General features: G+C 32.0%; 2 protein-coding genes, 2 long non-coding RNA genes and 1 pseudogene across 7 annotated transcripts; 3 read left to right on the plus strand and 2 right to left on the minus strand.

Annotated features, from left to right (window-relative positions):
- The first annotated feature begins 22,352 nt into the window (after positions 1-22,352).
- On the plus strand, positions 22,353-52,452 carry LOC134715416 (zinc finger RNA-binding protein-like). Of its 2 annotated transcripts, none has more exons than XM_063577578.1 (24): positions 22,353-22,489; positions 24,906-25,119; positions 26,455-26,542; positions 28,143-28,364; positions 30,300-30,362; positions 32,616-32,773; positions 33,236-33,427; positions 35,704-35,911; positions 36,776-36,859; positions 37,928-37,984; positions 38,409-38,548; positions 39,243-39,388; positions 40,609-40,714; positions 41,438-41,515; positions 42,045-42,118; positions 43,139-43,207; positions 43,525-43,726; positions 44,250-44,385; positions 46,335-46,438; positions 47,649-47,744; positions 48,021-48,132; positions 48,681-48,778; positions 49,745-49,886; positions 51,557-52,452. In XM_063577578.1, the coding sequence occupies exons 2-24, from the start codon at positions 24,919-24,921 to the stop codon at positions 51,610-51,612; spliced, it is 2,832 nt and encodes a 943-aa protein (XP_063433648.1). In that variant the 5' UTR covers positions 22,353-22,489; positions 24,906-24,918; the 3' UTR covers positions 51,613-52,452. The 2 variants fall into 2 exon arrangements, with proteins under 2 accessions (XP_063433648.1, XP_063433649.1); XM_063577579.1 differs by having other exon boundaries at positions 51,563-52,452.
- Positions 52,453-57,140: 4,688 nt separating this feature from the next.
- LOC134715417 (ankyrin repeat and SOCS box protein 11-like) lies at positions 57,141-67,007 on the minus strand. Of its 2 annotated transcripts, none has more exons than XM_063577582.1 (2): positions 66,907-67,007; positions 57,141-58,384 (listed from the first exon to the last, which is right to left on the minus strand). In XM_063577582.1, exons 1-2 carry the CDS (start codon positions 66,908-66,910, stop codon positions 57,534-57,536), a joined length of 855 nt encoding a protein of 284 aa, XP_063433652.1. In that variant the 5' UTR covers positions 66,911-67,007; the 3' UTR covers positions 57,141-57,533. The 2 variants fall into 2 exon arrangements, with proteins under 2 accessions (XP_063433652.1, XP_063433651.1); XM_063577581.1 differs by lacking the exon at positions 66,907-67,007 and adding an exon at positions 61,560-61,706.
- A 3,751-nt stretch (positions 67,008-70,758) lies between these two features.
- Positions 70,759-85,506, plus strand: LOC134715419 (uncharacterized). The gene is made up of 5 exons (XR_010106705.1): positions 70,759-70,855; positions 78,105-78,180; positions 80,597-80,618; positions 84,714-84,789; positions 85,259-85,506. It is a non-coding gene; the product is annotated as an uncharacterized LOC134715419 (long non-coding RNA).
- Positions 85,507-85,863: 357 nt separating this feature from the next.
- LOC134715418 (uncharacterized) lies at positions 85,864-96,026 on the plus strand. 2 transcript variants are annotated; one of them, XR_010106703.1, is made up of 5 exons: positions 85,864-85,934; positions 86,284-86,494; positions 88,233-88,300; positions 89,682-89,746; positions 89,987-96,026. It is a non-coding gene; the product is annotated as an uncharacterized LOC134715418 (long non-coding RNA). The 2 variants fall into 2 exon arrangements; XR_010106704.1 differs by lacking the exons at positions 85,864-85,934; positions 86,284-86,494 and adding exons at positions 86,864-86,932; positions 87,273-87,483.
- Positions 96,027-109,168: 13,142 nt separating this feature from the next.
- On the minus strand, positions 109,169-124,975 carry LOC134716657 (uncharacterized; annotated as a pseudogene).
- Between the last annotated feature and the right edge of the window lie 19,204 nt (positions 124,976-144,179).

Below are 144,179 nucleotides of genomic sequence, written 5' to 3' on the forward strand. Positions count from 1 at the left end.
TTACATATGGAGCCAAAACAAAATAGAAAAAAAAACCTAACTCGTTGATCGATTTCAAAAGCAGAGTCAGTATCAAGACGTGTATAATACATAATTGAAAAGAACTAACAATAAAATCATCCGTTTTCCCATAATAGTCAAGTTTTCTAGTGTTGACATCGACGATTTATCATGTTTATCTTATACGCGAAAGGGAGAAACCAAAAATTCAAAGTGAAAGAAGGTAGACCAAAATAATAACAAATAACGAACTAGAACAGCACAGACTGACAGTGGACACACAAACGAAGAAATAAAAAGACAAATTAAATACCAAGACACGAAAACGAAAGAGGGACGAGGGAAAGGACTGAGCAGTTGCAATAAGCATGTGTATCAACTCTAATATACTGAGACAAATATATCCTGCATGGAAAGAATAATTGGATTCAAAACGGACAACTACAAATATTAAAGAGAACGGAGTTGGTCATTTTAGAGAAAATTTAGCCATAGACATAGGACAGAGCTTTGCCGGAATAATGTGCTGTCGGAGTAATGGGTTTTCGGAATATTTGGCTGTCGGAGTAATGGGCTATTGGAATAGTGGGCTGTCGGAGTATTGGGCTGTCGGGAAATTGGGCTGTCTGAGTAATTGGCTGTCGGAATAATGGTTGCCGGACTAATGTTATGTCACAGTCCATGCATCATATAGGGTTATATAATGACCAGTGTAAAACAATTCAAAAGAGAAATAAAATTGAGAATGGAAATCGGGAAATCGGGGTTAACATGTGTATGAGATCTCAACCCTCCCCCTATACCTCTAGCCAATGTAGAAGAGTAAACGCATAACAATACGCACATTTATTAAATGATTTAAAATTCAGTTCAAGAGAAGTCCGAGTCTAATGTCAGAAGATGAAACCAAGGAAAATAAACAAAATGACAATAATACATAAATAACAACAGACTACTAGCAGTTTTCTTTTTCTATCAAATGCAATGAAACAGTAAAAAATAATGCTTTAAATGCATCAAGTTTCCCCTTGGAATATGTACTAAATGGTCCATCTCTATTATTCATTATATCTGTAGTTTTGATACAATTGAGGTTTGAAAAATTCGTACAAAAATGGCTACAGAAGGGTACATAAACCTTAAAAAGCAAACAACCATCGCACTTTCAGGGGCAGATTCAGCCATTTTAAAAAGGGGGATCCTAACACATGATAAAGGGGGAGGGGTGTTCCAACCACATGTCCTCATTCAAATGCATTGATCGTCCCCAAAGAGGGGATCAAACCTCCGGATCCCCCTTTCATGGATCCGCCACATATGAGCCAGTCCATGCGAAAAGGTACAAAACGAAAAATTTACGAACTTCTAAAAAATGTGCATAATTATTGGTAGTAGACTTGTGATTTATAAAACACATTTACTTTTCCCTCATAACATCAAGCTGTGAGCTACACGCACCTGCAAGTGTTGAGACCCCCTTTAATTTTATCAAGATTTTCAATGAATTATTTCATATATTTCATTAATTTTCAAAGTACAGTTTAACTAACTTGATGTTACTTTGTTAACCCCTGTAGCAGTGGGGATAAGGCTCTCGCTAACGATGCTGATATCAATGCTTTTAATCCGGGCAACGGTTCAAATCCCATGCAACTAAGGTTGATTTATATAATATTAAATAACTTCAATTTCTAAAAACACAAGATGCCATAGATTTTGTAATTTTTTTCGGATAAAATCATTTTTCAAAAATACTATCACAAACTTTGATAACGTGTCCTGTAAAGTTTACCATAAGGATTTTTTGTACCTTTTCGCATGGACTGGCTCATATTTTTTTTAAGAGGATGAAAATGTCTCATCTGTCCTAAAGACCTCCGTATCTAATATGGTTCTAAAGATTTTTTTATTGTATATGGCAATATGCCGATGTATATTAGATTATGACACCATAATAAACTATCGATTTACTATAACTAACCTTTCTGTAAATGCGAAACACATCCCACGACTTTTTTTGGCGGTAACTAGAAAGCATGCAGGTAAAAAGGTGTGCTTGATTTTGACTTTGTCATGAGTCTAGTAGCATCAGTGTGATATGATAATGATAAATAATATAAAATATGAAAAATACGTGTAAAGCATAGAAAAACATGAATTACATATATGACCAATTACTATTTTCTTTATAACGTCCATAGAGACGTTGTTCTTCAGAAGGTATTATTTTTTTTCACTACGGGCTTTTATCAGAATTGGTTTCCTTTTTTCAAGTCAGTCTGGTATTTTAAAAGCTCTTCAAATCATAAACTGGTTTATCAGAGCTCTTTTTTTTTACATAAATATGACATTCTCCCTATACGAGGTATCTGGTTTAACATCTACAATTTTAAAAGCTGAGCTTGACTGCTTACATTAACATCCAGCATAGCCGGACGGACGCCCAAACTTTTAATAAGCGCCTGTATTATGGAAGGGAATATCCACTATAATTATTCAATTCTTGATTATTGAAATGCAATTTTTTAAAGTGTAAACACAATTTCTTAATTTGTTCACGTATATTCTTCATTCGTTACATGAATTTCTTTTTTTTTAATTGTGAAATGTAATTAATGTGTTTGAGTCACGTATGGTGAGATCGCGACTGTATACTAAGTAATTGTTATCGCTGCCAGTCAATGAGAAGTTCCGTTTCTAAAGAAAAACTACAAGTTAGAACGCCCTCTTTTTCAGAAGAGACTGACTGACTTAACCCGGTTTGAAAACAATAATATAAGATTATTTATTACGCTTTTCTTGTTTTATCAAGAGGTGTGTCCACTCCAACCAATTTTACACAAGACATCATGTGTCAAACTGTATAGCTATTTTACTATGAAGCTCCCCCCCCCCCCAAAAAAAAAACACCTTGCATGACGTCATATGTACTCACTAATAAATAAAAATCTAGCCCCTCTATCTAGATGTTCAAAATGCATAACCAATGTCCCTCAGTTAACCCATACAAATCTTATTCTAACAACTTATAGGGTAACATAGTGTCCCAGATAAAAAAAAATGCAGTTGAGCACTCGCATGTTAAACCGGCCACACTAGTCTTTATGTGCCTGTCTCAAGTCAAGAGCCTATATATGTATATCTTAATCTTTGAAATTAACCTGTTCTTGTCCTAAATATAGATCAATGTACATTTGTCGGTGGACGAAATAAAGTCATCATCCCTTGTAAAAAAAAGAAAGAAACGACGCGGTCTCAACTTATTACAATAGGCAATTACTTAACAACAACCTGCATACCAAAGGATTGAATGGTCAACTACAGCGAACAACATTTTCTTTGACATTAATGCAACAGGCTTAGGTAGAATTGCAGTAAAAAGATATATCTCTACTAAAGAAATTTTGATTTGACAAATGTTTTTAGAATTGCTTTGGTATGGTCATGTGTTGAAATTGCAACCCTGTTACTTTATACATGTGTCTAAATTACCAGACAAATTCATTGACCAACTACAAAAACGATGAACCACACTAAAACATAAAGTATATTCAGGTACTCTAAAAGGGTGAGCTGTTTGTGCTATATATAATACTTGTATGCCTCCAAGATATTGTGTATATAAAAATATGTGGTATGAGTGCCACTGAAACAACTCTTCACAAGATACCAAATAGCATAGAAATTAACAACAATAGGTCACTGTATTCCCTTCAACAATAAGCAAAATCCATACTTCAAAGGAAGCTATAAAAAGTCCAAAACATGTATGGCTACTATGCTCAAAGAACATTGTATGGTCAAATATTAGGTCTCAAATTTACAAAACAAATTTATTCTCAAAACGGACTATTCAGTACCCAGGTTAAATTATAGTCCCTGATTTGACAAGTTTAGCTTCAGTTTACTACTTTCTTGAAAACAAAAACGGGGATCAATGAGCAATCAAAAAGTATGATAATATGAATGACAGGCTTCAAAAGCCTGGGCTTGAAAAGTTAAAAAAAAATCTAGTAAATGCATGTTTCAATTCTTATTGGCATTATTATGATGGCTAGTGCTTGTTCAACATGCCTATCATGAAAGTGATTTACCAATATTATGCCTTTTATATTTCAGCAAGAAACTCTCACATAACACAGGTTTCTGCCACATCTGACAAAGGTTCTATCAACACATATGTACTTCTAAAGAAACCAATAACACCTAAGGCACAGGAAATAACAGGGATCAAAGTTGAAGGGACCAAGATGTTTTGCCATGACAAGGAAGTGAAATCTGTTGGCATCAAAGAGGCTTTAAAGATGTTTATATTATTTTTAGCGCAATACAAGAACAACGTAATTATTGGTCATAACATCAAGTCATATGACTTACCAGTGCTGTTTTGTGCTTTAAATGACTGTTCAATTATGAACGAATTTTCATGTTTTTTCTTGGATTTTTAGACACGCTACAATTATTCAAATCTTTATTACTTGGATTCGCAATCAAATTTGTACAATACAGTATTAAATGAAACATATGACGGGCATGATTCAATGGAGGACATTGTTGCTTTGAGTCGTCTTTTCCATCACTTGGCTTCATCAACAGAAGCAAAACAATTGTCATCTTTTTCCTTTGATTCAGCTGCAAGGAGATATGACCACAACCAGAAAACGAAACTACTTCTCCCTACTTTGACACCTTTTACAGAGAAAAAAGTAATCACACTAAGAACTGCAAATGTTATAGCAGCAAGTGGCATGTCTTTTTCTCATTTACGCATTCCATATGCTAGAGATGGCCGCCAAGGAATAGAAGAAACTAAGAAGATGTTCTGAAAGAGGAGGATGTAAATGGAAAAGTGCGTGTTACCAAATCAGAGAAGATAGTGGATACCATATCTGACCTTTTCATAAGTTTAAAACCAGATGCTTGATGTACTTTAGCATGTACCTCTCATATGTGTATACCCGAATTAGAACTACATTCCAATTTTGCTTTAGGTTATTTCATATTTAAAATTCATAATAAATGTCTATAGATTATGGCCTTCAGAGGAAAAATTTGTTTTCTTAAAAAAACTAATTGACATGTAAAATTATGTTCAGATATTTTTTTCTTTCTTGAGAATGTTTATTTTTCTATCCGTTTATTATCTGAAGCATGTAATTCTGGTTTAAGCAATAGTGGAGAGTCATCCATTGATATTTTGGAAAATACTTTATTTCAAATTGATCATAGGGAATGTATTGAGCAAAAATTTATGTGAAAATTAAAATACATATATCAGCTATTTCAAATGATTGATTCTGAAAAAAAAAAATGGGACGATTTTAAGTATTGTCATGGTATTACCTCTTGCTGCACTTGTCAATATTTACATGGTAAGGGAACTTTGGTATCTGAATGGTGCCTAAATTGTGTTAAATCCCCTTCCAATTTCAAGGTAAAGTTACAATTATACCATATTATGGTATGCATGATAAGTTTGTTAATTTTTATTACTGTGTGTTACAGATTGAAAAAAAAATGAAAAAGTTGGAAAACTATGTTTACTAGCTAACATCACATGATCATTTTCTCTATAATGGCATACTTTAATTTTTGTTTATGAAGTTTTTAAAGTAAAATGAGGCAGTAATACTATTGAAATTGGACAAAATATGGGCAAAACCACAGTTTTTGGAAAATTCAAATTCAGTTTGTTTTTTAATTTCAACACACAGTGTGGGAACGGAACTGTACGGTTTTCTAATATTTTGGTCATTCGGGAGACTGTCAAGCGGTTCTCCGACATTCAAAAAATAACAAGTTGCTTGATGGAAACTTTGACGAACTCTTATGTTCCTATATATCGTTTCTGCTTCAAGTTTTGATAGCTAAAACATTCTTTATGTAAATATGAACCAATAAAATAATAAGAAAGATATATGCATCAAAACGTTTTCCTTAGAATGGTGGAGCTCCGTGTAAAACGATAAAAATTGTCACACAACAGCGATCACAAATGTCAAATAAACATCGAAAAATCAATGTTTGCTACCTGGATTTTCACATGCACCTTTTCTGATATATATAGTCTTACCTGTCTGAAAGTTTCAAAGCCATTGTCCCAGTAGAAATCCCAATATATTCAATTTCTCCATGTCGGATATTTTTATTGACTGTACAATCGCTCGCAAGTTGACTGTAATATCACTCGGAGCCTTCCTGTAAATCACTTGGAGCTTTCCTGTAGAATTGCTTGGCCAAATTTATTAAATACATTGCATATGCATTGCATTGGTTGTTTCTTGCTGTCCTGTTTGTTCATCTATGGTATTTGAAGTGAAAATAAGCACAAAACCAGTCATTTTGACAATTGAGATTTTATCAAAGAACCCTTTTAAGGTGACTATATCAGAGACAAAAACAAAACGTGTACACTACACATAAAAAAGAAGATGTGGTATGATTGCAAGAGACAACTTTCCACAAGAGACCAAAATGACACAGAAATTACCAACTATAGGTCACCGTACGGTCGTCAACAATTAATAAAGCCCATACCGCATAGTCATCTTTAAAATGTCCCGAAATAACAATGGAAAACGACTTCGGAAAACTAACGACTTATTTATGTACAAAAAAATGAACGAAAAACAAATATGTAACACATAAACAAACAACCACTGAATAAGTATACAAGACAAAAAGAAAAGGAAAGGACAAAATATGTTAAGAATCTAATCTTAAATAAAAATGAAAATAATCCTCGTACAAAATAAATATTTATATATATCGAAAAGATTCTCTGGAAAGTTAATTGGCATATTTTGAATTTTACTAAATATATTATTTACCAGCAATTTTAGAAAAATAATACAACTAAGAATTTTTCAGCACAGGATCGGGATATTGTAACTTGATATGTACCATAGTTTGCTTGAAAAGGTGTGAGGGTATCGACACATACACCACAGTTCCATATCGACCCTCTGATTGGTTTACCAGAATATTGAAAATGGTCATGTGGTGTATGTTAGATACCTCACACTTTTAGCAAGAAACTACATTGTAACACATTATCTTGTCTGTGTTATCAGTTGAGAACTTTGACACATGTCATTTACCAAATAAAAAAGTAATAGGCTATATGTGTAGATACACCATAGGATGAACTAAATTTCAAAGCAAAGCTTTCTCGTGAAATTTATCCTCTCTTATGGTGTATCTATACATACCCAACACTTTTTAATTTGGTATAACAAGGAATTCGAATGTGGAATTATGGTAGCTAACCACTGACCCAAGAAAAGACACGTATATGTCAATAAACATGATATTAAAATAGAAGATGTGGTATAATTACAAATGAGATGTCTGTTTATTACAAGCTATACATGTAGCTACTGGTAGAAAAAGCTCCAGTAAAATTAAATTTTATCAAGGATGGGAGAGGACTTGTTATCTGAAAGACAGAGAAAACACAAAATTCGTCAACATTTTTTTTTTAAATCAATGTCATGATTCAGGAACTTTTTAATATTCCCAACTATAGCATCCGACAAACGAACGAAACAGTTGTTTTTATTTAGGGAAAACAACATTTTATCAAACCACATTTATATTTTCAACATAAAAATAAGGAGATGTGATATGATTGTCAAAGTTAAAAAATAAATGGATTTAAGCAATTATAGTCGGCTATAAAAGGTCCGAAAAGAAAAATAAGAATCAATACCTTTCGAATTTAACTGACGGCCTAATTCATATTAAAACAATTTACAAAAAACATATTTGACAGATACGAACCAACGACAACCACTGAACTACGAGCTCTTGACTTAAAACAGGTACATAAAGAATTTGGCAAGGGTAAAAATGTTTGCGCTCATTTCTCCCCAAAACTATCACAACACAAGACCAAACTATAAAAATCAGATGAATAATCGGATCATAATACTATCATTGACGATATCAGACCAGGTGCGGATCCCGCCTTTCTACAAAGGGGATCAAAACCACGGAACACCATAAAAATCGAAAACAAGTTGCTGTCTTTAAAAAAAGAAAAGCAATACATGAACCTAAGACCGCTGACTGCCGGGTCACCAGAAGATTGTTGCTGAATTTGTGTTTGCTTTTGAATTGAAATAATTGACTGAATAGAAGAAGCCAGTTGAAATTATAAATTTACAGCTTCTTTTTTAATAGTTATTTTAAAGCTCGACTATTTTATTTATTACTTGGGAATGTAAATAATGTTTCCGATTATAACTCTTTGGCAAATCTACTAACCGGATAATTTATGCAAATTGAACAAACTTATCGCAATATAAATTTATGCACTCAGTTTGCTTTATAATCTAGAATTCTGGATGCATTTATTTTATCTATCATATCTTTATATTTTGTTCTCATGGTAGATGGTGTATGCGGTGAAACCTGTGGCATGCAATTGATTGGGACCTCTTATGAAGAGACTTATTTTGGTCTCATAAAAATCTCAAATTTTAAAGTTTCCTGCATCAATTTCACTAAATCAATTCAAACATTATACAGGGAAACTTAGTTTTGCCGAAGAATTTCTTAATTTAGAAGTTTATGAATACCTTTATACACTTTCGAAATAACCAATTTAAATAAAAAGGTATGTAGATATAAAAAGATACCAGAATAAAAATGATGTTCGCCAGACACGAGTTACAGTGGAGATCACTTCTAACCTCTCATTAGAACTGTCAGAATATCTGTCATAGAACTGTTCTAACCTGTCCTAGAACAGTTCTACCTCGAACAGTTTTACCCTAGAACTGTTCTAAGTAGAACTGTCAGAATCAGAAATAAATCACTTCCAATACTTTGCTATATATTTTTTTACTGATCAAACGTTACATGTACAAATATCGAAGTGAATAGTAGGCAGTGATAGGAGGTTATCCAAGTCATCGGAGAAATATTTTTATGAGATTGCATAGGAAACATCATTGTTTACGTTTCTTCGTTCCCCGTTTTTAACAGTCTCTTCATAAATATAACCTCTGCATTTAATTCATGGAATTTTAATCGTAATTTACCTTGTTTGCCTTGGATTTACATTCATTTAAGATACTGTTATGACAAATGTTCAAACGAAAATTGTGGTGTATTTTTTCTTATTTTTTTTTCTTTCCCTTTAAATGTATGCCGAGAGATATCGAATGGCCCATAGACACATCCAAAACTCGCCAATATATAAGCATGAACAAGGGGGTTCATGCGAAAAAATAGGCTTCAACCACCAAAAACTCCCTCTCCCCGCATACCAGATCCGCTAATGCAGGCTGCAGCCATTCAAATAAAACGTTCAAAAATCATTAACACTTTTGAGTGTATAATTTAGGTTAAAACAAAAATCGATAACAAAACCAAAAATCGTAACAGACATATATTGTATTGGATTGCAGTAGTTTTGATAAATATTGACAAAAGTATCATGGAAAACATAAACTGATCATGAATGTGGCAGAAGAAGTTTAGCATTATCTACTTAAGAGTTATAATTAGTCATATGCCACTAGAAACTATTACAGCAAAATGCATTGACTAGCTTGCTTGCTAGCTGGACCGTGAAGTCATAAGAAGGTTAAGTAGGTTACCCTCCTTTCGGAGTAGTCTAGTTTGCCAAACGATGAAAAGAAAAGCTCCAAGTGATTGTACAGGAAGGCTCCGAGTGATATTACAGTCAAGTTGCTAGCGATTGTATAGTCAATAAAAATATCCGACATTGAGAAAATGAATATATTTGGTTTTCTACTGGGACAATGGCTTTGAAACTTTCAGACAGGTAAGACTATATATATCAGAAAAGGTACATGTGAAAATCCAGGTAGCAAACATTGATTTTTCGATGTTTATTTGACATTTTTGATCGCTGTTGTGTGACCATTTTGATTATTTACACGGAGCTCCACCATTCTAAGGAAAACGTTTCGATGCATACTAGTATATCTTTCTTATTATTTTATTGGTTCATATTGACATAAAGAATGTTTTAGCTATCAAAACTTGAAGCAGAAACGTTATATGGGAACATAAGAGTTCGTCAAAGTTTCCATCAAGCAACTTGTTATTTTCCGAATGTCGGAGCACCGCTTGACAGTCTCCCGAATGACCAAAATATTAGAAAACCGTACAGTTCCGTTCCCACACTGTGAACATGGATTTTATTCTTGTATCAGTTTTCAAAAAAAAAATTACCCCCCCCCCCCCCCCGGCAAAAAAAAGATTGTAGAAAGTGTGGATTTTGATTAAATCTAATTTTTGGAAATCTCAATTATGCTTATAAAGAGGTAGGGCCAATTTATCGATGATTTTTTTCACAGAAGGGCCAATTTCAAAAAGTGCCGAAAGAATAAAATTTACCATAAAAACAAAAAATAAAAATGCTTTTTGATCAATATCTCGATTTACATATATTATGACATGTGTGATCAAAAGTTAATTTGACCCTAAAAAGGATGAAAGTCCAATATGCGGATTTTCAGGTGTTTTTAGGTGAGAAAAACATGGAATCCCCTAAGAAGGACATTTCAAACCAAAAAAAAAGTTATACTTTTTATGACTGTTGTTATTCATACAACTTGTTCACTCAAAAATGAAATTGGTTTAGAGTGTCCTTATTACATAAAAAACAACTTTTTAAAGAAAAAATTGTAACATCGATAAATTGTACCGATATAGATTCTTAATAAGAGATATATGTATAAGCATCGCCGTAGTTCCATTAGTAGAGCACAGAACTACTAATAAATGATGGTTTTAAAGAAAGGGTTCGAATCTCGCTCAGAATATTTGCACTTTTTGTATTGTTATATTAAATTTTAATGTTTCTATCATATTTTTTCGGATGTTTGCTTAATTCATAGAGTCATTCTGGTTCATTTTGACTATATAGTTTACTAGTTTATCATTTTACATGTATCAAAGAAAAAAAATGTATTGCTTATTGTGTGCATTCCTAGACTATCCATACTCTTGACTTACTTTCTATTAATGTGGTTACATTTATTACATATATCCAAGGACCAACTGTCGTCAAACTGATAACCAATAACACGAGAATTAATTCTATAGCAATGAAACCTACATGTTGCGGGGGTTATATACACATAACCTAAAATAAGGCCATTGTATACAAGTTTCAAAACAACACAAACTATTTTTCGAAACCTTTTTTGAACATGGTATCATATGTAACAAATGCAGTCAACAACAACTTAGTCGCCAAGTAACAAATGCAGTCAACAACAACTTAGTCGCCAATTCACAAACTGTTAAGATACTAGTTCTGAAATGTTTACCACCGTCCCTACACCGGTACTTCAGTCATCAGAAAATAAAACAACACAACAGAACAATCAATTACACTACAAATCGTGATTGTAGGTAAAACATCAAGAAGCTGTTGCATCTGTATCACAACGAAGGTCCGATTTGTTAAAATGACAGAAAAGGCAATATAACATGTGTCAGTAACACAGGGTGATCTATGAATTACTGACGGTATTTAAGCTGTTCTCGGGTTAAAATATAAACATGTAGTATCTTATCTTATAGACGATAAAACCTTAAAAGACCAAGAAAAGTACAGATATACATATATTTAGAATGAGACAATCAAGATTTGAATTTGTTCCGTGTTATTTGGCTCCTTGGCATGTTACGTGGTATGGCACCTTGCATAAAGGATTTTAATAATAAAATAAAATCAATATTAAAAAATCAATAGTCTTGTCCTTGTTTATGTAGGAATACCTGTTCAAGGTATGAAAATAGATGACGTGACGTATTATCATGTACTATAATTAACATCTATCGGGCTATTTAAAGCATGATTTACCTATCTAATCAAATGAAACAAATCGCCGGCAAATTGGCTATGGCTCTTTTCGAATTCCAACGGATTTTTTTTCTTGTATCAGTTTTTGAGATCATTAGACCTTTATTTTTTTAATCTTTAACTTTGAACTGTGTTTTTAGATACGTCCTAAAAGGTTGTAAAAAGTGTAGATTTTGGGTAAAAATCCAGGTTTTTTTAAAATTCAAATTCAGATTTTTTTTCGATTTCCAACATGGATTTTTTTCTTGTATCAGTTTTTAGGATCATAAGACCTTCCTTTTTACCTATTAGTGTAAACAATATTTTTATTATGATAAATACAAGTATAAATTATAAACACATATTCACAATGAGGATCCAGAAACAAGCAGCAATTGCTTATATTAATCTGTCTCCTTGGTAAATTAAATACATTATACACAAATAAATCAAAACTACATGCTCTGTTACATAATAAAAATATTGATATTGTCAGTGAGTTACATAATGAACTGAAAAGTAAAGAAAAATGCAACTGATAAGACGAAATGCTTACAGGTTAATTGTGCGAGTCATTAGTTTGTAAACCTTTTAGTTTTGATAATGAACCTTTGTACCATGAGAAATAAACTAATATTTTCTGCATTCGAAATTGTATCTGAACCATTTAATAGAAGTTCGGTGTCCATAAGTGCCGTTAATTTTAGGCTTCCAAATGACATTATCAGTTCTTGTCTTATGTCCGAGTATAGTGGGCAAAAAAGTAAAAAATGTGAGCTAGTTTCTAAGTCACCACATTGACATTTAGGGGAAGAAACTAAGTTTCTTGGAAACAAGTGACAGTTTAAAGAACTACTATTCATTCTAAGTCGCGCGTGAAGAATTTGGCCTTTTCTACATCCAGCATAAAAGTATAAAGGGACGCGATCGTTCTGATTACAAATTTGTTTCTTAAATAGAGAGATAGATTCACAATTTCTAACACTTAACGGTAAATTATTCCATAATTTGATGGATGACGGAAGATAATAATCAGAATAAAGTTTTGTACGTGATTTAACATGTAAAAGATTATTACTTTGTCTTGTACTGTGGTCGTGTCGACTACAGACATATCCAGGCAATAGCTCTTGCAAATAATTTGGGGTTTTATTATTTACAATTTTATGAAGCAATATTAATTTGTGGTTACTTCTTCGATCTGAAAGTTTCTCCCATTGCGTTTCTTTATATAACATCGACGTACTTGTGAGCTTAGTCCCCCCTGTAACTATACGAGCAGCATCCAACTTGATATTTTCAAGTTTATTCATTAAAGATTGATTTCCTGAATCCCAGATAACATCAGCATATTCAATAATAGGTCTTATAAACGATATATATATATTTTTCCAGGGTCATTCTATCTAAAGTGTGTTTTATTTTCCTTAATATATTAAGTCTTTTGTATGATTTCTGTACAATATAATCAATATGGACATTCCATGAACCATTATTAGAAAAATAGACTCCTAAGTGCTTGTGCTTTTCAACTACATGTAGTTCTTCGTTGTTCATGTTTAAAGGTGGGTGGTAAGGTTTTGAAATTTTACGGGAAATAGTCATAGTTTCAGTTTTCTTTGGGTTAAATTTTACAAGCCATTTCTGGGACCATTCGTGAATTTTATTCAAATCGCTATTTAAAATTTCAGCGCCCTCTATTTGGTTATCAACAGTTAAATAAAGACTTGTATCGTCAGCAAAAAGTTTAATTTGGGCTTCAATATCAGTGACTATATCATTAATAAATACCAAGAACAAAAGGGGACCTAATATAGAACCTTGTGGGACGCCAGCGTTAGTAGATAACCAGTCAGAATTTGAACCATTTATAACTGCTCTTTGAGACCTCCCATTCGAATAATTTTCTATCCATTTAAGTAAGTTTCCAGATATACCATATCTTTGTAATTTAATGAGAAGACCTTTATGCCAAACTCTATCAAACGCCTTACTTATGTCACAGAACACAACCCGTATTTCTTTGCCACTATCCAAAGCTTTACCAAAATCATTCGCAATGTCTACCAACTGATTTACAGCAGAGTCCCCTTTGGTGAAGCCAGACTGGTTTTGCGTTAGAATATTATTCTGTCTTAGGTAATTATAAATATGTTTATAAATACAGCGTTCCATACATTTTGATAAGACGTTTAGAAGAGATATAGGTCTGTAATTTTTAACTTCGTTTGGTGAACTATTTTTAAAGACAGGTATGACATTAGCTTTTTTCATTGGCTAGGAAATTCGGCTTTCCTTAACGACAGATTAAATAATTTGCAAAGAGGATATTTTATGATCGATGAAGCTTCTTTTAATAACCTTGGACTTAACGTGTCAAATCCAGATGCTTTAGACGGATTAAGAACATTTAAGGCATCCTCAATTTCTGTTTCATTTAATTCAATTTCGTTTAAGTTGTTAACAGCATCGTTAAGGTTACTTAAGTTATCGGTCTCTATGTCGTCTAGTTTAGATTGTGAAGCAAAGTAAGAGTTAAATTCATTTGCTTTTTCAATATCATCAAAGATTAATGTCCCGTTTCGTTCGATAGGTGGTATACCTTTATGGCTTGGTTTAATACCAGAAAATTGTTTAACTGTTTTCCACCAGTTAGTGCTAGACGGGCTACCATTCATAATTTTGATTATAAGGTTATTATTGTAATCTTCTTTCGATTTTCTAATAAGTCCAGTGACTTTGTTTCTTATTTTTTTAAACTTATTCCAGTCAGATTGTTTATTAATTTTTTTAGCCTTTCTATGAATTCTATTTTTTTTTCCTAATCATTTTTTTAATATCATTTTTTAGCCATACAGGGCTGTTTTTTCGAACTGTAATAATTTTATTGGGGATACTTATAGCAGCTGCTTGAAGTATCGTATTTGTTTTATTCTCAGTTATTTCGTCTACAATGTCGGATGCTATTATCGTGTTCCAGTCCACTTCATTTAGAGTATTTCTAAATAATTCGTAATCGCCTTTGTCGTATAACCATATTTTACGTTAAAAACTTTTTACCTATTAATTTTTAAAATGCGGTTCTTATTACAATTTCCTATTTGTCAAGCCTTAAAAGGTCGTAAAAAGTGAAGATTTTGGACAAAATCCAGTTTTTGAAAATTCAAATTTATGGATTTTTTTTTTCTAATTCCAACATTGATGTTTTTCTTGTATCAGTTTTTAAGATCATTAGACCTTCCTTTTTAACTTTAGTTTTTGAAATGTAGTTCTGATTACAATTTCTTATTTTTTTAAGCCTAAAAAGTAAAGATTTGGGGCAAAATCCAGTTTTTGAAAATTGAAATGAAGATTTTTTTTCTAATTCCAGCATGGTTTTTTTTCTTGTATCAGTTTTTAAGATCATAAGACCTTCCTTTTAAGCTATTAATAATTGAAATGTGGTTCTTATTGCAATTTCCTATTTTTTGCTTCCTAAAAGGTTGTAGGAAGTGTGGATTTTTGGAAAAATCCATGTTAAAGGTGGTGCTGAAATTTATCATCATTCTGCAAAACAAGTATTATACTTAATGTTATGAATTGTAATTGATTTATTGTTTTATATTTTACTTATATGAGATTTTTTTATTTAAAGGTAAAGGTAAAGGTATTTTTTTCTGTTGAAAATGGGAAGATTTACCTCCCTTTACTGATATGATAAAAAAAATGACATGGATTTCTTAATTAAACATGAAAACATGCTAAAAAGTGTATATCTTTATTTTCTATGCCATTTTGAAGCACTCTAATTACATCATCATGAGCAGCGTACTTCCTTAACAACAATTGTTTAATTTTAAGGCAGACTCACTCATTGACTCAAGGCCAAGGGACACGCAGAACCTGGCAGAAAAACATACCCTTTTCAGCTTGTGGCATGCAATTATCCGCTTGACATCATATGTTTCAGGTAAAAAAATCTCTCCTTTCGACTGTCTTTGTCGCTGTACGATCAGTGCCACCAAAGTTTCCGTCGGTTAGTCGCTTGAAATCAATTTTCCTTTCACGTGTGTTTGGCATGTGAGTGTTTTAGTAAATAAAAGGGAGATAACTCGCACAAAGGGGCGGATTAAGTATAGGTCACGTGATTTAGTATAGGACCCGCAATTTGGCCGTATGTGAATCATTGGTTCATATTAGTCGTATTTCTTTTTCGTAAATTGTTTTGCCATAATAATGGTTTCTGATTTTTCATGTTGGGTCCCATAGGCGGATGCCTTAATTGGGGCCCGGGCCACCCCTTTTTTGGGAAAAATTTGGTTTATTATAGGGAATCACTGAATCATGACCCCCCCCCCCCCCCCCCCCTAAATGAAAAGTTTTTGATCCGCCCCTGGATCGTACTTTTATCATCTGACTATACGATATTGGTTTTTCTCATTATTGAAGTCCGTACAGTTTCCTATACTTGCTTTTTGAAAGAAAAAAAAATGCCTACCTACCTACCCACTGCCCCCACTGTCTCAACCTCTGGGTAGGGTTTGGGCAAACCAAAATATATTTAAGTGTGGCCTAATGGGTCTTTGTTCTGTGTATCCTGGATCTAACCCGTCTTGCCCGTTAACATTGTTATAGGGAACATATATATAAGCTCACTACTGTCTACATACTAGTAACGAAGTCCGTGTAATGTTGATATGTTTAAGGTGGTATGGGAGACTAAAATAAAAACGATGGAAATTGTTCATATTTTGCAAAAACGTAGTATCTATTGATACATGTCCAAAAATATAATAAAAATGATAGGTCACCGTGCATTTCCTCAAGATACAGCCGTTGTGACAAAATGACACATTTTGTATGGATTATACAGGGGGGGGGGGAGATTTTGTGATTAGAAACTAAACAAAATGATAGATTTGTAAAATAAGTTAAGAAAATATAGCTTATAGACAGTGCTTTGAGAATATCAAAAGAAAAGATAGGGTCACCGTACGTTTTTTTCTGGCTAAAATGAAAAATTCCATGAAGATTCCTTCAGAAAATGCACTGTTTATAATTAAATGCGATTCAACCAACATACGAAATAAATCTCAAGACTTTACACTGTTTTTTATACATTTCATTTGATGAAAGTTTGTTGCCTATAATTAAAATAATAACTAACAGTGTTTCGAGATTTTTTGCTTATACCATTAAAGCATTGGCCCCTTTTCAAAAGTCTCCCAACTATATCCTTGATTTAGCAAGGTATTCTTTGATATTTTTACATCTATACGCTATGATAGGCACCTGGGTGAAGATTTCACTACATTGCTTGTCTTTTTGCAGATTGCTTTAATGTTTTCTTATAACCTTACTAAGAATTTTAACCATTGGATTATATTTAGCAATGAGAGTGAGTGGGTCATTCTTTGTCCTATCGGCCTTCAATAAGGTTGTTTTTTTTCTGCTTGTGGTATTTTTAACGTTTCTAATAACATTCTCCGTTTTATTTCCACAGTATCGTCTTTCAACTAACTTATCTTGTAAATAAGTTAAATGTCTGTCTAACTCATTGGTGTCACTATTATTTCTAATATGACGTATAGATTCACACACTGTAATGTTTTATTATGGAATCTTTCACCTTTGTACACTTCGGTATGTAAATAGGACATACTAGAACTAGACACCTCAAATGTGAATTTAAGTAGAGGGTCAATTTTGTTCGCTATTTTGCTGCTCACAAGGAAGCTGTTAAACCAAGAGTTCTAAATGGTAAAGTTGAAATCATCCCTTCGTAAATTTTACGGACGCCATCACGAGTTGGTTTGCCGTTATGGAATAACCGTTTCACAAACGATATGTTCCTTACGTCGTAACTACAATCCCCTACCCTTTCATGAATGTGACCTACTGAATTGGACTATTTACCGGATTTGTTATCACATTAGCAACACGACGGGTGCCACATGTGGAGCAGAATCTGCTTACCTTTCCGGAGCACCTGAGATCAACCCTAGTTTTTTGGAGGGGTTCGTGTTGTTTATTCTTTATTTTTCTGTGTTGTGTCATGTGTACTATTGTTTGTCGGTTTGTTTCCATGGCTTTGTCAGTTTTAGACAGGGGCGGATCCAGCCATTTAAAAAAGAGGGGGTTCCTAACACAGGACAAAAAGGGGGGTCAAATGAAATGTCCCCATTCAAATGCATTGATCGTCCAAAAAAAGAGGGGGGTTCCCACCCCTGGACCCCCCCCCCTCTGGATCCGCGCCTGTTAGATTTATGAGTTTGACTGTCCCTTTGGTATCTTTCGTCCCTCTTTTAAAGAAATCTTCAACCTGTTTTAATGTGCCTGTGAAGACCATAAAACGTCATCTCTGTATTGACAGTGTAATTTGATGTTTTCTCTCCATTGAAACTTATCTAAGATGTTTATTAATAGTACAGACAGATGTAAATCATGTTTAACCCCGCCACATTATTTATGTGTGTGCCTGTCCCAAGTCAGGAGCCTGTAATTCAGTGGTTATCGTTTGTTGATGTATTACATATTTGTTTTTCGTTCTTTTTTTTTTTACACAAATAAGGCCGTTAGTTTTCTCGTTTGAATTGTTTTACATTGTCTTATTGGGGCCTTTTATAGCTGATTGTGTGGTATGGGCTTTGCTTATTGTCGAAGGCCGTACGGTTACCTATAGTTGTTAATGTTTGTGTCATTTTGGTCTTTTGTGGATAGTTGTCTCATTGGCAATAATACCAATAATACATCTTCTTTTTTATAATGTCGGAGAAAATATACAACCCATAGGCGCTCCTATAATTTGTTTGTATAATTGTCCATTGAATTCAAATTCACTGTTTCTTAGTATTAATTTGACAAATGCCGTTAAATCTTTTTTGTTGGGATTTTTAAAGTATATTTTTGTGTGTCAATTGATTCTGAGTCTTTTTTTAGAGTTACCTCCCCTTAAAATGACTTTTTTTTTGTTTGAAAAATATTCTACACTTGTAAAAATATTAATATTTATAAGTTATATTCTTATAAATTGGCTCTTTAAAATGAAAATTCACATTAAATAACTGCATTCTTGAATCAAATTTTTCTAAATTGATAAAAAATCTGTACCTTACGTATACGTTCTCTGTTTTTTTACAATCCAAGATGGCGAAAGATATTCATACCACTTTAATCATATAAAAGTACATGAATAACGTGTTTAAAGATAAAAAAAAATAACGTGACAGTACCCAAATTGCACCTTTTTTGACAATTTTTTTATGATCACGACAAAAATTCCCATTTTGTGGTTGTTTTGTAGCCGTATCCTTCTTTACTATATATATACACCAAGTTGATTTTCAATCCATATGGATCATAGAAAAAATGGTCTGAACTGACCTCTTAACCATCAATGATTCTGTAATGAGGAGTTCCCAAATTGCATCTATGCTTATATTCGCATTGTCAAAAGTCGAATAACAGAGCTTTTGTTTAATTTCTTCAAATAGTTTGAACAAAAATTGGATATTTGTCCATGCTTACTCTTCATGTTTTAAGAAATGGATACTTGTAACATATTGTATTTGCTCATTTTGAAAAGATGACGTTTTGATGGCGACGTTTCCGTACATTTTGCGTTTTCAATCACTTCATCTGTTGATAAATACTGAGAACGTTTTGTAAATATATAAATATTTTTTACCTATGTTGAAAGACGTGCATATAGTATCAGATCATAAATATACAAATTGTTTGGCCTCTAGGAAATCTTGTAAGATTTCCTTTGCTATTTTTGCTTAATAGGTGCAATAATTTGGGTACCGCAGTGGCGTATCCAGGGGGAGGGTTCCGGGGTTTGCAATCCCCCTTTTTTTCTTGGAGACCAATGCATTTGAATGGGGACATATAGTTGGAACCCCACCCCTTTTATCCTGGGTTTGGACCCCCTTTTTAAAATGGCTGGATCCGCCCCCTGTACCGTTACGTTATATAATATATTGAAAGGTTCGCAGGCAGTTATAAATTTTTTATTGCATTTTGAAGCGGCACAGAAGCCAGAAAACGCCCGGTGTTTATGTTATACGCCGGAAGCATACCTATGACGTCACCTAGTGTAGGGACCAACATTTTTCTTCATTCTCATCTATTTTCATCTATATTGCAATTTGTTACTTTAAGCTACTACTCCAATATAACTGACCAATACATAAATTTTTATCACAAGGTCGTGCTATAAACATTGCTTAGATTATTTTGATAAACGTCTAAATGTTATTGCATTTCTACTGTGCAACTCGTGTACCGTACAAACTGTCACATTAATCAAGATGAAAGATCATTAAACTGATTAAGTATTGGCCGTCAAATCTTTGATCCCAACTTTCCTTTTGTGGTTATAAACCTTATGTTAAAATTTAATAGATTTCTGTTACTTATACGAAAGTTTTTTTGCAGAAACCAAGAAAAATGCTTATTTTGGGCCCTTTTTAGCTACTAATTCCTTTACTGTTGGGACCAAAACTCCCAAAAATCAATCCCAACCTTCCTTTTCTGGTCATAAACCTTGTGTTTAAATTTCATAGATTTATATTAACTTATACTAAAGTTATAGTGCGAAAAACAAATGTCTTCAGTCGACGACGACGACGACGCCAACGTCATACCAATATGCGACCAAAACATTTTCATTTTTTGCGGTCGTATAAAAAACTCAGCGACTTCTGGTAAAAATGGGGACGTTAAATCCGAACGATGACCAGTTGTAGAAATAATGCCATTGTTTGAGGAGTTCGTAGGTGGCCTACTGAAAGGAAAATTTCCTGTTCCTATTCAATAAACCCTTATTTTCCAATGCATGGTATTTAAGAATTTCCAGACCTTCATCCTGGACGACCCCTTTTACAAGACCTAGCTACCTTTTGTATTGTTTTTTATCCTGAACATACATAAATATTTCACACTGGATGTTTAATAATCAATCAATCAAATAGCTTCAAGTAAATTATAAAATTTGTAAGGCTTTGCTATTACTGGCAGGCTCAACAAAATTAATAAAATATTCCTTTCGATACTATATTTTGATTGTAAGAAGACTGTATATGTAATGTGAACTGGAAGAAAAATTAAGTCCATTTATAAGTAAAATTACGGATAAACAGGAACAAAATTTTAACAAAATTTTCTTTTAGATACTAGAAGGAGGCCGTTATCTAATATAACCTCCTTGGTTCCACCTCACAGAAGTTCCAATGGAAACTTTGTTATAAACATTGTCATAATATTTATTCCCGTTGGAACAAATATTCTATACTATTTATTCCGTTAGGAACATATACTGTAATATTTATTTCTGTGGGAATAATATTCCAGAATATCTTTTCCTTTTTGAACTTATATTATGAAGGAACTTTTATTCTGTGAAAGTGTCTGCATGAAATGACAACGAAGTTATGAATGACGGTCGACAAATGGAGACATAAAAGTTACACCCAGCAGGCAGATTACAGTCTGGTCTTGAAAAAGTATTCAATATATATAAGTCCGGCGAAACAGACATTCCGGTCAGACATGCAAACCCCGGCCACAAAAAAAAAATACGCCCGTTTGTTTCATCATTATCATTTAATGCTAAATAATTTTGTTGGAAATTTTCGTTTTAATAGCAAAAAAGTGGACCAGACTTTTGTTTTCACGGATGAACCAGATACGAACAGAATTTTTTTTTAAGGCAAGAATCAGAGTCAATTTTTGTCTCTCTCAAATATCTCACTGCGGACTGCCTCCTCAAATCAAATGGTTCGTACCTGAAACTTTAAATCTTTCTAGAGCTTGTACTGACTTGGGATCATTATTCAACTTTGTTATTTAAAAATAGGCTGGGGCATTTGGGGTTAAACATGTTTTCGTAGGTAAATAATATTGTGGAACTTTTTATTTTCATGAGAGTGTAATTATAGTCTATGAGTATTTACTATCATACTTTCTGTTAGGTGGAATAGTCTAATAGAAGTCAATGCGTTCTTGCTCAATCCTGTGTCGCTTTGAAGGTTTCCTAAAATTGTCGTCATGGCATCCTCAGCCTAGATCAGCCCAGAGACATATAATACAAGAGATATTATATGTCTATGATCAGCCTAAGCAATGTGTCAATGATTACTCACGGTAATTTGAATTTCAAAATGACCGAGTGTCGTTTTTTTCAACGCACTGGTCAACTTATTAAAAGCAACAATCATGATTTTCCAATTATTCAACTGGAATTTGAATTAAAATTGGGCGCGAACGTGAACGGCATGCGAACGGACCTTGGGTGCGAACGTGCGAGGTGCGAACGTGTAGGGTGCGAAAGTTTATTGGGCGCGAACGGATCTGATACCACCATAGCAAATCACTAAACTGGTCCGCCGATCTATCTCTAGCTACGAAACTAGGTCTAGGTACAACTAAACGTTGTAATATAAAAAATAAACAAAAACAGAACAGTAATTTGCCAAACAAGACGTTAAATTTCATTTAGAAATTAAGGTGCGAGCTTGTTATAGGCCGAGAATTTTTTAGGCCGAATTAACCGACTGCTAAAATAATATATGTGTGACGTCATTGTTTGAGTCTGTGATAATTTCGGGCATTCATTACTATTTAGCAATCAAAAAAACAAGTTTATTGGTAATTTTTCAAATTAACAGCTCAATACAGGTAATTTCAATAATATTAACTACACGTTTAGCAATTATAGATTAACATTCAATCAAATACTGAGATATATAAACCCATTCAAATGCAAAAATCAGACAAGGAAATGTAAACCGCATGCATGTCTGAAAAATGGCGTCTCATAACGCGAACCAAGAAAGGAACACGACGAAAAGACATCCAGCCAAGACTTACTTCGTGTACTTTAAAATGAAATCTATATTTTAATTTCTCTTCACTATCTGATGAAAGTCAAAACCAATAATGAAATAAGCACTATAGGGTCTGGGAGACATGAAAATAAACAGCACAAAACCGGTATAAAATTCTATTATTATTGGAGCAAGTTGGGACTGAAATTTTTGAATAGGAAAGTTGCAGGTCTTGTGTATGGCTGCTATGGCATCAATAAAGGTCCGGACTATTCAGCAAAGTGGCTTCTGAAATGAAGTTGCCAATTGGCCACCAGACATTAAAACTAAGTGCCAACTCAAAATTTCAGTCTCTGGGAAATAATTTCAGGTTGCCTACGTTTTTTGTCTAGCTAAAGTAGTTTTTGCCCTGTGTTTTTATGCTGCTACATAACCACATGATTTATTTAATTTTATTACATTGTACATGTTTTATGACAACCTCTATCAGAAGTCTGAAGACCCAGTCTAGTAAAATTCTATAGGACTTGTGCAGAAGCACTGGCGATTGCCCCATCAATCAACATGAACACCTGACAATTTTTGCGAAATTGTAGCCAGTATTTTATTGAATCAATGAGAATGATGAGAACAAGTTTAAAAAACAAAATTGTCACCGACATTGTTTCATCTGTTTATTTACAAAATTGAGAATGGAGCTCGAACATGTATTTCAATAAACACAAGCTATAAATGACAATGGTTTTCTTTCTAACGGCACTTAATAGTCAAAGTTGTGACTGAGTGGGCTAAAATACGAAGACAGCTTACAAACGACCTACATTTACCTGATGTAATAAAGCGCTGACAAGATCGAACTTGAATCTAAAAGGTGCTTGGAAAACAATATAAATTTGTGTTACTGTCAAGCAATCAGACGATCTTTTTAAACCTGACTCGGATCAGCCAAAATTTCATCAATTTACGGTCCTCATGTCTTTGCCATTTCAGAAGGCTACATTGAGTTGAGGGCTGCTATTGTCTTGACACACATGACAATCACCATGACTCATGAGGTCAGATATTGTTAGGTGGTCTAATCCATTTGGAAATTGTTCTTTCAAACAATGACTGTAATGTTTACATGTATATTGGTCAGATGTATTAGTTAGAAATTTGAAACACTGGCTGTTGTTCTTATTTAATAGTACAAATTTGTATACATAGCTGTTTAGCAAATGCCTGAAATCAGGCTACATGAAATATGTTGGACCGTCAGACAAATCCAGTGAATAATGGATCTGTGGTAAAATTTTGTTGAATTCAATGTCCGGTGTTTTTTTCATGGATTTTTCTAACATTCTAGTAATATTGCCAAATGATCTCAAATTCATTTTCATCTTTATTATCATCACAGCAATGTTTATTTTGTTCAACCCCTAGAAAATCGTAACCAGTGATGTGTAAATCCGGGTAAAAACATATCTGTGACTGTTAAAAAACATTTCTATGATTGTCAAAAACAACAATGGCTGCCATCATTGGCACAACGGGAAATGTAAATAAAACCGGATTTGATTCTGGTAACTTATGAGGATAATTCCGGGTTTGCCAATTAAATTCAATAAATGAATAAAAATCCAAGCAGATCACAAAAATCAGCTTTAAAATATAAACACTAGAATTGAAAACCAAAAGATATATAAAAAAGAAAGAAGAAACAGGAAATAATATTTTATACTTTATGTAAATTATGTTTAGTTCACAAACATTGTCAAAATCCAATAAAATTGGACATAACTCTTCACTGAAAATCATTCAAGCATTGAATTGTGCACAACTTTCATAACAATAAACCCTCTTGTTACATTTTACATCATTTTGTTTTTGTGCATTTTGGGGAGGAGTAGGGCACAACAAAGTCATATGTTTGTTGTTTTTTGTTGGATAATATACAATAAGATGTAAAAAAAATACCAGACCAATTTAAATGAAGATATTGTCAAGAAAATGAAAATTTGTACATAGGAAAATGTTTGCGACAGAAATATCGCCGGCAGACATATTTTGTGTCCAGATTAGATAAAAAAAATCGCAAATTGCGACATTGATGAAGCACAGCGCAGTACATGATATACCTTAAAAGAAATGTACTACTTTGCTGAAATATTGTGTAAATAGACACCTGGACCAACGAATAAAAAATGATTGATCCCATTAGGAAAAAGTTAACAAAACAATATTAAAAAGTAGTTTTTGAAGATTTACATATTTATGTTTCTTTGTAGGTAGCCCGATAAGATGGCTCACTTTGTATATCCTACTGGCCAACCCCAACCAACAGCTGCATACCCAACTGTTCAGACTGCCTATGTAGCAGCTGCACCTCAGGCTGCTTATGCTGCAGCTGCTGCACCAAGGGCTGCAGGTGGATATGAAGGATATCAGACTACACCTGCTGCACCACAGTATGCATATACACGTACACAAGTTGCAGTTACTGTAAGTATTACAAGGTTATTTTTTGTAATATTACCAACTCCTATCTGAATTTTTTTTAAGACAATTACATGTAGGTGCTACTTTTAACTACATTTACCATTTGTTACTAAACGTTAAAATTAAAGAAACGGATGAAAAAGCACTGTGCATACATGTATTGAACGAGCTATTTGCCATGGAAGGTTTTACTTTCCTTTCAACTAGCATGTATGCCACACAAATTTAAATGGCCAATGATTATACTAAAGGAAAATGGAAAAAATAGGTTCTCTGGTTATTTCTTGTTTGCTGATTTTCCAGAACAATTTAAAGGTTTCTATTCAGATCAGGTCCTCCAATTCATAAATGCATGTATATGAATAGCCTCTGGTGATAGGTCTGGAAGCATGCTCGCCTTGAGAGTAGGAGGTCGTTGGTTCAAAACATCTGCCAGGTAAAAAGAAAGAAAATTGGTATTTGCTGCTTCTCTTGCTAAGCTCATGGCATTTAGAAGTTAGAGCAAAGACTGGTCGTCTTGGAGTCAGAATAATGTGTCCAGGTAGGGTGACATGCATGCCAAGAGTACGATCTACTTCCACCTTGGCAGATCAAGCCAACCTTTGTGATAACCATGTTGTGCCATCTATCAGATGATTAAAGTCACGCCCATTCCAATTGCATTATTCTTGACCAATTGGAGCATGTGAACTCTCTTCAGTGTGGAGGTGAAAACACAGAAGAGTCTAAAGTCTACAAACTTTGTGAAGCAGAAAACGAAAATTATTTGTTTACATTCCAAAATTTGTGTAAGAAACATACTTAGGAACTTCATTTAGGTGATTAAAAACATTTAAATTGTCACTAAATATTGTCGTATATTTGGTGTAAAGACTTGTTGTACAATCAGCATGTGGAAATTGTTTACCTTCATTTTCTACTTTAACGTGTGATCATGTTATAGGCAATTTTTGATTGAACTGCATCCAATGAAAATTATTACTTTGTGTCTCTGAAATACTATCTCAATCCTCCAAAGTTGGAGAGGAGGGAAGTGGGTCGTAACCCTTGGCTAGGGAAGATGGGCGACATGTCATCCTGTAGACTTTTACCTGACATATACTTGTTAGCCTATTAGAAAATAAGCTCAGTGTATGATAGACATCAGTCTAGTACAAACTAGAGATTACATTATCATTTTCTCATCCAGACTATTCATTTAACTTGCCACTGGATGTTAAATAGCCATTGATCTCCATCACATACATGTATATAATTAGTAGAATGAAGGCATTATTGGGTTATTTTTGTTGAGAGGGGAGAGCAACACATTTTAATGATGTTTATTTCTATTGACAGCCTGCAGGAACATATGATCAGAAAGCATATTATCAACCAGCTCAAGCAACTGTATCATACAGTGGTGCTGAAACACATTATCAGCCAGGTAAGGAGAATGTTTCACAGGAAACTTTCTTTTTTCTGATTTCGTTTCATGTAAGGCCAAATAAAATAATATGTGTGTTTCCTGTTTCATCTTTGAAAAAAATAGGGTACCTAGGTAGGGATTTTTTTTTATTTTACCATTTTTTTTTGCATTGAGTCTATGGGAGAGAAATCCTGACTTTAACAGTGCTTATTGGAAATGACCGAAAAAACTTTAGGGTAGGCTATTTCTAAGCTTAAAACATAGGGTAGGTAGGGAAACAGGAAACACACATGCTTTTTTATTTGGCCTAAATAGAATGCAAAGATAATGTTAAATAAACAAAGCAGATACAGATTTAAAAGAACAAAATGTCTATTAACTTTTATTTGAGTACAACAGTTTTGTGTACAGCTAAACTGGAAAGATACTGTTAAAACTAAAACTTACATAATTGAAAGACTGAAGGGAATGTTGTTTTTTGAATGGGTAAATACATTTAAGATAAACAGATATTTTGTACAGAGACTGGAGAAATATGGCCTTCTGTGAATGTGAAAAAAACATTAAAAAATGGAAACAGATATTGTAGTGATTAGAAATCATACAATTATTCCACCTTGATATATATATATATATATATATATATATGTGTGTGTGTTTGTGTGTACAAAAGAGGGTATATTGTATATTAAATTAACTTACACAATGCACACACTAAATTTGTCATGAACAGCTAAAATGTATATTTCTTAGTCCACTTTTAAAGGACTTGAGTTCAGTACTAGCCATATTTGACCCAAAATATTAACCTTTTGTTTAAAGATAGTAAATGTGTCAAGTTGATGACAAAAAACATGGAAAGTGAAATGTTTGTGCCAAGCTTAATGAAGCTTTACTGAATCATGTTAATAAAGCGTTAAAATTATGATTTTCATCAAAAATAAGGTCTGTGAAACAGCCTTAATATTCAAGTCATATTTATCTTTATAAGCTCTGTTTTTAGTCAAATGCCAATATCAAATGCCTGTAGGAAGATATTTTAACAAATTTCAAAGTCATTATTCAGCTGTGACTTATTGTTGTATTGCTTAGTTAATCTTAATATGAGACTTTGACAGAAAAACTTGCCAATTAATACTTGGACCTTATCAAACCTACACCTTTCATTCAGGCTAATAAAATGTATGAACAATCAATTGAAGTCTTGTCAAAAGTGAAGTTAGAGTTGCCACTAAGCATGTTAAAAGAAATCAATTGTTTAATACATCCTTATTTTACACAATCGTAAATATGACAGTTGTTTTTAGGAAATTTGAAACTCCTTATATGAAATAAACACTTTGCTAATTTTTTCAAATTAATAACTTAGGGAAATAATCAACTCATTAAAGATATTGGGAAATTCTGCTTATAGACAACACGGACCATAGCAAAATGGACAGCATGACTCCTAATCATGTCAATAAAAAAGAAATATGAATACTGACCTTTCTACCCAATTTTTGTTAATAAACCTTAAACAAACAAACAGTTTTTTGGGACCTCATATTATTGATGCAAATAGTTTTTTGACACAAAAACTACAATAATATAAAATGTATTATTTTTTTATTATTAGTTCATGTTCAAGCAGCTGCCAAACCAGTATATTCAACAAATACAACAAATTATGCTACACCCAGAGTTGTAGCACAGCAAAAAGTGCAGGCACCAATCCAGGCTTCTAGTGCTGCCACCTATGTATATCCAACAGCTGTTACTACTCCTCAGGTGTCATCATACTCAACAACTTATGCTGGTAACACAAATGCTACAACTACAGTATCATATACAAGCAAGGGTAAGGACAACAGGAAAGCAGTTTTAGTATTGTTACATACATACATATCAAAATCATTGTTAGATGGAACATTGCATACTTCACTTTCACACACATAAGCTCAAGTTGACACAAGAAGTAACAAATGTGAACTTTGTTTGTTGTTTATTTGTATATATACAAACAAAAATAAGCACTGTAGAATTTTTTGTAACTAGTATTTATTAACTTAGGCTGTTCCAGAAATAAATGTTTGTGTGTGGGATCAGCTGTTATTGGACAGTACTTGTGATTTACCCTGCCATTCATAAAATTGTTCATGCCACATAGGCATCTTATCAAAAATAATCAGTCCTTCAATTATTGATAGAATAACCTTCCAAACCCATTTATAAGATTAATTCTGGTATAGCCTTAAGTAAATGAACATTATAAACATTTATAAACACTTTTAACTGATAAAAATAAGTACACAGGATGAAATCCGTGAAGTCTAGAATTAAAGAATTTGGTAATTGCTTATTCATTAAGATTACCAGTAGACCAGGTCTATTTGTTTACAGAATTTGACAATTATTTGTTAAAATTTGGAAAGCTGCTGGTACATGTATTTAGTCCAAAACTGTTTACTCTAGGCTTGTTTCACTTGTGATAAACATGATTTCATAAATAGTCCAGAATTTATTATACAAAAAAAATCATGGTAAATATTAACAGACTTGTAAAAAATTCAATTGAATGTTCAAAATTATCTGACAGTTTCACAATCTTCATTTGTTTCAATGTAAGATACATGTATCATTCACTTTTTTTTTTTTTTATAAATTATGAAATCATGTAGAGCTTCTGGATTTGTTTTGATATTAATCACACCATTTTATGTGCAGATATGTGTGATATTTGTTAGCTTAGTAGGACAATAATTTTGCAATAGAACTGTTTGTTGAATTAATATCTTAGCCAAACTTGAAGATTACACTTGACAAAATTAATTTCAAACGATGTACACATTGTGTTCCATCAAACTGATTAGTTGTATTTTTTTAAGAAAAAATATGTTTAGTTTTATAATTAATGTTTCAAAAAAATAATATAAAATTATCTTACATTGGAAATCCTGAAGTATTTTTGTATGCTTACTTCTTAATAAACAAAAGACAATGCAATATTAAGAGAAACGTCACTCTCAGTCTAGTAGATTTTGGGAGTGTTATAAATGAAGCATATTTATCTTTGTGTGTATATATAAGATATATCAGTAAATAGATTTTAGAAAAAAACACCTGCTTAGTTTGATGTAGCATTATGTCTTCATTGATGGGTTGATGCATTGAATATTCATGGGGAGATGCTTTATCATTTGTACATATGCAGCTAATTGTTTTAGACAACCAAGCTTTGAATTGTATTCAGATTTGTAAAATGTGAGAAAACATTGGTTTGCATGAATAGAAGCAAATGTTTTTACATTGGAGTTACTAATGTGACATGTGTAAAGCCATTGTAAAAATGTATGCTTTGGATTTCCTATTACATAATTATCTGTTATGCTTGTTAGAATCAGTGAATTAAAGGTTGAAATGTTATTAAATGATAATTTGATAGATTACAGTTGAGACATTTAACTATACATCTGGCTTATTTACAAGTGAACAAAAAAAAAAAAAGAATCAGTTAAATTAGGGTTTTACACTAAACTATTTTGAAAAAAACTATGTTGAATATTCAACTTCATGCTTGATTCTTATTAAGATAATGTATTAACATTTATGTTTATGAATTACCATAACAGAATTTGCTTGTATGTCAATTATATTTATTTAAACTTTTAAAGTATTTCAAAAATACGTTTTTGAGAATGCATTGATTCAGAACAAGGTTAGCAATTTATGAAATCACAGCTTGGTTATAATATTGGTTTGGCTAACTTTCTAACCCTTGATGTTCACATTTCAGCCCCACAAGGCGTGTCCAACTATACCACCATAAAACAAACAGTACAACCAGTTGTCATAAAAGGTACGTTATGACTATGCCAGTTGTGTCATCAGATATTTGTCATATTTGGCATGTCAATTTTGGGATCTTTTGGTTGAAGATTGAAATTGTCCTATTTTGTTGCATTCCATGAACATGGACTTTAATCATTATTATTGGAACAAGTTATGAGAAATATTGATAACTAAAAGGAGGTTACTTTAAAAGAAATTTGAACAAGCTGAATATTTTAATAGTGTAGCTAATATACACAAGTGGCATAGGCTATACTTGACAGAATGATGAAGTACTGTAAATTCAGAAATTATTGCGTGATTTTATTATTGCGATTCTGTCATTTTACACTTGAATGCGATTTTAATTTTTACGATTTTCAGAAAAGTCATGCTTAATTCAGTTAAAATATTACAAAATGCAAGTTTTAATTATTGCGTTTACAACTCAGTCGTATTATTCGTAATAATAAAAACCTTGTAATAATTTCTGAATTTACAGTATCTTATACAGATAATTTTGATGAGCACGTGAAATTTGTGCTTTATATTGAATGGGTCATTACAACTCTATCATGATGTTTGAGAAGTGGTAGTGTAGTTTCAAGCTTATATTTTTATTTCCTACAATTTCATTATAACCATTATAGTTAGCTGTGTTAGATTTCATTTAAAATGTTGAAGAAGAAACACTCATAAATTTTGCATGTAGTTTTGTGTGTGTGTGCTTTTTACACTATAAGACAACAAAATCTACTTGGTAAAAGAAACAAGCTATTTCATACTCTGCTGAACAATTAGATATTCGTTAATAAAACTACCCATACAGTCTAGATGCTTGTCTGGACTAGGTACTGTCAAAAAATGATTAGCATAAAAGTGTGCTTACATTTAATTTAGACAGAAACTTTTATTAACTACCTGGTACATTAGTGAGGTTGAAGATGTTAACAAAGTTGTTTGGAATTAATTTGTGACAAGTTGTCAATCTTATAATTTTCTAATGCTTTGCATTTTCTTTTCTTTTTTTTATTATTACAAAAATACTGTTTTTAGCCTTACTACTTTTGTTTAGAGCAAAAATTAGAAATAGCTCCTTTATGTTTCAAATATATGATTGAAAAACTTTTTGTTACATGATACTTTGGGTGTTTTCTTTTAATTTTTGTAGGGATTCTTCTCTGATTTTACAGTGGTAGTAAATAGCTCATTTCCAGGAAATTTTTGTTGTTGATCTTTTTCACTCACATATAATTCTAATTAATAGAAATGTCACAATACACTGATTAAAGGGGCAGTAACTACGAGATATATTAAAAATTTAATATATTATTTTGTTTTGCTCAATCAGTACTGAAATGCAAATAGTGAAATAATGATTCGCTCTTAGCAGCCAGTATTATTCAATTTTGTCTAAATAAGCGAAAAAACATTGATTATGAATTATTCACTTGTGAATAATAAGACCTCACTGAATCCGTATTCATGTGAACTTCAATTTAACCCCTTAGCTTGAGATGTATAACACGTGAATTGTATGTGTAAAGTTATTTAAAGGAAAAGAATGTGAACATTGAAAGTGAAACAAAGGCAAATCATTTGATTTAACGATTCAATCCACAAAAAATCATTCTTATAAGGTAAAAACAATGGTAAACATTTATTTTTCATCTATAATATAGAATTAAATAGACCTAGAAAAATCCAACAACACAAGTTTACTTAATCTCATCTATATATGTGTGTGGATCACTTATGTGGTGATCGGATGACTTTAGGGGTCAACTCGATGGTTAATTAGAGGGCATCAAGACTGAAATACACATGAAACGAAGCTACGTCTTTTCATGTCAGTGCCCTGTTTGTTGTTTATTTTAGACTTTTAATAGTTTGGATAAATGTTTTACATTGTTATAAATTAAATATGATAAATTGATTAAAAGCAATGATCATGAATTTGACAGCTAGTGCCCCTGTAACTCCAGCATTGTGTATTGCAGTACATCAATCAAATTGTACACAATACAAATTATTAAACATTCTCAACAGCATTATTTTCTAAAATCTGTGTTATCTCATAATTTTTTACATTATTTTATCATGAATCTTTGAGGTATATATTTCTTTCATAGCGACAATCTTACAGATCCTTCATGTATGACATTTTTCATTGTAAATAGGGTGTGAATAATCCTTGAATCCAGTATTGTCCAATGAAAAATTAAAGAGGTGCCTGCCATTATTTGTTTATACTTGACTTTGTATTTTATATTCTCTACAGGTTATGATGCTGCTTTATACTCAGCAGCAACATCTTATTACCAGCAGCAACAGGCTGCCAAGGTTAAAGTTGGTGTCAAAACAAAGACTAAAATGCCACCTAAGCAACCACAGCTACATTACTGTGATGTTTGTAAAATTAGCTGTGCAGGACCACAGGTATGAAACGGTTTAAATGCATATCTTCTAAAAAAAAAATTAAAAAAATCTTCAATGGTCAAGGGGTAGTAACTCTTAAATTTAAATTATATTTCTAATTGATGCATGAAAATAAAGATTAATTGTTGGTTACTTAACAGAGAATATATGCATGTATTTCATTTTGTAGAGATTTTCATCTTATCATATAAAGATTAAATGATATCATTAAATTTTTTAAATACTTTTCATTGTGTAATAAAATTGGAAAACAATAATAATGCTATGAAGTTGACTTGTGGTGGTTGATGTGTATTAAGAGTAGTGTACGCTTTGTACACATTTGTATACCTTAAAGATATCATCGTGTTATGAGGATTATGGCAAGTTGTTGTCCCTGAGAAAGCAACAATTGTTTTCAGCAAAGCAAAGAATTAATTACAGTATGGAATTGACAAAAAACTTGTTTTTTACCCAATATAGACATACAGAGAGCATTTGGAAGGACAGAAACACAAGAAAAAGGAGGCTGCAATGAAAAGCCAAACTGGAACAACAACTTCATCATCATCAACCCCTCGTGGTCAAAATCAGCTGAGATGTGAGCTGTGTGATGTCACATGTACAGGAGCAGATGCTTATGCTGCTCATATCAGAGGAGCTAAACATCAAAAGGTTTTATTACAATTTCTTTGTTTCTTCATCAGATTGAGTAAAAGTATACAAGAAGCAAAAATATTGAAGGGAAAACTATTGAAAATATTCCTGTTAAACATATTTTGCAAGCCATGTCCCTTCAAACATATTGATTAGTTATTTCTCAAAGCCTCATCATCCTTCAAACATTAACAAGTTTTATATATTTAAATCTTATTTTGTGTAAAGTAGGGATGTCAACTTGGTGAAGAACTGCTTAAATAGTACACGTTGAGTTTACCTTGTGATAATCTAAAACGTCTTACTTAGAAAATGTTTTCAAAATGGGGACATGATTCAGATAGTTTTATCTTCTATTTATTATTGGTTGTCTAGTGTATGCTAAACTCTACATAATAATAGTGTATGCTAAACTCTATATAATAAAAGTGTATGCTAAACTCTATATCATAATAGTGTATGCTAAACTCTATATAATAACAAGTCCAAACCAAGGCTTCCAAAATTTTTTTGAAGCAGCAGGACATTTTATTTATGATCCTGATTTTAATATCTAAGACTACGTCACAAAAGGCAATTATGGTAATCAGATTGACCTTAGTCTAGATTTAAAAAAAAACAGATATTAAACTTTACTTTGATATGAATTCGATGTTATGAAGTAAACTGTTAAAATTGGCAGTGCATCATTTAAAGTGTACACATCAGCGTGCTCATATCTGCCTTAGGCTCTTTATTTGTGCAAAATAACATTGTCAAAAACTTTATTTAGTTTTTAAAGTCACATTTTCCCTAACCGGATGTTGACTTGTCAATGGTAAAACATGGACCAAAACCGGATATGTAAAATCTGTGTACATTTACAAAGCACGACTGAGTAAAGAAGCTCTTTCCACGTTATTTCTTCAACAAAATACTTGAAATGAACGTTAGATACAGGTATCAATTTGGAGATAACTGTATTGTATTTTAAGCTTCCGACGGCATCAATTGGGGATTTGATGGTCGCAAATTAAGTTTACTGGCGACACATTAGCGGAGACAGGAAACAGGCATTTGTGACCATCAAATCCCAAATTGAGGCCATCGGAGCTTAAAATACAATATTGTTATCTTCATTCTAATGAAACTGACAGAAAACAATTTAAAAAACATGTATTTAAAATCTGTCATATGCCGTCTGCACTTGCGCGTACGTCCCATAGCATCAATTGTCAATTGATGCCATGTAAGAAAGTGACGTTATCCAATCAAAATGAACGTTACAAAAGTTGTTGCATTAGAATGATAATTTTAGCATTTTTGAAGAAATGTAGGATGCATAATTAAATTTCCCTAAATTTCCTACCTGTGCACATGCGCACATGTGTACTTGTTCATGCAACGTAGTTCTGACGATTGTTCATTTAAAACCTTTTAAAAGTTTCATCAAATCATGTTTATAAATTTATTTATTATAACTTAATCTTTTGGACTAAATCAATTAGATACAAACCGCTGAGATGAGACATATGTACGAAAATAATTGTGAATAGACCGATTAATTTAAATACGATGTCCGTTACTGAAAATTATAGTTTACCTGTCACCTGAACAGGTAGTTTTCAGCTGTCCAACAACTAATTAGCCTTGATTAAAATTAGAAAGTATTGAAGTAGGGGTTGTTTTGATAGTAATTAATCATCATGTCACTTTTATGACCGGAAATGTGGGGCTTTTAAAGCAAAAGTTTGGGTCAAAAAGATCGTGAATTATATTAAAATGACTGAAAAAGTCTTGAAAACTAAAAAGTATATGACCGTTTCATGATTTGCCCAGCCGGTCTTTTAACGGACATTATACATATGACCGTTTTGGAAGCCTTGGTCCAAACAATTGTTTTGCATAGTTAAAGCTCTTATAATGCATATTCTTATTAGTATACAATAATCAAATCAATATTTTAATAAACTTTTGAATAAATAAAAAGATTATTTAAGTCAACAATAAAAAAAAAAACAGTTACATTTATAATCGCAAGATTAACATTTTCAAAGTTTGAAGTCCTTGATGTGTTCAACCTTTCACAGAGGATCACCACAGAGTGCAAAGTATTATTTCTTAGCAATATCTTTTATCTTGTGAATTATTTCATAGTACAGTGCATGCCTATGAGAACAGCTTTTCTGTGTAGTACACCACTTTGAATGATATATCTCTAGATTTTGTTAGTTATTACAAAACTAAAAACTGAAAAATCTGTATATTCAAGAGTGTACTTTTACTGTAAATATAATATATTTGTTTTGTTACAGGTTTTGAAACTTCATACAAGACTTGGAAAGCCCATTCCATCAACTAATCCAGTAGTACTATCAACAGCTACCTCCTCTACTGCCAAAGCTGGTGTGTCTACCACAACAATAACAGCAGGGGTCAAGCCAGGTATCAAGCCTGTCACTGCTGTCCCAGTACCAACTATAACAAAGAAAGTGGCAGCTACTCCTAAGATTACGTTTGTTGGTAAGTTTATTGTCTGTTTGTGATAACATTTCTTTCAAATAGAAAAGTTTGAGCCATAAAACAGTCCCTAATAAGAAGAGGAAGAAAAATGTAATAAAACCTAAGTGTCATGTATTTAAACATATTCTTGTGAAAATAGAATACTAACCAAATTAAAAATCCAGATCATTATATTGCATGGGTAGCATGGCTGGGTTTGCCATTATAACATGATTTTAAAAGAAAATAAGTTTTTGCTGTCTCTGACCTGACCTTATGCTTTAAATTGCTTAAAAATTCTTGTCATAAAAGGTAAAAAAAAACATTGTAGATAAATGCCTTAAAAAAAAAGACATACTATTTCAAACAATAGAACAACATTATTTGAACTATTACAAGTGTGCACTGGTGTGATGCTTAATGAAAATGTCACTGATCTGTTTCTTAACCATTATCATGTCTATATCAGGTATTTGGAAAATGTGATTTTAAATAACAAAAAAATAAAGTCTGTGACTGTGTGTACAGCATTAATAAAGCATACAAGGCAGATGTTAGTATGCTGAAATTCAAATTCATATTACAAGTCCGAAATGTCAAATATTTTTCTCTTATTATTATTATCTTGATTACTTTTTTTTCTAAGTCTAAAGAGATTGAAAAATGTCTTTTTGACTCAAATATTTTTGGATCCTATTGGCAAGGTGTATAAAATAATTCATTGCTTATTGTTGCAACAACTGAAGAGAGAACTATAGAATTTGCAACATATTATCTCATTATATAAAGTTACATTATTACTTTTCAATCGCTGCGATATAGCCTTTTTGTACTAAAGAGGCGTAAAGCAACCAACAATCAATATATCATTTCAATATATTGTAGGAGGAACACAATTGAAAATTCTTGGAATAAAGACAGAGGAAGTAAAAGTTGAAGAGCCTATGAATACATCTAATACATCTGAAGGTACCATTTTATTTTGTGTTGAATTTTAACTTCTTTTACAAAAACGACTAATTTATACCACATGGAGCTTCTGAAGTCTCTGATATTTAGGCTCAGGCTTAGATAGTCATGTGTTGTTAGGTTTTCTGGTCTGTGGGTCGGTCTTTCAATCTTTTACCAGCTTAAAATTTGATATGGCTAAATGTACATGCATTCCCTTCAACTTAACAAACTTAGTACACATGACTGTTACCCCATAATTTAATTTATCGCTATTTTGTGCATTTTTCGTTTGATCTTTTTTTGTGATTATTTTCATATCATGCTACTCGCTTGAGATGGAATAATTATCACTAGAAACCAAGGAGGCCACGTGGCGTTGCTAACGAAATTGACATGAACATGATGAAATTGACAACGTCGTTATAGGTAAAATAGCGATAAATAGATTATTATTGGTCATCTCAACTCTATTGCTTTTCTCACTTTCGCTGTACCAGCTCAAGTGAGAAAATCAATCTTGTTGAGATGTTCAACAATAATCTATAAATATAATATGCCAAATATTCTAGATGATATTTCTCTCAATGCTTCATCAATTAAAGAAAGCAAAGGTTGTGCTATAAAGAAAGTGTAATACTCTCTTTGAACTATCAATAAATAATAGAATTGTCTAAATAATAAAACTGTAAGATAGTATATTAAAATTGATATATACAAATTTGAATGAGAAAATAGTCAGATGTCAGATTTTTTGACAGAAAAAAAATGAATCAAATGTAATTTGGATAAACTCTACTGAAAAATTGACTATTTATTCAACAGGATAGTCTTAAACTTGCCAAAAACCCACTCATCTGATGACATATAATTAAGTAAATTTTCCTGTCAGAAAAGTTGTTTAAAGCTGGATTCCTCTGTTGGCAGTATATGTGTGATTTAATCTATTTTGGAACAAGAAATTATGATGCACCATTAAATTAAATATATGCAGTTTGAATTTGTGTCTTTTTTTTTCAGTTCATATTGAGATATTTTTGTGTGTAAATGTTGTACTCCTTGATTAAGTGAATATATTTATATATACAGATGAGAAAGATGATGGTCCGTTGAATATTTTGGGAGAGAAAGACGTAGCTCCAGTAGGTTAGTAAATTTACATGCAATGTTTTATGGTACTTTAAGATGTGGATAAATATAGAATAATTATACGCTTTCTTGAAATATAAATTTTATTTGTACAAGGCTTAGAAGCAGGTGGAACAATAGGCTTATCCTGTTTCAATTACATATAAAACAACATACTGTCAATAGCTTAAAGATTTTGAAGAGTGTTTTGGTTATGATATGGAAACCGACCTATTAAACTTGATGGTCTTTAAACACAGAAAAGTATTGGATATGCTGCTTTTCAAATGCAGTTGGCTGAAGAAACACAAAATAGGAATTTTGTTGATATTTTATACAAGTTTTTCAAGTGATGTAATAATTTAAAAATTAAATAATTGAATTATGTTCAATAATGAGTTTTCTATGAGTAAAAAATTCAATTAACTTTTTATCTTTTAAGGACATGAGTACATTGAGGAAGTTAAAAATGAACATGGAAAGACAGTCAGCTTTAATTGCAAACTATGTGAATGTAAATTCAATGATCCTAATGCTAAAGACATGCACATGAAAGGAAGACGTCACAGACTTCAGTATAAGGTATGTCTGGTTAACATGTGTCCTTAATTAAGTGGCTCTGTAACGAAAAATGAACATTCATTGATATGTGTTAAGGGTAGACCTGTTTCAGAGCACTTTATAGAATTACTTCTTAATGAATCTTGATAAACACATGTGATCTTTAGTTTTAAGTGTAGAAGTTTTTAGGTAAAGATTGCATGAAATGCAATCAAACCCTTATGGGACTGACTTGATATCCAAATCTTCCAAGGCTGATTATTACCTTTTTTTAATACATAAAATATAATGCATTGATCATACTATTCTATACATACTATCTATGAACATTTCTAGAAATTTATGATATAATGTATGCTCAGATATTCAAAGCACAAAATGATGTTTCACTTGTCAAGAAAATTACAGAACTTTTACAAGGTGCAGGAATCTAATATCTGTTCTAAAAATGCAAATTATGTCAATGTTAACTTGTTCCCGGGTGGGTAATACTTTGCCAAACCTGATCATAGTTTTACAGACTTTTTTCTATACACCTTCAGATTTTGAGCTGATTTTCGACATGTGAGATTACCATCATGTTTGTGTCCATAAGTGTTGTTGAAATTGCAGATTTTCAACTTTTTTTAGAACAGAGCCATAAGTGTTGTTTCGACACATCTAGTCTAGAAAAGTTTAATTTAATTGATATACATTTGATTTATATTTTTGATAGAAAAAAGTTGATCCTCATCTTCAAGTTGAAGTCAAGCCAAGTATTAGAGCACGAAAACTTCAGGAAGAAAAGATGAGAAGACAACAACAGAAAGAGGAATACTGGAGAAGAAAAGAACAAGAAGCAAGATGGAGGGAAGAAATGAGGTACAGGCTCAAACAAGTCTGTTTTTTTAAATATATTTGTATTTAACAGATATCTTATTCAAAATTAAAAGATTTCTTGTTAATTATTTATCTATTTTCAATATTAGAAGAATCTGCATTTAGGTCATGTGTCTGTGTGAATATGAAATTTATGTATTTTAAATCTTCAGAGCCCTTAGCTGACTTAGATCTCAACTTTTGGGAATGTAATATGACACTTTGATTGCCACTTGCATTAAATAAAGTAATAAACTTGGAACAAGGAATAGATTGCATATAAAGTTAGTCTGTTACAGATCCAGATTTGAAACTTTATGAAAATCAGTGTTAAAAGTCATAAGAAACCTCAAATTAAAAAAAAAAAAAGGAATATGTTTTTATAACTAAATGGAAAGTTTTCATTATACAACTTATGTACATATACTTTTTTCTGGGGAAAATTCTTTAATTTGTCCACATTTAGAAGAAGCTTACTTATTTTTAATTTCTTGCTTCCAGGAAGCAATTCGCCGACATATTTTCCGTATGTATAAAGACCTGAGCGTAACCCTCCTCGTAAAAATCTGGTGATCACAATACCCATGAATCTGTCATTAGAATAAACAATTATCTGTTTGAACATGTTAAACACATGCTCAATACCCATGCTTTGTGTTATTTGTTTAGAATATGGTGACACTTGGTAAACTTCAGCTTCAAAACACAGCATTTTTTATGAGCAGCCATATTTGTTAAATCATAACAGACAGAGAGAAAAAAAATGACGATTATACGATCTATTTGCATAAAAAATTATAAAATCATGCACAGAGGACTAAGTTTATGATATATACATGCATTGGTTCATGAATTGGATAAACATTATTTTTCACCACTCACTCGTTTCATATGACTTTAAATAGTATGGTAAAGCAAAATATTTTTGTGGTTGTAATTATTTTTGAAAGGAATGACAAATTTGTGGTTTATAGGTTACAGGGCTTTAATCATAGAACATTCAGGTATAAAAATAAGGAGGTGTGACAATGAAACCCCTATCAACCAAAGAATAAAGAATGAGGTAGTTAAGAAGTAAAGGTAAAGCCTTCAATGATGAGGAAACACACACCTCAGAACCTCAAATAGCATAATGTGGCACCATTCAAGCCAGACAACTCACAATTGCCTGATTATATATATTTACCACAATGACTTATTAAATTTAATTTTTCAATCTTTAGAATGGAAGAAGAGATGTATTGGGATGGAAGAGATTACTATGACTGGCGAGGAAGACCAGGAATGATGCCACGTGGCCCATTTATGCCAGGAGCAGGTCCTATGGGAGTAAGATATCTTTAAAATTGAATTACACATATAGATTGAAAAATTGTATTTAATTTGATTTATATTGTGTTTTTTTGTATAGGAGCTTTGAAGTCTAAATTATACCAGAAATCATCAATTACAAGTTTGGTTGATGCTAAATCATGGGCTTGATAGTTAAATGTTTATACAACATATTGGACATTTCAAATCTGAAATGAATATGGATCTTAAAACTTAATGTCCTGCACACTAAAAAGATATTAGAGACTGCAAGAAATAGGTTCTTTGACAGTTCAAAATTTTATATTGATTACTATGAAAAAATGTTAAAAGTATTCACATAGTACAGCAGACAGTGAAAGTTTTATTTATGTTCAATCCTGTCTTGTTAGATGTTTAAAGATGTATCCTAAGTTGAAGAAAAAAATACAGAAATGAATAAAAAAAAACATTCAACTTCTGATTTGATCAAAAAGTGGTATCAATCGAGTTGATGGTCGATAGTGAAGTAAAGATGAGAGATATGATTAGGACAAGGTCATAATTGTGATAATATCATTTGAAGTTTCCTACATATTGTGTCTTGGCTTTATATTTTTTTAGTAACTCAAGTTATAATTGAAAACACAATATTGCTACATTGACTTCAGGTACTAGGCGAAGTAAAGAATCCTATAGTTGCATTTTATTGATATTTTGTGTGCCAAAAATAGAAGTAATTTATTTAGTGTGTTTTTGTAGCCAATGCGACGTCCAGACACTTCAGATGATCGTCATGTGATGGCAAAACATTCCAGCATTTATCCAAATGAGGCTGAGGTAAGCACTGCATTATAAAAGCTTGTGGTGTATATTTGTCAAGGTACAATATTACATATTCTGTATGAGCATTCCTTTGATGCTATCTTAATATTTTATTACCTTTCCATAGATTCACTTGATAGGTTCCTGTCTATTTAAACTTTTGGCAGTTATATTGTCCCATTGAACAAATACAACAGGTATTGTTCTCTGTGTAGTTTATTCACAGAAACATTTAAAATTTCTTCTAAGAGTAATCTATCACCATTCATGGCGAATCTATGCAAAGGTACAATTGTTTTTGCAATAATTGAAAAATGCAAAGAGTTTTGGATAAGAAAATGCCTAGAAGAGGCATATGAAATTATACACGGAATAATGTAAGGATCACTGGCATCTCTTTAAAGTACAAAACACAATATAAATCATCATTTTTTTATTCAATATGTACAATTATATTTCAAATATTAAACTAATATATGCGCTCTTCAAATTTTTTAAAAGATGTGATGTGAAGATGTTGAAATACTAAATAACCTTTTTTCAGCTTCAAGCAGTACAGAATATCGTATCACTATGTGAAAAAGCATTGAAATTGGTGTCTGATTTCTTAGCAGAAAGGTTTGTACTTTATATTTATGCCCTGCCATAAATGCATGTTGGTCTTTCCAGGCCTAGGTATTCCTTTTTAAAACTGAGAAAAAAATGATTATCTCCTATAACAAACTCCTGATATTTCCTTATCATTTATTTCTTTACTATATAATCTTCATTTTACAATAAATATTTTCAAGAAGGCAGGACTTTTGATCATCTCATGAGACTACTATAAAGCAGCTATATTATCTCGGCGTTGTTTTGTTTCTGAAATAATTTGATTTGTTTACATGCCATGGGTTATGTCGCACCATACATAAAAAGACAAATAAGAGGTTTGAAATTGAACAAAGAAAATGTATTATATCAGTCAAATTATAAATGGCAAGATTGTAGATACATTTTTTTTTCTTAAGGACAATATCAGTTATTGGTTTGGTGATGTGGTGGAGTGGCTGTCAAACACTTAAAAATGCTTTGTCAAAATCTTTTTGAAGGTCCGGTTTGATTTTCATGATTTTAGTTTTATTGTTGTTGAGTTATAACCCTTTTGGCATTTCCATTTGCGACCTCTACAAATGTTTTTTGTTTACATGATCCTGTTAGGGGTCCAGATTTGCAAATATAATTTTTATGCCGGAAAATCTGGTTTGGGGTCAATCTGATAGTCACTTTAAATAGTCTCAAAATGTACATAATTTTAATCTAATATGTATAATTCCAGATTTAATTATATAAGTAAATTCTGTGTGATTCCCAGCATTTGAAGATTGAAGGTACTGATTAGATTCTCAGTTGTGACAAGTAGAAAGTAGGCAAGAAGTTTGAAGAATAAGGAAAAATTGATAAAAGGTTGTTTCTTTGTCTTCTTATTGGAAGAAAAATGGGTTAGACTTCTCACACTTCTTATCTTGCATCAAGATGTTGTTCAGATGAATCAGCCATACTATATTTAAATGTTATGAACTTTTCATTTTAAATAGCATTTTACTGCCAAAAATCATGACTATCCTTTTCTTTTATGCAAGAAACTCTCCTTTTCAGCTTGCCAAAGAAAGTAGAAGTTAAGATGGAAGTTGAAAATAAAGAAGCTGCTAAGGATGCGAAGGAGGGGTTAGTGTTTTACAATCAAATATATTTTAATGACTCAGTATGAAAGTTCCATGTAAATAGATACCTAAGTAAGTCTTCCTTCGAAATTGTCATTCTTTGACAAATTTATCCTGTCTATAATGCAATATGAAAACATTTATGAACACCTGTTTGTTTGCTTTCACATAGATTGAAATGAGACATTAGATTTGTTGCTATGAGTATATAGAATTAACTAGTTTCTGATATCTGATGCCTTTAGTCAATGATCTTGGACATTTTTCACATTTGTGATTGCTTTGAATGTAGTGGTAAATAAATATATTATCTGATTCCAGAGAGAAGAAAGAAGACAATCAGCCACCTAGAACACTAAAGGGTGTAATGAGAGTTGGTGTCCTTGCTAAAGGACTGTTGTTACATGGGGATCTCAATGTTAACTTGGTAGTCTTATGTGCAGAGAAACCTACCAGAACATTACTGGAAAGAGTTGCAGATAATTTACCAAAACAAATTGCAGCATGTCTAACTGAAATGAAGGTATGTTAGAATCATATAGCTGTCTCTCTGTCATACAAGCACCATCCATCATTCAATCATTGCTAAAGTACATTAAACAACACCTCCCAGAAAGGAGTTATAATATATGTATCTTTAAAGCTGAGATAATAAAAAAAACTATAAACAAGTACTTCAGGATGCATTATGTTAAGGCATACAATTAAAAAAACAGAAATAACCACATGTGTCTATAGGTTTTGTAAAAAAAAACATTGATTTTAGTTGATTTCAACATGTTTACTGATCTTCAAATTCAAATAAGTATTTAGATGCATGTTTGTCTCCAAAGTACAAAGTAGCTAATGTAAAAAAAAATCTTGATACTTTCACTCTTATATAGTTTCCACACATCAACAAAAAATAATTAGATATTTCATTTTTCACCCATTTAACCTGGGTAAATGTACAAAGTATTTGAAAGAATTTTATTTTGGCAAATACCTACTGGGTATTAATAATTTTTACTAAAATTAAGTTCCTTACCAATCAATTCTATTTTCAGTCTGAGGAAAAATTTGAAGTGAGACGATGTGTTGAAGAAGCAGCTATTGTTGTTACCAGTGATGCAGAAATTAAAGCATCATGTACTATCACTCTGACCTCTCCAGTCATGAGGGAAACAGCAACCCCTGAAGGAGGTAAAGACAAGTATTACCAAAAAAAATTTATTTCTTAAATTTTGGCATGAAAGGGAAATTGTAGAGTGGTCATGAACATCTTCAGGCTTATTGTGGACTCATTTAAATGAAGTGCAGTCAAGCTCAAAAGTATATATAAACTATAGGATAGGGGCCTGGGTGTACTTCACTTTGATAGAAAGAGTCTCACAGTTCAAAAGTTCCTAGATTCTGAGGTCATTTTGTATTTGAGGTGGTTTGGTTTGTAGTGAGGACATGATCATTCTACATTTTCTAAAAAAGAATTTCTACCACATATTGCATTAGACATGTCAATAGGAAAATAGAAGGCTTTACCATACTGGGTTTATGTATTGTCAGAATTAGTCATCTAAACACAGATTAGTACATCGCATAAACATTGGTTCTTCATAGGGAGAGTTGTCAGTATTTACACAAGTCTCAATGTTAATTTTAATGTGAAAGTTCATCATGGCACTTCTGGACTAAATTTTAAAGTTGTTCATCTATGCAACAAATATGTCCACTTTACATACTAAGGTCAATAAGTGGGACTTTGATGGTGCTGATAGTTGTTGAAGCTGTCTGTTTATTAAGTCCAATGCACACAGGTAATAATAGTTATAATACATCCTACAAAAGTTAAAGTTTGAAGAAATTTATTTTATGCCAGTTCCTATGTTCTTGGAAATTATTCTTGATCTTTGTTTTCTTAGTTGTGTACAAGCAAAATAAGAAAGTTAGAAAATACACTGTTCATGAATAATATGTTTCACAGAATATGTAATGTTTAAAAAGAATAACTTAAAATGAGGATAAAAGAAATGTTCTGTTTACAAAGACTGTACAGAAAACATTAAAAAAATAATGGTAAAGAAACAATGCTTGAAGAAGGATTGATTTGTAGATTGTTTTACTTCTTTATTACATGTTGTCAAATAATAGTATGGTGAACAGTATATTTTCTTGCTAATTTACATGGCCTTATTGATATACTATGTCCAGAAGTGACCAAGAATTCCTCGAGTTTATTCTCATGCAATGCGAAGTACTAAACTTGTCAGACAACTTCCAACCAAGTATGACTTGTATTCTGTACCATATATTTCTATACATATTCAATATGTAAACAAGATTGGTACAGAAAAACATTTCATGCTACTTTTGATTATGATATAAATGGAAGTTTTTTATTAACAATATGACACTACATGAAAAACCAATTATTTATATTGATTATGTTAATAACTGTTTATATTGTGCTAACATTGGGAAGCCTTCTAGACAATCTACTGCACAGGTCAGAGAACATCCAGTCTCTCAGCGGAAGGATTTTTGACCATAGCAGCAGTTGTGGACTCCATTGGGACAAATCTGCATTCAAACATTTTTTGGTCAATTTCTTAAGTTTTAGAGAAATATAGAAGAATTCGTACAGATTTTTTTCATGGTTTATGTATTCCTGGTTTTTGCATGCTCTGTGTCCATCAGTTCTAATGGAGGAGGTTATTTTGCATGGTTAAATTGGAAAACAACATTAATATTGTAATTTAATTTGATTTTTTCTATTTTTACTAACAAGCTGGATCATTTAACATAATTGTCAAGGAAATCAATAACCATTTATGCAGTTAGTAATTAAAAAAAAATATCTATGAAATTTGTAACATTTTTTTCCTTTTTTTTCTTTTAAAAGCCTAATTTTATTGTGAAAATTGATTTCTCAGTCAACCAATGTTTATTTTCTGTTTGTTTTGTTTGGTGTCAAAGTTCTGGTAAGGATATGTGATGATTGACATGATATTTTTAATTAGAATAAAGCATGCTTATAAAAAAACAAAACAATGAATGCAAAGATTTCATCCTTTGGGGTCTGCATAAAAAGGCTTGCCAGTCTGCTTTGCTTATGGTCAAACACCCATTCCTACAACCTGCTATTGTGTTAACAGAAACTTCAGCCACAACTGTAACCACCAAAGATCCACCAGATGTATTGGACAGGCAGAAATGCCTTGATGCCCTAGCAGCTCTACGCCATGCTAAATGGTTCCAGGTTGGAAACTTTTAATTTACTACTTTGCAGCCTTATGAAATATACTTTTGATGTTTTAAAGCAAGTTTTTGTACATATTTTTGTGGTTACTAAGTTATGTAAGAAATGTCCTGGCTCGTAAATACTTCGAGAAATATTCTGTAGAGCTTATATTAAGGTGATTTTATAGTTATAGGTGCTTAAAGAAAAACCACAAGAATCTGAACAAGTATGTAAGCAAACAAAACAAAAACAATGATCAATCTTTCTTGTGTATAAAATACCATAAATAAAAGCTGATATATTTAAATACAAAATCTTCCATACTTCTAATCATGGTTACATAAAGACATTCATTGGTAAAAAAAATCTAATCAATGTAAACAGTGAAAAAGTAGGTTTCTGCCATTGTCATATTTGAATTAGTCAACAAGCTTGCTACAAGTCAAAGCCAATATCTCAGCTTAAAATATTTTGTTTACTGTAGTTCACATATTTTAATGTCAAGCCTATGTTTTCTTTCAAAGATTTATTCAAAATATTGCATTTGCTTTGTTTAAAATGCAGGTTTTTCATTGAGAAAATGAAGAACTACAGTAACGTTGTTTTTTTTTGCAATAACTGTAAACCTGACTTTAACAAGTAAGGCTGTTTAATTGTTCTATTTATACTCTCAACATTAAGCAAGAGTTTCAACCATGTAAAAAGATTGATCATTTGTGCCAACATGAGGCTGGAAAGTTGATATGCACACACAGGGCTTTCAATTATATGACCAAAGGTGGCTCCATTCTTCCAATAATATAAGAATGGAAGCTGTCAATTTTGTTAAATGGATTACATAGAAAAAAGTAAGACCTGTTTTATTTGAAAGCCCTGAAAACTAGGTCTAAATAGAAAAATCTAGGTTCATATATCATGATAACCCATTTACACTCAACTTTCTTTTTAAACACATTTATTTGACCTCCAAAATAAATGATTGTTTATTGTTGAAATTTGAGTGTTAGTGTAAAAATAAAATTGGAAAATGTGGATGAAATTGATATAATAATAGTTCAATTTATATTAACCCTAAAACATTGTCAACAAAAAATTAGAATTCATGACAAGGTAAGTCATTTTATTTTTATTTTAACAAAAAAAAAATCTTTTTTTCACCATCCACATTTTTCTCTTTTTATTACAGAAACTTGTGTAAAGTAGATTTGTTTTGTATAATTTTTTACAGGCTAGAGCAAATGGACTGCAATCATGTGTAGTGGTGATTCGTATCCTGCGTGACCTTTGTCAGAGAGTACCAACATGGACACCTCTCAACGAATGGGTAGGTTATGTGAAACTAAGTATAGTGTTTTCTTTAGGAGTTGGCTTGCAATAAAAAAAAAAATCCTTTACTTGAAACAAATGAAAGGGCCTATACAAAATCTGCAGGACTTGTTTAATATATAAGTCATTAGATTATATAGAGTTCTTAATAATGGCAATACATTATAAATGAATGAAAGAAATTTATTAAACCTAATACAAATGAATGAACTTAAAATATTTGTCCTCCTTGTATTAGAGGTTTTTGATACTAATTGTTATAAACTGTTTACAGGCTATGGAACTATTAGTAGAGAAGTGTGTAGCCAGTGGAGGACCCAGCATGAGTCCTGGAGACGCTTTAAGAAGAGTTTTTGAATGTATTGCATCTGGATTACTCCTTCCAGGTAAATGCCAAAAAAATCTAAATTATTTAAAATATTTTAAAGCTCAGACTTAATGCAAGTTAATTTATTTTCTTCAAAAACATAAAACCCAAGAACATGTAACTTTTGCTCAATCTACGAAAATTGATATACACAAATATATGTATTATTTGTTTTCTTTTTTTGCTAAACATGTACATACCTGCCAACTTTTCAAAATGCCCATGGGGGTTTTTGCGTGCAAGATGGCTGTCATAGTCCTAAAAAACCTTCAAGGGGCCTTCAAATACATTTTAATGTTGTTTTTTGGCTTCTTCATACTTTTATTAGCCTAAAGTCATTGTAAAAGTTATTGTTTTGTTTAAATTTCGGACAAAATTGCTCTTGCAAAATTTTAATTTGGGAGCCTCCATGGGGGAAAACCCCGCAAATAGTGACAGTTGGCAGGTATGCGTGTATGTTTTTAAGCAATTTTCAATTAAGAAGAATTAAACATCACTCATTTCTACATTTCAAGTAGATTTTAAAAATATTTCAGCTGTTAAAAACGTGATTGTGTTTTATTTTAGCTGGACCAGGATTACATGATCCATGTGAGAAAGATCCAATGGATGCTGCTACATCACTGACCAATCAGGAGAGAGAAGATATTACAGCTTCTGCACAGGTATTAGACATTTCTAAATCCAGATTCCAGACATAAACAAATAAACAAAAAAAAGTTTCTTTATGATTATTATAAGATTTAATGAAAAAAAATTATTTTTATGACATTATTTAGATGATTTAAGAAATTACCGATACACTCCCCCCCAAAAGCAAGGTTTGGGCTCATCTCTCTAAAACTGAAGCAGTTTGAGCAAATCTGACTACTTAAAATTGTTTATTAGTTTAAGATCTATCTGCCCTGAAATTTCTGACCATTCAGGCAACCTGTTGTTAGGTTGCTGCCCCTGAACTTGTAACTTTAAGAATATTTTGCAGGTTTTGGTTACTGTAGAAACACTCATTTTCGTAGGGTTAAAATTTTGTGTTTTTGTGTGGATAATAAGATTTCATAGGGATTTAATTTTGTGGATTCCAATAAATGGAAGTAATTTTATATAAATGATAAATTTTTGTGGAGTTTTTAATTTCGTGGATATATTCTTTCCATGAAATAAACCAAAATTTCTGCTTCCACAGTATATCTTGAATTTTATTATAGATAGAGATAAACTGTAAACAGCATTAATGTACAGCAAAATAAGATCTTAAATTAAGTAATCATGAACAAATAGTCAATTGACCCCTTAAGGAGTAATTACCCTTTATTGTCAATTTTTAACAATTTTCCTAAATTTGGTAAATTTTTACAAAAAAATTTCCACTGTAACTACTGGGCCAAGTTCATTATAGATTGAAATAATTGTAACCAGCAAGAAAGTTCAGTAAAGAAAGATCTAAAAACACATCACCATCACCAAAACACATTTTTGTAAAAAAAAGACATATATGTGTCCTCAGTTTAATATGCACATAGACCAAGGTGAGCAACACAGACTCTATAAAGAGCCTCTTTTTTTTTTTTAGGAATAAGTGATTTACCATGAAATAAAATATCCTAACTGATGTTCACATTTTTTTTGCTTAGCATGCATTGAGGCTGATTGCATTTAGACAAATACACAAGGTTCTTGGTATGGATGCCCTGCCAGCACCTAAATTACGAATGCGCATGACTCCACGGAAACGACGCCGCACTGACAGTGAGAATACTGGCGCTGATGGTGATGGTATGTATTGTGATTTTTTTACTAAATTTGTGATTATTAGTCCCCTACCGACAAAGTCGAAGTGGACTTGAGGTTTGCACTCCGTCTGTCTGTCTGTCCATCAGTCAGTCCAGCAAATCAGTTTACCACACATTTTATCATCATGCTTGAAGAAATTGATTTGAAAATTGAAATACAGTTTTATTTGATCTGACAATTTACAGATCAAGTTCAAATTTTGTTCCTGTTGGATGATTATGTGCAGAGTTATGGTCCTTTGACTTAGAAAATTCACTCAAATAATCATTTTTTTGCACTTTTTCGCGTCATGCTTAAAAATATTGACTTGAAATTTGTTAAATAGTTTACACCATGACAAGTTATAGAAGAAGCAATACAATAATTCTGTGCTGAAATGTTTTCAGACAAACCTTATTTTATATTTGGGTTCCTAAAATGCTATGATGTGGTCTGCTTTGTCGTTGTTGTCCACAGACACATTTGGTTTTCATACAATAAATATAGTTAAAGTGAATGGATCTCTTTGACGTTTTTAACTGGATTTTTGTGACAAAAATGTTGGTTATTGATTTGGGGATGTACGGCGGGCAGCAATCAAATGTTGTCTGTGCATTAACTCATGAACCATTCAACCAAAGCTTTTAAAATTTTAATATGTTGTTACTGACAACTAAATGAAGGTCAAGTTCAATAATGGCGATTTTGACTTTTACTGTTCAGGAGTTATGGTTCTCGAAAGATTGAAAAGTGGTGTTCCCAGTCGTGTCCGTGCATTTTCTCATGAACCATTCAACCAAAGCTTTTGAAATATTATATGTTGTTACTGATGACAAAATAGAGGTCAAGTTAAATAATGACGATTTTGACTTTTACCGTTCAGGAGTTATGGTTCTTGAAAGATTAAATGGCATTTCCAGTCATGTTGTTGCATTTACTCATGAACCATTCAATCTAAGTTTTTCAAAGTTTGATATGTTGATACTGACTACAAAATCAAGGTCAAATTTGATATTGACAATTTTCACTTTCACCATTCATCAGTAATGGTTCTTGTGATATTGCCAGGACACAAATAAATGTTAATAAATCCGGTTTGCTGTCGTTGTGACAGACTCTCTTGTACAGAAAGGTTCAATACTGCAAAAGGAAGGTTGGGATTGAATTTGGGGGTTATGGTACCTACTATCAGTTAAGGAATTAGGGGCTTAAAACACATTTTTGTAGATTCCAGACAATAACTTGTAAGTGTATGGATCTCCCTGAAATTTTAGCAAAAGGTTCCATATCACAAAGGGAAGGCTGTGATTGTGTGTTAGGGGGTATTAACAAAATTTGAACCAACTGTTCAAGGTTCGACCTCCTTGGTTGTATGAGGCTGCGCTTAGTGAAGCATTTCATCATGAATGATATTGTATGTATATGTGTTGCAAATTGTCTATTATATCTGTAAATAAAGGGAAAAAAAGGAAAATTCATTGGTTTATATTTGACTTCATGGAATAAATTATAGAAAGAAAGCATTTATGATATCAATCTGCTTTTAAAATACTACTTTACATGTATTTATTAATGTTCATATATTAATATGAATGTTTAAATTTGCTTTTTATCCAGAATGTTTGGTTTTTAAGATAACTTTGTTTTATACATTTAAAATATATCATTTTTAGTTGCAGGTGAGAAAAAGGACAAAAAAGATGAAGTAACAGAAGAGTTGAAGAAATGAATTTGTAACAGTCTTTCAAGGGACCATAATCAGTTGTGTGTATATGATCAAAGTGGATAATTGTATCATTGTTAAATTGATGAACTTTAACATTACTTATTGTTCAGTAGATATTTACTTATTCACCTTATATGAATGTTTTATTATTCTTGTTTTATTTTGTAAAGCCTGATAGACAATGATAGGAATCAACAGGGCGTTTTATTTACTAAGATGTATGCCCTACACAAACTGGATATAACCCAGTTTCTTTCTTTGACAGTGTCAACTTGTAGCAAAAGCTTATGGTTGATAAATTTTGTTAAGTATTCATTTCATTTCTTTCCAAAACAAATTCCTATTTTTGATTATTTGCATATAGTTAGTTACCAGTTATTCCATTCCTCTTGATCATGAGTACAGAACATATTCTTTGTAGGCTGAAAATTGTGTTAGTTCTTTAAAAAAATATACAAATTGAAGATTGATATATGCGAACAGGTGTTTAGAGATGATTCAGGTTGTTGTTGCATTAAATGAAAAGCACAATATTTTACCAGCATATTAAAATGCGTTTTATGTGGTAGGTTGGTACTAAAACAAAGGTTTTCATTGATGAGGGAGATATTGTGCAAGCATATGCTTGAGTGTTAGATTAAAGCTTTGTTGTTTATGAAGTCAGACATGATTATAAACAAAGGTTTGATTTGATAAGGACAATATTGTATATTAAGCTTATGCTTGAGTGTTAGGTACAAGCTTTGTAAGTTTTCAAGTTAGACATTTGAAAGCTTGGTAATTGTAAAATGTATATAGAAGGCTATATTAGCTATGAGTGAATAAAAGTGGATACAAACATCATGTCTGTATTATTCATTATATATTATATACTTTTTATTTACAGCTTTTGAACAAAATGTATTCCTCCCATTATGACTGTTGCTAAGTCTTGCAGATAGTGAATAAAAGTTGTAAAAGCCATTCAAGGGACCAAGTTGCAATATTGCACAACCCATATCTACATTTTCCTTTCAGTGCTTATAAAAATAAGAGTGCACACTGAAATGTCTCGCCCTCTTTACTAATCACTGATATTATGTTGTTAGTCCTAAATATAAACATTTATTACAACTGTCACATAAACTCAACCAAGAAAACTAAACATTGATCAATGAACCATAACAATGATTCCAAGGTCAAATGAACTATGCCAGGCAAACATGTACAGCTAACAATTCTTACATACAGGAAATATAGTTGACCTATTGCTGATAATTTAAGAAAAACAGACCAAAACACAAAAACTTAACATTGAGCAATGAACCGTGAAAATGAGGTCAGGGTAAAATGACTGACATTAAGATCATGAAATATTTCCATACACCAAATGTAGTTGACCTATTGCATATAGTATTAGAAAAATAGACCAAAACTCAAGAACTTAACTTTGACCACTGAACCATGAAAATGAGGTCAATGTCAGATGACACCTGTCAGCTAGACCTGTACATTTATCACCAGCACAGTAGCCAGTACTTTGGTACTGGCATGAAAATACAGATTTTTTGTGTTATTAAAATTTGCTGTTACAAAATGTTAGAAATTATTATAGATCAAGGAATGTATCTCCCTCATGCATTTGGCGGATTTGGCTATGCTTTTTAACCTTGTGATTAAAGCTCTTCATATTTTATACATGCTTTGGATTTCAAATATTTTTTGCGATGAGCATCACTGAAGGACATGTATTGTCGAAATGCACATCTGGTGCAGGAACATTGGTACCCTTAATGTTATTACAATCATTTCATACACCAAAATTAGTAGACCTATTGCATATAGTATAAGAAAAAACAGATCAAAAACACAAAAACTTAACTATAACCACCGAACCATGAAAATGAGGTCATGGTCAGATGACACCTTAGTCCTTTCATACACTGAATATACTAGACCTTTTGCTTATAGTATCTGAGATATGGACTTGACCACCAAAACTTAACCTTGTTCACTGATTCATGAAATGAGGTCGAGGTCAAGTGAAAAATGTGACGGCATGAACACCTTGCAAGGTACGCACATATCAAATATAGTTAACCTAATGCTCATGAGAGAGAATTATACATTACAAAAAATCTTGAACTTTTTATCAAGTAGTCCCTGAACCCTAAAAATGAGGTCATGGACATGAGACTGATGGAAAGTTCATAACATGAGGCATTTATACACATGGAAAAAAGTATTGCAACACCTTGTATAATATTATTGAAAGTCAAACATAGTTAATGATAACATTGGCTTTGAAACGAACAAAAAATGTTTTAGAAAAAAAGGATTTATATAACCACAATTTTATAACAAAATGAAGTGGTTTTTGTACAAAAAAATGCATTTTTACTGTAGTGGAACTTTACAATGTCAGACATTTCAAAATTAATCTTCAGATGACTGTTCACATCATGGTTGATCGTTATTAGCCAAAGAATTAGTACTTTGTGGGCAGCCTCCATTCAAACGGATAGCTGCATCTTAGCGTCTTCTGATTCCTGCCATAAATCGACTAATTTGTTGCTAAGGTAGCAGCAACCATTTCTGATGAAGGACATTGTTTATTTCATGATATGTTTGAACTGGAGTGTCCTTTCGCGCACTTTCCGTCCAATAGTGTGCCATATATGCTCGACGTGGTTCAGATCCGGGCTACGATCGGGCAAGGAAGATGAACCGAATTCCGTTTGAACATTGGATCTTCCTCCACGATGCTAATTTCCAACTTTGGCAAGCTCTGCACTACATTGGATACGGAAAACTGTGTGTCTGTTCGTTAGCAAAGGTCTCCGAAATGGTCTTACCGCACGATAACCAGTAGCGATGAGTCGATCTCGAACAGTTCTTATTAAAAGGCTCCTGTATGGCCACCACTCTCTTTTTAGGATTGTCTTGTATGCAATGGGTTTCCTTCTGACCTACATTCATTATGCATGATTTTCTCTAGCAAATGGTATAGGGGGTCTTCATTATCTTGGAAGGTCTTTAACAGCGTTTATTGCCTGATTTTATTCTCAAAACGACTTCTAGTGGAATGGTGATGACCAACAATACATGCAGTTGTTAAAGCGGCACCCCTGCTTCTCTTATGCTGATAATCTGCCATCTTGCTGCAGTTAAGAGTTGGCAAGGACCCATTACAAGGTGTCAATCACATAACAAAGTTACTTTAAAAACTTGGTTATTTAAAGTGTTGAAAACAATGAGGATAAAAACATCTGTTTTGCTGTTTACGGGTACAGTAGCTGTATGTGCAGATAAAAAATTATCGAGTCGATATTTATTGATTAAACTCAGGTGATACTTAAATTATGTTTAACTAGATCTATTTTACCAAATTATATCACAAAAAAATAAAGAGAGTTTTTTTAATTTCAATTTCAATTTGGTGTTGCAATACTTTTTTCCATGTGTATATATACAAAGTATCAAGCATCCAGGTCTTTCACCTTCTGAAATATAAAGCTGTTAAGAAGTGAGCTAACACCGCCGCCCGATCACTATCCCTATTTCAAGCTTTCTGCAACAAAAGTTGCAGACTCGACAAAAAACATGTAAATTTTACAGTGATTTTTTTCGACCAATTCAAAATAAGAATATAATACATATTATCTAGCTGTGCTCTAGACATTCAAAATAAACTTAACTGAATCATTGTCCTTCACAAATTCTCAACAGTGTACAGGAAGATACCGTGAGAACCCAGATTATTATTACTCTTGATGTTTTAATTGAAACACATGTTGAATACAATTTTAAAATTGTATATGTGAAACCAACAGGAATTACTGATATAATGGACGGAACGACAAATACGGCATGCATATCAGGATAATAGATATAAGAAGTAGTGGTATGAGTGCCAATGAGGCAACTCAGAGCTAGATGATGACGAGAGTATTGTATTCTTAAAACTTTGTGTTCAGCATGTCTTCAGCACATGTTAACTCTTTTATCGACAAACTGCTGATGCTCAATTATGTTCCTTTGATACTTTGAATTGTCTAAATATGTGGGTTTTTTTGTGTTTTGTTCTAATGACTATGTGTATAATATGTTATGACATAATCTCTGTATAAGGGGAAATAAAGTCAATAATATTATAGTTTTGATGTAAAATTGTCTTAGTTCTCATATTTGGGTTACACTCAGAGGTAGTATTTCCAGGCCGTATAGCCTTGGAAATAAGTACGCTTGATATATCTTGTCTATTGTTTTGGTGTTAAGACCTCCTTTTCCATTTGGACAAACTGGAATCAAAGACCACAGTCTTTCTTGCAATATTTTTTAGTACTTATATGTCCTTGTATATCTATTCTTGATTCGTCTTTGATTGCTCGTATGATAACTTATTGTTTTGCTTGGTCGTCACTTTATATTGCTTCATTTCTTATAGGTTTTTTAATTTCTGATTGACATTTTGACTTGACCCCTTCCGTCTTTATAAGAGTTCTTAATTGTGAATGGATATTGAACCCATGGTCACAGGAATATTTATATGCTGTATCAATCTTTGCTTGAGTCTTTGTTTTGTTTGTTAACATCAGTACAATATAATCTTTATAATGGACTACCACCATATTCTAATTTCTAGTCGTAACTGCTCTTTTCTCTAGTTATATTGAAAACTAATCAACATAGGATTTGTAAAAATTAGTGGATAGGACATCCCTTGTCCTACTCCTTGTTTTATTGGAAATCTTTTACTGGTGTTATTATTCCATTTTAAATCCGTTTACATATTTGAATACGAAGTTTGCAAGGTCATGTTTTTCTCGGACTGTTTATGACGTCTTTACACTAAATCCATTGAATGTTGGTGTGTACGGATTGATAATTTATTCTTAGATACATGATTTCTTATTAGTTGCTTGTTGCTTTGAACTAGCTGTCAGTTAACTGCGAATACTCTCAGATCTGGACCTATAGAGTAAAATTGAAAATGGAAATGGGGAATGTGTCAAGGAGACAACAACCCGACCGTAAAACAGACAACAACAGAAGGTCACCAATAGATCTTCAATGCAGCGAGAAAATCACGCACCCGCGGAGGCGTCCTTCAGCTTGCCCCGAAACAAATATATATACTTGTTCAGTGATAATGTTGTCTTTTTGTTGTTAAAATTGGGATGCACAAGTACTCGGCCACGTCCACTTGCATTTATGTCCCTCTGATGAGTTAAGCATTTTTCAACTGATTTGTATAGTTCGTTCCGGCTTATGAAACGCGTTCAAGGGGGACAATAACAATGTCTATGAAAATATGTAAAGTACCAATGAAAATCGCATCAGTCAGTTCAAAAGCACAAGCTAGCCGGATTTCTTACAATGCAAAGACAGTGTTATACATATCATATAAAACTTCCATTGCATTAACCAAACCGATTGTGTTAAAGACAATTTTTACTTTAAATATACAAAGTGTCGGATGAAATCAAAATATTGTAACTTAACAAATATATTCATTAATAATGTAATGTTAATAGTTAATAAACCAAGTATGATTGTTTACGGTTTTATTTGTCAAAAATGTAAAAATATGCAGTTGTAAAAATGGTGTCTAGATCCTAAACACAATTATAATAAAAATTTGTTCACTTTTTGTTTTACATGTTTAGGTCTTAACGTGTCTCAGTACAATGTGTTTAGGAATGTGTTTAGAATCGTCTTTACCTTAGAAAAACCGAGTTTAATTTCTAAACACTTTCATTCTTTAGCGTGTTTTAAATCAAGTCATGTTTAAATATTATGTGTTTACTGAGAAATGTGTTTAGAAATTTAACACAATCCTAAACACGTTTAGTGTTTAAATGTATAAGCACTAGTTTTACAGTGTGTATATAAAATATATGCAAAATGTGTACCCAAAAATTACTATGACAGCTTGCAGATGACTATACTTCTTTCATGTTCAAAAAGTGTTTCAAGTTATTCGGAATTTCAAGTGAATTTATTGTTTGTTCTATTTTCACACCTTTCAACAACTGTCTTCTAACATTTATTCGACACAAGTTTTTTAGTGACTTAATGGTTTTCTGATAGTCAATGAGAGTTTGAATTCTATGGTCATGGCATTTCTTACTCTGTTCAAACCAAGAATCACCCCGAAGATTATAACCAGCATTCAACAATAAAGAACAGTTTTGCATATCCATGTTTATAACTATATTAGATAATGGCGTTCCTTTCGCAAGACTGGAATGATTGTTTAGAACACAACCACTTTTAATTATGATTTCCACTAATGCAGGATTACGATACATGCATGCATAATGAAGAGGCGAACACTGCAGACGGTCCACTAAATTAGCATCGGCGCCATGATGAATAAGCAAACGAACAAGATCAAGATTTTGACAAAGTGATGCTTGAATCAAAGGAGTCACGAGGTCTTTGTCTGTATGATTTACAGCAGCACCGTTTTCAATGAGAAATTTCGCTATTTTATACTGATTGCCCATGCATGCCCAGTGCAGGGAGTTTCTTCCAATGCATGGGTCAATGAAATTGACGGATGTTCCTGATTCTACAAGAAATCTAACAATTTCAAAATGTCCCTCGTAAGCAGCAGTACCGAGGATCGTAGCACCTTCCCACTTGACTGGGCTATGAATGACTGTATTTTTGTCTATTCCACTAGAAACAAGCTGTTTAACCTTTATAGTATTTCCTTGCAATACAGCATCAAACAGTAATGTTTTGGAGTCTTGGTACTGATGAAGTCTAAGGACATTGTTATAAGGTTCTGAAAGGGAAAAACATATATGATAAGAGAAGATTATTATGACATGAGAGTATGACACATATTGCATTGCGAAGAAACATTCGTAAGTAATTTTTGCCATATAGACAAATCACTCTTTTTTTATTCATTTGTTGATTGACATCTCTGGTGGAGAGTTGTCTCATTGGCAATCATACAACATCTTCTTGTGAAATGATGTTTGACGAACTTTGAGCATTTGTTATTAACTTGTGATTAAAAGAGTAATAAATAGACAGACATAATCAACAATAAAAGATAAAATATAAGATGAATATATATCAACTTGTTCTATTCGCTCACGAGTGTATATAACAACGCAGTTGATTTCAACGAAAGAAATCTCTGTATATCGCTGAAAAATTAGTACACCAGGGTTTTCAATATCATAAACTAGTCGGAACATTTACTAAATTTTATCATCGGTACATGCACATCGTTCGTAAAAATAAATCAACATGCAGACACCACAAACGTTCCGGTATTTCACATCCAATATTTTAACCTTATATTCTACTCATGTGAAAATGTTTCGAAACGGTAAAATTAAAATAGACTTATTCGGAAAGGATATAGTTTCGATACAGTTGTCATGGCATATAGGATTGCATATTTTTGTATTGATATTAATTCACTCATAGGGTCTTTGCATCGGAAATAAACACATTTATTTTAATTTAAAACCAGCTGCTCGCTTGGTAGTATTACGTTCTCATATTTTTCATGATGGTATGATACCCTAAACACCAGAGACAGGGATTGTACTTGACATATAATATGATGAAGACATAAATCTTTCAATCAGTTTGAACTTGAGGTCTGGAGCTGCCATGTCAATAACTGCTAGTAGTCCTTTGTTGATTTATATATCATTGTTATTTTGCTAGATTTTTTTCTTACCTATTCTAACATCAGACTCGGACTTTATTTAAACTCAGTTGTACTGTGCTTATAACAATGTATTTCTTTATTCTACATTGGCTAGAGCCTGAGGTATAGGGGGAGGGTTTGGATCTCACAGAACATGTTTAACCCCGCCGCATTTTTGCGCTTGTCCCAAGTCTTGAGCCGCTGGTCTTTGTTAGTCTTGTATGGTTTTTTTTTAATTTAAGTTCATTTATATGTTTTTGAGTTAAATGTGACGTCAATTTTCACTGAACTAGTACATAATTTTATTTAGGGGCCAGCTGAGGACCATTTCCGGTTGCTGGATTTTCTGGCTGCGTTACAGACCCTTTGGTGGCATTTGGCTGTTGTCAGCTCTTTTATCGGGTTGTTGTCTCTTTGACATGTACCCCATGTTCATTCTAAATCTTATTTGCTGTTATTGGCTTTTACAAACATTTTTAACCCCGCAACATTTTATTGAATTGTCATAAATTTGGCCGTTAGTTTACTCGTTTGAAATGTTTTAGATTTTCCATGTCGTGGTCTTTGAAACCGATTGGCTGTACGGCACTTTGACCTGTAACGGCTTATTTCCAAGTCATTCAAACTAAGTAAGTATTTGTCTGAATGGTAAGCGCCTAACAATGGATTTTTTCACAACATTTTTGCAATCTTACCCTCTATCGTGAAAACTTTTATAGATAGACAGAAACAATATAATGTATATACATATACATGTATACAGCAAAAAATATCAACGATATAAAATCTACATAACTATCGAGATAATCTCATAAATGAAGATATTCTACATATGTCAGCATCCTAGTAAAGCAGAAAAATAGAAACGGAAACATCAAATGTGACCAGATACAATATCTACAAAAATGTGAATACTAGTACTTGGTAACTCCAGTCTACTCATTATTGCTCTTAAATGACGTTTTTTTCTTCCCACTTTTCATTTATTTGTTTTTTTATTATATATTTGAAAGTCAGTCTTGAAGGGAAGACATATCTGAAACTATAGTTCGCAGTTCTTGGAGGTTAGGGGCATGGATGGGATGATTTTGCAAATATATTCTTCCATAATTAAGCAGAGACTTGGGGGGGGGGGGGGGGGGGCAGGTTCTTGGTTTTTAAAAGGGGGCGTAATTCCCAATAATTTAAGATATAGTGCCGAACGAATCAATGCGAAAAATCTTTTAGACGATTTAATACTAAAATGTATATATCGTGATTAGACTTGCATTTTTTTATTATCTTAGTACCTAATGTCTGTGTGCGGGCTTCTGATCCTAGCTTCACAGCAAACTAACCGCCCTAAATGAACTTTCGTTGTTTCAACTTAGTTATACGATATACAAAATGTATCATGTCCTATAGCGTGCAAGTTTGAAAAAAGGTTTCAAGTTTACATATCATAGGATTGACTGGCTATGGTAATAATTAATAATGTGTTATTTGTGGTTAATCTCGGGGATTAATGGTTGTAGGATGAAGAGAATGAAACATAATATTTTGAGTGCTATTTCTATGTAAAACCTTTAACACATTTGTGAAAGTAAATTACATTAAAGGGACATGGCTTGACTTTAATCTGAATTTTAAATGTTAACACAGCTATTACGATCAGCAAGATGAACCACTAGCAAAGTTGAATTGGTGGCTAAAAAGATTGCACTGAAAAAAGGGTTACAGAAGTAGACACAATTTAAATTTAATTATTTATCAATTTTGAGTCAACTGATTAAGAAAACTTTTTTAGACCTCAAAAGTTTGAATGAAAGGACCAAGAATTTGGTGGACTTTCTACGTTGACGCTGACAAAAGTATTTGTGGGCTCAGAGTCAGAATAAGTATATTTCCTATTGAGGTGATATATTGCACGTTGTCGGATAGCACATACAAATATACCAGAATTGTACAAAGAAGAGTTCATTAATATCTAACTTCAACATGTCCTGGATATGCATCTAATATCTGCCGCTGGATGTTAAACAACCACCAACCAATCAATCAATAAATCAATTAAAACAACTAACATACACGCTCATGAAAATCACAAAAAGGTGTGTGCATATCATTAAATGTAGAAATAATGAGTCGATGTTTCTAAGTTATATATGTCCATTCGAGATTATTCAAAGGAACATTTCTAACATAATGTTGTTTTGAGGTGTGGCATCGTTTGTGCCAATCCTTTAATATTCAAATATATTTTTTTTTAAATAAAATATTATTTTTAATATTTATTTTATCATCCTACCTTTATTTGACTTCCAGTTGCATTTTGTAATTATACCATGATCTAAGGTTATCCAAAACATATTTTTTTCAAATCGTATTACACAATGTACTATGTACTAATTCTTGTCTAACCTTTATCAATGTTACCACGTGTGCAGACTTTAAAAAAAAAATATTCAATAAATATTTATATAAATATCCATAGCTGTGTGACGTACAGTGTCAAAAAATATGTTCATGCATATGAACAAGTACAAATGAGTCATTGAAAATTTAAAGTTCGTGTCGATATTGGTCATGACAGTATACATGTATATATAAATGGCTCTTTTCACAATGGCTATTTACGACTTCTTTCTGGTATGAATAGTGTATTATCATAACCTTCAGACGCATTTTTTTTTTCATTTATGTTGTTGATTTTCGAGAGGACTAATTGAACCAACCTGTTTGCCTGTTTTGATATATTTTTTGGGCATTTGTCTTAAAGCGTCAACTGAAGAGTATTACATCATGATCAAGAAAGTTTTTAATGTGCAGGATTGTCAGGATCAACGACTTTGCAGTTGTGCCTATTTGAACTAATACCAGTTTACCTTCTTGATAAACCATGGAAGTAATTTTAAATTGTGAATATAATACTTCCATGATAAAACTTATCTCTTCCTAAAAATTGAAGATTTGGACTGCAACCTTTTGTTATCGAAATTTCCTTTTTGCTTATTGAAATTTTAATTAAGTAAGATGCAGTTACGGATCGAGGATTTTTGTGTGTGGGGGGAAGGGGGGGGGGGGGGGGGGGTAAGGGTATTTCATGTTCAACGTTAGGAGTATGATTTGTAAAAAGACTATATGCATTTAACGCATAAACAGCCCAATAGACATATATACCCAATATATCTATTTATTGTTATAGATTAAAATTATCATTATCCACTATTTCGTGGACGATAGGGAGGTACAGAGAAGTATAAATGCAAAATGACTGTTTATGTTATTATCAAATCAATGGCCTGAGTCAAATACAAAAAAGTTTTTAAAACAGTAAAATCTAAATTCTCAATAGTTCTTGAAATCTCGCCAAGAGTGGACTTTTAAGTTTAACTATAAGTGGGGTCATGGCAATTACATTATTAATATACTTATAACAAAAATCTAGGACAAGTTAATAAGTGGATCGCTAGCTTTCTGTCTTATCGGACTCGAGCAGAAGTCGTTGATGATGGCTCTTCACATATTGATGTAGAGTCTGATGAATACCCCAATATTCTGTACGTGGGGCTACATTATTTCAATTCTACATTAACGATATGCCATATGGGATTAAATCCACCGGCCAATTATTTGCAGACATTAATACAATAGAAGGTACCTAACAACCTAACAGTATCAGCAGACAAAGATTTAAAAAAAAAAATCTAGACAAACTTGGAATTTGGGAAAAGAAATGGAAATGTCCTTCCATTCAGGACAAATGCAATGTGCTTACCATCAGCAGAAAAAAAAAACCAACACAATTGCAACTTCATACAACTAACATGGCAATATTCTTGATGTCATCAGTGCTAAATACCTAGGCTGCACATTTACATCAGAACTAAGATGGAATGACCATGTAAACAACATATATAATAAAGCCAATAAAACAATTGGATTCCTTAACAAAGATCTAAATATAGGATCAACCACAGCAAAGAAAATGCTTACAAAACATTAGCACGACCAATTGTGGAACACGCCAGTCCAGTATGGGATGATCAATACATTAAAACAGAAATTGACAGAATCGAGATGGTCCAAGGCAGACATGTTATGTATGGAACAAACATCATAACCACTCCAGTGTAAGCATGATACCCCGACACCTTAAATGTGGACATCTCTGGAGCAAATAAGATAGGAATCTGATGTACAGTAGTTGTCGTTTGTTTATGTAATATATACGAGTTTCTCGTTTCTCGTTTCTCGTTTTGTTTATATAGATTAGACCGTTGGTTTTCCCGTTTGAATGGTTTTACACTAGTAATTTTGGGGCCCTTTATAGCTTGTTGTTCGGTGTGAGACAGGGCTCCGTGATGAAGGCCGTACTTTAACCTATAATGGTTTACTTTTTAAATTGTTATTTGGATGGAGAGTTGTCTCATTGGCACTCACACCACATCTTCCTATATCTAAGAAAAGAAGCATAACTTACAATGCTCTATAAAATAGAAAACAACAAAGTTAGTATATCAAAGGGAGCGCGATAATACCACCAGAAAGACTGTATAGAAACATGTATGACAAATGCTTCAAACTAACATCGGCCTCCAGTGATTATCATCATTCTTCCCAGGAACCATCCGGGTTTGGAACGCTCTCCCGCCTGGATTTTATCAGCTCCGTGAATGACAAAGGTGAATTATATTAAAATAAATTGGGGGAGGGGATGGTTCTGTGAGGGCACCAAACCCATGGTAGTATAATCAGTTTGTCGATTGTGGTCATTATCTGGCAGAAAAAGAAGTAAATGCGCTCATAAATCAAATAAACCGAAGTCCAACAATGCATTTCTAACAAATAAGCATATTAGACTGTTGGGCTGATAGAGTCTAGATATTAGGCTACTAGGCTGATAGAGTGTCTGAATATTGGACTGTTAGGCTGATAGAGTGTCTAAATCTGGGGTGTTAGGCTGATTGAGTGTCTAAATATTGGACTGTTAGGCTGATAGAGTGTCTGAATATTAGACTGTTAGGCTGATAGAGTGACGAATATTGGAGTGTTAGGCTGATAGAGTGTCGAATATTGGAGTGTTAGGCTGATAGAGTGTCGAATATTGGAGTGTTAGGCTGATAGAGTGACGAATATTGGAGTGTTAGGCTGATAGAGTGTCTAAATCTGGGGTGTTAGGCTGATTGAGTGTCTAAATATTGGACTGTTAGGCTGATAGAGTGTCTGAATATTAGACTGTTAGGCTGATAGAGTCTGAATATTAGAGTGTTAGGCTGATAGAGTGTCTAAATCTGGGGTGTTAGGCTGATAGAGTGTCGAATATAGAGCTGTTAGGATGATAGAGTCTGAATATTGGAGTGTTAGGCTGATAGAGTCTGAATATTAGGCTATTAGGTTGATAGAGTGTCTAAATCTGGGGTGTTAGGCTGATAGAGTGTTTAAATATTGGGCTGTTAGGATGATAGAGTCTGAATATTCCAGTTCGGATTGTTGGGCTTTTAGGCCGAATGAGTGTCTGAATATTGGGCTGTCGGACTCGTGGGATATTGTGCTGACGGACACACTCGAGGATTTTCATCTCTGGTTAATTAGTGTTGATGGGCTGTTTCAATGACATTTACCTGACATCTACTTCTTTCGTAAAATAGGGGGAGGGGAGATACCAGAGGAACATTCAAACTCATAGATAGAAAATAAACTGACAACGCCATGGAAAAAAGAGAAACCGACATATAATAGTATACAGGACACAACATAGAAAACCCCCACCAAAAAACTGGGGGTGATCTTAGGTACCCCAGAAGGGCTTAGCATGTCCTGCTCCACATTTAATATAGTGGCCGTAAAGATATGAAAATATTGTATCAATTCTCAATTTCAAATCTTTATTGCTTAAAGCATTTAGATTAAAAGAATCATTTTGATGAAAATCGTAGCTGCTATCTGTTCAAAACAGAAAGTTTGATATGGTATAAGCTAAATATACTAGTCTAGTATGTAAGTACAAAACTAAACAAAAATGTGTTCATAGTACACGGATGCCCCATCCGCACTATAATTTTCTATGTTCAATGAACCGTAAAAGTGGGAGAAAATCTCTAATTTGGCATTAAAACAAGAAAGATCATAATATCATAAGCAACATATGTACTAAGTTTCAAGTTAATTGGATTTCATCAAAAACTTCCTCGACCAAAAACTTTTACCTGAAGCGGGACGAACGGACGAACGAACAGACGAACGAACGGACCCACAGACCAGAAAACATAATGCCCATAAATGGGGCATAATAAAAATACATTTAAGTCACCCCGTTTCATAGGACGGTGTCACTGAGCTTACTATTTTTGACACACACTTTTCGCTTGAAGACAACACTTCCAACTATTTAATTTAGTTATGAATGAGTATCTAAGAGGAAACACCTGACTAATACTTTTATTAAATAAATGAATTACGAATACACACAAGTTATATATAACCAGCCTTTGTACATAATTACCACACATTATTTAACAATGTTTACTAAATTTAAGTCTTTAACCGAGTTATATATATGCTACCTTGACCCATTTATAGACCAGTATTAGTAACCTATCACAGGATATTGACCCACTCTTCATTTGAATCGGTTGAGCTTACACAAATCGGATATGATACTTAACAGTAAAACATTACTTGTCGAGGGCTAAACTAGAGACATTCGAATTTATAAGCCAACCTATAGCAGACGAAATGCATATTCCGTCCCACAGGCACTTGTCTCAGAAAAAAAAATTCTCTACCTTATTGTTATAAGGCATATAGAATTTTTTTGGAGACAAGTGCCTGTGTTCCGTCCGCTCCTAATGGCGGATCCAGTTTTCCACTGACTGTATAAGAAAGGGCTCACTCCAGCCATGCCTCAGTAATTCCCGATATATTTAACCATTTTTCCTACAAAAGGGGGAACCTTTTGCCATCGAAATCCGACTCTGTCCCTTCTGCCATAAAATCTGTTAGTCGTCCTGTCCTGCATTTTGTAATTTGTGCGATGGTCGCATGGGTATTTGGAGTGGTATTTAATTTGAATACGACTTATATTTTGAAAAAGCTACTATCTGATATAACGATGATCATGTGTTGGAATGTAAATACCTGAGGTAAATTACATTTGCTTACATGAAAGAACAGAAAAATAATAATCAGATATAAAGACAATTACAATGCAAAACATCTAAATCTTTCAATGGCATGCATGATTTGTTAGCCCCGGAGTCTAGTGGACGGAGGTTAACTTGTTAACGCTGTCTTATTTTAAGTTAACACATTGGTAAGCTATACATATTTCGTGGCATTTTATGGCGCCAGCGATTTTGATTTCTGCTGAGGGTCGTACGATTACCAGTAGTTGTTATCTGGTGGAGAGGCCGAGCTAATCATCTCATTGGAAATCATGTATACCATATCCATGGTATCTTCTTATTTCTATATGTGTACAAATAATCAAGTTAGAAAAATAACTTTAAATATTTTAGTTTAGTGCAAAAAGTTTGATTTCATTTTATGTAATCGTTATATTTGTATTTTTTAGTTATACCTGGAGAAAAGTATGATTTTCCATACCTTGATTCATTCCTTTATTTCAACGAGAATAAAATTAAACAACTTACCCATTTAAGAGGTAATTTACTGATCTGTTGTATAGTAGATACAATTTACTATCAGTTGAGTGCAGAACAACAAACTGACATGACTTAGTTATCGACCAATATTATGTTATCACGAGGAAATACACTGATATGTAGTAGAGGCCTTGAGGAGGCAAATCAACGCAAACTATTTAAATACATTTCTTGGTTTTAAATTATAACGACGTATTCCCGTTTTATTTTATTCATCCTGTATGTGTACAAAATCATTTTCAGAAGAGACGACATCGTTCTGAATTGGAACATGGTTATTGAGGTTGCACTTTTGTAAGTATAGTCAACTCTTTTTACTCTTGAAACTCGTTCACTTTGAAGTTTCTAACACAACCTTATACTTGTATGGAAAGTTCACACTTTGAAGTTTCTAACACAACCTTATACTTGTATGGAAAGTTCACACGCACTTCTTTTTTTGCAAGGTTTGTGCATATTTTAAACATTTTTATGCCTCGAACTTTCCGATTTACATTCACTATTTAGATTAATGCTAAACATAATATTATGTTATGATTGCCAATGAGACAACTTGCTATCTACAAAAGACCAAAATGGCACAGACATTAAAACAACTATAGGTCACCGTACGTCCTTCAACAATGAGCAAAGCCCATACCGCGTTAAGACTTCTACTTTAGTCTTCCTGATTATTTAATTTGATCGGTATCAAACTGTTTACGGTTGAATTTTCCAAGTATTAATATGTGAAATATGGACATCAAATCCGAGGTTAGGGCTCATAAGTAAGGTAACCAAAACAAACTATAGTCACCTTTTAGACATGATGGCTCGATGGGTCAATATTTAAAGTGATACTGCGACCAGGTTGTTCAATTTGAGAAACATTTTGCAAAATAGTAGATGGGGTTCTAAGTCAATAGTTTATTTGGCGAGTACCAAATTGTAATTTTCATGTGAATTTGAAAAGTGTAGTAAAATCGTGTAAAAGAAATATTCGACAATACTCTGTTTAGCATAAATATTGTAGCATACGCGACGAATGTATTACTTTGGGATACAACACGGCATATTGTGTTAATAACTTTATAGTGAAGAAAAGGGTAAAACATGCTATACAGACTGTCAACAAAGTGAGAGGTTTAGCCGCTATAAAACCAGGCTTAATCCACCATTTTCTACATTTGAAAATGCCTGTACCAAATCAGGTATATGACAGTTCTTGTTATTTCGTTTTTGATTTTTTCAACTTTGTATTTGTTTGGCTTTTTAACTAATTTGATCTGAGCGTCACTGATGAGTCTTATGTAGACGAAACGCGCGTCTGGCGTATAAAATTATAATCCTGGTACTTTTGATAACTATTGATGAGTTTTGTCATTTGATTTTGCCATGTGATTGGGGACTTTCCAATTCGATTTTCCTCTCGAGTTCAGTATTTTTGTGATTTTACTTTTTACAGAGGAACACATGATAAGTATTCTAGGGTTTCTTATTGACAACAAATTTGTTGAATTTGGAGGACTATTTCAACAAAAAGTCGGCATTCATATGGAAACTGTTCGCTTATCCCTTTTTTATGGTCTTCAAAATCGTGCACTTTTTTGGCATGGTTTAAGCTGTCGTGATTTGGGATTGTTTTTTTTGAAAAGTTGAAATATTAAAAAAATTTCGGTGCAGTCAAAAATCATGAATATATTTTTTTTTTTTTTTAAATATGGCTGAAAAGCATCGTCTCATTTCTTCTTTTTGCTACGAAATTGATATAAAAAGAAAGCTGGTTCTTTGAATTAAATGCAGTGTCACCAATTTCTAAAGCAGTTTTATTCATTCCAAATGAGAACTAAAAAAGTTTGCAAGTCGCCTTTGCAATTTTTATTTATATTTATTTTTCGTTTGACTCTTTCAATATCAAGGCAAGACATTTTAGTAGCAGGACATTCACATTAAAATTAAATTCATATAACTCTATTAAAAAAAATCAAAATCTGTTGAAATTTGATTCAGAATACTAAAAATTCTGCTGCATATGCTTTTAACTTTTATCAACAATTTTGCATGTTACCAAGTTGTTTTTTTTTAAATATTTCAGAGCTATAAGTAAATATTGTCGGACTGCGAATTTTAAATGTTTTTGTACAGTAGAAATATATATTTGTAAAATTATGTTTCGATAGACGTATGGGGTTTTATTTGAGAATATCCATATTAATTTTCTGGGCAAATACGCCATCGTCACCATTGCGTTTGGTCCATCCGCATGTATTTGAAATCCTGTTAGAAATAATCCTTAACATTGTATTTCAGGCAAGGCACACACATGGAGTTGTAATACAATAGATCAAAATTATGATTTTAATACAGATATTCTGAAAATGTTCCTTCAGTCTGTGAAAATAAATTCAGAATATTGAGCTGATTTTGATCAGATTGTATATATCTGAATCACCCATTGGTTGACAATTATATGACGACAAAGATGCTGAAACAAAAAAAACGAAAAACAACTTTACAAAGGAAACCAATTTGAACAAGTTAAATAGATAATTTTATCAGTCTAATTTCAGATCTTAAAGCCCGTTTGTCTTGGATTAGATGGGATAATCTTGGAGTGCGTCGTAGACCAAAGCTAGAGGACCTTTCCTGATGAATCGACTATACCACTTTGCCACTGTGTTGCTATTTATATATTTATTTTTCGTTTTTGTTTTGTAATAAATATAGATTTTAAACATATGTATGCAGTCGTATTATCATCGACCTCGTTCTCAATTACGACAAAGAACGTTGAATATGGAAGTCCATAAGACGGCAAACACACGACTAAAAAGAACAAAAAAAAAACCATTAACAACACAACAACATTAGGTCAACATACAGTCTTCGTCTATAGACAAATATATGAACCGTGCACATGACAAGCCCTAACGAGATAATCCAGAAAAGCTAAAATAAATCAAAAGAGACTAGAAAATATCTGCCAAAAAAATCAAACTCTTTAATGTCACGAAATACGTTATAATTAACTAAAACATTACAATTGACTTAACAACCAATAATTATATGCCAAACTTGGAATAGGCACCGGTCATTTTCAGCAAGTTCTTTTTAGGGCGGATAAATTCATCCTTCAAAGTATGAATAATAGAATAAGTTAGAGTTCAGTATGTTGATTAAAAATTGAAAATTGAAAATTTAGCGCAAAACAGGGAAAAATTATAATCCAAATTCTGTATCAAAGCGCCTGTGAAATTTACCAACAAGATCTATTACAAACCAGTTTCATGTGTACACTTTTGTCAGTTTGTCTTTTTCATTTTTGCCATGGCGTTGTCAGTTTAATTTCGATTTATGAGTTTGACTGTCCCTTTGGTATATTTCGTCCCTCTTTACATTATATAATAAAAGTTTACATGCATGTGGAATCTGTGGTGGGGTCTTTTAAAACACGATAGTGTTCATATTTAGACTGTTTGATTATTTAAATGTTTATTGAAATTGTATTGTCAAATTCAAAAGCAGCATGATGCCAATATTATTTTTTATTTATTTTTTTTGGTAAGGGGGGCGTACGTATGTCACTTGGACCCGCCCATGCAAAATGCTATTGTTCTGCAAACTAAAAAAACAAATTGATACTGATGAACAAACATAATCCTCATTCAATTTTTCTAGTGTCTTTGTACCTAATAAAATCACAATAAAACAGAAGTTGACGTATTTTTTCATATGGCTTTAGAAAGGTTAAACTTGTGTTTTGAACTTGAACAGATTTTACAATACTGTATTTAGGCTTCATGGTTCGTTAGACAAAATGCCTCACGGCTATTTATTGGGCACTATGATTTCTTTTGTTCTAATTTGTGAACACTTTTATCAAGGGGGAATTAATTTCGAATTACTAGTTTCACTGAGCTGGCTGTTATCACTTTGGTTGGAAAGTCTCTTGCAGAAGGTAGCTTTTATTCTTTCTTTAATGATAACATGTTAACTAATTAATGAAATAGTAATAGCAGTGTTGCACAAAATGAATGTCAAGTTTATTTTGGTGGCTGTCGAAAAAGAATTTAAATCCAAAAAGAACATTCAAATTTCATAATTCAGTAATTCTGCTTTGAATTTGTTACACTACTATATTTCCCCCGGCGGGTCTACTCGACCGCACGCCGCATGCATGTTTTTTTTTGTGTAAATCAATTTAAAATAACATACTATATTAATAAATAGAAATGAAAAAAAGAGTCTATAAAGCATTATGTAGTATAAACCATATTTAATGCTTTACAGGATTGTATAGTTGAGTCTAGTATCATTTTTGCTGTACTGACATCATACCATGTTGGGAACAACCCCTCAAATGAGGGATAACCTCTCAATGTAATGACTATCCCTATTATGAGGGGTACACTTCAAATGATATAAAATATATATATTTTTTTTGTAAAAATCACTTAGTACGAATGAGCACATATTTATATTATTATATTATTTGAGGAAACTATACACAAAGAACCATAGGTGGATCCAAAGGGGGGGGGGGGCATTTCTTTGGAAAAAAAGGTTTATTATATAGTCACTGAAGCACTATCCCCCTAGGACAATCAGCACATTCAGCAGGCCCCCCCTTATAAAAAGTTCTGGATCTGCCACTAAGAACTCTACATCTATCTGGTATTATATGGTCAAAACATGTCACAATTATAGTCCCTAGTGTTGACAGTGGGTTACTTGCCATTAACTTTTATACCCCTTCCAAATTTATTTCTCCTGTTTAATGCCTCAAAATGCAAGTAGGGTTGGGGGGGTCCAGAATTTTAAAGGAAAGTAGCGATTTGGTCCAGCTTAAAAAGGTTTAACATTAGCACTTTGGAAGCTGTCAAAAAATTTCAAGACGCCCTAAACATAAAATTGTCCATATTTTGAGTTATATCCGATGAAGTTTTCTATAATTTTTATATAATTTGTCCCAAAAGTAGTTCGACACACTGTAAAAGTTTCTTTGAGAAAGCGCAGGTGGGATTTTTTTTATTTTCATTTATGTTCTAAAAGAAATGCACTACGAAATATTTGTGTTCTCGGACCTAAGAGGTGAAATCTGTTAATATAGAATCTGTACTTTGGCAACTTCCCTAAATGATTTAATGGTGTCAATTTGTCAAACAGCATGAAACTAAAGGATTTAAACTTTTATTTTATAGAATTTCTGAAAAAATGGTAAATTTTGGCATTTTATGGTCAAAATAGGCATTTTATAGCTTTTTCAATATTGATGCATATATGGCATCCTGACTTTCTATCTGACAAGTTTTCATTTGTCAATATTTGTGTTTATATGACTGTATCTAGTTCTTTTACTTATTTATAAACTCTGAATTCACAAGAAAGAAGATTACCACGGACAAATTGAGCAAAATGTGTTGTATAAATGACCTCTGTCTAACACCCTGTTTTGATGAAGTCAAAAGTGGGGAGCTTGGTAGATAAATTTTAAAGTCCATAATAAAGACCTCACTAAATTTGTGTTAAAAGCACTTTACCATGTCTATTGTGCCTTTTTCATTTCACATAATATCTTTCTTTTCTTCTGTAGGATAGCAAGTGGTTTTAATATAAGCCTGTTGAGAATAAATTGCATGCAAGTTTTTCCCTAAGAAGGCAAAATTCTTTGTATCAGACAATACTGTTTGTAAGAAAAGTTAATTGCAAGAGCCTTTTTGTGCTCAGATTTGTTGTATCATGTTACATGAGTATAGAAATGATACAAAAGACACAAATTTTTATTTCTAATAGCCTCAATATACATTTTTTAATGTAAAAATGTGGCACTGTCTAAATTGATCCTTAATTTTTTTCAAGTCTTACTTGGCCCAGAGACATATGTATATATGTCTCTGCTTGGCCTAAGACCCTTTTAAACTAATTTGATATGTTTTTTATAACTTTTCTTTCCATTTAAAGTACTTTCCCTCCTTCATGGAAAAGCCTCAATTTTTAGGCACAGGCTAATATAATTTTGACTTTTGAATAATTATGCCAAGTCTGATAAATCAAATGAGTACTCTATTGCTTTTAGTTCATGATAAGTTATATATTAAGGCATTTAAAAAGTATTTTTTTGCAATATTTTAATTTTGAAAGCCCCAAATGTTGATAGTTGAAATTTTTCAATTTTAACGTCAAAATTTTACACGCAAAGATGAGTATAGAACCTAACTTATTGTCTATAATATACATTCTATTGTCATGAAACTTTGTAAGCAGTGTTATAATTCATTGAGCTTTGGTCATACCAAGTTGTTTCAAGATGTGTGAACTCTTTCTATCCTATTTAAGAGTAAAATGTCACCCCATTGACTGATGGACAGTCCCTAATTTAAGGGATATCTCCACCTGAGGTGGCAACCTGTATATATACATTTGTGTAGATCCTGCCAAAAACATGAATGATACAACAAAATCATATTTTATGGTCACTATGGAAATGTGCTACGTGCACAATATATGTGAGGTAAGCTAAGAATTATTTTGAATTAATAAAGATGGCATGTTTTTTTTCCTTATATGCACTCTCTGTCTTAAAATGTCAAGCAAGCTATAGTTATGACATTATAAATTTAACCTAATAAAAAAGGAACAAATTACTAAAATGTCAAGGCACACTGGCCATCAACAAAAATAACTTTTCAGGAGAACTAGATAAGTTTATTTTACATGACTTCATCATCATGAGAGAAAGTTTTAAACATTTTCCTTGTTTAATTTGTAAGACCAAGTGTATTTCATCTTTTACCTTCGACATAGGGATAGTTAGCGATCCGGCAGCATCGTTAGCTAACTTCTTAAAATCTTTATATTTTAGAAGGTGGAAGACTTGGATTCCTCAGTTTACGAAGTTTCTGTCAGTTAAGTTTATGGTTCAGTGACTCCTGGAATAAAAAGTTTAGATTTTTGTAACTTTGTTAAATTCTCTCTTATTATAAGTAATAGGATAACTATATTTGATATGTGAGTACCTTGCAAGGTTTCATGTGAGTCAGACAGTTTTCACTTGACCTTGACCTCATTTCATGGATCAGTGAACAAGGTGAAGTTTTGATGGTTAAGTCCACATCTCAGATACTATAAGCAATGGGTGTTGCATATTCAATTTATGAAAGGACTGTAAAGTGTACATGTCCAACTGGCAGGTAACATCTGACCTTGACCTCATTTTCATGGTTCAATTTCTTATACTGTTTGCAATAGGTCTACTTAGTACATTTGGTGTATGGAATAATTGTAAGGTGTTCATGTCTAGCTGGCAGGTGTCATATGACCTTGACCTCAATTTCGTGGTTCAGTGCCAAGTCAAAGTTAAGTTTTTGAGTTTTGGTTACTAAATGCAATTGGTCAACTATATTTGGTGCATGGAAATATTTTATTCATGATCTATATGTCAGTTGTGCAGGTTTTATTTGACCTTGACCTCATGTTCACAGTTCATGGCTCATTGTTAAGTTTTTGTGTTTTGGTCTGTTTTTCTTAAACTATAAGCAATAGGTCAACTATATTTGTTGTACAGAAGAATTTTTAGATGCACATGCCTGCCTGGTATGGTTCATCTGACCTTGACCTCATTGTCATGATTCATTGGTCAATGTTTAGATTTCTTGGTTAATGTTACAAGTTTATGTTACAGTTGTAATAAAGCTTTATATTTAGGACTTTCAACATAATATCAATGATTAGTAAAGAAGGCCAGACATTTCAGCATGTGTACTCTTGTTAATCTTTTAAAAGTTTTTTTCCCTCCAAACTTTGATTTATATATTCTAGTATCATTACAAAGTTATAAAGCATGGAATTTGATAAGAAAGTGTTTGCATGGTAATTGAAAAGCACTTCAATCCAACTGAACAATATACTTAATCTTTTAAGAATAATTTGTATGATTGTCAATGAGACAAACCAGAGACCAAATTTGTTGAGGTTTGTAACCAATACAGTTCACACACTGTGGCCTTCAACACAGAGCAATATATTCCATATACATAAAGATCTGATTGCTATTCCCCCCCTCCTTCCCTCCTTGAGTGACTAAGGACTAGAAATATCAGGTCACCATAGGGCTTTCTAAAACTGGAAGTAAAACCCTCGCCAGAGTGGGACATTCATATCATTGTGATTTTTTTTTACACTATATGTAATGATAAAATTGAGAGAGAAAAATTGTGTTCGACTTGAAGCGATAAAAATAGATTGTTTTCTGCCGCAGTCGAACACAAAGTTTGTCCAGAAAAAAAATCCATAGCCCCCCCCCCCTCCCCAGAAAATCTTATGATTGATGCCTAAATTGTTCAGAACTCTGTGTATTAAAAACCGTTGCTTGAATATTAAATTAACTCTTTGAGAGATTAGGAGTTGGCATAAAATGTTTTTCACAGATTTTATTTTTTAACATTTCAAAAATAAATATTGGTCACTTAAGTAAAAAAAAAAAAATCTTTCTCCTGCCAAGAATTGAAATTTTGAAAAAAAGCATTTTTTTTTTCATTCTCTTGCTACCCTGTTTTAGCTCACAGGGCCCGAAGGTCCAAGTGAGCTTTTCCCATCCCTTTGTGTCCGTCGTCCATCGTCGTCGTCCTGCGTTGTTAACTTTTACAAAAATCTTCTCCTCTGAAACTACTGAACCTATTCAAACCAAACTTCATCTGATTGATTCCTAGGGTATCTAGAATAAAGTTTGTGTTTTAATTCCCATTTCATCAATAAACATGGCCACCATGGCTAAAAATAGAACATAGGGGTAAAATGCAGTTTTTGGCTTATAACTCAAAAACCAAACTCAAAAAAACAAATCTGACATAGGGTTAAATTGTTTATCAGATCAAGATCTATCTGGTCTGATACTTTCAGATGAATCAGACAACCCATTGTTGGGTTACTGCCCCTAAATTGGTAATTTTAAGGAAATTTTACTGTTTTTGGTTATTATCTTGAATATTATTATAGATGGAGATAAACTGTTAACATCAATAATGTTCAGCAAAGTAAGATTTACAAATAAGTCAACATGACCAAAATGGTCAGTTGACCCCTTTAGGAGTTATTGCCCTTTATAGTAAATTTTTAAACATTTTTCGTAAATCTTAGTTAACTTTTACTAAAATCTTCTCCTCTGAAACTACTGGGCCAAATTTTACCAAACATAGCCAGAATCAAAATTAGGCTATCTAGTTAAAAAATTGTGTTTTGTGACCGGGCAAACCAACCAAGATGGCCGATATGCCCAAAAATAGAACATTGGGGTAAAAACCAAAATTGTTTATCTGGTCAAGATCTATCTGCCCTGAAATTTTCAGATGAATCGGACAACTTGTTGTTTGGTTGCTGCCCCTAATTTGGTAATTTTAAGGAAATTTGCTGTTTTGGGTTATTATCTTGAATATTATTATAGATGGAGATAAACTGTAAACAGCAATAATGTACAGCAATTTAAGACTCAAAAATAAGTCAAAATGACCAAAATGGTCAATTGACCCCCTAAGAAGTTATTGTCCTTTATAATCAATTTTTAACAATTTTCATAAAATTTGTAAATTTTTATCAACATTTTCCACTGAAACTACACCGACAAGTTCATTATAGATAGAGATAATTGTAAGCAGCAAGAATGTTCAGTAAAGTAAGATGTACAAACACATCACAATCACCTAAACAAAATTTTGTCATGAACTGTCTGCTTCCTTTGTTTAATTCACATATACCAATGTGAGCGACACAGGCTCTTTAGAGCCTCTAGTTTTGAGAAGTGTCAGAAGAACTATAAATTAATTTGTTGTGGCCTTAAGCTTATAATGTTGCCTGAAAATTGTAAATTATGGGCCATGCATGAATATATCAAACTTTTATTTTAGATCATTTGAATTCTCGTTGGACTGTTTACTCATATTTATAAATGTCTTTTAGCTGCATGCAGGGTCTGAACACTTTTAATTGGCTTGTGATGACCAGAACTAGCATACCTGCCAACTGTCACTATTTGAGGGGGATTTCCCCCATGGAGGCTTCCAAATTTAAATTTTGAAAGAGCAATTTTGTCCACAATTTAAACAAAACAGTTAATTTTACAATGACTTTATGCTTAAAAAAGTATGAAGAAGCCAAAATAAACATTAAAATGTATTTGCAGGCCCCCTTGAAGGTTTTTTAGAACTATAACAGCAATCTTGTGTGCAAAACCCCCATGGTCATTTTGAAAAGTTGGCAGGTATACAGAAGGTTTATTGAAATACCACATCCTCCATACATATTGTCATTATGTAGGCTGTCTTATAGTTGTTAATTTCTGTGTCATTTGGTCTCTTGTGGAGAGTTGTCTCATCATACCCCATCTTTTTTATTTTTATACACCTGTCTAAGGGACATATTATGGTATACCTTGTCCAACAATAACTTCAAAGTGCTTTAACCAATTTCCATTAAATCTTTGATGAAGTATTTTTAAAATCTTTTGACATAATTATTAAAGCTCCCTTTCAATTTGTATAAGTTTTTAATTTGTGTTTTACAAGTCATGAGATTTTATTCATAAAAAAATGGTGATTTTCCCGTTTTTCATGAAACTTTGGTGACTGGTGTCTATCTATTAAATTAAACCTCCTTGAATTCTTTTTATGCCCCACCTACCATAGTAGAGGGGCATTATGTTTTCTGGTCTGTGCTTACATTCATTTGTCCGTTCGTCTGTCCAACTTCAGATTAAAGTTTTTGGTCGAGGAAGTGTTTGATGAAGTTGAAGTCCAATCAACCTGAAACTTAATATATATGTTCCTTATGATATGATCTTTCTAATTTTAATGCCAAATTAGAGTTCTGACACCAATTTCATGGTCCACTGAACATAGAAAATGATAGTGGGAGTTGGGCATCCGTGTACTGTGGACACATTCTTGTTTATTTATAAAATTGAAACATTGAGGACTTATGGAACTTTATTCTTTAAAAAGCGTCCAGCGTATCATACGCTGTTGGCAGTCAGCTCTTAGTTATCTATCCATTGACAATTTGGAAACCTTTTCTCTAATATAGTCTTACTGAACGAGAGAAAAGATTATGATTGTCAATTTGGATATCTTCATATTACTTTGATATAAGTAAATTTTTATTTCAATTTACTAACTGTTGTCTCATAAATAAAAGAATAATTTTATTTTGTATTACAGATGGATGAGCCCCGAGATGAAAGTTCAGTCCTACACCTGAAGGAAGACGGTTTCATTATAGTTGCCAGATAATGATGTAAGTATATGGTCATTACAATTGTATTTGAAACTATGTTAAAATTTGTTAGATATTTAGAAATAGTTTTCAAATTGGTTGGAGAAGCAGCTTGAAAAATCAAAAAAAAAAATTCAAATTTATACTTGAATGAAATATATTTTATAATTTATATAAAATATATACAGTTATACAATTTTTTATAATTACTTAATGTCTATATTATATGTTCTAATAACTTGAAATCTTAGAATTCAATAAATATTAAGATAATTTTTCGTCGTTGATGGCGTCATCCATAAACATTCACTCTGTGGTTAAAGTTTTTGTTGAGCATGGGACATAGGGAAAGTGACCTGGTGGTGGTGGCGTTAGCTTAGCTAACTTCTTAAAAGCTTTATATTTTAGAAGGGGGAAGACCTGGATGTTTCATACTTTGTATATGGATGCCTCATGTTATGAAGTTTCCGTCAGTCACATTTCCACTGTCCTTGACCTCAATTTCATGGTTCAGTGACTACTTTTTGTAAATTCTCCCTTATAAGTAATGAGAAACCGGTAACTATATTTGGTATGTTGATACCTTGCAAGGTCCTCATGCTGGTCAGACATGGAACAATGAACAAGGTTAAGTTTTGCCGGTCAAGTCCATATTTCTAATACTATAAGCAATTATAGGTCTAGTATATTCAGTGATTGAAGGACTGTAAGGTGTACATGTCTAGCTGGCAGGTGTCATATGACCTTGACCTCATTTTCATGATTCAGTGGTCAAATTTTTTGAGTTTTGGTCTAGTTTTGAAGGTTAAGTCCACATCTCAGATACTATAAGCAATGGGTGTTGCATATTCAATCTATGAAAGGACTGTAAAGTGTAAATGTCCAACTGGCAGGTAACATCTGACCTTGACCTCATTTTCATGGTTCAATTTCTTATACTGTTTGCAATAGGTCTACTTAGTACATTTGTTGTATGGGAAAATTGTTAGCAGTACATGCCTGCCTGTCATTGTAATTTATTTTAATGTTTATCTATTTCCTTTAATATGTTTTTCATGTGTGTTTTTTCCCCCCTTTCTATTCTATAGGTAATTTCAAGATAATTGATATGGAGGTTGGTTTTTCTATTTCGTTTTATATGTTTTCAAGTGTATGGTTGTGTGGAAAGACCTATAGGTTATCTTCTGATTATTTTTTCTTTTTTTTTCTTCTGCCTAATTTTTTCCTTAGCTGTTGTGTTATTTTGCAAGATGTCGCTTAGATATTTGGAATATGATATACAGTTAAATTTGTACACTTATGTAACTACTACTGCCTAACCAAATACTTTTCCATGTAAGAGTTATCTCCCCAAACACTGTTTCTATTGTTATTTCGGAAACATTGCAACTGTATAAGAAACTAACAAACTTATTTTCCAATTTGCTCTTTATATCCTCAGGATATTGTTCGTTTAATTTTAACGAAGCCATATAGATATTCTATATGAGAGTTGTTTCCCCTTTGGTATTTGATATAAGTGAAATGTTTTTGTAACTGGAAACCATAAGTGAAAGAGGTCTAGGGTCATTTGATTTGAGATCATTGATCCACAAAAATTGATACATGTATGTGGTCAAGGACATGTTCAAAATTTTGATTTTGGCTTGTTTATATTTCAAACTTTCAAAAATCTTTGTTACTAGTATAAGATATCAACAAAACTTTTTTAAGAATTATTAGTTGCGACATGTCCTAATACAAAAATTTTAGTTGAAAGGGTAGAGTCACTTAATGAGAGTGTTTTCCCCCTGATATATCTTAAATTACAGGTATGGTTTTATAACTCATTTATCATATATAATTAAAACATAGGGTCTTTTGATTTGAGGCCCTTGTTTCAGACCTTCTAACATTCTATAATTTGACTTTTGCTTTTTATATCTCATGTGTATACATAATAAAGTCATGGGACTTTTTGCATTAAGTTGCAATCCATTTAACCTTGAAAAAAACAACCAGAAGTCACCTTTTCTAAACTAGAAGTAGCTATTTTTTTCACTAAATTAATGTATATAGAACCATATATTTTTGAAATCAGTGTCGAGTAAACTATCAAACAATACTGGAATTGACATTTTTCAAAGTAAAAAAAATCTTTTTTTGTATGTTTCTTGGATGTGCACATACTTTTTCAATCTAAAATATACTTAAAATTTGATGAAAAAACAAGGAAAATCACATAATTTAACATAATATGCAAGTTAAGTCATGATTTGTTGCCATGGTAACTTGTTCAATATCAAATTTGTTTTGTTTTTCTTAGAACCTTATACCTAAGAAAAGTCAAGTTTTCAGTTATTTAAGACCATGTATGATAACTTTAAAATTTGCAGTAATTTTTGGGCCAAAAAAAGGCCTTATTGCCCCTACAACTTTATTTCATTTTATGTTTTAGGTTACGCCCAGGATCCAGTGAGGTATGTTAAGATAAGATTGTGTATTATTTGTATGCCTTTTCGTCCAAATTTCCTCTAGGTGGCGTCCAAAGGATCACAAGGACAGGTATGTTAAGATAAGATTGTGTATTATTTGTATGCCTTTTCGTCCAAATTTCCTCTAGGTGGCGTCCAAAGGATCGCAAGGACAGGTATGTTAAGATAAGATTGTGTATTATTTGTATGCCTTTTCGTCCAAATTTCCTCTAGGTGGCATCCAAAGGATTACAAGTACAGGTATGTTAAGATAAGATTGTGTATTATTTGTATGCCTTTTCATCCAAATTTCCTCTAGGTGGCGTCCAAAGGATCGCAAGGACAGGTATGTTAAGATAAGATTGTGTATTATTTGTATGCCTTTTTGTCCAAATTTCCTCTAGGTGGGGTCCAAAGGATCGCAAGGACAGGTATGTTAAGATAAGATTGCGTATTATTTGTATGCCTTTTCGTCCAAATTTCCTCTAGGTGGCGTCCAAAGGATCGCAAGGACAGGTATGTTAAGATAAGATTGTGTATTATTTGTATGCCTTTTCGTCCAAATTTCCTCTAGGTGGCGTCCAAAGGATCGCATGGACAGGTATGTTAAGATAAGATTGTGTATATGTTTTAATGCCTTTTTGTCCAAATTTCCTCTAGATGGCGTCCAAAGGATCTCAAGGACAGGTATGTTAAGATAAGATTGTGTATTATTTGAATGCCTTTTTGTCCAAATTTCCTCTAGGTGGCGTCCAAAGGATCGCAAGGACAGGTATGTTAAGATAAGATTGTGTATTATTTGTATGCCTTTTCGTCCAAATTTCCTCTAGGTGGCGTCCAAAGCATCGCAAGGACAGGTATGTTAAGATAAGATTGTGTATTATTTGTATGCCTTTTCGTCCAAATTTCCTCTAGGTGGCGTCCAAAGGATTGCAAGACAGGTATGTTAAGATAAGATTGTGTATTACATGTGTATTTGTATGCCTTTTCGTCCAAATTTCCTCTAGGTGGCGTCCAAAGGATTGCAAGGACAGGTATGTTAAGATAAGATTGTGTATTATTTGTATGCCTTTTCGTCTAAATTTCCTCTAGGTGGCGTCCAAAGGATCGCATGGACAGGTATGTTAAGATAAGATTGTGTATATGTTTTAATGCCAATTTGTCCAAATTTCCTCTAGGTGGCGTCCAAAGGATCTCAAGGACAGGTATGTTAAGATAAGATTGTGTATTATTTGTATGCCTTTTTGTCCAAATTTCCTCTAGGTGGCGTCCAAAATATCGCAAGGACAGGTATGTTAAGATAAGATTGTGTATTATTTGTATGCCTTTTTGTCCAAATTTCCTCTAGGTAGCGTCCAAAGGATCGCAAGGACAGGTATGTTAAGATAAGATTGTGTATTATTTGTATGCCTTTTCGTCCAAATTTCCTCTAGGTGGCGTCCAAAGGATCACAAGGACAGGTATGTTAAGATAAGATTGTGTATTATTTGTATGCCTTTTTCGTCCAAATTTCCTCTAGGTGGCGTCCAAAGGATCGCAAGGACAGGTATGTTAAGATAAGATTGCGTATTATTTGTATGCCTTTTCGTCCAAATTTCCTCTAGGTGGCGTCCAAAGGATCGCAAGGACAGGTATGTTAAGATAAGATTGTGTATTATTTGTATGCCTTTTCGTCCAAATTTCCTCTAGGTGGCGTCCAAAGGATCGCAAGTACAGGTATGTTAAGATAAGATTGTGTATTATTTGTATGCCTTTTCGTCCAAATTTCCTCTAGGTGGCGTCCAAAGGATCGCAAGGACAGGTATGTTAAGATAAGATTGTGTATTATTTGTATGCCTTTTTGTCCTAATTTCCTCTAGGGGGGGTCCAAAGGATTGCAAGGACAGGTATGTTAAGATAAGATTGCGTATTATTTGTATGCCTTTTCGTCCAAATTTCCTCTAGGTGGCGTCCAAAGGATCGCAAGGACAGGTATGTTAAGATAAGATTGTGTATTATTTGTATGCCTTTTCGTCCAAATTTCCTCTAGGTGGCGTCCAAAGGATCGCATGGACAGGTATGTTAAGATAAGATTGTGTATATGTTTTAATGCCTTTTTGTCCAAATTTCCTCTAGATGGCGTCCAAAGGATCTCAAGGACAGGTATGTTAAGATAAGATTGTGTTTTATTTGAATGCCTTTTTGTCCAAATTTCCTCTAGGTGGCGTCCAAAGGATCGCAAGGACAGGTATGTTAAGATAAGATTGTGTATTATTTGTATGCCTTTTCGTCCAAATTTCCTCTAGGTGGCGTCCAAAGCATCGCAAGGACAGGTATGTTAAGATAAGATTGTGTATTATTTGTATGCCTTTTCGTCCAAATTTCCTCTAGGTGGCGTCCAAAGGATTGCAAGGACAGGTATGTTAAGATAAGATTGTGTATTACATGTGTATTTGTATGCCTTTTCGTCCAAATTTCCTCTAGGTGGCGTCCAAAGGATTGCAAGGACAGGTATGTTAAGATAAGATTGTGTATTATTTGTATGCCTTTTCGTCCAAATTTCCTCTAGGTGGCGTCCAAAGGATCGCATGGACAGGTATGTTAAGATAAGATTGTGTATATGTTTTAATGCCTTTTTGTCCAAATTTCCTCTAGGTGGCGTCCAAAGGATCTCAAGGACAGGTATGTTAAGATAAGATTGTGTATTATTTGTATGCCTTTTTGTCCAAATTTCCTCTAGGTGGCGTCCAAAGGATTGCAAGGACAGGTATGTTAAGATAAGATTGTGTATTATTTGTATGCCTTTTTGTCCAAATTTCCTCTAGGTGGCGTCCAAAGGATCACAAGGACAGGTATGTTAAGATAAGATTGTGTATTATTTGTATGCCTTTTCGTCCAAATTTCCTCTAGGTGGCGTCCAAAGGATCGCAAGGACAGGTATGTTAAGATAAGATTGTGTATTATTTGTATGCCTTTTCGTCCAAATTTCCTCTAGGTGGCGTCCAAAGGATTGCAAGGACAGGTATGTTAAGATAAGATTGTGTATAACATGTGTATTTGTATGCCTTTTCGTCCAAATTTCCTCTAGGTGGCGTCCAAAGGATTGCAAGGACAGGTATGTTAAGATAAGATTGTGTATTATTTGTATGCCTTTTCGTCCAAATTTCCTCTAGGTGGCGTCCAAAGGATCGCATGGACAGGTATGTTAAGATAAGATTGTGTATATGTTTTAATGCCTTTTTGTCCAAATTTCCTCTAGGTGGCGTCCAAAGGATCTCAAGGACAGGTATGTTAAGATAAGATTGTGTATTATTTGTATGCCTTTGTGTCCAAATTTCCTCTAGGTGGCGTCCAAAGGATCGCAAGTACAGGTATGTTAAGATAAGATTGTGTATTATTTGTATGCCTTTTCGTCCGAATTTCCTCTAGGTGGCGTCCAAAGGATCGCAAGGACAGGTATGTTAAGATAAGATTGTGTATTATTTGTATGCCTTTTCGTCCAAATTTCCTCTAGGTGGCGTCCAAAGGATCGCAAGGACAGGTATGTTAAGATAAGATTGTGTATATGTTTTAATGCCTTTTTGTCCAAATTTCCTCTAGGTGGCGTCCAAAGGATCTCAAGGACAGGTATGTTAAGATAAGATTGTGTATTATTTGTATGCCTTTTCATCCAAATTTCCTCTAGGTGGTGTCCAAAGGATCGCAAGGACAGGTATGTTAAGATAAGATTGTGTATTATTTGTATGCCTTTTCGTCCAAATTTCCTCTAGGTGGCGTCCAAAGGATCGCAAGGACAGGTATGTTAAGATAAGATTGTGTATTATTTGTATGCCTTTTTGTCCAAATTTCCTCTAGGTGGGGTCCAAAGGATCCCAAGGACAGGTATGCTAAGATAAGATTGTGTATATATGTTTGTATGCCTTTTTGTCCAAATTTCCTTTAGGTAGCGTCCAAAGGATCTCAAGAGAAGGTATGTTAAGATAAGATTGTGTATATGTTTGTATGCGTTTTTGTCCCAGTTTCCTCTAGGTGGCCTCCCAAGGATCAAGAAGGAAAGGTATGTTAAGATAAGATTGTGTGCATGTTTGTCTTATTTTAAGATGATTTAAGTTTGTATTACAGATGGAGGAGCCCAGATGAAAGTTCAGTACTAGACCTGAAGGAAAATTGTTTCATTTTATTTGCCAGATATGATGATGTAAGTATTTGGTTATTACAATTGTGTTCAAAACTATTTGAAAAAAAATAGGTAATAAAAATTACTTTTTCCTTTGAAAGACCTGTGACTTAAAATTTTATTACAAAATTGTCCATAATTTCTTGTTCAAATTTATTTTCTAATGAAATATAATTTTAAAAGAATCATTGTAAGTGTAAATAGACTGATCCCCCAATTTAGGATTTGAAATAAAACATGCATCATATTTCTGAGTTAATTATTACAACAAATATACTTTTAATATTGACAATTTAGATATTTACATAATTATTTACATTTGAATTGGGAAAATATGACTTTGTTTAGATTGTTTGTTCAAAATGTATACATCAGATTGTTTTGGTTAGCCACCGCATTCTGATGATTATCTACATACATTAATTTCAGACTTAATGAGTCTTCATAATACTGATTTAAAGTTAAAATGAAAATGGTTAATGAATTATAGGCAAAAAGAGCATAGACATAGAAAATTGTGCCATTGACAAAGATCTGGAAAGAAGCTTAAGGTGGGACCAAGTGTCAGTCGAAATGGCAGATGAGTAGCACCTCGATGGAAGATGTTTACTTAGATCTTCAACCAAGTACAAGGCTTTGCCATGTAAGCAATCAAGCAGCAAGGATAGCAGCTGGAATGAAGATTAATTATTACATTGATCTTCAACCAAGTCTGAGGCTTTGTCATGAAAGAAATAATGCAAGTATTTTCAAGCCAATTAATTCTGTACATTATCTGGAAAAATGAGAGCCTTATCTATAAGGCAAAACACATTTTTGTTATTTTGCACATTTACAACACACAAACAAAGATATTTATCAGTTTTCTAAATGTTTTCCAGTACACGAATTAAGTGTTATTCCATGAAAAGTAAATCCTGATAAAATTTTTACTTCAAGGGAGACTAGTACAATAAACAGCAAGAATGTCTCTTCCAGTGGGAGATAACTCACTATTACACAATTAGAATACAGAATAGGTTAATAAAAATTAAGGCTGGCAATTTAACAAATTTGTAAAATATATAATTTGTGTCAATTTTAATTCATTTTTAGGTAATATTAAACAGTGCAAATGTTTTCATGAATGGGAGTAAGACTTGTGGTATACGATATCTTAAATACAAGTACGTATATAATTCCTCTATTTTAACAAATCTTATCATGAAATAAGTTTACAGGGAAAAAACGTGCTCTAGGCTAAAAATTGTAAGAGGTCCAATGGTTTTTTTGTTGTTGACTAAAGGTTTTTAAATTTTGAATTGATATATCACACTGATGTCATTGTAAAGACTTTTTTGCAGGCTTTGGCTTAACCACGAAATAAAGTACCAAAAGAATTACATTGTTCACCAAATAAGACGTTCAAAATGGCTCCACTGATGCAGGTCAGGATATGAAACTTGAAGGATTGTCTTATTACATTTATATTGACCAGCAGCAGTTTTATAAATATAATCTATTTTATAATTGTAGTTTTTGTTCCAGTAGCCAGCCAGTTCCAAGTGTCAGTCCAAATGGCAGATTAGAAGCAACTCAAAGGAAGATGTTTACCTAGATCTTCAACCAAGTCCGAGGCTTTGCCATGTCATCAATCTAGCAGCAAGGATAGCAGCTGGAATGAAGATTAATTATCACATTGATCTTCAACCAAGTCTGAGGCTTTGTCATGAAAGAAATAATGCAAGTATATTCAAGCCAATTAATTCTGTACATTATGAGGGAAAATGTGATAAAGTCTATAAGGATTATCTATAAGGCAACACACATTTTTGTTATTTTGCACATTTACAACACACAAAAAAAGATATTCATCAGTTAGATAAATGTTTTTAGGGTACATGAATAAAATCTAATGCCATGCAAAGTAAATCCTGATAGAACTTTTACTTATCAAGGGAGACTAGGTAACAATAAACTGCAAGAATGTTTCTATTAGTGGGAGATAACTCACTATTACACAATCAGAATACAGAATAGATTAATAAAAATTTAGGCTGGCAATTTAATAAATTTGTAAAATATATGATTTGTGTCAATTTTAATTCCTTTTTAGGTTATAAAACAGTGCCAATGTTTTCATGAAGGGGAGTAAGACTTGTGGTATAAGATATCTTAAATACAAGTATGTATTTAATTCCTCTATTTAAACAAATTTTATTATCATAAAATAAGTTTACAGGGAAAAAAGTGCACTGAGTAGGCTTAAAGTTGTAAGAGGTCAAATGGTTTTTTGTTGTTGGCTAAAGGTTCTAAAATTTTGAATTGATCACACTAATGTCATTGTAAAGACTAATGTATGCAGACTTTTGGCTAAACTACCAACAAAATTACAATTGTTCACCAAGTAAGACACTAAAAATGGCTCAATTGATGCAGTTCATGATATGAAGCTTAAAGGAATGTCGTTTCATTTATATTGACCAACAGCAGTCTTATAAATATAACCTATTTTATAATTTTAGTTTTTGTTCAAGTAGCCAGCCAGTACCAAGTTTCAATCCAGATGGCAGATGAGTAGCAACTCCATAGAAGATGTTCACTTAGATCTTCAACCAAATCCGAGGCTTCGCCATGCAAGCAATCAAGCAGCAAGGATAGCAGCTGGAATGAAGATTTATTATTACATTGATCGTCAACCAAGTCTGAGGCTTTGTCATGAAAGAAATAATGCAAGTATGTTCAAGCCAATTAATTCTGTACATTATCAGGGAAAATGTGATTAAGTTTATAAGGATTATCTTTAAGGCAAAACACATTTTTGTTATTTTGCACATTTACAACACACAAAAAAAGATATTTATCAGTTTGATAAATGTTTTTCCGGGACACGAATAAAATTTATACCCTGAAAAGTAAATCCTGAGAGAGTTTTTACTAGTACAATAAACAGCAAGAACGTTTCTTTCAGTGGGAGACAACTCACTATTTCACAATCAATAAATAAAAATAATAAAAATTTAGGCTGGCAATTTAACAAATTTGTAAAATATATAATATGTGTCAATTTTAATTCCTCATGACAGTGCCAATGTTTTCATGAAGGGGAGTAAGACTTGTGGTATAAGATATCTTAAATACAAGTACGTATAAAATGCCTCTATTTAAACAAATTTTATCATCATAAAATAAGTTTACAGGGAAAAAACATGCACTAGTCTTAAAGTTGTAAGAGGTCAAATGTTTTTTTGTTGTTGACTAAAGGGTTCTAAAATTTGAATTGATCACACTGATGTCATTGTATAGAATAATGTATGCAGACTTTGGCTAAACCACAAAATAAAGTACCAACAAAATTACAATTGTTCTTCAATAAATTGGTGCCGAAGAAAATAAAGAAATCTACAATTATATGCAAACCATACTCCAACACTGATTCTATTTATTTTGTTAAAAAATTTATTGACTAAACATTTTGCTTTCAGGCTAGCAATGATTACTGCTTTTCAGTATGGATAGAGTTTTAGAATGATCATTGGAGCAGACTTTTGAGGTAAGAAAGAACCATTGCATAGATTTATAAACTTGTTAATTACAGATTATTTAAATGCCCTTAAATTTTGTTAAGCCCTTTCCTCCATAATGACGCCTTTTGACGCCACCCCTTTACTCCATAATGATGCCTTTTGACGCCTGTGTAGTACCTCAGTTGAAACACTTCGACTACAAAGTGTCTGCAGTTGACTTAATAAAGTTTGTATCCAATATGAAAAGGAATATCATAGGAATATCTGACTTAAATTTATTTGATGAAATAGTTGTTTTTCACAATGCTTTAATACTTCAAATCATAAGTTCAGCATTTTATCAAAAAAATCCTATGCGATTCAAGTATGCAAAAAAAAAAATTTCAATGGAGGAAAGGGTTAAGACAAAAACTAGACTTGTGGGTTTCATAGAAGTCTAAGGGAGAAGTGGGATTGGCTTATTTTTTATTAGCATGACAGAGGAAAGTTAAGGGTCTGGGATAAGACAGAAAGCCATCTTACTTGGTCATGTGTAGTTGACCATAATGTACCACCATTTTGACTTGACAATTTTTAAAGAAGTTATAGGAAGTCTATCACAATTTTAAATATGACAAAAAATTAACTTCTGAACACAACTCCTCTGATCGGGACTCTTTACAGAAAGCTTCTGTAGGTAATTGGATTGTTTTCCCGTCATGTATAGTTATAGAAATAAGGTATGATTGCTAATGAGACAACTATCCACCAAAGTTCAAATGAAGTGGATTGAAGCAATTATTGTCACATTGATGTGTTCTCTGCATCTTCTTTCACCTTGATACGTTATAATATCACCTATTTCTATATAATGTACATAAGTATACCAACAGCGATTCCTTTTTATGCCCCACCTACGATAGTAGAGGGGCATTATGTTTTCTGGTTTGTGGCTGTAGAGGGGCATTATGTTTTCTGGTCTGTGGCTCCTTTCTTCGTTCATACGTCCGTCCGTCCGTCCTTTGTTCGTCCGCAGATTAAAGTTTTTGATCAAGGTAGTTTTAGATGAAGATGAAGTCCAATCAACTTGATACTTGTTGTTTATGATATGATCTTTCTAATTTTAAAGCCAAATTAGACTTTTGACCCCAATTTCACTGTCAACTGAACATATAAAATGAAAGTGGGATTTTCAGGTTAAAGTTTTTGGTCAAGGTAGTTTTTAATGAAGCTGAAGTCCAATCAACTTGAAACTTAGTACACTTGATGCTTATGATATGATATTTCTTATTTTAAAGCCAAATTAGACTTTTGACCCCAATTTCAGGGTCCATAGAACATGGAAAATGATAATGCTAGTGGGGCATCCGTGTACTTTGGACACATTCTTGTTTACTATTTTGAATGAATAAGCATTTTATTTTTCAGGTTAGCATTACAGCTTGTCCTTACAGATTGATGTTGGAAATGGCTATTAGAGTTGACTTTTAAAGGTAAAAAACTATTTTATAGATTTAAAAAATTTCTATTTTTTAAATTATGTAAGTTCCCACAATTTATATAATCTTTTTACAATTTAATGTTCTCTGGAATGACATTTCAAGTTTTAGGAAGTGAAAAATTATTATTTTGAAAGTTTCTCTGCTCTAATTGTTATTCCCAGTTTACTATTTGTTGCCTATTTCAGTTTCTTAAAATATCACAGAAAATTGAAAAGTGTATTTCTTTTTCAGATAACAATACTGTGGCTGAAGGATATAATTGTGTGATTAATTCTCCATACTCCTTAGAGATGTTGTGAAGGTTGTTAATATGTTGACAGCTGGGCATGCTCTCTTTGCAAGACATCAGATTTAAAATCCCCATTCTGACACTGAACATGACTGCTGATTTGTATATCCTGCACTACCAAACAGATGCCTTACTTTTGCAAGGATTTTACTGCCAATCTGAAGAAGACCAAGAGTTACCATATGTTCCTTTGGGCTATTTCTAACTCTACCAAACAGTTTCCAATATGAACGGTTCATTTAAATCTTGCATTAAACAAGAGCAAGAATGCAGTTGATAAATTCTAAAATAACTAATGTAAAGATTCTCCATTTTCAACAAGAGTGGAAGCTTTAGTTAAGGTTAATGTATTGTGTTTTTAACGTTCACCTAACTTTCTTTTTCTCCCTAATCCATTAAATGCTATGGATTTTTGAAGTCCATGGTTAAAGTTTCTCAAACATCAATAAACATGTCAAACCTTCTTGGAATTATGTGAAAAATTAAAAGCTTGAGCATAATTTTATTTAAAGATAGTATCAAAAGCAAAACTTGGAATTACATTTTTTGTATCTCACTTATAAATTGACTATAGTTTTTCCTGACAGTCTTAATGTACAAAATTTAGACATAAAATTCTATAAAGCCTTAACATTAAGAGAAAAAACCAAAAGTAATATTTAAAAATTTTCAGTATTTTTCTGAAAGATGAAGTTAGTTTTGTTTTGCATTTGTGATTTACATTTAGCCTTTGGTTATCCTCTTTAAGACACCAATAACAGCTTAAAACCCTCCTTGGAATGTTAACATAATTATCTTTATGATTAAGAAAAATTGTTTCATTTTCATGTCATCCTTCCATATTTTATTGGTAAATTTATTTCAGTTTTTACCACCAACATTACACAGCAGTTACACAGACAAATCTTTGGGGTTCTGCGTAATCCTTTCAAAAGTTTTTTATTGCTGTTTTTACAAGTTGTGTAGTGTACATGTGTTTATTATTTCTACTTGTATCATATACATGTTTTTTGATTGATGATTAGACTGTAGAACTATTGTAATTTGAGCAGTACCAGAGTAAATGAACTGTTTTACAAAGCATAACTTAACAGTTCTTTGGCCTAAGAGATGAGTTCAGCAAATGTAGATTCAGCAAATTCCCTGATCAGTAAATGTAGATTCTTCAAATTCCGTGATAAGCAGCTATGTACATAAAAGTTGAATTAGTTGAATTCCATCTTAAAGAGTTCACTTAGTCTGTAAAATAATAACTTTTCAAAGATAAGTGTACCCATTTCCTTTCATTTGAAACTTTTTCTTCTTCTGTAGGATATTTAGTGGTTCAAATATATGCAAGTTGAGAATAACATTACATGCAAGTTTTCAGAATTTCTACTGAAAAATGAAAATAAAATTTGCATCAAAGTATACTGTCTGCAAATAAAGTTCACTGCAAGAGTCTCACGTAAACTTTTTTTATCATGTCAATTACGCATAGAAATAACCAAAAAGAAAAAAAAATCTCTTTCCTATAGCTTCTATATACAGTACAACTTACAATTTTTTAGAAGCACCTCCCTAAATTTTATTTAATGCATAAAATAACAAGCCCCCTATTAATATACCGTGAAGGAATAGGATAAAGTCAACTTGGTTATCAGAATTTGTGATTATCTCCCCTAATCAAAAAACACTTTTGCCAGTTTAGGAATTTTACTGGAAATATTTCTTTGTAAAGGAGGGCTTTCAATACAATTCAAAGTAGTAAGCTGAAATCTGAAAGTAGGCGGCTATTTGACATGCGGACAAAATAACTTGCTGCCTTAATGTCAGGGGGTAAATAGAGCAAAATCTTGCATTCTCCCAATCTCCTGGCATCCATCTTTCAAATTACATTATTTTTTATATGAAATTAAGGAAGTTTGCTTGCTTTACGATATTTGTCAGATTTTCAGAATTCTCTAGTTTATTCATTTGAATGTCTTAAAAAAAAATTGCCCATTGACCCCCATTTTTTCGATTTATAAATCTTTTACATGTATAATGATAAGCCATCTGAAAGTCTCATTAAATTTTGATTATTTTTTAATAGTTTTTGAGAACTTAAACTTGTCAATGATAAAGCTATGATAAGTCAAGAGAGATATTTTTCCCGCAAAAATTTCAATGATCTTTCTCTGAAACAAGCACATTGACCTTTAAACTATTTTTGCTCTTTTGATTCCTTTATAAATCACCTATCAATATAAACTAGTGTTTTGAAAGTCCTTGATGAACAATTGTTTCTTTGATCCAAAAAATTGAATATAAGAGGTATGGATATACAATAATCAACTAATGCAAAGGTTGTTTAATTTAATAAGAAAGACAACTTTTGGTTTGTACCGCACTGTCATCATGATTAAAACTACAGAAGAGTACAAAATTCCAAAGTGATAATGTGTTCTTCACAATTTGTCACCATAAGAAGAATTACAAATAGAGAGTGAAAGAAGGTATGACGGTAAACTGGATTAAGAATGTTAAATAAAATATGTTTTTGCAAATTTGGACGACAATTAATTGCAATTATGTACCATTTAAACAATAAAAGTAGTATAGACTTGCAAATCCGTACCATTACATCACATGAAGTAGTATGGTTGTCTGAGCGAAGCCAATTGGAAGCACGTACCTCTTAGTGAAGCTAATTGGGAGCACACCCTCTGTCTTGTTGCGAAGCTGATTGGAAGCAGTACATATATACCTCTGTCTGCAAAAGCTAGTTAGAAGCAGTACCCCTGGCAGAGAGGTCCCAATTAGAAGTACGTAACTCTGAGGGAAGCCAATTGGAAGCATGTACCTCTGCAAAATTTGATTAAAAATTATTCAACAAATTTTATTTAACATTCTTTTTAAAGTTTACTTTCATACCAGCTCTCATTTTCTATTTATAATTACACTTGTTGACATTGTGACGTTCAAATTATCACTTCACCATTTAGAAGATCATTCTAATAAATTGCTACAACACACGCTCAAGTATTGTTATAAGGGTAAAATATTTTATTAATTTTGTTCTATGCACCTTTAAACGATAACTTAACTTACTGTAACTTTTTGACAGCTAAGGTTCCTCAAGATCTATAGGGAGGCTGATATAAGTTTGCTATCAATGGCATATGATACAGTAATAGGGGAGGTATTGATGTGGCTAATTTCAAATGTTACTTTTAGCCATGTCAAGTAGTTGCATATCAGAAAAAGACCCATTTTTTTACTGATTTAACATATTAATTCATGGACCCCTCTTTTAAAAAATTACAGTAGGCCTGAATATGTTTAAATTGTCGGGTTGTTGTCTCTTTGACACATTCCCCATTTCCATTCTCTTGAAGAAACCACCAATGGAATTGTTCTAAATAACATAAATATACAGCCAATAATGAATAATGATGTTTTTTTTACTAAAATCATGTATTAAGATCATTTGTGCCAATTTGAAGAAATCACCAGTGATATATTTTAAATTAGATAAATATGCATTCAAAAATTATGTTTTTTATACTGAAATTGTGAAAATATAATAAAAATGAATTATTTTAAAAGAATATTGTTCTTAGGTTAATGATTTTATAAGAACAGACTTTGCAATCATAGTTTGTTAAATAATATTTGTGGTCTTGAAAAATCTTGATATCCTTGAAATAGAATAATTACTCATGGCACCAAATAGATTTTACTAGAAATTATTTTGTTATGTAGTAGTTTAAGTGAAAATAGAAACCCTTAATATATCTTTTAACAGTTTTGAATTATAAACCTCATATATACTTTAAAAAAATGTTTTAAATAAATGAAGAATAAAGTTGACATTTTTTTAGTTTAAATTCAAATTGCAGATTTGACATGATAAATTCATTATTTTTATTTACGTTCCCTAGTAAGCCTAAGATTAGAAAATCTTGAAAAAGAAAAAGAAAAAAAATGTACCAGCAGTAAAAGGAGTTATAATTTTAAGAATGAATTCAAAGTTTTCCAATGTATATAGCTGCATACTAAGATTGGTATCTGTTTACTTGACAAAAACAGGATTTTTATTTTCAGTCTTCGGGTCATGTATAAAAAAATGGATTTCCAGAATGTAGGCTTGAACTTCTTTTCTTTACACTATTGAACCCCAACCAAAAAGAAACACTAGTTTTCTCCGCCAATTAAAAGTGGTGTGTTTACAAACAATTCAAATGTTCGTCTGTCTACAATTTTTGTAAATGCAAAATCTCCCCCCAAAAAGATAAGTATATTAAAGCAATCTTAACCATTCACTGTGCTTCCAAGCACTTTGGGTACCATTCTAGAGTTATGCCCCTTTCCATATGGAAAAAATTCTGAATGTTTGTTTCTGTTCTCTAAATTTAAGTTTGTCTCAACTAAATTAAATGAAATATATATATTACTACTAAACGCAGTAAAGTTCAAATTTTGGCAGCTTCACTTTTACAGTTCTTGAGTTATGTCCCTTTATAACGTTGTATGCTAGAGGGGCATCATCTGTGGAGGTATTGACCCCATTTATTTTAAATATAGTGGAAGCAGATTAGTTATTTGGGTATTTTGTAGCATGATTAATTATAATTAAATTTTGCTTGTGTTTCATAGACCTAATGTTGGAAATATTTTGAAAACCTTCACTTTCTACAGAGTGTAAAGTTTCTTTTTATAATACTCTAACTGATATATTTGCACATGATCGTGTATTTTGTTTTGAATAGTTCTCCTTTTTATACTGTCCAAAGTATAGCTCTTGAGACAGTTCTTCTAAGCAAATAGTTTCAAAAAAGGTTTCCAACATTGTTCCACTACATTGATTTTATCTCGTTTTGAACACAGTTAACAATTATTTCATTAATTATCAATACATGTTTAATGATTTTCTTTATGTGTATATTTTTATGCTTATAAGTTGTACTCATGTATATTGTATGTATAATAATTCCCTAAGCATAAAAGTATAGCAGGAATTGCACATTTGTAATATATGTACATGAAGGGATAGGAATTTAAGCACCAAAATGTTTGGTTTTAAAAGTGACATCTTTATGTATTTTAGTTCTAGTTTGAACTTTGAACATTGTATATTTAGGGATGTTTAAAGAACAAAGATTTGCATATTTTTGTATTACTAAGTGGAATGGCTATTATATATACAAACATAATCATATTTCGACTTTTGTACCAAATATTTGATAGCTGTAGTGCTTATGACAAGATTTCTTTTTTACTTTCGTATTTACAACGAAATTATTTTTTCTTTTTCTCATTTACCTAGAGAGGTCACAGAACATTTAGTAGTAAACGGAGAAATTATTGTATATACGGTACTAGCGTACTATTTTTATGAGTTCACATCAGTAGGTATAAGACATGTGACTAATGTTATAGCAGGAAATTTTTTCCTGGAGATTATCACTTTCTAGCCCGCTGCAGACAGGGCAACATTCATGTTCCATTCATATTATGAATATACTTTGATACATGCATTTATATATTTTTCAAAACAAAACAATATATACGTCCGAGTATGTCTCGTGAGACGACTTGTCGCAATGGGTCGGAGCATATATGACTGATTATGCACCCAGGTCGGACCCAGGTTTCCAGTTTCCCATTATTGGGTTTGTTTGGTTGTTCCTGGCTGGCGAGGTCGTTGATGATCGAGTTATTCAGTTTACATTCATGTCAACCATATTATATCTCTTGTTTGTTCTAGCTAAGTTGTACCTAATAGTATTTTTCGAGTACATTTCAAGGTTTTTGTTATTAGGAGTAATTGCGTAATTTCTTTTTTCATATGTTTATATATATTTATATTAAGACATATGTATGTAATTATTTAATAAATTCTGTTGTTTACTATGCTTGCTGGACTATCGGCAACACTTTATATATGTAGTATTCATTTATGCCTTATAATAGATATGAGCGTATAGGGTATACATTTAGTTATTCAAATGCAAAAGGATGACAATTATTTCTTTAGTACTGGTACAAGTCATTGAAATCATATTGTATAATGTATGTTTATATTGATAATTTGTCTTATAAAATGGCAGCTCACAATATGCTGTACTTGAGCTAGTCAACAAACATAAGTTTGTGTTGTGTTTTTCTTTAAGGAGTTAAAGGTTAAATGTATTTAGTGGAAAGAAGACTAATTTAAGATCCTATGTCTTTCAAGCTGTCTGAGTTATTGATAAAAATCAGATGTGGTATGATTGCCATCTAAGGCTCAACTCTCTACAAGAGACCAAATGACACTAAAATAAACAACCATAGGTCACGGTACTGCCTTCAACAATTAGCAAAACCCATACTGAATAGTCAGCTTGAAAGGCCATGAAATGACAAATTCAAAATAATTCAAACATTTGTTTTGTTAAGCCTATATATTTGAGGGAAAGAAGTTAAGGTGATATTATATATATTTTATATATAAGTATGTCTGAACCAGTGACCACTCTACAATAGATTTTAGATCATCAGTTGTGGTGATACAAGGCTAGTCTGTTTCCTGGCCGTTATTGAAATTCTTAACAAATATTTGTATATTCCAAAGGCATACTGAATGTTTGAAGGAGGGGACCAACCTAATACAAGGCTGACAATTATTCTGTATATAGTAGAATTCCTTTAAGTCAAATGCGTTGTGTTAAAATATTCTTTTTCACTTTTTTGGTCTTTTGGAAAATGCTGTTTGTGCTGTATTTAGACCCCTCTAATTAGAAATTTGTTTTGCATGCACACATATAAGAAAAATGCGGTTTTTATCCAATGCAATCATGTTTGAACGTTGTTTTCAATTTAGACTTATTTATATTTTTTGTGTGTGAATAGACTCATATATAAAATTGATTTGACATAACCTTTGTTAATACCCCTGATATAAAGAGTGGTATACGTATAGTGATGCACATGTCCATTCATCCCCTATGAACTTCTGTTAGAACTATAATTTCCAAGGCAATGACCTGGACCATAAAATTTAGGATAAGTTAGATTTTGATAGTTTTAACATTAAAGTTGAACAAGAAATGCCCTTGTTTAACTGCTAAAATATGGGTTTCCATAATACTGCTTGACCAACTCAATTGAAATGATGTTAGTATAAAAAAGATGTGGTATGATTGCCAATGAGACAACTAAAGGTCACTGCACAGCCTTCAATAATGAGTAAAGCCCATACCACACAGACAACTATAAAAAACCCTGAAATGACAAACAATTCAAACGAGAAAACTTGCGGTCAAATTTATTTACAAGAAAATGAATGGAAAACAAATATGTAACACATCAACAAACAACAACCACTGAATACCAGGCTCCTGACTTGGGACAGGTACATATATACTGAATGTGGCGGGGTAAATAAACATATTAGTGGGATCACAACCCTCCCTAACCTTGGACAGTAGTGTAACAGTACAACACAAGGACAAACTATAAAATTCAGTTGAAAAAGGCTAATATAACTCATCAGATTGATACAAATAGAAATACATCTAACAAAAACAGAGTGGATTTGATGTTTTTCACATTTATCATTAAATAGTTATGCCCATAGTTAACCTTTTAAACAAAATGGTATTTTATATGATATTTAGATATATATTTCTTGTGAAGTTCAGTAATAGTATTATTATTACATACATATTTTTTTTTTGATCATTTTTTTTTATACAAATAAGGCCTTTTTCTAGTGTGAATTTTTTTACATTGTCATTTCTGGGCATTTATAGCTGACTATGCATTATGGGCTTTGCTCATTGTTGAAGGCTGTACGGTGACCTATTGTTGTTAATGTCTATGTCATTTTGGTACCGTATCTTGTGGATAGTCGTCTCATTGGCAATCATACCACATCTTCTTTTTTATATATAAATAATAGGGAAGATGTGTTTTAGAGGTCAGTTTATATTTGTTGTTTCACAAGCTAATTGGAAAGTGTAGATTGTGTCATAAAATTGAGAATGAAAATGAGAAACGTGTCAGAGAGACAACAACCCGACCAGAAAAAACAACAGCAGGAGGTCACCAACAGGTTTTCAATATAGCAAGAAATTCCCGCACCCAGAGGTGTCCTTCAGCTGGCCCCTAAACAAATATATACTAGTCTTTTTTGCTGAAAATTAGCTTTTGCTGTCATTTGGCTTCCCTAGTAAACTTTTCAAAAAGTCTTATAAAACTACGAGAACAAAGGAGTAAGTTCATGAAGGGTTAAAATTGGACTTTAGAATTGTATGTTTTGTTTTAATCAGGCCAAAATACTACAAATTATACATAGGATTAGTTGGGATAAAACTATTACAAAATAACTTCTTTTTTGGCACATCACAATAAAAGTGACAAAGGAATGACTATGCATTATTTGAGCTGTAATGCCAGTTTTGGTCAAATTTTCAATAATTTGGTCTTCCATCTTTTCGTGGAAGACATTTGCTTTTGTTCTGATTATTAATTTTTGTCTTGCACAGTATTATTGTTTCACAAGATGTCACTTAGATTTTTGGTATATGATATCGAACAGTTTATACGCTTTTAAACCTGACCCTGTTTAACCAAACTCTTGTGAGAATTATCTCCATGAAAACTGTTTTTCTTTTGTTCACTAGGCATACTGAACAAATAGAGGTCTTGATTGAGACTGTATCTTGAATCCATTAAAAAAATTAAAACTTGATTCTGAAAAGTGCCAATTTTGCATTTTTTTCAAATTTCAAAGTGAATCCCCCCCACCCCCCACCCCCCAAGATCACATTTTTTTGTAATTCAATTGAAATAAACTTTAATGCAGGCAATTTTTAACTTCAAGTTTATTGTTTTCTTTTGTTTTTATATTAAATCTGGAAATAATCCAAAGAATTGTTAGCTTTAGATGGGTAAAGCAATAAATTTAGAGTTATCTTTCTTAGAACCATACCTACTTGTATTTGAATTTGCACCATTATTATTTTTTATGAATATGAATAAGTTATCTATAGGATCTTGGAATGTAAATGGTTTGGGAGATAAGTACAGAGATGATCAATTTATGTCTTGTCTGAAGTATGATACTAATATTCTAATAGAGACTTGGAAAGGTGTTGATGATACTTCAAACATACCTAATTTTAAAAATTTTCAAAAATGTAGAAAAAAGAATAGACGCTGTAGACGATTTAGTGGTGGAATTATTATTCTTTATAAAACCCATATCCATAAAGGGATAATTGAAATAAAAGATTTAACGTCATAAAAAACCCGTTTATGGATTAAATTAGATAAGAACTTTTTTGGCCTTGATAAAGATTTATTTGTTTGTGCCACTTACATCCCCCCACTAAATTCTCCCCATTATGATGATGACTTCTTGAAATTGGAGGCAGAAATTACCCAAGTGTCTGATAAAGGTAATGTTCTGGTAATTGGAGATTTGAATGCTCGAATTGCAAATCATGATGACTTTATTGCAGATGAAAATAAAATTCATAGCTCTCTACAAGATATACTTCCAGAGGACTATGTACAAGATTTTAACATAGATAGAAATTCTTTAGATAAAGTTTTTAATTCCCAAGGCCAGCAATTGATTGATCTCTGTATTGCCTCTCAGCTAAGAGTTTTAAACGGAAGTTTTATTGGTGATATGCTGGGAAATATGACATGTTTTAAACCCAGTGGGTGTAGTACTGTTGACTATGCCTTGACCAGTGTGGACCTCATTAACTCTGTTAGTTTTTTTCAAATATTAGAACCTTCATATTTATCTGATCATGCTCAAATTGTAGTCTATTTAAAAGGGTGTATATCCATGCAAAATATGAATATAGACAGAAAATATAGTGAGATAGATATGACATTTAAATGGGAGACTATTTCTAAGGAAAAATTATATACTGTTTTAGAAGAAAGCAGCACTAGAGATGAAATACTTGGTTATGAAAATACACCATTTGAAATAAATTGTTCTGGGGTTGAAAGAGCAGAACAACAACTAAATAATATATTTAAAACATTAACCATGCGCTCATGTAAAATTATTAAATCCTTTCGTAAAAAGAAATTAAAAAAAGAAAAAGCCATGGGAAGATAGAGAACTTGCTGATGTAAAGAAAACTGTATCAAATCTAGCCAAATTATTACAAATAAATCCTTATAACCTCAATTTAAGAAATAATTTCCTAGGTCACTGTAAACTTTGTAAAAAATTAATAAAAAGAAAGAAAAATCAATTTAAAAAGGAAATATTTAGTCAGCTTTAAGCCCTTAGAGATACAGACCCTAAAACAGTATTGGAAATTATTAAAGTCATTAAAATATGAGAACACTAATAATAAAATTGAGCTTCAAGCTGGTTTTCCAGAAATTATTGATCATTTTAAGCATCAAGGAGAGACTGTAAACTATGATAAAGAATTTAAAACTAAAATTGAAACCGATATATTAAATGAAACTGATGCACTTTTATTCAATGAGGTAACTGATAAACCTTTTACTATCAATGAAGTAAATAAATGTATACAAAAATAAAAAACTGGGAAAAGCTCTGGTCCAGACCAAATTTGTAATGAAATTATTAAATATAGTGGTGTTGTTACTTGTAAAGCTATTACTAAGCTTTTTAATTTAATTCTTGATTCTGGTAAATATCCATCAAACTGGAGAAAATCTTTTACCATACTTATTCATAAAGCTGGAGACAAGCTAGATATTAATAACTATAGGGGAATTTCCCTTCAAAATTGTATTGCTAAACTTTTCAGTGCTGTTATTAATTCTAGAGTTGTAACTTACTATGAAGACAAGTTTTCAGTTCATCAATTTGGATTTAGAAATAATCATAGGACAACAGATAGTATTTTAATTCTAAAAACTTTAATGATAAAATATTTGACAAAAAAGAAGAGTAAAATTTACTCTTGCTTTGTTGATTTGCGTGGTGCTTTTGACACTGTTTGGCATGCTGGTCTCTTATACAAATTAAAGAAGGATGATGTTGGAAAGAAAATATTTGAAGTAATTATACGTTATAAAAAAAATCAAAGAGAACACAGACTGTGCAAAGTTTGTAAAATTTTAGATGATGAGGAACACTTTTTCCTTCATTGCCAAATTAACAGTTATGTAAGACACTCCCTTATAAATGCAATTAAAACCCATTATCCTAATTTTAACCAGCTTGACTCAAACTCTAAACTTAAAACTATTCTAGATCCCAATAAAGATATTTTGTCTAGTGTTGTAGACTATATAAAGCAATCTATGGAATTGCGAAAATAAGGTCCACATTGGTCAATTATTATATACATCTATATATATAGATATGTGTTATTAATATCAACTTCACTTTTAAAGACATTTATCATGTATAGTTATGTTTCTTGTCACTTGTGTATACAATGAACCATGTTTGCATTTTAACCTGTCAGGGTTTCATGTTTTTTGCAATAAAAGAATTATTTGTAATGCCTCCAAAATGATCTTCATCTATCATTCTTATACCAAGAAAAACAATTGAGTATGTGATTTTTGTTGTTTAAAAAAAAATCAAAACTTTCAGAAATTTGGAAAAAACTTGAAATTGTGAAGTGCAGATTAGAAGAAAGTATGCTTTTATATTCATCAATTTCAAAGTTTTTCTTATTTAGTTTTGTAAAATTACTGATTAGGAATTGTATTGATACACAACCAATGTTATTTAAGATAAATATCAATAACAGTTGCTATGGAAAAGCATTACAAAAAACTTCCAAGTTGGCTTCAGACCACAATTAATTCCCTTTGTTTGTGATCTAGAAATATAGTTCCCAATTAATATATGGGGTATTTCTTCCTAAGTGTTATGTCTACTGTTTGTTTTACTATTTAAGTGGTTAAATCAGTGAAATAATTAAAACATATTGAAGAAAATTATTGTTGAAAGTGAAAATAGCGATCTGGTCAAAATGAAAATAAGGTAAAAATTCACAACAGGAAATCCTATCAAATCGCAAATGGCAAAACCAAAAGCTCAAACACATCAAGAGAATGACTAACAATTGTTATATTCCTGACTTGGTACAGAAAATGAGGATTAAACCTGGTTTTATAGCTAGCTAAACCACTCACTTGTATGACAGTTAGATACATTTCAAGAATATGAATGTCAAACATGAAACTCGAGATGCAACTATGACAGTAAAATTGGCTTTTATAAAAGAGATTAACAGGAAAATTGAAATCAGTTTTATTTGGCAGCTAGATGTCATATTGACAGTTTTGACTACAGAACTTTAATATAACAATAAAAAAACAACAATGAATCATTTTGTTCTTATTTAATCAATTACTGCAAATAAGGTTGACATACCGGTATATAGCAACTGTAACATTGAAACTCATATAATTAATTGAAAAAAACAAATGAAAAATTTAATTTGTATAAAATGCCATTGGACATTTTAAAATCAATTGTTTCCCATATTCAGAGTATTCTGATTCCTGTACATTATCATATCTAACATGTGTATTCTGAGATTATAAATATTTACCCATACATATAACAAAATATAGTCTAGACTGATATCATATCTGAGATGTGTATTCTGAGATTATAAACATTTACCCATACATATTATACAAATAAAGCCTTTGTATGAGGTCGATACAAGGATATATTGACCTGAAAGAAGTATATTGACTGAGGATGAAGTCCGAGGTCGATATACTTCTTTGGGTCGATATATCCTGTATTGACCTCATACAAAGGCTATATTTGTTATATTATTAATTTCCGACCATATTTGTATCAAAATCGTCATTTAGGTTTGTTGGAATTTTATAGATATTACATTGTCTCCTTGACAATAACAACATATTATATGTTATTTCATTTACTTATTTTTTTGGACATCTTATTTATTTGAAGATTTTTTCCCTCAAATAATCGATCACAGATAATATGTGTTTCAAAACGTTAAACAATATCCTGAAATTCATAACATGACGTCACAAAATATATCGGTTTTTAGACATTCTAAAAATAATCGTGCGATATGCTTTTTGCCGGTCAATATGCTTTTTGCTATCCACCGTTTTCTCTCTACCTTCGAAAATATAGTTTAACATGTGACTTTCCCTAAACGAATCAAATTTGTTAAAATATACGAATTAATAATATTACAAAATATAGTCTAGACTGATATCATATCTGAGATGTGTATTCTGAGATTATAAATATTTACCCATACATATAACAAAATATAGTCTAGACTGATATCATATCTGAGATGTGTATTCTGAGATTATAAACATTTACCCATACATATAACAAAATATAGTCTAGACTGATATCATATCTGAGATGTGTATTCTGAGATTATAAACATTTACCCATACATATAACAAAATATAGTCTAGACTGATATCATATCTGAGATGTGTATTCTGAGATTATAAACATTTACCCATACATATAACAAAATATAGTCTAGACTGATATCATATCTGAGATGTGTATTCTGAGATTATAAACATTTACCCATACATATTATACAAATATAGCCTTTGTATAAGGTCGATACAAGGGTATATTGACCTGAAAGAAGTATATTGACTGAGGACGAAGTCCGAGGTCGATATACTTCTTTGGGTCCATATATCATGTATTGACCTCATACAAAGGCCATATTTCTTATATTATTAATTTACGACCATATTTGTATCAAAATCAAAATTGTTGTTGGAATTTTAAAGATAATACATTGTCTCCTTGACAATAACAACATATTAGTTGTTATTTTATTTACAGTTTTTTTTTTACATTTTATGTATTTGAAGATTTTTTTCTTCAAATAATAGATCACAGATATCATGTGTTTCAAAACATTAAGGTAAACGATACCGAATGACGTTACGCCACGAGTTATCGTTCCTGACGTTATCGTATATATTATACGTTTACACATGTATACAACCCAATGCAGCAGGTTCTGCAGTCACAAAGTTTTGAATAACAAAATTGTTTTTAGTAACTATGTGACATTTTTAACGGAAAGTTTTCCTAGATGCAGAGTGCCGAGGGTTTTGATGCAATACGTCAGGGTTAACTTATTTGACATACATTGTAGATTGCTTTATCGTTTTCTGGCAATTCTTCTGCTCATTGTAAACCTTTAAAGATTTATTACTTTACTTTTAAATAATCTGTTTCTTGAATATTTAGTCATCTGCACGATTTATCTACATATGTTCTTATGCATAAAAGACTGAGTTTTGTCACTTTATTTTATTCTTGGTTTATTTTTGCAATAAATAAATACTTATTCATGATACACGTCGTACCCCCATGAAATCTAATCTAAAGCAACTTAGGATTATGTGAAAAAAAGTAGGAGTTGTACAACTATTAATTCGCGTTAAAATGGTCGCCAAAAACACCGCTCGGTAAAAATGGAAAAAAGGTTATCATCTAGATTAGAATTCGAATAGAATTGGGCGAAAAAGAACGATTATACATTGTTCAATCAGACTTGGAAACTCATACAAAAACAGTTTGTTAGTATGGAATGTAAAAAAGTGATTTAACTTTGTTATTTTGCTGAAAAAACTTCATGAACTTTTATCATACGATTCACGTGGAACCAACCAGTTCAAGCAAGTTTCAAGTATATATAAAAAAGAAGATGTGGTATGACTGTCAATGAGACAACACTCCACAAGAGACCTAAATGACACAGAGATTAACAACTATAGGTCACCATACGGCCTTTAATAATGTGAAAAGCCTATACTGTATGGTCAGCTATACAAGGCCCCGAAATGACAATATAAAACAATTCAAACTAGAAAACTAACGGCCTTATTTATATAAACAAGAGGCTCTCAAGAGCCTGAATCGCTCACCTTAATTCTTTTGGTTAAATCTCTCATCAATGATCATTTTGGCTTTTCAATTTATCTAAATGTTTTTTGGATCGTCCTATTTTCTTCAAAAGCCAAAAAAAATAATCATTTTCTCCTATGTTCTATTTTAGCCATAGGAGCTATGTTTCTTGACATACAAGGAAATAAAATATAAAATTTATACTAGATACTCTGAAACTCATTTAGCCTAAGTTTGGCTGAAATTGATAAAGCAGTTTCAAAGGAGAAGCTTTTTTAAAGTAAGTCAACATGATGAACAAATTGTGAAAAAAGTCTTTAAAGGGCAATAATTCCTTAAGGGGTCAATTGACAATTTTGGTCAAATTGACTTAATTGAAGATCTTACTTTGCTGAACATTATTGCTGTTTACAGTTTATTTCTATCTATAATAATATTCAAGATAATAAACAAAAACAGCAAAATTTCCTTAAAATTATCAATTTAGGGGCAGCAACCCAACAACAGGTTGTCTGATTCATCTGAAAATTTCAGGGCAGATAGATCTTGACCTGATAAACAATATTATCCCATGTCAGATTTGCTCTAAATGCTTTGGTTTTTGAGTTATAAGCCAAAAACTGCATTTGACCCCTATGATCTATTTTTAGCAATGGCGACCATGTTTGTTGATAGATCACAACTTCAGATACAATTTACAAACTAGATACCCTAAGGAACATTCAGTTAAAGTTTGGAAGTATTTGGCCCAGTAGTTTCAGAGGAGAAGATTTTTGTAAAAGATTACTATGATTTACGAAAAATAGTTAAAAATTGACTATAAAGGGCAATAACTCCTAAAGGTGTCAACTGACCATTTCCGTCATGTTGACTTATTTGTAATTCTTACTTTGCTGAACATTATTCCTGTTTACAGTTTATCTCTATCTATAATAATATTCAAGATAATAACCAAAAACAGCAAAATTTCCTTAAAATTACCAATTCAGGGGCAGCAACCCAACAATGGGTTGTCTGATTTATCTGAAAATTTCAGGGCAGATAGATCTTGACCTGATAAACAATATTACCCCAGTCAGATTTGCTCTAAATGCTTTGGTTTTTGAGGTATAAGCCAAAAACTGCATTTGACCCCTATGTTCTATTTTTAGCAATGGCGACCATGTTTGTTGATGGATCAAAACTTCGGATACAATTTATAAATTAGATACCCTAAGAAACTCTCAGTTAAAGTTTGAAAGTATTTGGCCCAGTAATTTCAGAGGAGAAGATTCTTGAAATAGTTTACGACGACAGACTACAACGGACGACGACAGACGATGGACGACGACGGACGCCAAGTGATGGCATAAGCTCACTTGTCCCTTCGGGCCAGGTGAGCTAAAAAAGAATGATCGAAAAACAGATATGGAACACATAAACAAACGACAACCACTGAATTGCAATATGCTCGTTTGGTGTAAAAGTCAGACAAAATTAAGGTTAATTCATTTGAGTAAAATTTCGATGTGCAGGACAAAATATTTCATATTGCATTACAATAAAATTTACTAAACCCGACAGGGGAAATTAAAATAAATCAGTATTTGAATGAACTTATTTGTCCTATTAAAATTGAAATAATTCATGGAAGCCATAGATTTGTTGTAAATTTACACATGGCCTGGGCCGTGATATTCAAATTTTATCCTGAGCGTTAGCGAGGGATAAAATTAACAAATATCACAGCCCAGGCCATGTGTAAATTTACAACAAATATATGAATTCCATGAATTATTTCAATTTTAATAGGACAAATAAGTTCATTCAAATACTGAAGCAAGGATTGGTATGCTGTGTGTGTAGCTGTTCTTTTTTACTCCTGGTTAGCTCAAATAATCACATAAATCTTTAGCTTGCATTGATTATTTCGTAAATTACTGTTAGAAAAAAATATGTTCACACCCAATATTTGCGACTTTTAATTTACATGTATAATCTCGTAAGCTACCATTAAAACCAAAAATTACATGTCGTGGACTCGCTGAAATCAGTTAATATGCAACTAATGCAATAGAATAGAAAATAAAACAACACCTACCTCAGAATTTCATTTTGATGCAAAAGTATACGAACTTCGATGGTTACAAAAAAAATTATATTGTTTTTATACTGCAACTTAAATTAGTATATTGATAGCTTTTAAAATCGTAACATAAATATCAAGAAAATTTTCATTCATTAATGAACCTAATGAACCCCTGATTTTATAAAGAAAGCGTTCCATCGGAATAAGAATAAAAATTCTTTTGTCTTCTGTCTTGTATCAATTTTTAATACAATAAAATCGGCAATGCTTTTGCAAATAAGTTCAAATACATGTGGATTTACGTGGGAGGTATATTGTAACATCCATTATTTTGATAATTTCTGAGTCTGTGCTAAGTATAGATACATCAAGAATTTTCACACGGTGTTGTTTACAAAGTGAAAGAAGCACGTCATATTAGAATCAGTATTTACAGATGGGTGTTGAAATAATCTATAATGTAAAATTTTATATTACCAATTATGCAGAAATGAATATCTTAACATGATATCTTGGCAATAAAAAGTAACAAGTTTGTAGCAACTAGATCTAAAAAGTCCTTCAAATTATTATTGTTTTTTTAATATTTTGTAATTCTTACATCAAACAACAGTCTGACAGTTACCAGTATATAACATATCAATAGATTTTTCCATAAAAAACAAGGTCGTTGTTAGTGTCATAACAAAGTCCCTGACTTGACATGAATGATTCATTTTAAGCGCCATCTCTCTATATACAGATCTTGTAAGTCACCATATCCTGATTCAAATACATGTATAGTGTTTCATAAGTAAAGGGTATCAGCTCAGTGGAAAATCAATTGAATGTATTACTCTGTACCATCTCCTTGCATGACTATAAATCAATCCACAAACAAAATAAAATAATTCGGTGTCATGCATCAACTGAATTACTTATCCTTCTAAGAACTTCTTAATAAAAAAGTCTGTAACTGTATTAAAATGAATAACAGACTTACTAGATAACAATACTAACACAACATAATATTAAACCACAAAAATTCCAAAGGGGACTTATTCATGATTTCAGTTATAATGACCAGTACCATGTACTATGCTAAGTTAAGCAGTCATCTTTGTTTGTAAATAGGGTAATTTCACATAATTTTTATTTCAGGTGGTACCCAACGCCTTCACTTAAACTAATTAGGCTTGTTTAATTTTTCATAAAATTTTGACAAAGCATTTACTTTGACCCTTTGAAAAAAATATAAAAATTTTAAAAAATTTAAACCAACCGTATTATCAGAAAAATTACACAGGTTACATAGCAGTTTGACAAACACTAGTTTTGATCATTGAGAAGCTTAATATTCCATTAACGACACAAAGTAATTCAAACGTTTACCTGATTTTACAGAGTTATCTCCCTGTAGTGTTAGGTACCACCTTAAAGATGACTCAGGTTCTGTTGAACCAGTGATTTCAAAGAAGAACCCATAAGAAAGAGTTTTTGATCAGTAAGACAGATAAAAATGGTGGCAAATATGACAACTAGTGATTATTATAACAATCAAAATTTGAATATAGTACTTGGAGCAGATAAAATCATTTAGTCATTTTCAAAAATCTGATTTCGAAGTTTACAAATTTCTGTTTCCCTAAAAGCTTCAGAATCTTCTGTACATTTTGCTTTTTTGTTCATTTGCGAAAAGAAGTTTGTTATCTGCTGAACAGATAGGATTTCATCATAGGTGAATCTTCTGGTGCTGTCTGTGTTTTACTAATTTAGCATGGATTCCAACACTATGAAGGGGTCTTCTTTCCGACCAGTAGTAAGACCTTTATTGAATTTTTCTGTTAGATATTTTTTTTGGTCATTGAATCTTTTACATTCTCTTTCATCCTTGAGGCACACCCAGAAATATGTTGGTTTTCTTGGTTGTTACTTGGCTATAATTGTTTGGTTTCTGCTGTTAAGCAATCATCTGTTTGTATAATACTGCATTCAGCTATTTTTTGCAAATAAATATGTTTAGTTACATCAGAATTGATACTGGATTTGTGGTCGAGCTCGAGACAACATATCCATACAATTATATGATTTGTCAAGGCTTCATCATTATCAAAAGATAGCAAACATCCATCGTTTGCACAAGTGAATAATGCCTGGTTTTCTGTTTCATCCTGCTGAATTGATTTTTCTCTCAAGTCTGCAGAATGATTGCTTCCTTTAATTGGATTGAAGCCCTATTTGGTCTGGTTCTTTCAAAATAGTCAAAGGTTCGAATGGAATTGTGGGTATTTTCTCCTTTGCAATCAACAATCCTGTCAAATAAAAGAACAGTATGTTAACCTATACTTTAAAATTTTAACTTCTGATAAATAATTTAAAGTACCTTATAAAAAGTCTCCAACTTTGTTAGCATATTGTATAAATGATGATGTAATTTTTTTTAAAGGACATACAGTTAAGATGTAAAAAAGCAAAATTCCCATATTTAAATAAAATAATTAGAAATTATGCTTGCTAGTTTCTTGGGCAATACTAATAATTGTTTTCTAAACATCAGATATTTTAGCTAGTAATAAGCAATAGCTTGTAAAAAGTTTTAATTAAATCAGGTGAATACATATATACCATAGTTTTAACAGTAATATTTTGCAAAATGTGGAATTTCCCAGCACAATATCATATTGAAAGAATACATGTGTACATTATTGTGCTGTAATTCTTTATGTTTACTTTTGAACTAATAGTCTTATATGATTTGTCTAGAGAACTTCTGGTAGTTGTTCTTGACATGTTTCTTTCTTCGATAGACTGTTTGACTGAACTTCTTTTAGTCAACAATGTAAACATAATGGCGGTGGTAATAACACAATCTGGCTTGACATTAAAAATATCTATTTTCACTTCAGCTTAATCATTTAATAAAAAAATAAACTTTAGGTAATCAGTGTGAAAAAATAAATTCCATTTCTCCAATTTTAAAGAAATTATAGTTAAATGCATTTTTATAGGAATTTATTGATGTATAAACTGAACCAATAGTACTCACAAACATATCATAGTTTATGAGTGAATTTGTTGAGTTTATACACCAATGAATTAATTTAAAAAGGCATTTATTCCTTTACAATTAAATCTATCAGTGGTTCTTATTTCCAATATTTAATTTTTTGTTAGGTTTAATTAAATTCCTTCCAAGTTCTTTATAATAATACTTGAATACATGTATAATTATGTAATTTTTTTGCATATCAGTAATTGTTGAGTTTTTAGTCTGACATCAAATAAATACCTGGACCAACACCACAGGCTTTCCAAACACGAATACCCTGCTCTTCAAACTGAAAATTTGAGTAGGAACCAATGGCTGGTATGGCCTTGAAAGCAGTCTTCTTTGAAGGGTTGTACTCTACTACATTCACTCTGTATTTAACATTTTTCATTGTAGTTTCAATACCCTAAAATAAACATAAAAAATCATTTATGAAATAGTTTCTACTTATTGTAAGAAAATCCATGATTACAATAGACAACTTTTGAGTTTGATGCATTTCCGTCAAAAACTCTGGTTTAAGTGAACGTCTTTTGTGCATTTAGGGGCGTCGTCACTTCCATTCCAATGTTGAGCAAGTGGTTGGAAATCTGGAATTCTATGTTGTACGAATTATACAGATACAGGGGATCCTCTCTATCTGGTAAATGACGTCATAAAGGCGTGCATAATTGACGAGTTTTTTACGGTGACGGATGAACTTGAAAGTGGTCTATTAGTTTACAATAGCCTTGACACACTTTTAAAGTCAGTCCTGGATGTTCAACTCATATTTGTGTTCATGTTCTTTTTTTCTTCCTAAACAATAAACTGTCTTAATTAAAAAGAAGATAATTGACTGATTTCGGTAATATTCTACTGTTACAAGTACATGTATATAATGGCAACTGGAAAAAATACCTATGATATCACCATTTGTAGCAATAGTATATTTGTGTTTGAAATTAAAATATACTGGTAGCTCACATTAATATTGCATTAAAAAATTTGTCAAGTTTTATTTATGGGTGCTTTTTGTCAAAACTGAAGCTTAGGATCTAAATAAAACACAATGTATCAAAATTTATTATTACATATTTTTAGGTTAACAAGTGTGGACACAGATCAGTGTGGATAGTATATTTGGATGTTTGACACTGAGTGTTTTGTATCATATGATTTTCCCATATTATCAACTGTGTTGCACAATACGACAACCAACCTGAGCATTAGGAGTTGTTTATTAAATATTCAGTTTTTATGTTCAAAACCGGCATGGAACAGACATTAATTGCATTAATTGCCATATATGATTATGATAGAATATGTTCCACATCTTTGATTTTGGATACATTTTGAAGCTAAGCTAGGAGAGGAACACATAACAGGTTCATTTTTTCATGATGTGATTTTTTTTATATATATGGGAGACTGTATCTGAGAACATGTATTTGCTATTTATATTATTTTGTGGAGGATCATCATGATTATAAGTAAACGATTTCATTTTAATGTCGAAATTTTTCAGATTGGAAAACATTTAATTGTTTTAGGAATTAATTTACTCAGTTTAGAAGACATTAGTAATGACAATGCTTGACATGATGCTTGACATAATGCTTGCCATTGCTTTGGGCTAGATGAGCTAGGGATTGAACTTCTGTGTTATTTTTATATTAATTATTTGAAAGTATTTCCTCCAAAGCAGGTAAAAGCAAAATGAACAATGAAATATAGTTTGAGAATACAATTAGGCCAAATAGGCTGGCCTCATATTTTTTTTTAACATACTGGATGACCATTTACACTCAGGACTAAGGTGTCATGTAGGCAGTATAGATGTATAAAATGAAGAGTAACATAACAATCAGGCATCATATTGCTAGAAGCTAGAGTAGAGTTGTTTGGTAAATTTGTGTGTTTTTTTTTTAAATTTGGCTAATCATGGACAAAAATGTTTGATTCAAATCTAAATAAAATGCTATTATCTCCCTATTACTTACATTGTACATAAAATTGATATAACTTTGATAATTTCTTGTACATGAGAGTTGTCTGTAAAATCTTGATTTCTCAATGAATGTATTGCATAACAATGAACTGAGCTCAAAGCAAAGCACTTTAATAATACACTTGGACAAAGAGCTCAATCCAGTGATATACTTTGTACTACATATATACTGGTCCTTCATAAACATTCATCAACCACAACCAGATCTCAATAACATGCCATACTACATATACATGGTTGGATCAGAAGTCCTGAAATGAAAGACATGAATTTTATTATTGTATTTTAAGTATAAATATCGGTTAATTGATATAGTTTTAGTGCCCCTCTGTTGGAAATAAGAACATATCTCCACCTAATTTCAGTTAACTGATGGAGAAACATTCAAGCTATAAAATTTTATCTTAGATTTGTCAGTTTCTGTTCACCATCACCACTGAATTAATAATATATGTATTAAAGATATATAAGAGTAAAATTGACAAACATATATCAGACTAAACATGCTAAAACTGACATTTCTCAAGTCCATGTTCAAATCTGACTTCATGATAAAATAAGATTTCATATTGATGAAATATCCCTCTGATAGACTACATGGACTAGCCACAATGAAATACCTGTTTTAAAATGATAGGTAGAACCTAAATTTTAAACGATATATATATTCTAAATATTGCTAATACATTCATAATAACATGAAGAATTCTTCTCAAAACTTTGCTATATTTTTCATTATTTTGTCTTTTGTTTGAAACTGTGTATTGATCTCTGGATGTCTTTCAATTACATCCAGGTTGGCTTGGTTGATGTCTGATTATTGTACATGTTAAACATCAAAGTGGGATTTGTTTACATAAATAAGAACTATTCCTTAAAATTCAAATAGAATGGATGCAAGATATTAAAAGTCATCCTTAGGCATTCTACTTTCAATAACCAGCTGGGCCATGATGATGAGCACATGATAGGCTTGTCACATGTACTATTTAAAGAATAAAGTTCAATTACTTCTCAATGTCATATTAGAAATTTATGAAAATCAAACAGGGAGTTTACATCAATAGATATAAACAATGCACCAAAATTTAATGAGAATTGTTGATATTAATGATAACATTATCAGAAACTTGAAAATTCTCCCCTTTTTTTTAAATAAAATTATATCTAAAGGCAGCAGCTTACAGATATCAACAATTTACCAATGTTTCATGAGAACTGATGAAAGCATTTTTGAGTTAAAGTTTGAAAACGGGAATATCTCCCCTTTTTTTGGGAACTCAGAAACATAAATTCTAAAATTTATAAAAAAAAAAAGAACCTTACTGACAGTGCTCACATACCCCACGCCCAACATTTGTCATTGGAGAAATAAAATATGTGTAAGAACTGAAAACTACCCTGTCTTGCTTAATATAACAAAACAATTTCAAAAACAGATACATTTATTAGTTGTTAGTGGCTTTGAACTAACTGTCAGATAACTGCAAGTACTCTCAGATCTGTTCATTGTGTCTTTTTGTGTCGTGATGTGTAAGTACCCAGCCACGTCCACTTGTATGTTTTGTCTATCTGAAGGGTTAAGCCTTTTTCAACTGATTTTATAGTTCGTTCTTATGTTGTACTGTTATACCACTGTCCCAGGTTAGGGGAGTTTTGGGATCCCGCTAACATGTTTAACCCCGCCACATTATTTATGTATGTGCCTGTTCTCTCAAAACAGTTAGCATTATGTCTTTATTTTGTCCATTGTTGAAGACTGATCTTTGCCCTCTTATATGTCGTTTTGTTTTCTTTGTCATTGGGTCCTCATTTATGTATATTGAATGTTATTTATCAATAGGCACATAAGATATTTGGCATGTTTTGGAGAGTAACCATTTGGAACAGTTGTGTAACAACACAACATAATAACATAATGCTAATTTATTTTGTATTTTTCACTGCATGTGTAATGATTATGTAAAACAATAAAGAACCTTACTGAGAGTGTTCACATACATGTACCCCACCTCCCCACATTTGTCATTGGAGAAATAAAATATGTGTGAGAACTGAAAACTACCCTGTCTTGCTTATAGCAAAACAATTTCAAAAACAGATACATGTATGACAGACATAAACCGACGACAACCACTGGACTGCACTACAGGCATAAAATATATTTGGCATGTTTTGGCATGTAATTATATGGAACAGTTGTGTAACAGCACAACATAATGCATAATACCAATTTATTTTGTATGTTTCACTGCATGTGTAATGTAAAACAATAAATTTGTAGAAAAATCTAACGAAGTCCAAATTATAATAGTACTCTCAAAACAGTTAGCATTACGTCTTTATTTTGTCCATTGTTGAAGACTGATCTTTGCCCTCTATATGTCGTTTTGTTTTCTTTGTCATTGGGTCCTCATTTATGTATATCGAATGTAATTAATCAATGTGAATGTGAATAAAATTTGTCAATGTAGAACATCCTTACCCCCCCCCTTCCTCGTCCTTTTCTAGAATAAAATAAGGATGGGGTTGGGTGTACCCCCTATTACTCAATTCTACTGTGATAGTCGAGTTTGTCCTATCTTTACACCGTCATTGCTAGGATTTCAAACTTCTGTGACTACTGTAAACCAACTTATTTTCGCGGGTACTTTATTTCACGTTTTTCTCTTTCTAGTCAACTTCACACGGCTATTTAATTTTGCCATTTTCTAATTTACTTGATATAGTTTGGTAAGGGTAGATCAAAGATTTATATGTTCGCGACGATTTATTTTCGCGTTATTTTTCTACTCGCGAAAATAAATCACTTGCGAAAATAAGTTGGTTTACAGTATACATGTACATATTTGTTTTGTAAATTGGCAATTCGATATGGCAGTATTGTATTTGCAGAATTCCCACGTAAATGCCATCAGTAAATTGGGATATACCATTTTCATGGCTGTAATGTAGGTCATTTAGACACCATAGGTGGATCCAGGGGGTGGGCTTCGTGGTTGAAAAAATTTGGTTCATTATATATAGGGAATCACTGAAGCATGATTGGCATACATTTATCATACTACTCAAAATGTAAACAACCCCTAAAATACAATGTTATAAAGAATCGTCCATATCAGTTGAAAGACATAGAATTCACGAATACACGTTTTCCGCTGATTTTGTCAGTTGGTATGACTGACTTTAGATGATTTAAAAATAGATATGTCAGCTGATAAAATATTCAATAGTTTTTTGTTGGTTGAAATGTCCCTGAAATGATGGGATTATGCAGCACATGTACGTATCCCTTCACCAGTTCACTGGCTTCAGTTTTGAATATACATGTAGACTAGAGTAGACACTAAATGTGTACAAACCTGACATCTAACTATGTTGTCTGGTTGTAGAAAATGTGATCATCAATTCATCAAAAATATATTCACAGAGAACAATATATTTCACAATACATATGCATTAATCAAAATTTACATCCATAATAGAAGAAAGTCGCGCGGAAATGTCATGTGATATAAACATGGAATTGTCCACACCAATACAGGTGAAATACGTAGAATAACAATTGTGGACACAGCAATAAGATCAGATATAAGACCCGCGTGAGCACAGTGTAAAGTAAAAAAAGAAAGTAAAAATCAATTATTAAATAAATTTGCTCAATAAACCTTGAAGTTTAGACTAACAAAATTTGCGTCTTTCTCGTAAACCCCCTAAATAAAATAATACTGTGTTCTTGACGACTTCCCTTGGCTGTGATCGATAGAAATAATATTTTACTATATAGTATGTTTACAATCATTATGTCTCATAATACTGTTTTTTTTAAATTTTTATCTAAAATGGTTGAACTGATAGTTTCATTATAATTGTTATTCTATGTAAACTTAAAACTGAGCGAGAAAGGACAGAAAATTTGCAACTTTTTAAAGAAAAAAAATATAAAATATTACAAAGAAACATATACCTTTTTCATTCCAAATGCTGTTAAAACATCATTTCCCTGGTTTATAACTCTTCTTATAGCTGATTTCAGAGTCGCTCCTGTTCTGTCTCAAGGTTCTTTGCCAATCTGTGACTCACAGAAATCATACAAAGCAATACTTTCATTTGCTTTAAGGAGGGTCATCATCTCAGAAGATTTGTAGCATCCTGCATTATCTGACCATAAATGAAATTATAAATCAGAACCTTTCATAGTTTGGATGCAGTTGATGACATCAATGATTATTGCAGCTGTGGTCAAGCTGTCCTGAGCAATTTGACTCTGGAAAATGTGAACAAACCCTAAACTTTCAATTACCTCATCAGATTTCCTGAAGGCCATAGTAACATGCCGAGGTAAGCCACGTTTGGCAAACCAGTCACTCTGGTCCTCGTGATACTTTCGTGGCAAATACTTCTGTCTGAGACCAGAAATACTTCATCTTGACTCATACTTTCAAACAATTTGCTCTTTGCCTTAATATCTTGATTCTTACAATGAACAATATGCCTTTTTAAATTATTGATACTTTGGATGGATTGTTTGATTTTAAAATTCATATCATTCAGTTTTTCATTTTCTCTGACAATATTTGTGAAGCACTCCACCAGTTTCTGTATTGATAAGATTGCATCTTTAAGTTGCTCACACAAGACACACACTAAATTGTGTTGATGCTGGTAAGGAGGTGCAATCTGTGGATGAATAGAATCACTAAGTGCATACATCAGACAATGATCTCCTATTTCACTATTTGCAGCAATATGCATCTGAAACATAAATGTACAATATGAAACATTTTTTGACTACTTCATGGAATGTTAATTTTATTTTGGTCTTTGTCTTACAAGCATTAACCTCTCCTCATCTCTTGCTTGGTCTGTTTTTCAGATACATTATGTACTCTAAGAAATATATATTTAGTGTATGACATAATTGGAACATGTGCACATCTGTCTAGCAGGTATCATCTGTTCTTAAGGTGATATGAACCTGACAAAATAATAATTAAAGTAACACAAAAAAGGTATGTACTCAAAGGGACAATATCCATTGTCAGGAAAATAAAATAAAATTGGCATGTACATGACACCGTTTCCATGGCAACGACCTCTGAATATACCATGCTTGTGTATATTCTCAGAAGAAGGATATAAGGATAAAAATCAACAAAAAAGAGTAAATGCATTTGTTGGAAATTGATTTATTGGTAGTATTCACATGTCAATGGCATCAGCATTCGGTAAATAACAAAAAAATATGAGATTACACAAACTTGTTTAAATAAGATATTCCAGAATTTCCAAATTTAATAAATTTTCACTGATTTTATAACAACCATGGTCTATATAAATGAGATAAAATATAATTTGCAATAATTAAACTTCTTTTTTTTTGTTATCATCTAAAAGCCTTTGCAGTAAGCTAAATTATTACAGAAAAAAAAGTATGGGTACATGATTTAGAAAAAAAGTTACTATAACAGGAAAAATATAACTTTATCTTCTCAAATTATGATGAGCTTGTCCGCCTAATAATGGTGCAGTAGACAGTACATAATAAAAGTATAAAATGATTTTACCTTTAAAATGTTGTTACTTTGCCCTAAAGATAAATTTTGTAAACCTAAAATTTCAACTCAAGCCATAAGATGGTGAGAATTTTTTGACTGGTTATATAGTGGAAATTTGGAGGGAAAATTTTCCTGTACTTTTCACTATTTTCATCTTTTGAAAAAATTTCAGAAAGTTTATGTCCAAGTTATTGAGAATAAAATATTCTATTTCTATCTTTGTCCAAAGAAATAATTTTAAATCTGAATATTCAAACGTTTCCTTATGTTTGTATAATTCTGCTTTACTTGTTGTATGATTTTTTTTTTGCTATTTTCTAAAGACAGAAAAAAAGTATATGTTAGGCAAGAAAGATGCAGCAGGACCTTCCTTGGTATTTGAATGGCATTTGCCTAAGATGCAGATAAAAAAAAGCCCTCCCCCCCTTCTAACTATATAAATTAGAAATGAGACAGAGTATAACCCCCTTTTAAAAATATAACATTGGTTATCTTCCCTTTACACTTTTGGTCTTCTTTTATGTACAGCATAAGTAGTGTACAGTAGATTTGTAAAGTTTAATGAAACATCCAATTACCCTACGTCAAGCTAATAATAAACATAAACTAGAGGCTCTAAAGAGCCTGTGTCGCTCGCCTTGGTCTATGTGAATACTAAACAAAGGACACAGATGGATTCAAGACAAAATTGTGGTTTGGTGATGGTGATGTGTTTGTAGATCTTACTTTACTGAACATTCTTGCTGCTTACAATTATCTCTATCTATAATGAACTTGACCCAGTAGTTACAGTGGAAAATGTTAGTAAATTTTTACAAATTTTGTGAAAATTGTTAAAAAAAATGACTATATAAAGGGCAATAACTCCTTAGGTGTCAATTAACCTTTTTGGTCATTTTGACTTCTTTTTAGGTCTTACTTTGCTGTACATTATTGCTGTTTACAGTTTATCTCTATCTATAATTATATTCAAGATAATAACCAAAAACAGTAAAATGTCCTTAAAATTACCAATTCAGGGGCAGCAACCCAACAACAGGTTGTCTGATTCATTTGAAAATTTCAGGGCAGATAGACCCGATAATTTTTTTTTCCTTATGTCAGATTTGCTCTAAATGCTTTGGTTTTTGAGTTATAAGCCAAAAACTGCATTTTACCCCTATGTTCTATTTTAAGGCGTGGCTGCCATCTTGGTTAGTTGGCCGGATCACCGGACACATCTTTTAAACAAGACACCCCAATGATGATTGTGGCCAAGTCTGGATTAATTTGGCCCAGTAGTTTCAGAGGAGAAGATTTTTGTAAAAGATTTCTAAGATTTACGAAAAATGGTTAAAAATACTATAAAGGGGGGTCAACTGACCATTTCAGTCATTTGACTTATTTGTAAATCTTATATTGCTGAACATTATTGCTGTTTACAGTTTATCTCTATCTATAATAATATTCAAGATAATAACCAAAAACAGTAAAATTTCCTTAAAATTACCAATTCAGGGGCAGCAACCCAACAACAGGTTGTCTGATTCATCTGAAAATTTCAGAGCAGATAGATTTTGACCTGATGAACAATTTTACCCTGTCAGATTTGCTCTAAATGCTTTGGTTTTTGAGTTATAAGCCAAAAACTGCATTTTACCCCTATGTTCTATTTTTAGCCATGGCGGCCATCTTGGTTGGTTGACAGGGTCACCGGACACATTTTTAAAACTAGATACCCCAATGATGATTGTGGCCAAGTTTTTGGTTAAATTTGGCCCAGTAGATTCAGAGGAGAAGATTTTTGTAAAAGTTAATGCAGGACGACGCAAGACGACGCCGGACACTGGACGCCAAGTGATGAGAAAAGCTCATTTGGCCCTTCGGGCCAGGTGAGCTAAAAAGTACCCTCATTACCCATATGATAGGATAATTTTCTGCCTTTAAGGGGTCATTATTTTAGGACACAGCCCTTACTCAAATACAATTTATTTTTTTCATCTATATGTTGATAAATCCTGTACACTTTTGGTCTGCAATCATATTCTTTTATGTACAGCATAAGTAGTGTACAGTAGATTTGTAAAGTTTAAAAAAAAATACCCTTATTACCAATATCATAGGATATATTTTTCTGCCTTTAAGGGGTCATTATTGCAGTAATTAGTATTGGAACATCAAAAATTTTGGAGTTATGCCCAACAAGTACAGTGTTATGAATTTCTTTCAGAAAGAGAATAAAAGCTTTTAAGGCATTAGAAATTCCAATACTCTGAACTTCTCTATCATCATGGTACATTTTCCCATTTTGAAACTTCAGACCAGTCACTTCCAAGGCTTGGGTTAATATTGGTCTAGCGGGTTTTATGTATCTGTTGAATTTTGTGTTTTGGCTGTTAACAGCAGACAACTGTATTATGTGAGGATCTCTGCCTGAAATAAAAACAATATAATCTAGAGGTTCAAAGTTACCTGTTAGACAAATTACATTTAGTATTAGTTACCACCTTGTTCAAAGTATTGTCATAAGTTCAGAAGCATCAAATGTCAGTAACAGCAACCCAATTAAGATTGGAAGCTGACCTTCTATCCCTGATGCATCTTTATGCAAGGTTGCTTGATCCTACCACATATAGTCTAGATGCTGATATATGAACTTGAACATTGAATAAAGCAAAAATGTGATGAAGTGTAAAATGTATGTCACAGTGATCTATGTTGATCAGTTGCCCACCTTTGTTCTTTCACTTTCCTTCCACCTTTTTTACAATGACTTCTGTTTTGAAAAGTTGGGATGACATTAACTGTATAAGCAGAATCCTTTAAATTTCTATAATTCAAACAATTGTTATCAAAGGAGTAGGTCCGGTAAGAACCGATTTTGGCCTCAAATTTCAGGTTCATCTTACAAAAGATTTTGACCACTTTTTAAACACTTAAGTGTCTATTTCATTTGAATCAATTAGTTTGTGTGAAAGATTTGAACTGATTTAGTCATTAAAAACGATCTGATTCAAGCTCAAATATGAAAAATCAACCAAATATGCTGAAAAATGTCACTTTTCGGATGGTTTTTGTCAAAAATGAAAGTGGCCACATCCATGTTCATCCTCAACCTTTATATATGTTATGTATTATCATAAATTACAACTTCCATTTCAATATTAAGGATGAACACGAATGCGGCCACTTTCGTTTTACACGAAAACCGTCTAAAATTTAACTAAAATGCTAGAATTTTGAAAAATTCGGTAATTTAGCATGACTTTAAGGTGCCAGTACCCGATATATGTTTATTGTATAGTCAAATATAGCCCATATTTATGTTACAGAATCACTCTACTGTTCAATGAATAACTCAAAGTTTACATTTAATCAGTTTTGTAAAACTGTTATATTTTGAGGCCGAAAGGGCTATTACTGGACCTACTCCTTTAGCTGATGCAAAAAAAACCACAAAAAAAACCCCAATGTTTTTGTAGATCTCAAATATATATGACATTGTTTTACACTAGTCATTTTGGGGTCTTTTATAGCTTGTTGTCCAGTATGAGCAAAGGCTCCATGTTGAAGACTTAGATGGAGAGTTGTCACATTGGCATTCATACCACATCTACTCATATCTACATAATAACATTACATGTATGTTTCATTATAACACATTATTTTGATTGGTTAACAATAATCTTGCATCATTCTTAAAGTAACCTTTATTTCAAATTGAAATGTAACTTTCTTATGACACTGGCTTTCACAATAAAGTACACAGGTGAATAAAAGAAAAAACTGGAAAAAAATCTTCTTTTCATGATCCTTACAAAATAGTATGTTATTATAAATGAATGCTTTTTTTAGTAATCTTATAGGGTGGTAAAGGCGTTTACTGTGAACACATTTTTAGAATGAAGCAAATCTGTGCTTCTCCAAAAAGTACTTAAGACAATTCTTTTACACCCCAGTAAATCTACAAAAAGAGGTATTCAATTCTTAAATACTTAAAGTCTTTTATCATAATAAGTAATCTTTACCAAGTCCTGTTGTTTCAACATCAAAGTATGTCATGCAACTGTCATTCAAAGTCTTTGGTTCCAAAGGAAGATACTCTGGAGTAATAACTGGTGCAGGAATAGACTGAATATCATCCGATATTGCTGCATCAAGAGAACATACTGTTTGATAGGAGACACCTTCTCTGACTTTTGCAGATGCAAGCTTTTGGTGCCTAAATAAAATAAGATTTATTTCAATTATCAAGAAAAATAGTTACCCAAGCTATTTTTTTTACCATTTGGGTCTTTATGCTTTAAATATTCAATATTATTTGTCTTGAAAACTACCATTTAAGTTATAAAAATATCAAATCTAATTTCAATAAAAGCTTTTTACTGATTTAATTGAAACGAAACAGCAAATATATATTACAAGAGTTACAAGAGGCTTTTGGAGGTTAATTGCTTGAAGTTGTACTTTTCTAGGGTTATTCCACTTTGAAAAATAAGGTTATTCAATAGATGTGGTTTTGTAAGGTTATTCCACAATGAAAAATATGGTTTTTCATTGGACATTATTATTTTTCTTATAGGTAAATAAATGGGTTATATTTTGAAATAAAATATACATTAATTACATCTTAGCTTTCTTTTCCAGTCGTTTTCTTTTAAATGCTCTTGTAGTTGCCAATGCCCTCTGCTTTGATCGCTGATAATCTCTTAATCCGACAAGGCGCTGAGTATGGTAACCTGGTGAAAGCCCCAACTTCTTATTAACCTAAAAAATAAAAAATAACAAATAAGACTTCATATTCATATTAACTTTTTTTTCTTACAAAAAACAAAATAATAAGTGCTAAGTAAACAGATCTACGGTTCATTCCCTCTATTCCCACTTTTTAAAAATCTGGTAAGAAAAGGTAAAATTTCATGTGGGAATAGGAGGAAATCTTGTGCAAACAAAGGATTATACTGTCCAAACATTTTTTAATCAACTGTTAATTGAACAGTGTTTTTTATTAGAACAGGTAAAAAGTTATTTTTGCATCTGTATGAATTCTGGGTTTTTTAAACAAAATAAATATGAAAGAAATTAAAATAAATATAAGTAAATTATTTTATTACTTTTATAACACAAATTCAACTGTAGATTTAAGCAAGCATAATATAACACAAGTTATTCAACAGCACTAAATCAAATCACACATTGTAACACAAACATTAGACAATCACTGTTTACAAGTCTATTATAGTATGTCAATCTTTTCCACGTGATGTAGATGGGAGTCTGCATCACCAAATTCTTCTGTTGTGACTTCCTGGTTGCGGTGTCTAACCTTAAGTTCATCTTATCTGTTGTTGATTTCTACATACTTCTTTTTGGGGGTCACTCTCTTCCCACCGGCTGCATACTGAATCATGGTCAGGGCTTTGAAGGATTCCTCATGGTTCATACGTTTAATAAGTTGAAAGATGTTGGGATGTGGAAGCGTGTTTTTTCAGGTTGTTGTGCCATCTTCTAGATGATTTGTTGTTCTTGGTCCATGTGTTAAGTAGTGGTCCCAAAGGTGACTGTTCTGTTCAACCAAGTATGTTGTTACACAGTCTAAAGTCTTTGTAGGTGATGTTGGTATCAATCTGATCTACATGTATGTCTGTAGGGCATTAAACCAAAAATTTTCAACCTCAGCAAAGGGTATTCGTGGAAGAACAGCGGCACGGCGTACAAGTTGATGATTATTGTTTCCACCTATTATTTTATATCTTTGATTATTGGTCCAAGTAATTATATTTTGTGAGTACTTCTATTCTACATCTAAAGATTATACTTTGCTATACTATTTTTTATATCATGATTTATTTGTACAACAGACATTTTTTTTTTAAAGAAATCTGACTCCAATCTTTTCATCATAATTTTTTTTAAATTTTTAAGTACAAATTCAAAACTTTTAAAATAAATCTAACCCCAATCTATTTATCATGATGTTTCTTTATTTTTAAGTACACATTGAAAAAAAAAATCTAACCCCAATCTATTTATCATATTTTTTCTTTATTTCTAAGTATTTCTTTGATGAAAAAGAAAATTATTACAAATAAAAAAGGTATGGTACCAATTATGTTATGCATTTTAAAAAAATACAGGTAAATTTTAGGTGAAATTCTAATTAACCTTAATTGTTATAAAAACAAATTATTTATCAAAACATCTATTGTTATTTGCATGTGGGAATAGAAGGAATGGTATTTTTAAAAAGTGGGAATAGGAGGAAGACACCAGATCTACACTACAAGAGCAATTATTCTTTTGAATGCTGACCTACAAAAACAAGACAGAGGTGTTATGTCAACATTATGTGAAGTTTTCAGATAAATTCTAATCTTTACAATTTATGCTTCTACATACAAAGATATATGCCTTGGATGTTTATTTGAATTTGATGAGCCACAGTCAAAGTCCCATAACTCTTAAAAAGTTGGTGAGAAAATCTGCAAATCTGCTATGTCTTCAGACAAATGGGTGGACACAAGGACAACACAAACACTATATACTGCCCACTTTTCAAGTAGAGGCTCTAATAAATATACTGTGGATTCATTTATTTTCGTGGATATCTATTTATGTGATATGCTGAAAACTTGCAAATTTGTGGATATTTGATTTCATGGTTTTTCCAATCTCTGTATACATAGCCTATATTTAAGAATATGTTATTCGTTACAAATTTTAATTTGTGGTTCATAGGTACCCTCGAAACCCACGAAAATTAGTATCCCACAAATAATAATGAATCCACTGTAGTAAAACTTGCATTAACTAGGTATCTGTGACCTGTGTTCTTCTGGGCAACACTTGCTGCAACTCTGTAATTCAAATTTCCAGAAGAACTGTAATAAACATGCTTTGGTGCTTTAGCAGAAACCATTCTGTTGAAACTCTCATTAGCTTGAGTACTACCGACAGTTGACAATTTAATGCTGTTCTTAGCATATCCTTCAAAAACATTTTCCAGAGACTTTTGTAGACTTGAACCTGACAGAGGTTTTCCTCGAGGAAATGATTTAAAAACAGACTTCGGATTACTGAGAAATTTACACCATCGACTAGAGCAGCATTGGTGATCGCCAAAAGGATGTTTTGAAAGTGCATTGAGATCTTTTGCTATTTGTTCTGGATTACCTTCACCTTGGGCTATTATATAGTTAAAACAACTTTGTAAATATTTGATTGATTATTTTAACAGTTAAAACAGGATGATTTTTCTTGAGAGAGTAAAGACTGTTTCCAAGAATCTTCTTTAAGTGATTTCTATCAGATATCTTTTCAATGCTATTACTGATGTTTGCCCGTACTCGTCCTATTGATGTCGAATCCTCATCCCCAACTAATGCAGCTACTGTACAGCCTTTACTCTGTACATCTTTCCCCATTTCTATCACCATATCAGCCTCCATCCCCTTTGAACTACCTTCCCAGTTATGGTAGCATGCATGCTTTCTCGGACTTTCATTTCTGGATTCTGCTCTACTGCAAACTCTGCAGTCTTTTGATCTTTTTCCAGTCTATGGACCAACCATGGAACAATGACCTAGTAATTAAAAATAAGTTCTTAAATCAAACTGTTTATGATATGTATTTATTATGGCAAGCCGTTTTACTATTTATTACTATTTATTCTAACTTCAAGATATCTTATGTAATCTGGTTTTTATAAGATATCTAAGATATTTTGTTTACTACATATCAAAACATAAGATATAATCTTATAAAAATCTTTATATACCGTATTCGGCCGTGTATAGTACGCATTTATGTATAGTCCGCACCCCCTTAACATCCCCTTAAAATCGAGAAAAAAAGTTTTGTAAAAAAAAAAAAAAAAAAAAAATTATTGTAAAAGTCTAGTTCACTAAAAATCCATTGAAAGAGAGCTATTCTCAATGTATTTTATAAAAAAAAAAAAATATGTTTTATTTATTTCATAAAAAAATGAAATGGTAGAACTTTTCATCAGGTAGTTAATATTTAATAATATTATATAAGTAGTTATTAATCAAGAGATTCATTTTAAAATCAACATTTGTCTAAGTATGTCCAAGCTGATATATCATATAACAGAAATAATCTGAATATTATGGAACAAAAGAAAAAAGAGATCAAACATTTATCTAAATTAATTAGCAGTAATCAAAATTTTAAAACTATTTAATCTTATATAATCTTTTCATTGATCATGTTGTTTTATTGCCTGGGATTATAATATTTATCACCTGTCAAAACTTGACATCATTATTTAATTGCTACACACCCATACTTAATCCTTAATTACCTCTCTTGATTACCTATGCAGGATGTCACACCTTTACTTTTAAAAATCAATTTTGAAAAGAAAAGTTAAAAAGAATAAAGAATAAGAATTAAATGAAGTAAATACAATAAACGTCTCCAATATACATTTGTACATTGTTAATGCAGAAAAAACGAAATTTAAAAAAAAAAAAAAAAAAAAATTTTTTTTTTTTAATAAATTTCGAAAACCGTCTATAGTTGTGTATTGTCCGCACCCCTTGTACAAACTACATATTTAAGGAAAAAAAGTGCGGACTATACATGCCCAAATACGGTACTTAAGTCAAGGTCAGATGGCACCTGACAGTTGGACATGTTCACATTAACTTTTTTCTCAAGTGGACACTGAACCATGAAAATATGGACAAGGACAATAGACATGTGACAGAAGGAAATTTCTTAACATAAGGCATCTTAATACAGAGTACGAAGCAATCAGGTCTTCCATCTTCTAAAATATAAATCTTTTAAGAAGAAAGTTAACACCACCACAAATGCCGGATCACTATCCCTATGTTTAGCTTTCTGCAACAAAAGTATCAGGCTTGACAAAAATAAGGAAATGAGTTATGATCAGCAGTAGCCAATACGACAACTATTCATCATTGCCAAATGGCATATTTGTACATGTTTATTTAATTGATATTTGACCTCATAACAGTCCATTGACTCAACCTGACTAGAAAGATATAAATATTTGACATGAAAGACCATCATGTTTTTCTTGTTTCTTGGTGTTATCTGTAATATGATGTTATGTCAATGTCTATTTTCATTCTTATAACTGATGGTGTCTAGTTATACCTGATTTGCTGTCATATGCTCTACCACTTCCTCTTTTCTGCCATCCTGCATCTACAGCAACCACAAGTGTACCCTTCTTTCCATAATTTATAAAAGTACTAGTAAATAAATTAAACATAATATAAAATGTAACTAGAGATGTCAAAGAGTATATAAATCAAATGAAATCGCCAATCGTAGTCAGAAATATATTGTCATTGTGTCCCAACCCATATAAACCATAAGCATTATTGGATCAAATCATTTAGTCAAATGTTAGAAATCTAAATAACTTTAAGTCACATTCCAAATTCTTATAATGGAAACTGAAGGTCTCAGTTACTGAAAAATAAAAATAATGTGTTTCTTATTTTTTACAGTGCATGGAAAATTTAAATTCAATCAATGTTTATTATATTGTACTGTTATACCACTGCCCCAGGTTAGGGGGAGGATTAAGATCCCACTAACATGATCAACCCCCCTACAATATGTATGTATGTGCCTGTATCAAGTCAGGAGCCGGTAATTCAATGGTTGTCATTTGTTTATGTGTTACATATTTGTTTTTCAAAGATTTTTTTTAATATAAAATAAGGCTGTTAGTTTTCTTGTTTGAATTGTTTTATATGGTCATTTCGGGGCCTTTTATAGCTGACTATGCGGTATGGTCTTTGCTCATTGTCAGAGGCTGTACAGTGATCTATAGTTGTTAATTTCTGTGTCATTTTGGTCTCTTGTGGAGAGTTGTCTCATTTGCAATCACATCTTCTTTTTTATCATTATAATTTAAATTATAAGTACACCATTGATGAATTTGAGTTAAGTTTAATGTTTTAATTTTTATTATTTTTAGGTACATACTGTTCTACAGCTGCCAATTCTTTCTCCAGTGCTTCATTTGTTGATTCCTTGGCTTCCTCTTCAACAACATTCCCTACTTCTCTAATTCTTGCACTAACCAGTTTATAACTAAATGCTGGAATGTTTATAGCTCTGATTGGAAACTATTAGCTTGTCTTTCTCCAAGTTCAGAGTGTACAAGGGCTGTAATAAAATAATCAAAGATACAATGATCTAATAATGATGCAGTACAATTTGATGAATATTTGCAGACTTTTTGATCTGGCAATGCTGATGATTTTTTTAAAATCATATTTTATAGTTTTAAAATCATATTTCATAGTTTTAAAATTATACCAGTTAATTAAAACATAAGAACATGTTTTGTTTTTTTTTATTTCCAAGGGCATAACTCTTTAAATAAAGGGCTGCGCTTTAGCGCATGATACACCCGTTGCTCTTTTAACTTGTCTTTTATGCTTTAAATGAATTTATATGATCAACTAGAAATAGTGTGAGCCCTGTCAAATACCCCCTCCTCCCCCCAAAATAATAAATAAAAATGAACAAAAATATTGGCACTATAAAGGCTACCTCAAATTTAACTAAGTTTGTTGTCTTAATTTATGTCAATAAATATAAACAATTTATCAAAGTTGCATAAAATTGAGCTTATGTCAATAGATATAAACAATTTATCAAAGTTGCATAAAATTTTGTGAAAGTGTTAGTTATTGTCCCAAAATTGGAAAATCCCCCCTTTTTTAAGCATAAAAATTCATAACACAGAAATGTAAAATCTGAAATTTATAAAAATTGAAAGGGAGCTTACATCAATAGATATAAACAATTCACCAAAGTTTCATGGACATATAAATAATTCACCAAAGTTTCTTGGACATTGGTGAAAGCCTTATTGAGTTATTGTCTGAAGTGTTAAAAATCCCCCTTTTTTTATGAATAAAGCCCCATAAATCCAAAACTTAAAATCTGAAATTTATGAAAATTGAAAGGGAGCTTACATCAATAGATATAAACAATTAACCAAAGTTTCATGGACATTGGTGAAAGCCTTTTTGAGTTATTGTCTGAAGTGCTGAAAATCCCCCTTTTTATGAATAAAGCCCCATAAATCCAAAACTTAAAATCTGAAATTAAAAAAGAATGAAAGGGAGCTTACGTCAATAGATATAAACAATTCACTTAAGTTTCATGGAAATTGGTGAAAGTGTTTTTGAGTTATTGTCCGAAGTGTGGAAGACGGATGGACGGACGGACAGACAGACGGACAGACAACAGTATACCATAATACGTCCCGTCTAAGAGACGGGCGTATAAAAAGAGATGATGTCCCTCCATTTTATAATTTTTTTCAAGATATTGCTGAAATTAACCTAAGAGTACAAGTTATACAAAATTCTGGCATGAATTGTACCCCCAACAAGGCCATTTTCCATAAATCTAATATTTCCAAGGGGCATAACTCTTTGACAAAAAGTCAATTATCCACCATTTAAAAACTAGCTCTATAGTATAAGTTTTATAAAAATTTTGCAAGATCTGTATCTGTGAAAATGCTTATATGACCTAATAAATATAATGGCTCAGATATAGTTAAGTATGACATAAACTTTAACCAACTAAGTGAACCCTGAAAATAGGTGATAGTGACAACATTTTGCCTGGATGCTGATTGACTATATTTACATGACTGGATAATATTGTGCATATATGTCCATGTACCTGTTGCAAGTTTACTGTTGACATCCCATACTCTGGCATGACGCTTTCCAGTAGGAACACTGTTTACATGCATACAAATGGTATTAAAACACTGTACCTAAAAAAATGGTTGATTTTATAAAGAGACAAATAGTCAAAAGTCAGTATTTGTATGACAAAAATCTCATCAAAATTAAATGTCATTACTCTCTCCCCATCTTTTCAATGTTACTTTTATATGACAAAAAGGCAGACATAGAAAAAATGGTGATTTTATACCGTTACATATAGTAACATCCTCGGTTTGTTATCAAAATACTTGAAGCATGTCATATTAAAATCCTTCTTTTTTTTTTATTCTAATGCTTCATTAGGTATGAACATGCATATCAAATTGTCTTTTCCCATTTCACATTGGAAATTAATTTACATTATACCATTCAAGATTACAGAGCCCTGGTTTTTAGTAGTACATGTACATGTATTTGGTATATTTAATGCTCTCCAATATAAATATAGTTCTAGCAAATTGTTTAGGTGAGTGTTGCTGAGGTCTTCAATGCATTGAACACAACCAGGGAGTTAGCACTCATCAATTACATATTGAAATTTAGTATTGACTCTTAGCTTTTAGAAAAGGCTTTCTCTGGTTTGATTGTCTGAATACTGAACTTTGACCAAAAGATTTGATTCTTGTTAGAACACACATGTATTCCAATGATGATGATTAATCATCAAAATTCAGGGCTGTTCTTGAATCATAGATTGAAATTATTTTTGATGGATAGAAAGACAAGCTGAATTCATTCAAAGTGTTCAGACATTTTAGATATGTTGTTTAAATCTGAACTACTTACTTTCAGTAGACATCCAAGACCATATGTCTGTATGTCAATAGTATGTACAAGCTGTAGGGGCAAACCACATTTAAGACATGCTCTTAGACCAGTGGCAAGGACATCTAGCTCAACAATTTTTCTCCCTTCTCTCCAGTCTTAAGATGACCTAGTCTGATTTCCTTCATAAGATACCTCTTCCTCCCTTGTTGCATTTGAGATGTTTGGAACTGCAATTATAAAAAAAAATAATGAATGCAGGTACAATGTTAATGTATACATTTTATATTCATTCATATACATATACTCTGAGTGATGATACTCCACTAGGATGCATTGCTGTCATTTTTGGAATAATTGTGCATTTATTAACCATCACAGTCACATCATTATTGGTGTCAAACAGTCATTAATCGTAAACATAAATGAATAATAAAAGATACAATGACGGAGAGACCCATATAAGTTCAGGAGTTATCATAATAGACTAAAACGTATGAAGGTTTAGTCTTGGGGCATGTCAACATTTTACATGCAACTGTTGTCTTAAATCAAAGTCATATGAAATTAAAAAAAAAAAACCATAATATTTCATACAAATGTACATGTACATATTTGAATAGCTATTCTGTAAGTATATAAAACAAATGTCCTCCCTCTTTCAATTTGTTTTTGTCAGGTTTTCCATGTGCACTGTGGCAATATCTGGTTACATGATATATTACAAATATAAGCTTCGTATATATATACATTGCATATAAACTGTTCAAAAAGTTACAAAATTTCATTGAATACAAATCAACTTCCTTTTTTTTATGTATGCACATACATGGACATGAAGAAAGTCAAACCTATAATTAAGACCCACCCATATAAAGCTTTGTTATTGGAAGTAACTTAGTTTCAACAATCAGAAATTTTTGTTTTTGTTTTTGGGTTATTAGAATCAGATGATGCACTTTAAATTGTCTAAAATTTTAGGTGTGATACATGTTAATGTATTTACAGATTTTAATAGAATATATATATTATCATGGTTATTATTAGCTATTTTTATCAATCATGCTACCCACCCCTAGAAAAATAATTTTAGGCAACAACTATTTAACTTCAAGGGGGTATATTTATTTCCTAAACACATATTTTGGTCAGGCAGATGACAATACAAATATTTTGAATCCAGATTTTCTCAACAACCTACATGTTATACATGTAACATGTGTAAGTATTAAATTTTGATAAAATGATTTGATTGGTAACCTTAAAAAACAACATTCCCCCCCCCCCCCCCCCCCTTAAGTGAAATTGTTATTCCCTTATGTGATAAGTACAACATATCCCCTGTCTTAAAATGCTGGAGACACGCATTTACGTTGAATAAATGTTCTTATGTAAATTTTAACATTTGTACCGGAGCAACAATTATTTTTTTTGGATAGGGAAAGGGGGCTTGGATTAGCTAGATCTAGAATAAAAGGTATCTGTTAGGAAAGAGTTCAAATTTGTGCAAGTTTTTGGTTCTGTATACTCAGTCAATTCTATGATTTTATTTCCCTGTGTCCTATACATGTACATCGAATCCAGATCTGTTCGCCCAAAAATATGTTTGCGTCCATTCATGTTTGCCCCTTTCACTTTCGCACCCTACATGTTCGCATCCAAAGTCCTTTTGCACCCTTTTTTTTGGTTTTGTGATTAATAATTTTGTAATTGAGTTTTGGTATAAAGTATATTGTTATAAATATTTTTTTTTCATTTCTTCAAAATAACGTGTTATTATGACAGGTTTTTTTTGTATTGCGATCTTTCATGTTTTTCATTTAAATTCTTCAATGTTTTACTCATACCTGGCTGCAGTATTTACATAAAAGGAGATAAAAAACAATCATGATTTTCAGGTCTGTTTGCACCCTATACATGTTTACACCCTACAATGTTTTTCTCATACCTATCTGCAGTATTTATATCAAAGCAAGAGACCAAATTAAGCTTAAACCAATTAACAGCAATCATACCTGTACATAAATAACATTTAACAATTGATCATCAATTTGATAAAAATAAAAAACATTTGATATGATATTCTGGAAATATATATACATATGAAAAAATATATCTAATAATTCAACCGGAATTTCAACAAAAATTGGGTGCAAATATGTAAGGTGCGAATGGACATAAGGCACAAACATGTGTGGTACGTATAGATTATGGGGTTTTCTACACATTGATATTGTAAAATATCAGCCGCGGGCCACAATGTGAACTTTTTTTTAACGAGTGAGAGCAGCGAACGAGCTAAATGTTTCTCATTATGTCGAGTGGCTGACATTTTATGATATCTATAAGAAGAAAACTCGATTATCTTTTTATTGTTTTATTACTGGTCTTTTCCTTCTTCCTAAGACAGTTTTACACTTGACAAAAGCAAGCTTTGATAACATCTCCTCTTGTATTGTGACGTCGCTGATAACTTCTCCTCTCACATTGTGACGTGGCTGATAATGCCTGGTCTTGTTTTGAAGCCTTGATAGGAGAATTACGGAGCGATTGAGCAGGGTAATTTAGGCATAGAGAAGGACGATAAACATATTGTTTATTGGGCGCAAAATAGTCCAAATAATTATGACGTCTGGCAATGCTATTTGAATTTTTTTTAGACACCGTCGTAGGAGGGCGTCCCCAAAAAAATAATAGCCTTGCCAGATGTCATAATTATTTTGACTTGGCGCGAAACAGACCTGATCCCTTTACATCCTGGGGCTAACTTCAACTTTTACAGTTAATAAAGATTATGAGAGAGTATTTGATTTTTATGAAATGGACCTTTGAAAGACAAAGTGGGATCAAAATATGACTAGTCTAGGACCTTTATTCTTGAAAGCAAATGTTAACCTTACTCAGTTACTGGTGTTAGTACTCATTAGTTCAAGATTGCTCTGACGTCTAACGGCTTGTTGCCACATCTTGCACAAGCTGGCTGTGCCAGCGAGGGTCCCTCAGTCCAAGCTTTTTTGGGGAAACAGTCGTTGGATATAAGAACAATCTCTGACCAATACTATATAAAGATTATCTTTATGGTCAACATAATTTTGCGTATATAATTTATTTATTGAAATATTATATACTGTAGACTAGTTGTGTTGATGTTGATGTTGTCATGTATTTTTCAGGAATCAAATGGATTACTTACTCGAAAAATAGTTGTGATCATTTGAGTAAGTCGATGTTTTGGTCCATTGGGCATGTTGACTCTCCGACACCTTCAGATATCTTTTAGATTTGAAGCCATGCTTATGTATTCTCGTCATCACTGCAGCTACCAAACATTAAATTACAGCAGACGACTGTTGTTATTTACAAATAGCGCCGGAAATTAAACAATGTCGTAATCGTGCGATTGCAAAATGGTTTCTATAAAACAACAATAAAACAACTTTCATTTATATCAAAAGTTTCAATATATTCAATCTTTTAATAAATTTTATATTTATTGTTCATTTGTACAATAATGAGTTTCATATTTTTCTGACAGTTCAAGTTCGTCAGGTTCATATCTCCTTAATCTAATTTTCATGGTTCATTATTTTTTTTAAAATTTGCCCAGTTTTCAGAAATTGCGTATTTGGCACAACTTTTTTGGAATTTTGGATCCTCAATGCTCTTCAACTTTGTAATTGTTTGGCTTTATAACTATTTTGATATCAGTGTCACTGATGAGTCTTATGTAGACGAAATATGCGTCTGGCGTACTAAATTATAATCCTGGTACTTTTGATAACTATTTCAGACTCTATACATGTAATTCAATTATATCTTGTACATGGTATAATTGTAAGGTGCATGTACATGTATTTCTGGCTGTGTTATCTTTCCTTAAACTCATTGATGGTTCTTTGGTAAAAATTAAGTTTTCTTGGTGAGTTTTGTTTCTAAGAGACTTAAGCAATAGGTTAAATGAATTTGCTGTAAAAGGAATGATTTTACAGCCTATATGTGTTTGTCTTAAAGAATTTATCTGAACTTGACTTCCATTTACATTGATCTTTGACATGTGAATTCAATGAAATACTTGCAGTATAATTATTCTTTTCGTTTCAACAAAAATTCAATTATGAACAATACAACTTAACAAGACATTTCATTGTGTTTATTCTTGTTTTTTTTCTTTATAAATTCCTCAAACTACCTGGAGCTGGCATGTCAGTTTAGTGCTAGTAGTTTGTTGTTATTTAGGTATTATTGTCGTTTTATTTATTTTCTTTCTTCTGACATCAGACTTGGACTTCTCTTGAACTGAATTTTAATGTGCATATTGTCATGTGTTTACTTTTCTACATTGGTTAGAGGTATAGGGGGAGGGTTGAGATCTCATAAACATGTTTAACCCCGCCACATTTTTGTGCCTGTCCCAAGTCAGGAGCCTCTGTCCTTTGTTAGTCTTATATTATTTTTAATTTTAGTTTCTTTTGTACAATTTGGAGTTTATCACTGAACTAGTATATATATTTGTTTAGGGGCCAGCTGAAGTATGCCTCTGGGTGCTGAAATTTCTGGCTGCATTGAAGACCTGTTGGTGACTTTCTGCTGTTGTCTGTTCTATGGTCCGTTAGTTGCCTCTTTGACACATTCCCCATTTCCATTCTCAATTTTACCTTGAAATCTGTTTGTAGATACTGTTTACACTGCAGAAGCAATGAAGAAAATTCTTTGTGTTTTTCTCGATCAATTATGTCCATATTAGCTAGTTCATCTAGGATATCTTTGATGGCACAAATTGAACGTCCTCCTTCAGCAACAAAGTAATCTATGCCTTCAAGACTTGTTTTCACTTGTGCTCCACATTGCGCCAATATTCTATACATGGTGCTATCACCTAAAAATTTAAAATTTATAATTTAATTCTAAAATTTGAAGAGAGCAAATGAAAATAGGAATATCAATTCAATGTTTTTTGTTCACAGACTGAGAGTGAGAAAAATGTAATTCTAACATAAAAATAACACAAGTTGAGCATTAATAGTAATCCAAATTTGTTAAGACATGAGATTATCATGTAAATATCACAATATTTAATCATGAAAATTATGTTTCTACTGGTTTTACATTATATTCACATGATTATTTGAGACAAAATTAATTTAAGGTTAAATTGATGTTAATATCTCCTACAAAAATAAGTAATCATCCATTGTAAACAGACAGAACTCAGGAATGTTAAAATAATAATAGATAACTAGAGTAGTTATGACTGTGGCCAAGTTTGCTTGAATCTGGCCTAGGAGTTTCATGGAAGACGATCTCAGTAATTATATATTGTAAAAAAATGACTTTTGAAGGGCAATAACTCCAATAGTGAGACAATTGATAATTTTTGTTATGCTCGACTTATTTGTAGATCTGACTTCATTTAAATTTTTTGCTGAATTCAGTTTATCTGTATTCATATAAAGTTATACTTAATTGAGGACCAATTTGATAATGGGTCACAAAATCCAAGTTCTACATATGGTACGATTCACCATATCAAAGAACTAAAAAATTTCAATTTTTTTATCAAATCAAACCAAGTTTAATTTTGGACCCTTTTGGGCCTGTAGAAAGAATAGAAAATTGGGTCCAATATCTAAAATATAAGTACAATGTTAGATTTAGAATATCATAGAACCCCAAGTATTCATTTTTTGTTAAATCAAACTTAGTCACTTTTTTACCTGTAATGTAGACCAATTTGAAAAGAGGACCCAATATCAAAAATAAGAATACACAGTTACATTAGGCATATCAAAGAACCCCAAGAATTCAAAACTTTGAAAAAATCCATTGAAATTGGTTAAGAAATAAGAATAAGCAATTTATACAAATTATTAGAAAAGTAGTCAATCCTTTTTTTATAAGGAGCATTGTAATACATGAATTTGGATGCAATTCTTACAAATGTAAAGCAGCAAGCATTAGTTTTACTATGAAAAGAAAAAAAAATACAAAATAATACCTGTGATAAAAATTCCATGCTACTTTCAGAAATCATGCTACTGCATTCACTCAAATTCAATCCTCTTGTCTTTGTAACATCACTCTGAAAAATAAAAGGTTAAAGGTGACTTCATGATGATCTGGTATTTCCCCTTTTTTATCTTTGGAATATGTCAGATAAATCTGTTTTTTACAAGTTTAAAAACAGAGTAACAACTGTAACTACAATAAAGCTAAGTCACAGGCACATAAAATATTGACTCTCAGTGATCATGGCTGACCTATAGTTGTTTATGTCTATGTTGTTCTTACCTCTCTAGTAGAGAGATGTTTTGTTGGCAGTTATACCACATCTTATTTATGTTATTATTCAAGTAATAATTTTTAGGGGTTCAATTCTATACACCTATCAAGGACAGGTCATATTAGATATAACATTTTCTTTCTGTACACTTTGCCATTAACAGTTCGATTTGATAAAATAAATTGAGAATGGAATTATTTTTAAAATGAGTACATTAAAATGAATAAAATTTAGAATGGAAAATTTCTTAAAATGAGTACACAACCTTGGATATAGTGAAATGGCAAATTTTGATTTATATTGAACTGATGAGTTATGGAACTTTGTTAACGGGGAAATATCCCTTTTATTAGATGTCTTGATGTTAGATATTATTGCTCAGCAAGTGCATATAATACACTCTTTGCACAGTTAACTATAGTTTATAGTCTTCATAGCATGTTCCTTGATGGATTGTTGTTAGGAAATATAGTTTTCTCGTTTGAATTGTTTTACATTGTCTTATCGGGGCCTTTTATAGCTGACTATGCAGTATGGGCTTTGCTCATTGTTGAAGGCCGTACGGTGACCTATAGTTGTTAATTTTTGTGTCATTTTGGTCTTTTGTGGATAGTTGTTTCATTGGCAATCATACCACATCTTCTTTTTTATATATTGTACTATTTTAGAGCAAAATATGGTGAAGTGTGTTTTAATGTTGTGACTGATAACTTACATCTTCTGTTGTTTCCATCTTTTCTGGACATGTTGGCATATTCACTTTTCTTCTAGTTGATTTAACCAATAAAATAAAAATTGGTTATTCAAGAATTACTATCTGGATCTATATATATAATAATATAATTAAGCTGAAATATTTGCCTATGAAAATAAATTAATTTATAGTAAATTATAAATTTAAACAGCAATTATTTCCCTTTATATTTAATCACTGTATCTTAACTAAATATATAGGGCAATAGCATTTTAACAAAATATTTTCTAAGTAGTGGAAGTAAATTTATATTTCTGATAAGAAAAAAAATCACTTTATGAAAGAATGATAATTATTTGCACAAAATGGATTCAGCTAATTAAAATGGAGAATAAAAATAAAATCAACACTATAAACAGCATACAAGTTTGCGTACTACAATGTACTAATATATCAATTTCCAAGATTTCTCTCAAAAGATAATTATTGTTTTATACATTTGGTACTGACTTTTCTTGTTTAACATGAGACTCTCAGATATTTCATTAATTAAAATACACATTAAGTTATACTCAAACTCTCTCTGAACTGCTGAATTGATTGTACATTAAGCTGGTTCATTCACCTGAAAAAAATAAATTAAAATGTCCGTGATACAGTATACTGATGATAATACGTGATTTACTATAAAATTCATATATATATATATATATTATTGTGAATATGTACAATATATTGAATAGAAACCATTGTACAATAGTTACTATTTGTTTTTCAGATAACCCTTTCCTCCATTGATTTTTTTTTGGCATACTTGATTCGCATAGAATTTTTCAATAAAATGCTGTAAATATGCTTTAATGTATTAATGCATTGTGAAAAAAAAATATTTCATCAAATAAATTTGAGTCAGATATTCCTATTATATTCCTTTTCATATTGGATACAAATTTTCTTAAGTCTACTGCAGACACTTTGTAGTCAAATTGTTTCAACTGAGGTACTACACAGGCATCAAAAGGCGTCATTATGGAGTAAAGGGGGTGGCGTCAAAAAGCGTAATTATGGGGGAGAGTGATAAAGTGCCATTTCTTTGTCTTTTGCATCATCCTTAGACCATTTTTGCATAGAGAATAAACGTAGCCTGTTCAGTTATAGTATCATTTGTGAAATAGATTTTTATGTTGTACTGTAACACCACTGTCCCAGGTTAGGGGGAGGTTTGGAATCCCTCTAACATGTTTAACCCATCACATTCTGTATGTATGTGGCTGTCCCTAGTCAGAACTGTTATTGAGTGGTTGTCCTTTATTGATGTGTTACATATTTGTTTTTGGTTCATTTTTTTTCTTTCAGAAATTAGGTCGTTATTTGTCTCTGATAATTAAATTGTATTACATTTGTCATTTTGGGGCCTTTTATAGCTGACTATGTGGTATGGGCTTTGCTCATTGTTGAAGGCCATACAGTGACCTATCCGGCTATTGTTGTTAATTTCTGTGTCATTTGATATCTTGTAGAGAATTGTCTCATCAGCAATCATACTACATCTTCTTTTTTATATAGACTTTCTAATATAATATAAATTTTTCAAGGCTTCTCGACTCAGGGAATGTTGCCTAAATGAGCCTATATTCTGGCATGTGAAGACTTTGTATGACAGATGTTACTAAACACATACTGAACCTTTTGTGGTTACTTTTAAACAAGATATTATCATTACCTCATTTCCCTCTTCAAGTACTGCCTCATTGGCATCTATTCTTATTTTCTTCTGACATAAAGTACAACATGCTTTAATCTATAAAACTACAGTTAAACATTGAAACTAATATGGATTTTTCGATGCTCAAATTCCCACATGCTAACTTCTACACCATTTATATTAGTGCAGTTGATTCTAACAGGATAACAGTCTAATTAAATTATAAGAAATAAAACAAATTACTGTTTCTGTGAGATCTTCAACAAAATACCATATAGTTAGCAATCTCAAGATGACTGACCCTTTTGGTTGTTACTAATATAATGCACATCAAATATCATTTTAAATATGAGGAAGGCGCTACCTTAAACTATGTCCTATATATATATTGATTGATTGTTGATTGCTTAACGTCCAGTGGCAAATATTTCATGCATGTAAAAAAAAAGTCAATGTATTGCCATATGACCTTTTACATTGAAGGGTTAAACTTGCATTAAGTCATGTTCAGACCCTTTAGGGCATACGATACAGTTTTGATCCCGTATTTACAAGTTCATGAAAATTTGCATATAGGCTATTTTTTATCTGATTAAATCAAATATGTAATAAAAAATATACCTTCATGTGCTACTTTTTGAGTAAAATGAGGTCGAAATTTTGTATATTTGCTTAAAATTCAGATTTGTGGCCGTAATTTCTTTTTCTAAAGAAAGACATAACTTTTTTGTTGTAAAAGATAAACACAAATTGTTTTTGTTAAATAATCGGTAATTTCTGTTTTTTTTTATATATATCTTAAAAAATATGCAATTTTTTTTTCAGAAATAACTCATATTTATCAAATGTTCATGAATTGAGGAAAAAACGTCTTTTACTGCATGTTTATCAAAATTTAAAAAAATCCTCTATTTACAGTTTTATAAAATTTTGGTCACATAATCTCCCTGCAAAATGAAACAAAATGCCGTTTTAAATGATAAAAATCAGTCGAAAAATGCATCTTTTCCCGATATGTCACAGTTTGACGTCGCAAAAATAACAAATTACGTTAGCAACGTCATTACCTTCCCTGTAACTGTATCATATGCTCTTAAGGGAGCTACCATTTGATTTTTATGGGGGGGGGGGGGGGGGGGGCTAGGATGAAATTTGAAAAAAATAGGCAGGACAGGAGTTTTGAGTAAAAAAAAAGAAGTCAGGACAACAATTTAGGTAAAAAAAGTCAGGATAAACTAAAAAAAAAAAGGCAGGACCGAACAGAGTGAAAAATAAAAAGGCAGGACAAAATTTTTCATCCTAGCCCCCCCATAAAAATCAAATTGTAGCTCCCTTAACAGAAAATAAAGGAATATGGAGTAAACGTGCACAGGACCTAATCGCACACAAAATCAATGCATAGAAAAAATACAAACGATCAATGGTCAAAGTTTTATTCCTGTTCTTCATCTTGATAGTTGCTGGAGGGTCTTCAACAATAAGAGAATCATTAATACCACAAAACAAGGTCAAGATGGTCCTTAATGTCGACTTATGCAGTAATTAAAATGTAATAATGCACGGTCACTATATAAATCTAGTCAAATTTTTTTTTCAAGTCTAAGGGGACGACCATTTGATATTCTGGGGGGGGGGGGGGGGGGGGGGCAGGAGGATTTGTTTTTGATCGGTTATTTATTTTTGTAACCTGAGAGGACAGATTATTCATTTTCTGCACTATTGAAGCAAGATTTTTCATTTTCATTAAGGAAAGGGACTGATTATTCATTTTCACAACAATATTAATGATATTTGAAAACATATTTTTTTTTAGATATTTGTTAGTTACATGTATGAATAATACATGCATAGTCAAGTCATAATGTACCATTTAATCAGAAAAGATCATTATCCCCTGCAGAAATTTTAAGATTCAAGATTTCATTCATAACCATGATAACCTCAGACACATACTTGCATGTGTAGAAGAGAACAATATAATATACAAACATTTTAAGATAATACATAGTGATACAGGACAACGAAACATAAATACATAGTAATAATATTATAAAAGACAATTGTATAATTAGATTTTATTTAAGTATTTTATAATTTTCTTCACATAATAAATAATGAATCATTTATGTTCCAAAACAATATACATGTATGTCATACATACATAGTATTAAAGTTGAACTAGTTTTACCTAGCCTCTTTGAAAAGTATTGTCCAACATATTTTGCCGAGCAGAGGGAGGCAAAAATTTTTGGAAGGGTTTTGGAACCGCTGAAGGCACAAGAAGCTATAGACATGCTGAGTTATTTATTTTCAATACATTGCAAGTCAGGTTATTTATTTTCAAACTACCACAGAACAAACCATTTATTTTTGTGATTATCAAGGCTGAGTTATTTATTTTCAAAATCCCCCCCCCCCCCCCCCCCCAGAATATCAAATGGTCGTCCCCTAAGCAGCATACAAGACAAGAACAGACAGATCCGGTTTTAATGATTATGAGAATTACGATTTTTTCTTTGACCTTCATGTCGGTCTATAAATGTTGTCCATAAAATCTAAAAGTCTTAAAATAAATTACCATGAATCTATGTTTTTGCTTTGAGACCAGAATATTGTCGAAAAAAAAACTCAAAATTAATTGCGTTTCAATGTAAAATAGAGTCCCGGAAACTCTCAAAATGCACGACTTTGCGTTATTTTTTTCTCAGAGCTTCTGGGCTCGTCAAATTTTTTTCTGCCTCACTATTAAAAGAGGCTAGTTATGGCCCTGTATAATGTTTTACGCAATAACACTTTCAAAACGACATACTTTTGTTTGTCTAGACAGTTACTGCAACTTCAATTTGATTGGTTGTTAGAACAAAAGATCACATTCCAATGTCAAATTATCGATCGCACCTAGGTGTGTTTGACTTTTGAAAATATTTTGGAGTTGTCTCGCTTTCAATATATAACTTGTATTGAATTTGTCCAAGGATTTGTATAGTAATTTGTCCATTGTCAATTCATATAGTCCATCAGCTGGTAGGGCAAAAATTCAGTTCTGTGTTACACCCCAGGGTACCGCAATTTTTTTGTATAAATTTAAAGAATAATATCTGGATAATATTTTAAGAGGTGTTAGACTTTTGAAAAGTGTCCAAAAGGGGTTAAAAGGGGACTTATTTAAAGGTATATCAAAAATTTTGTTTTGCACATATTTACAGAAAAATGTAAAAATAACCAAGTATTCAGTACTATACTTTTTATTAAATGAAACACATTATATCTTATTAAAACTCAGGCTAATTTTTAATTGATTTCTTAATTGTAGAGGACCAAGAAAAAAGGGGGAGGGTAATTTCCAAAAGTCATGATTTTGAATGAAAAGAAGCATACGTACTAATTTTCTTGATAAAATGGTATATTTTTGCACATTGAAACATAGAGCATAAAGTAAAGGCTGTTAAAAAAAATAAAGGTAAGAAACAAAAAAAATAGAATCAACGACAAACACAAACATAAGCAAATCGGTCATAAGCAACTAGAAATGCACGATTCTGTCACAAATTTGTGCACCACATTCATGAAATAACTCGCATATTAAAACACACAAAACTGTCAGGGTTTCTAGATTTCTATTTTCTTCAATTAACAACCGAATCACCACATTTTAAGGTCACGTAGAAGGTCAATCCATCAGTTTGGTCACCTGCATCTACCGAATAATCATTATCACCATCTTCGTAGTCATCGTTAGCAATATCAACGATTTGAATATGCTTATATCTACAAGCTTTCGAGCATTAACATACACCTATCTGTTCAAGATAAACCTTGTTGAACACATGCACATCTTTTTTGGCACAACCAGCTTTTACAAAAGTTTGCAGTCCTAAGTCAGGAATCTGATGTACAGTAGTTGTCGTTTGTTTATGTAATATATACGTGTTTCTCGTTTCTCGTTTTGTTTATATAGATTAGACTGTTGGTTCTCCCGTTTGAATGGTTTTACACTAGTAATTTTGGGGCCCTTTATAGCTTGTTGTTCGGTGTGAGCCAAGGCTCCGTGTTGAAGGCCGTACTTTAACCTATAATGGTTTACTTTTTAAATTGTTATTTGGATGAAGAGTTGTCTCATTGGCACTCACATCACATCTTCCTATATCTAATTTATACATAAACAGCACATCAGAATTATCAAAGCATCTAACGCTGGTGGTTGGTCTAGCAAATTGATACTAATCAAAGCACTCTAAACAATACAACCATAGTTGTGTGGCAACAAACCAGTGTTGTGTTTAAGAGCAGATTTCCTAATCTTCGTATGGAAGTTGTTTAATGTGCTTTAACATTGCATCTTTTGCATTTAAAAAAGTTCTGATCTTTGTTAATCGATATTTTTAATTTCGTAGCCATATATAGAACACGAAAACCTCTCTCATCGATTGCACATTTAATAGTTTGCATTTGTAAGATTTATCTGTCAGACTTACAATGTTAGAATTGATATGCAACTGTTAAAATAGTGAGCCAATACTTCCACATCAGTGTCAGAAATGAATGTTTTTTAACAATGGAGTCGTAACCTTTGTCAGCTGCATGTTTTTGCATGAAGAAACATTTTTCAATCGGCTTTTTCCTGTTTGATTATAAGCTAAAACCATTCTACGCTATTTCATTTTCAACATATATTTTGTGGCACATACTTCCATGTTATACAAATAAATCAATACATTCGAGTGTACATCTTTAGGATTATTTACTCTTTTCAAAACCAAAGGAAATCAACACAAGCAACTTTGTTTTCCCCAACTAACAAACATTTCTTCCATTCCCAAAGAACAAGATATTGTGATGGTTTAAAACTTATCGTAATGATTTGCCCTTCCAAAGACCTGCCGTTCTAATTTCTTTGTGAATATTATGGGATACTAATCAGTGAAAAAATCAATGCGGGACCACTTTTCGGAACTAAAAGGATGGTTTTTAAAATAAAAATTGCCAAATCGAAAAAAAAAAGCGCTTGGTATCCTAGTAATGGTTTGAATACCTGCCATGTCATCAAATATCCAAATGCTTTCCTAAGAAATGAACCTTTTCTAAAAGACCACTCAGGACAGATTTTAATTTTTCATTACATGTGTACCATCAAAGTTTGCAGGAGACATTGGAAGAGGACCTAATTCAAACTGGAGAACCTTTCGCATAACCAACTATCTTGTCTGGGCGACTTTTTTGTTCATCTGCTTTTAATGTTTAGTTGTTCTTATCAGCCATTAACTGCTTGCCTTTTATTTCCTTTTTAAAAAATGTAAGCAATGATTTTCTTTTGAGTGTTATGAAGATATCGGTTGACTTTTGATGATAAGCCATTCCGTAATGAAAACTTCTGCAGCAAATTTTCCATTTTCATACGCGTTTAGAAGGTCGCACATTAATTCCGAAGAAGCAACAGAACCCGAGA

The sequence above is a fragment of the Mytilus trossulus genome, chromosome 4 (assembly GCF_036588685.1).
Source record: "Mytilus trossulus isolate FHL-02 chromosome 4, PNRI_Mtr1.1.1.hap1, whole genome shotgun sequence".
Classification (NCBI taxonomy): Eukaryota; Metazoa; Mollusca; class Bivalvia; order Mytilida; family Mytilidae; genus Mytilus; species Mytilus trossulus.

What these genes read in the sequence shown, in the direction of transcription:
- LOC134715416 (XM_063577578.1), top strand. Translation starts at nt 24,919, where the DNA reads ATGGCTCACTTTGTATATCCTACTGGCCAACCCCAACCAACAGCTGCA. An exon ending in GAGGAGCTAAACATCAAAAG is followed by an intron (nt 33,428 to 35,703) that starts GTTTTATTACAA and finishes GTTTTGTTACAG; the next exon opens with GTTTTGAAACTTCATACAAG. An exon ending in GCCATGCTAAATGGTTCCAG is followed by an intron (nt 46,439 to 47,648) that starts GTTGGAAACTTT and finishes AATTTTTTACAG; the next exon opens with GCTAGAGCAAATGGACTGCA.
- LOC134715417 (XM_063577581.1), bottom strand. Translation starts at nt 61,620, where the DNA reads ATGTTTTGGATAACCTTAGATCATGGTATAATTACAAAATGCAACTGG. An exon ending in CAACTGGAAGTCAAATAAAG is followed by an intron (nt 58,385 to 61,559) that starts GTAGGATGATAA and finishes TTTCCCTTTCAG; the next exon opens with AACCTTATAACAATGTCCTT.